Raw genomic sequence first — 126,009 nt, forward strand, 5'->3', positions numbered from 1 at the left:
GAAGGGGCCCTACGTTCGGATTTGGTAGAAATAATATAGTCATTTCTTGTACAATATGACAATGAAGAATAAGAAAAATACCCACTACGTACACGTAACAACGCACCAAGACACATTCACGATCTCACATTAAAGCTCAAGCATGTTATAAAACTCTCCCGCAGTAATCCCAAGTACATAGGTACTACACAGCAAATCGAAGGGTGCTGTCCAGACGACAAGTACCGTCGTTATCGGTGGCGGTTTGGAGACACCCTGTACTTATTTCTCGTCCCTGCACAACTCTTTTGAAGCCACATGAGGCTTTCTGAGCCTATCTGCAGCAAATGGAGCACAATTGCTATCTACGTAAACTTTACGCAGAATTAAATGAGGCGAGTGAAATTTTTTCATCCCCTGGCTTCTTTCTTGAAAAAAACATTTCTCATTCTTCCAATCTGCCATTGTACAACACCCCGTCTCTGCGGACGCATTCGCCATATACCTAAGCATACCATGCCTCTCGTCGCGATGGATATGGCGACAGGCCTCGTAAAGGTCCAGTCGCCATCATTAATCCTAATGGCCACCTTGTGGGACTCCTTGCCAGTCGAAATACACCACATGATACTGTCCATGGTGGGTTTACCCTGGATGGGGAGGCGATACAAGGTGGCCAAATTCGCTACAGTGTGCCGGGACTGGCAAGTCTTCTTTGAGACCTGTCTATTTCGGCGTCTGGTCCTTGATTCCAACTCTCTCGGCGAATTTGACGCAATCATCAAACGCCATGACATTCGGCTGGCGTACATCCAAAAACTCTGGCTTCGAATTCAACTCCCATCGTACGGCTGTTCCGATTGTGACAGACCAGAGAATGGGGCAACACAGCGTCGGTATGTTCAATGCTGTGTCGGGCATTCTCATCACCTGCTCTGATACCTGCGTACTTTTGTGCTAATCAACCCTCCCAGCAACAATGCGGCATTCACAATGGCTATCCAGTCCCTACTGGGCACTCTCACGCTCTGGGATCCAGCGAGACATGGATCGAAGGGACTGGCATTGATGTTGTCTGCTTCCTCGCGCAGTGATGCTGAGCATCGGTTCAGACGGTGTGAAATCAAGGACACTTATCCATTTCACTACGCCGAAGATTTATGTCGTGCGCCCGGTATCGTCGACTTCCACAGGGCCAACGTTGTTAGTTCGCTTACCGTTCGGTTTCATCAGTACCGGTCTCCACCGATGCACAATGGGCATGTCAAAAGGGCGCAGGGAACTCCGCTCCAATTTGAACCGAAAAGGGGCGAGCGAGGCCGCTTCGTCGGTCGATACAAGAGCCTTCCTGCCGTGCCTGTAGTCAAGGGACTGGTTATGCGTAGACAGTTTCGCAGAGACATTCATACACGCGCACTGTCTGAGCTACTAAGTCGAAGCTTTGTGGCACTGGAGTGGTTCCGTTTCGAGAAGACCATTCCCCTAGAGCCTTATAAGCAAACTACTTTTGATAGAGGTATGAAGCTCCGATCGGTTTGAATGGCAAGCATCTGATGAAGCTAACGCCCCTTTCTTAGACTTCCAGTCGCGCGTACTGCCCTCCCTGCCGAGTACATTGCGCCAGTTCTCCTTCACGCAGTGGGAAATTCCCAAAGATGAGATTCAGCAATCTTATGGTCTTGAAGAAGAAGAAGCATCTAAAATTTCTTCATATGCGCAAGCCCTGCCCTGGGAGATGGCAAAGCTTTCTCACAGGCTGGAGCAGTTCTGTCCGCCATGGCAGATGGATACTGCTGCCTTTCTTCGGTCTCTTATCAAACTAAGCGAATCCTTCGAGATTCCTGAAAGCTCGCTGAAACGCATTGTTCTGCGTTGTTCTCTCAAAAGTCCATTCAAAGCTAGACGAGATTTCGAATCCCTGGTAATGCTCGCAGCCAAAGCGGCTCTGTCGCTTCCCCGACTGGCAGTGATGGAACTTTGGGGTACCTGTCTTGACAAAGATGAAAGCCGCGCATACATCTTCCGGTACACTTATGAAGACAGTCGAGCCAGCATCGTCTGGAGGAGCAATGTGGGGACCATGACAGCTCAATCTCGGATTATCACAAAGTGGAACGAGGTGGCCGAGAAGAACACGCATTCGACCCTTATCTACGACGCTGTCTCCCTTGAAGAGACTGAGGCGGATATTTTCAGGTCCAACGGAACATGCATCTATCGACATCTGCTGCTCAAGGATTTGGTGTTTGATCCAATTACCCAGATCATTCTAGAGAATGAGCCGACCCAATGGGGCTTCAATAAGATGGGCAATTATTCAGCTTTTGCGGATCAAGGGGATGACGATATGTGGGATGGTAATGGGGCAGATGATGACCTTGGGTCGGAAGATGGATTTGAGTTAAATGTTGATGCTGAGGTGGACGATAATTTGGCCTTACAGCAAACAGATATCACGGCTTGGCAGCAGGAAATCGTTGCTGCTCACCAAGCCAGCATGTCGGGTAATACCTTGTGACAGGATATTTTGGAGAGGACTGCGGAGGAGCAACAGGCAGGCGGGGCCAAGGGATTGACTAAAGTCATCGAGATTAGAAATACACATATGTTGCGACATACAGAATAGGTAGCTAGGTTGAAAAAGGGTATGATGCGAATATATTGTTTTGTGTTACTACAGTATTACGGCATTTTGCTCTTTCCCATACCACTATTCCTTGGATAGGTCCTACGAGGGAAAGTTACTCAAGCCTGTAACTGTCTTCTTTATCGTATTTACCTACTAGTAATGATTGGAAAGGATATTCTCGTGACGAGAAATCGAGCGGAAGGAGGCTTCCTCAAGCCGTGGTATAAAGTCAGCAGCCTTTTTTTCAAAATAGAACTTGAACTTTTAACACAGACACCATCACCACCACCACAACAACAACAAAAACAACAACAATCATAGTCATAGAAATGCCAACGGCAGAGATGGTGGCGGCCATCATGGCTGCGATTGATGATCTTGTGGGGACGAGGGGCGAGGGACGAGAGGAAGACGAGACGAGACGAGACGTTACCGGCGGGAGTCAGTGCGTTTGGTAAATGAGTTGGCGGCAGTTACGGAGGAGGGCATTCGCCTTGTTGAACGTGGTCATGAGCTAGTAAAGGTGTTGAGGAGGCGGTTAGAGACAGAGAGGCTGTTGTCGGGCGTGAATCGGCATCGAGCACAAAGACGCTTCAAGGGCATCACAAGAGCCTAAACTGGGTTGGAGAAAAGAAGACGCTTCTCTTGTAGTATTATCACCTAATATCTTCTACTCTCTTCCAGTATCATATACTATTATTACCTTCTTCTAACATCATCTACTATTGCCAAGGTAGTTATGGTAAAGTATAGCCCCTGTATCCCTATTCGCAAAGCCTATGTCCGCGGTATGAATAATTGGCGATCGACATATCTGCAAACGAGTAAAGTAATTGTAGACTTTTTGTCTGCAGGCTGTATATAAAAAACAGTTTAGTCTTAAAACCTAAATCCAACCTTTGCTTTGCAAAAGTTCCTTGGCACATACATCTAGGCTCTCTTCAGGCAGACCTAAAATCTTGTTCCGTTCGGAAGCGCGTCCTGAAGAGTAGCCAAAGCCTGTGTCTGAGTAAAGTGCCGCCGTGACTGATTCCGGATATCCAAGATCCCAGTTTCCCTCTTCTATATGCGCCTTGCCAGCTGCAATCAACTCCTTAGTGCTTCCTTCAGTTCTCTCAAACGTTTTGCCTGAAAGGTTCTCAAAGGCGTCGACAATTTGACTCTGCGAAACGGAAAAAGAGTTGACGTATATCCGCTTATTCTTTGTCTCCTCAAGATGTTGAAGGGTTGCAGCCACTACTAGACCGACTTGATTCATAGTGGTGGCGTCGAGAGGCCTTACGCCCTTGTCGTATAGCTGAACTTTTGGCTCGTCGAAGTGAAAGCCCATCAGGCCATAACCATACCCGAACAGCTTGGAAATCTCATGTTAGACTGAAAATCTTTGCAGCCTGGGGTTTTACAACTATTGCTGGACACTTACATAATCAAAGAAGGCTCCGACACTGATGGCAGTCCAAGAAAGGCCCTGCGACTCTTTTGTTTTAAGGTACTCAACAACCTTTTGTTTCTGGACGGCAAATGGAGCAATATTCTCGAGATCAGGCAACGAGGCATCACCGCCATATTCGCTTGGCAGGAAGCGTTTCACTTTGGCCTCAACCGCGGCATCGATCATAGCGAATTGATCAGGGACGTTAAAAGTTGCGACAGCAGAGACGACGGCATCAATACCATGAAAAGCCTTCACAAGGGATGAATAACTAAGATCTGTCCGATGGACAGGAATATCGGTGGGATACGTAGCCTTGGAAGCCTCACGAGCAAGGATTGAAACTTTGAAGCCTGCATTCCGAAGTTTAGCAAGGAAAGTAGGGCCAATGGTACCACCGACCTGTGCCGCATTAGTAAATAGGTCGAGAGTAGTAGGTAGAGATATTGCACTGTCATACCCCGACTACAATAACGTTCTGGATTACATCTGCCATATCGGAAATTGCCCTTGCAATATAGCTGATATGTGCTGCGAGGCTTGTAGAAAAGAGTAAATATATATTGTAATATAAACTGCGCAATCGTTCTGTGATATTTAATAGTAATATTTAGTGATAAGCTGCCTCTTTTATACTTGAGCCTCTGTGTAAAATAATACAGATTTCTTGACGTACTAGATTGTGAAGCATTAATAATCGAAATTTGCGGTTACGGAGTTCAGTCCTGATATGGGCCTGCCTACACCAGTGTTTTGGAATCTTAATTACTAGATAGCATTGCACCATGCTCTGCGGTGAAATCCCAATGCGTAATGTGTGTCCAATATTGCAAAGTAGCTCTAGGTACGGAGTATTAGATTATTATTTGCGCTGGGGAAACCGATCTAGATTCCAAGCGTAAGATCGTAAAGACTACTAATCAAGATTTACCGCTGCGGAGTCTAATCTAGATAAAGGTTCGCTTAAGGTAAAGATTTGGAATCTTTATTAGGCTGAGAGGCAGTTTGCTTGGAGGTTTGTGAGGCCTCGACTCTACGTCGGGTTTCGCGTCAAGGTTATCTTCCAGGCGCGCCGGTCGGAGTTAATACAGGAATGGAGTTTGCCCACAGAAAGCCAGGAGGCAAAGGCGAAGAAATGGACATTATTGACATTGAAATGGGGTGGCACAGTCATAAAATACTCCCCGAGGCCCAGAGAAGCAACCCATACGAGAGAGCAGCTTCATGATCCGTTGGACAGCCCTCGATGCATGGTGATGATGGTTACCAGGAGAGAGTTACCTACCATTTGCTACAGCTGTACACGTGCTTGTAGGTACATGCCTTAGACTTGACCAATTTTAACGGTTCTCTGCAGCTGTGGCCAAGATCAACAAGTGACTTTGATCGAAAGTCAATTGATGTCCTTCATGAGACAATTGGAGGTGGAGAGTTTGTTGTCGGGGGTGTCATGGCACCGAGCACGGAGACGCTATGAGGGCATTAAAAGAGCTCAACATGGGTGGGATGAAAGAAGACTTTTTTCTTGCAGTGTCATCTACTCTCTTGTAGTATCATTTACTTTCTTCTGGTATCATCTCCTATCCCTACTTTTTTTTTTTTTTTCGCACATTTGCCATTACAAGCGTTGTCTCGAGACGCGCGTATTTGTACAAAGCACGCTAGCTGGCGTCTAGGGTTACCACCGAGATTGTGTAGGCTCGTACGTAAGACTCTCTCATGACGGGTACAACTACCACCAGAACCAACTAGCCAGCAAGAAACCACTGGAGATATAATACCATAAATGGCGGTAACCTCGTCATCACACGAGCTTGCACTTTGATAAGAACAATCTCTCCGCCAGGGACGACAATCATTAACAATGCCTACCAAACACCTTTTACAAATAATGATGATAGTGGCCTCCTCTCTGCCGCTTGGCCACTGTGCGCCGAGAAATGGCCGCGTTGAATTCCCCCCTCTGCTCGACGCGACGCTTGACGAACTACAATCAGGCCTCAATGGCGGGCATTTCACCAGCGTGGACTTGATCCGGGCCTATACCGCCAGAATAGAGCAGGTCAACCCGCGGCTGCACGCCATCAACGAGATTAACCCTGATGCCATTTCCATCGCCGCACATCATGACGCCTTGAGACATTCTGGACATCTCATCGGTCCGCTTCATGGGATTCCAGTCGTCATCAAGGATAACATTGCCACGGCTGACAAGATGAACAACACGGCCGGGTCGTACGTCCTCGTTGGCGCCGAGGTCCCGGAGGACAGCACGGTTGCGCGCAAGCTACGTGAGGCTGGAGCCATCATTCTTGGCAAGGCCAATCTGTCGCAGTGGTCCGGTGCCCGCGGAGCCATTACCCAAGGATGGTCTGCGTATGGCGGGCAGTGTATCGGCGCATACTTCCCCGAGATGGATCCCGATGGTTCGTCGTCTGGCAGCGGAACCGCGGCCTCGATTGGTTTGGCCTGGGCGGCTTTAGGCACTGATACGACTGGTTCCATTGCAGACCCTTCGAGCAAACATAACTTGGTTGGTATCAAACCGACCATGGGGCTGACGTCCAGGTATCTCGTCGTTCCCATCTCGGAGCATCAGGATACCGTTGGACCAATGGCGCGAACTGTCAAGGATGCTGCATACTTGTTATCAGCAATTGCCGGATCAGACAAGAACGACAATTACACGTCTGCATCGCCGTTTGGAGAGAAGCCCCCAGATTACGTCGCCGCTTGTAAGGGCAAGGGCCTGCATGGGAAGCGGATTGGTGTTCCTCGACACATGCTGCAGCTGGGGTCAGACAGGCCTTCGGATTACATGATCGAGGTGTTCAACTCTGCGCTGGACGTATTGCGAGAGCAAGGCGCCGAACTTGTGGACCACATCTTCTTGTCCGGTGCAGCGGACTTGGTCAGCAGGAAATATAGCCCGTTTGTCACGGGTCCAGACATGATGGCAGACATACCCCGATATTTTTCGCAGCTCAAGACGAACCCCAACAACATCACTACAATGATTCAACTACGTGACTTTATCCATAAAGATATCCGTGAAGAGTATCCCGAAAAGGGTACCCAGTCTTGGGACAGGGGCATCAGCAGAGGCTACGACAACACCTCGCCAGTGTGGTGGGAGAATTACAGCGCCCAGGCAGAGCTCGCCGGCCCTCAAGGAATTGCCGGTGCAGTGAAGGAACACTCTCTCGATGCCATAGTCCTTCCCACGGAGTATTTGAGCATACTTGCAGCTCCTTTAGGCAATCCTGTCATTTCAGTACCGGTAGGACGAACACCCGACGACGCCCCGTTAGTGAGGAATGAGTTTGGAACCCTGAATCTCAAGGGTCCGAACCAGCCGTTTGGGTTGGGATTTAGCGGCGCGCGGTTCAGCGAGGAGGCGCTCATTGAGATTGCGTATGCGTTTGAGCAGGCGACGATGGTGCGTAAGACGATTGTTCCTTATATTCAGCCAGAGACTGAGCTCGAGGATATTGTGAGCAAGACGGAGCAAACGAATGGGAACTTGGAGTTGTAGATGTGTGAAGGGCACTGGACAAATAGACATGAGAGACTTTGTATTGTGATAGAATGAAATACTCTATAGATAGCCCTTTAGTTGTGTGGTTTAGATGATTCCACGTCTCTAATTCTAACGCCATGAGCGCCAACACCATGTTGATGCCCGCTTGTGCTTTGGGAGCGGTAAAAGTGCATGTGGCCGCCGCAAATCGCATCCGGTACAAGGCAGATTGCGGTTGAAGCATTCACCTTTGAACGTTAGTAACTTACTATCCGGCCTCGGTTCCAGACAACTTTGATGAAATACAGCAACTCCTTTGACAGGCAAGTTACATGTATGTTGGCGTCTGCACATGTACATGTAGGCTATCGTCACGCACTGACCTCGAACAGCCGCCGCCCAATGCATGGCCAGTTCAATCAGGTACCTAGGTACATGTGGCCGCCCGGATTTTAGCTCCGGTTGCCTTGGGTTGCCTTCCCGCACTAGCGGAGGCGCTATGTACATGTACTCGTACGAGGCTGCCAAGGCGTTATTAGAGACGCTACTGTACATGTACATGTCTGCTCGACGCCGTCGGGACGCCAACACAGCATACATGAGGCTGAGTACCAGGCTTTTTCTTCTGTGTGTAAGCAATTTGAAGACCGCTCTCAACTACATGTAGTTTGGCGAATCTTCTGGCGCCGGCCCGTCCCGGCATACTCCACCTCTCGTCAGTAAGACTGGTATTGACCTTCTCACGAGGTGAAACACGTAGTTTGCATGTACATGTATTCAGCCGCATGGCGCAGACTATCCAAGGCAACGAGCCTCATATGTTGAAGCACACCCTCCATACGCGTGAGCGGCTAACTGCGAGGCTGGCCATTCATTCGTCTACATAAAACACCGAGACTCGAGATGCAGAACGCTAAACCAGAAATGTTCACAGCTCCTACACCCATCCGAAATCCTGTAGCTGACATAAGGTCGCCTAGAGCCTCGTCTGTTAAACCCCTCTCTTCCCATGTGTTCCATGTCTTCCCCCCTTTGACTTCGTTGTAAAGGGCTCTCTAATTCTTTGTTATCTTCTCTCTCTTGCCATTCCCCCATCGTCGGACTGAGTGTCGTGGGTTGGTGGTGATTAGAGGATCTCTATTCACTAGCCAACAGCCAGAGAGTATTAGAGAGTCAAGGGACCAGATATAAGTAGGCATCTTGTTTTTTAACGAGGCTTCTAATCAAGAGGTACGATCATCTATGGATAATTATCTATACGCGTCTGACACGACATATAGAAAAGAATATCCTTTCCGACATCTATCTTACCCGCCGCAATAGATCAACAGCATGCAGGCTGAATCGAATCAATCGATACTTTGCGATGTTTTCGAGTCCGCGATTGCGACCGTCCAATACACGTCCACACAATATAAACTAAATATACATCGCCTCAAAGATCTTCCCGGTGAATTTATACAAGTCAATCAGGCCTTCCCAGTTGCGAAAGAGACTCTTGAGTATGCCTGCAAAAATGCGCCCTTGGATGAAAGCTCTACTACGAGGTTTCAACCTTTAGCTGAAAGCCTCAAAACGAAGGCAGAGGGGCTACAAAATATCTTCATACAAGTTGGAAAGGAGATGAAGAATAACTCAAAGTATACATCAGTCTTGGACTGCTATCGCGACACGCTGAGAGCGCTGGATAATTCGCACCGTGTCGAGGTCCTCATGCTCAGTCTCCTAAAGGACTTGGATGCATTGTTTACCGAAGACTTGCTTAAAGCTGAAGACTACATGAAAAAAAAGCTACAAGAAGCCATTGACAAAATGTCGCAGGTGAAGTCATCTGTCTCGGACACTGATGATGAGACCCCTGGGGTCGGTTTTACCCAACATGTTGCCTCTGGAGGAACAGGCAATCAATCTTACTATGGTGGTCACAGTCATCAAATTTTCAATGGTGTTAATAACTTTGGACCGGATTTTGGTAGGAAGCCATAGATGTAATATTCAAATTCTATTCCAAATTAAGCTGACCCTTTTCGTGTAAAGTTACCTTTTATCTTCAAGGTCAAGGCGGTCATGATTCACGCCATGCGGACGCGAATAATACTGTAGGCCGTGATCAGCTACAGATGAGACCCGCTAGCCGGTCAGAAGCTGGAGGTCGGCCGCGTAGCCGTGAAGATTTCCAAATCGCCATCATCTGTGCGCGGCCACTCGAGTACGATGTCGTTTCTTTGCTTTTCGACAAGTTCTGGGACGATGATGAGTCGTACGGCCGCGCCCGCGGAGACATGAACTCTTACACAAACGGCCGCATGGGCCAGTATGACGTTGTGCTGGTACTTCTTCCCAACATGGGCACAGTCGCTGCGGCTGGAGCAGCAGCAAGCTTTCGGTCGAGTTATCCGAACTTGCAGCTTGCTTTCCTAGTTGGAATCTGCGGCGGTGTGCCAAGAAGTGGTGAAAACGAAATTCACTTGGGCGATGTCATTATCAGCAAATCCGCTGTTCAGTATGACCTGGGCAAACAATATCACAAGGCGTTTATGATTAAAGATACCGTCGATGACAGTCTCGGTCGGCCAAATAAGAACATTCGCAATTTGGTTGCAAGTTTTGAGACGGAACATATAAGAGACCAGTTGCAACGAAAGGCGTGCTTATACCTGAAGGATTTACAGAGTGCAGCCGCAAAGAAGCGACGACCACAGAATTATCAGTATCCTGGGATAAACAACGACAAACTCTTCTTCCCAGCATATCGACACAAACATAGAGGCCGACAACCATGCCCCTTCTGTGACAACCCGACCGATACTTTCTGCGAGCAGGCTGCCAAGGCGTCCTGCATTGACCTTGGCTGCGACGAGACACAACTAGTGAAGAGAACGGACCTAGAGATAAGAGGTTCTACTGGAGATCCTGAAATATTCGTTGGACGCATAGCCTCTGGAAACTCGGTGATGAAGTCTGGAGAACATCGAGACAAGATTGCTGAGGAACAAGAGGTAATTGCGCTTGAGAGGGAAGGGGCTGGTGTTTGGGATGAGATTCCTTGTATTATCGTGAAGGGTGTGTGTGATTACGCCGATAGCCACAAAAATGACTTGTGGCAACGGTATGCTGCTGCTACGGCCGTTTCGGTTATGAAGGCTGTACTTGGACGATATACTATGACTGATAGATGAAAACACAATGTTGATGTTACTAGTGCTGTGAGAATAGAGTGGATATCTTTGATCTCCTTATAAGAATCTGTAATTTTACGTACATGCATGTTGTAAACGTCGAACTCAGGCAGACACGCCATAGGCCAATGCATGAAGCAGTTGATATCGACTTATAATGAAGAAGAGCCTCATCATTATGGCCGAAGAAGCTGCTAGACGATTGGACTTCTCCTACATAGCGGAGCCTAAAGCTGGTATTGGGCATCCATTGGGTTCCAAAAGATACAGGCTGTGCCACTCCTGGAGAAAACTTCCCAGCCACCATCTTCCCTGATAGAACCAGGCAGTATGAACTATTGGAGAGGGGTGATCCTTCAGGTAGCCCCACACACTCCCAATAACCCCGACTCCGCTAGATGAATGTAACACGAGTCTTGTACATGTCCATCGGGTGTTGTATTGGGACCTTAGCCGACGCAGCCTCTTCATCCCCGCACCGCATCTATTTAATCCTCTCTCTTCTTTTGTTGTCATATCAGGCATCGGCGTATTTCGTAGGCCACCCGTCTCTTGATTCCCTAAACACAGTCTATACAACTCTTATGTGACAGTGTCATTCCTCCTCATGGAATATTCTACGAGTTTAGGTGGCGGCGGGGAGACGCAGCTCGGAGGCCAAGGATTATCTTGTCGCTCCTCAATGGAACAAGCGTTAGCCCTTACAAAGGCTAAGATGGAACATGACAATGGGAGTCACTTTGCTCAGCGTATTGGCACCAATGCAACAGGCCATCAGCATCACTATAGCGGTCAAGGGCACCAAATTATCAATGGCAGTGGTAACACCATTAATTTTAACGGAACACTTCCTAATCTTGGTATAAAAAAACATTTCTACTGTGTAAATTAAAGGTTCATATTAACGACTAACTGAACATATCAAAATCAGATGACGCTCGAGAGGAACTACTACGGGCCCTTTACACATCACCATATCTACAGGGAAAAGATCGAAATCCTGACCGTGTCCCAGGAACCTGCGAATGGTTTATAAATCATGACGTGTTTCGCCACTGGCGAGACAGTACGTCTTCTTCTATACTCTGGGTATCCGCAAACCCCGGATGTGGAAAGTCAGTCCTGGCTAAATGTCTGGTCGACGAACTCGAAGCCACAGACAAAAGAACCACCTGCTACTTTTTCTTCAAGGATGACTTTGAGGATCAGAGGAGCGCGAAAGGTGCCCTTAGCTGCATATTGCATCAACTCTTTAGGCAAAACAAGAATCTCCTATCTACCGAGATTATAAAGCGGTTCAGGTCTTACAAAGCGCCTCCTGCCAATTCATACTATGAGCTTTGGGAGCTCTGGGATATCTTAACTATGGTCACACGGGAAGAAAACGCGGGCGAGATTGTCTGCATCCTCGATGCATTCGATGAATGTGTAGATCAAGAACGGCAAGATCTTGCAAAAATCCTGCGCGAATTCCATGGCACAAGCGGTGACACCAAAAAGAATGTCAATTTAAAGTTTCTGATAACTAGTCGTCCCTATGACGCAATCCGACGGGACTTGATCACACCTTTCGACAGACAGGAATGCCCTGTGATCCACTTGAATGGCGATGCCGAAGGAGAAAAGATTGCCGCAGAAATCAGCCTCTATATAAAGGACAGCGTCACTCGCATTCAATCAAATCTTCGCCTTACACCAGAGGAGGAGAAGGTCCTTTTACAAGAGCTTGAAGCTATCCCTAATCGGACATATTTATGGGTTCATCTCACACTGAAATGGATTGAAACTGAGATAAGAAACAAGATCAACAAAGCTGAGATTCGCGACGCCATTTCTTTTCTTCCACGAACAGTTGATGAGGCTTACGACAAGATTCTAGCTAAGAGCACAAATGTGAAAGAAACTAGAAAGCTGTTACACATTGTAGTAGCGGCTGAACGGCCTTTGACACTCGCTGAGATGGACCTGGCACTGTTAATTCGGGAGGACCATAAGTCCTACGAAGATCTAGCTCTGAGACCTCCCGATCGCGTGAGCAAGTACATCAGAGACCTCTGCGGCCTCTTCATAAACATCACAGGTGGGAAAATTTATCTCCTACATCAGACAGCGAAAGAATTTTTAGTCCACCGGGACAGTCTTATGGGCCAGGACCTTCGCAATAATCTCACCTGGAAATTCTCATTTGTACCCGTTAGGTCTCATCGCATCATGTGCGAAATTTGCATTTGGCATCTACTTTTCAATATAATCAAACCTCGGTCATCCGCTGAAATATTAACTGACTACGTCCGCGATAATTTATTTCTGGACTATTCCGCAAAAAATTGGGCAAGACATTTCCGAGAGTCTGATATCGAACAAAACGAAATCCTGGAGCAGCTACACCAACTTTGTAATGTCACACCAGACCGTTGTCCAACTTGGTTCGAGATTTATTGGACAAATATACACAGAGACGCCCCCTTAAAGTTTACGAAACTTATGATCGCCTCCAACTTTGGACTTGAGATGATTGTAAGGCAGCTGATCGAATCACCTGATACTGCAATGGATTCTGTCGACGAATCACATCAACGTACGGCACTCTCTTTAGCATCAGAGAACGGATTTGATGAGGTTGTGCAGTTATTAATCAAGGGCCCCAAAGTTCATGCAAAAGAAGCTCTCAAAAAGGCAACGCGTCAAACATTCTCAAAAGGTGTAAAAGCCCATGCGAAAAAAGCTTTCAAAACCGCTATTCGCTTATCGATCTCAAAAGGTGCAAATATCAATATAAAAGACAGATATGGCCGAACAGCATTGTTCTATGCTGCATGGAATGGACATATGACTATCGTCCAGATATTAGTCAAAGCAGGTGCCCGCGTGGACGTGGTGGATAGTATTGGAGGAACGCCAATATCCTACGCTCTTTGCTATGGACATGAGGAAATAACAAACGAGTTAATGAGAGGAGCACAGCCTGATTCGGTAGATAAGATTCGCCGCGAATTAATTTTGTCTGCCATGAAGCACGACCACGACCCCGTTGTCAAGCGACTGCTCGATAGCGGTGCTGATCCAGAAGCGATAGATGACGAAGGCGTCAGTCTTATCGTTTTGGCCACCAAACAGGGGAAAACAAACATTATTACGTTACTGGTAGAGAGGGGAGCTGATATCAACAAGAGCGATCGCTATGGCAGAACCCCTTTAATGTCGGCCGTCGAAGAGGGAAAAACCAATATTATCGAGTTACTGATAGAGAGGGGAGCTGATATCAATAAGGGCGGTCGTTATGGCAGAACCCCTTTAATGTCGGCCGTCGAAAAGGGAAAAACCAATATTATCGAGTTACTGGTAGAGAGAGGAGCTGATATCAACAACAGCGATCGTTATGGCAGAACCCCTTTAATGTTGGCCGTCGAAGAGGGAAAACCCAACATTATCGAGTTACTGATAGAGAGAGGAGCTGACATAAACAAGAGCGATGATGATGGCAAAACCCCTTTGATTTTTGCTATGCAAAGGTTTATTCCTTCGATAGATTCCCATCTGGCCGCGATAGATTCCCGACTGGCCGCGATAGATTCCCATATGGTTGAGATGCTACTGAAAGGCGGAGTGAGAGTGGATTACACTTACAGGGTGAGCAATATACATACATCCGCAATCTAACTAATCGTATTTGATAGTTGACATACCACTCTTCGACGTCCAGAACATATTCCGCACGCCTTGGGGAATTGATCTCTTTCCGCACGAGGTAAGCATACAGAGTCTCCTTACGTTCAGTATTCCGATATTACAGCATTGAAGTTGGTTACCTTCCATTGTACCGAGTAGAGCTATTCTACTATCGTACCTAGATATCGATACAATTAATATAACTAACATTGAGATTATAGCCTGTAAGCGAATGCAATCAAGCTATATATATTGTTGATATATCCATTAGATGTGCTAACCTTCACGAATTGAATAGACTGTGAGTCAATCTTATTGAAGGAAATTCGTGGCAGAGTCATTAACCTTACTTCTAAGACACCACTATTATTCGCCATTAACTGGTCGAACGACAAACTAGCAGACCTACTGCTCATATACGGTGCTGATCCTAACTTTGTAGGTGGATGCAGGTTCGCACCACGGGAAGCTGCTAAGATTAGGAGAGATAATCTAAAGGCAGAGCTTGAGAGGTTGGAAGATGATACGAGGAGTGGATTTGTTCGAAACAAACGTATTGCTCAGTTCATTCAAGGGAACCTTGCGTCGAGCAATGCAATCATTCGGATGTTGGAAGACACTAACAGAATCAGATAGACATGCTGAATATATTTTATATTAAAACCCATTTTTCAACAAGATGAGGTATGGGAAGCAAACGAGATTGCCCAGCCACTATAGTTGTATGAAGGTTTTAGATATCGCATTGCGTCAGTCGCTTCTTATAAGAAACTAGGAAATCCGTGGTATATAATGTATTCGGAATGCTAGTTATAATTGCAGCCATTGATGATATCGTCGGAGATGGGGTGTGCTATCTTATAGTTAATCTAATCAGCACAGGTTTTTTTCACATGGACGAGTCATGTTGTAGATGAAAATGAGGAGGATTGAGGTTATTCATTTAGGTAGGTACCTAGGTTATGTTTGTCGACCTGAGCCACAAATCTTCGATATGAGCGCTATAGAAGGTCAATTTGTGGGTAGCACTCTTGAATAAGAATGATCAACTAGTGAAGGGTGAAGTGTCAAAAGAGACCATCAGGCACCAGGTAATTGACACAGCAACAGTAGAGCAGTTACTCCTTTAAGCATTTAACAGTCACATAAGTATTCTCCACGCATGCTGTCTAGGTAAGATGTTTATGCCTCTGATCTAGATCAACCCCTGCGATCATGATGACGATGAAAAAAAAAATTGTATCTAGAAGAGAACTTCACATAGGAAATTGGGCACTCTTGAGAGAGAGAAATTGGCACTTAATAGTAAGGTGACGGCATGAAAGTAAAAAGATCAGATAGGTACAAGAGATACTAATCTATGTCAAATACAGTGCGGTTTAAGCCTCTGAGCAATACTTGCACTACGCCTCGTTAGGCTGATTGTAAATAAAGCGGGAGTTAAAGGCAACGGCAATGCAAACAAAGGCTATGTTCTCTAAGGCGGATTTCTCCCTCGGCGCTAAGCCGCCTCACTTTGAGTGTGTTAGTGTTCAGCCGCAGCGACAGTCTGCTTGAACATTGTAACTTTATCAACATCACTTTTACCTGCAGACATCAAATACTTGTGATTGACGTGTAGCTGTATCGCAGCTACCACTAGTCATTTTCTCCTACCATGGAAGATCAATTTCGCATGGAAGATGGAAACGATCTTCCACCTCCATACTCGCCGATTGTGAATCCAGCCAGCAGCGCCTCAGTCCAGGTCTCAGACGCAAGGCCTTCGTCCATATTCTCGTCTCACGTAGCCGGTCTCCGAAGCGAAATCAGCACCTCACAAGCTGCTCGAGCATCGGCCAGGGATGATCGCGACAGCTACGTATTATCACTCATCGTGCCCTACATGGAAGATTTCTTGTCCTCGATTTCAGAGATCCATCCGACGCCGAGGCTTGCGGAAGCGACGTTTGTGCCCGATGCAGCGATCGGCGAGAGCTGGAAGTTTAGCGACGAGGATGAAAAGCGCGCGGGCGAATTTAGGACGTTGATTCGCGTGCGCGAGAATACAAAGAAAGGCGACGGCCAAACGAAGAAGAAAGCAGATGGCTACACTCTGTCGTCACGGTCGGAGGGTGATGATGATGAGAGACGTCCCTCACTTTGGTGGGAAAACGAAGACATGGCGCGGCGACTTGCGAAGCATCTGCAACCTCAACGACCCGCCCCTGCTCCCAGAAACACGCAATCGATTAGGGATCGATGCGCCAGTCAAGCCAACAGTAGCAAGAAATCTGGTATTTGGGGTTTGTTCAAGAAATCCGACGAACCAGTCCGGCCAGCAGCCCCCGCGGTTGAGGAGCCCAAAGATGACGTGGTGATGACTGCCAAAGCTGAAGAAGTCACGTTTAGAAAGGAAAACGAGTTTGGGTTATGGGAGACATTGACGGGATTTGGCATCGTGGTGCGTGTGAGAATTAGGATGGCCGGGGATGTTGTCAAGAGATAATAGTGAGGATTTGCGCATTTGTCGAAAGACTTTTGCCTGCAGGCCACTGAATGTGAGTTAAAAGTCTCATTTTGTTCAGGATCAGATACCTACTGTTTCAGATTGGGTTATTTACCAAGTAAGTAGTTCATGTGACTCATAGATAGTGGGAATAGATAGAAAGAAACAGCTTGCATCCCATCAAGGTAGAATAGTCAAATGCTGGGTATTGTATTGAAGAAACTGGAATTCTCACGCTACTTTGTGATTTTCTTCTATTTACTTCGAGCATATTAGACTCACGATCGCAATTCAACATCACCTTCCTTTCAACCCAAACATAATTGACAGCACCCAAAAATTAGAGTCATCATGCTTCATCTCGGCCTAAACGTTTAACATCGCCTTTAACCAGCGTTAGAATCTTCACGTCATCACGGCCTTACGTGACTTGTCTCTCTATGATCCAATCTCCTGATCCGATAACCGGTCTGTCCTTATTACTTCAATTTTCATTATTTCCACATCTGGCCAAGACCAAATTAACGCTCATCCCCATTCTTTGTGAATCAAGCTAAACGCTCATTATTGCTCTAACCACGTCTCTCTTCGCCGTCTTCATTTTTTGCCTCTTCTAGACTAACGTGGCCGGCTTCTCGACTCATTCGCCGCATCCCCTCAACGCACCCCACCACTCTAAATTCTTGGCGACAATATCGGAACAAACGATTTTCAACTTGTGATTTCGTGTGTCAAACATGTATATACGTTGAGTCTAATATTTAATCTGAGAAAATCTCTAGCCTCTCGTTATTTTTCTCTCCTTTTTTCTTTATTAACCGTTATATATTGTAAAGAATAAGCGTGCCAATATGCAGCTTTCTACAGACGCCCAATATGATGTCCTTGTCACAGGCTCCGCCGGACATTTGGGTCATGCCCTCATGATAACTCTTCCATCACTCGGCTTCAAGCCAATTGGAATCGACATCCTCGCTTCTCCAACAACTACTTGCGTCGGCTCAATAACAGACGAGCCCCTCATCGCCGGCATCTTCCAAAAATACCCAATCAAGCACGTCCTCCACACGGCGACTCTCCACAAACCTCACGTCGGATCTCACACCAAAAACGACTTCGTCCAGACAAACATTGCAGGAACTCTCGTACTTCTCGAAGAAGCAGCCAAACTCGGCGATCAAATCAAAAGCTTCGTCTTCTTCAGCACCACCAGCGCTTTTGGCTCGGCGCTCAGCCCCAAACCAGGCTCCCCCGCAGCTTGGATCGACGAGACGGTCGTTCCCATTCCCAAAAACATCTATGGAGTGACAAAAATTGCGGCCGAAGATGTTTGTCAGCTCTTCCACAAGCAGCATAACCTTCCGATACTGGTTCTTCGTGTGAGTCGCTTCTTTCCAGAGGAAGATGACGATGAAGATCGGCGTAATGCGATGAGCGACGACAATCTCAAGGTCTTGGAGATGGCGTACCGTCGTTGTGATATCAAGGACATTGTTTCGGCAACGGTATGCGCCATGGACAAGGCAAGACAAATCGGATGGTCGAAGTATATTATTAGTGCGCCGCCGCCATTCTCAAATGATCCAGAGACGCTGGCTGCCCTGGACAGAAATCCAGGAGAAGTGTTTGACAAAGTAGTTCCCGCAGCTGCAGCAGTGTTTCGTGAGAAAGGATGGAGCTACTTGGATCGCATGGATAGGGTGTACGACTCGGGAAAAGCTGTCCGAGAACTCGGCTGGGAACCCGAATACACGTTTGCAGGGATTATTGAGAAGTTGGCTCGCGGTGAGGATTGGCGCAGCGAGTTGGTCGAGATAGTTGGAAAGAAGGGATATCACGCCGTCAGCCATGGCGTGTATACCAAGTAGGTCGCAGTGTCGACCCTACTCCTGTAGTCTATATATCTGTTGATAGATAATGGATGTAATAACAACCTTGTATAAGTCTCCCAATTCAGACGTGATACAGTAATATTCGCAATGCCACCCTTCCGCTTTTCCTATTTTACACTATACGATTTACATTCATTACAAAAACGCATCTCTTCCTTGCTCTTTTAATACATCGTGGACCGCCTGTAGTACTCTATCATGGGCTGCTACCGGCGCAGCCACAAATCCAAAGTTGGCACTCAGCTTTCTTCCAGCCGACAAGTCAATATCTTTGCCATGCACGTCTGTAATCTTGCCACCCGTCTCTTCAAAGAGAAGCATTGCACCTGAATGGTCCCAGGATTTCGCAAATCTGTCTCGGCGCTTATACACCCAGACAGTCGTGTTGCCGATACCAAGAGCCATGGCAGCCCAGCGAAGGACCCAGGGCACAAGATCGCTTCCTGGAAAAGCGACTCCCAGACGCTCCGCAACCACTTCGTGAACACCGTCCAAGGCTGAATCGACGAGACCGGTGCATGTGACGAAGCTGAGGTCCTGTGTTGCGGGCTGCTTAGGTAGCTGCTTGACATCTTGAGATCCACTTTGCAAAGACCTCGCAAAGGCGCCATGGCCCTTGATGGCATATACAATGCAGCCTTTGCCCTCAGGATCAATATCGCTATTGCGAAGGGGTCCCTTGTGATGTAATGACAGATTGGGACATCCGATAACCCCCAGAGTCTGCTTGCCGTCGATAATCAGACCGATGTTGATGGCGTACAGCTCGCCCCTCAGATATGTCTTGGTGCCGTCAATGGGATCAAACACCCAAACCCTGCCAGATCCCGCCCCCCCTGGATGGCTCATGCCCGCCTGGTCGATCAGATCACACATCTGGTCCTTAGTCTGGGGTAGCCTGCAGGCGCCCCTCTGAGTGTCTTCATCCTGGGCAATGGTGTTGAGAAGGTCCCAGACACGGTTCATTAATGCCTCGTTGGCTCGCAAATCGGCAGCATCCTCTTCTCCTACAAAGGTGTCTTCGGGAAATGCATCTTTAAAGGTGGAAATCAGGAGAGCCTGGATGGCAAAGTCCGCAATGGTGACGGGGCTAAAGTCGTCCTTTGTGATGGTGCCTTTATCCTGAGAGGAGATGATGAGCTGGCTTAATTTGGAGGCCTGGAGGAGGGCCCCAAACGCTGTTTCCAGCTCCTTTTGGAATATTTCTGGGTGACTCATGGCGCTGAAGCCGTCTCTTTGCTGGATAAAAAGGATTAGGGTAATGATCCCAAGATAGTAGTATCATCAACACTGAGTTTCATTGCTCCTTCATTTTCGGTGGAGATGGTAGGAATGCCCCGATTGAGACAAACTCGGATAGATGCATTATCGTGCTTTTAGCTACGGAGCCGTCGCCCTTGGGTTGGTTGGGTGGCACGTTGCACTACGGATTTTTAATTTACACTCTGGATCGTGAATTTACGAGTCTATACAGGCCTCGAGAATGCCTTTCGCAACCTGCGGCGGCAAATAAACCTCGGGCTTCTCCTCTGCAAAGATGCCACAGCGCAAAAGTGGTGTGAAACCATGGCTCGCCTCAATCCTGCCGCCATAACAACTGCTCCCAGCCAGGAGCCATTCACGCTTCAGCCACTGATTAGGCAGATGCTCAGCACTCGCCGCTGCATATCAGGCTCCATCTTCATTGTCGAGGGCATCGATGTGATTCCAGTGCCGGCTGCGACGCCCGAAGACGATGACTCTCACGCTGTCAGATTGGTGCTGGGGGACGGCGAGCTGTGCATCCAGGCCCTGCTGCACCCCGACATGTTTGACCTAGTGGAAAAGAAAGATGTATTTGTCGGATGCTGCGTGAGAGTGGGGGACTTTGTTATGCGGTTCGAGGAGCCTGAGGCCGATGGGCAGAATCTCTTTGACCAAGGGGAGGAGGAAGACGAGGAGGAAGACGAGAGGGAAAAGAGAGAGAAGGATGACGAAAAGGGCATGGTGTATCTGATTGTCAACGAGCTGGAGACGGCTGGATGGAACGAGTCATATATGGCAATGTGGCGTCGGCATGAAAAGGGCAAAGGCGCCGCAGATGCTGAGGATGCTGGGGATGCTCAACAGCCAGCCGTGGTCACAGGCAAGGTGAGCACAGACGAGCAACTCGCACGAGAGAGCCAGGGGACGGCATCGGAAGAGGCACAGACGACGACGCCAAAGGCATCCAGGCCAAGACGAGGCGTTGTCCGATTCGCAGACCCGCAAGCCTCGCCCTCAGTCCAGACTCCCACCAAGGCCAGATTCCAAGACAAAGGCAAGGCCCAGACCCCGAGACCCCTGGACGACGACGACGAGGACGACGACGAGGACGACCTGGAGAACGCGTTCGAGGCCTTTGAAGCCCGCACATTTCCAGCGCGGAAAACGACGCCCAAGAAGCCGGCTGCATCCAGCAACGCAAGGGAGACGACGACGGCAGCGGCAGCGGCCAGCGAAAAGTCGCAACAGCAACAGCAGCAGCAGCAGCAGCCAATTGCCTTGGCCAAGGACTGGCACGACCGCCAGGCGCCCCTCAAGCTCACGACGCTGCGGCTGATCCCGCATCTCCCCTACGCGCAGAACTGGTCGGTCAACGTGCTGGCGATTGTCGCCTCGCTGTCGCCCGTGGAGCCGTCGCACCTGGCGCCGGGCAGGCAGCGCACGGCACGCATCGCCGACCCGTCGACGGCCAAGCAGGTGCACCTGACGGTGTTTCTGGACCCGGACGGGTTCACGCCGCGGGTGGGCAGCGCCGTGCTGCTGGTGGGCGTCAAGAACCACCGGTTCGACGGGGGCAGCCTCAAGAAGTACGCCAGCGACGGCGGCAACAACAACAACAACGGCGGCAACAACAACAACAACGGCGGCAACAACAACAACAACGGCGGCAACAACAACAACAACGGCGGCAACAACAACAACAACGGCGGCAACAACAACAACAACGGCGGCAACAACAACAACAACGGCGGCAACAACAACAACAACGGCGGCGACAGGGACAGGCGGTGGTGGTTTGAGGACCCGTGGGACATGTCGTGGCTGGACGTGGCAGGGATCAAGAGCTGGTGGCAGGGCGTGGAGGAGTATTACCGGACGGGTGGTTGATGAGCGAGCGAATCACGGCTGGGGGAGGCGTGGAGATCGTACGATTTTCAGTCTTTTGGTCGTTTCTTTTCGTCATTCTTCCTTTGGGTTCTACGAGTACATACTCTGTACTCTCTCGCTCTCTCTGTCTTCTACGACTACTACGCGGCATTTAGGCGGGACTACTGTATGTACTGGGGCTGGCATTGTTTAATTGCCTGGGCTGCATGTCTTGGACGATGGGAGGGGAGAGAGGGCGTCTTTCTGCATCCGAGATGGATGGTCGAGGTTTGCACAATGCCGGCATAAATTCGAGATGGCCACTGCAGCTGTATTTGTTTGTGTCATGACTAGCGGACGAACTATTGCCAACATCTCAATCAATCTATTATTACTAGGGATCAGCCGTAGCGGTAACACAAAACCCGGGGTAAGTCAGATCAATACTACATATGAGCGTGCGGCTCTTCAGCTCCATCCATCCATCACCACCAGCTAGTGAAATGCCAATAGAGGCGCCAAATATTGGCACCGCTCATCACAGCCAAAAGTGAAGCCAGCTTCATTCCAGACGCGGACGATCCCGAACCCCCCGTAAGGCAGCTGTGCCGATCACAGCTACAACTGTACTGTACTGTAAGCCCGCCAACGACTGTCCGCACCGCATCCCACAGTAGAAGCATCGTGAGAGGGAAAAAAGTGGAGGAAGACGCAAGGGCGCGCAGCTTATCTGATCTTGGCAGGGATCCAGCCCGTGGCAGTGGAACCACGTATCAAAGAATGGATGGATTTGACGCTGCTTTGCCTTTGCTTTGCTTTGAAGCCTCTTTCTTACAGTGCAGTTCAGCGCAGGACATCCAATGTAATTGATCCATCCAATGGGTTGATGCATGGTATGGATTCCAATGATATCAATTTGTCTGCCCGGGTGGATTACTTGCTGCATCTCAGGCTGTTATAGGCGTGTCTTGCGCTGTACTTGGGGCCATTGGGCGAGGACTTGCATAACATGGATATTGAAGGCTTGTACCCCTCTTCGACCGGACCCTGTTCCCGCCCAAAGCCAAGCAAAAAGCCAAGTTCGGTGAGCAGATGTAAAGGCCTGTGCCTGTCGAGCGAACTATTAATTAATATTAATATTACTACTCTCAATACTGATGCTATTAGTAACTAATTTTTGTTGATTAATTCATCCACTCTCTCTTCTCTTCTCTTGTCTTCTTCTCTCATCTCCTCTTCTACCGTTTGCGTTCTGTTGGTTTGCAGCAAAAAAGGCCACAGCGAGTACAGCACCCGCTAACGCATCGTACGGTACCGATACCCACACGTGACACTCTCCCGCACCGCATCGGCCTCTCGCGCCCACCACTTCCGTCGGTACTGCGCATGTACTCCTACTGCGCTGCTCAGTCTCAACTTCGGCAGGCGGCTTAACGAGGCTTCTCAGCTCATCCATCATTTTTCCCTTTTCCTTCTTTTTCTCATTTTTCTTATTTTTTCCCCCCTCTACCATCTTCTGTCCCGTCTTTGTGCTTACTTGTCTCAAACATTTCCTCTGCCTCTTCATTTTGCCCAATTTCCGTGGCGGGGGATTGGTTCTGTTCCCTTGCTGCTGTTTAATTTCATTTTGACTCAGCTTCCGACACCCTACTTTGACTCTCTCTGTGTCTCTCTCTTTATTGTGACCCCGGAGTATCATGATGCAATAACCATGACTTCTCTTCCGCCTTCGCCTTCGCCTTCGTCCCCGTCCTCTTCGCCGTCTCCCTCTCCGTCATCTTCGCCGTCTTCCTTCTTACCCCTGGCAGACACGCAGCAGCTCAAGCTCAAGCAGAACCAGTCAAAGCACCGCTTCGTAGTGCCGAGCTCCAAGCCTAGCCGCCGGAGAGAGTCGCTCGACGTCTTTCTCGACAGCCTCTCGCCCTGGGACCTGCTCTACATCCGGAACCGCTTCCGCGACGGCCACGTCAAGATGGAGGGCTTCGCCGGCCTGAGAGAACTGCCGCCAGAGGTCTTTGCCTCCATTGTGCCTCATCTGCGGCTGCAGGACGTGCTCAACTGCTTCTTGGTCAGCAAGGACTGGCGCGAGGCCTGGACGCAGGGGGTCGTTTCGACGTTTTTGTGCCGGCGCTTCTTCCCCGGCCTCTTGGAGCTCTACGGCGGCGACGTGCCAGATCGTCACGAACTGTTTCTGGCCTCGGCCAAGCGCTATCTGCGGAAGCACTTCATTAGCCGCAGCAAGCGATCATTTGTCTCGTGGGATGTGGGCTGGAGCTCTGATTACTTCATCAGCAGCGAAGAGGCGCCGCCGAGCCGTCAGCTTGGTGACTTGCGCAAGGTCGACTTTGGCTTCGCGCCTCTGACCATCTGCTACTCTAATGGCAAGATGGCCTGGCAGCCGGACAACTGTCACCTCTTTGTCGACGACTTGTACACCCGGGAGAGGGCTCGCTTCAGCTTCGGTGTCGACTTCGTCTCGGGAAGGCCGCTGCAGCTACAGGCCGTCACCGACAGCCTCGTCATCCTGGCATCAAGTGCACCTTCGTACCGGGACAGAAACTTACCGGACAACGGACAAACCATGTACGTTACACGCACCTCTTCTCATTTTTGAGGTTCAACTTTCATCTACTAACATTTGGCTGCTAGAACTGTCTTTCACCTGGAGAACCGGCTTTCTAAAAACGTCGTCCTCCCCGGCAAGTTTGCGCAGTGCTACGCCCAGGGGGACATGGTGGCGTTTGTGACCAAGCAGGGACATGTTGTCATATGGGGCTGGAGTGACACTGCCTATGAACTAGAGATTGACCACGGCGAGCACTTTCATCAGCCCAATGGCTGGGAAAAGGACCTGGGAGGCGTGCCCGGCGTCATGTTTCATCCAACGGACACAGACATTGTCTTTGCAGGATGGCTAAACTCGCCTCCACTGCCAGGTAAGTGTAAGGTGTTGTTAGTTGGCTCATGTGCCTCAAGTGCTAACCATGTGCTGCCATTCTGTAGACTCCCGCATCCACACCATCGTCATCATCAAGTTTGACCGCGGCGTTCCTGTGGCTCGATTCGAGACTTCACTCTCCCTGCCAGGCTACCGGCGACACCCCGACAGTCGGCACTCGTGTCCGGCCATGCGCCTAACGCTTTCATGCCATAAGATTGATAATTACGGTGGCTACGCCATTGGGATTGTCCAATTTGTGCTCCTCAAAGAAGGCGCCCCCTGGGAAGAAGAGGATAACAAAAAGAATCCCGAATGGCTCTGCATCTGCTTCAATGTCCTCACCGAGTCGTTTGCACAAAACAAGTATGAGAGTCGCCGGAGGCCGTACCCACCAACGGTGAAACACTTTGACTTGTGTGTATGGGAAGATCAGTTCGTCATTACCTGGTTCGACGAGTACCTGGTCAGCAGACACTACTCGTACGGTATGCAGTGGCTGGTGGCCAGCCCCTCTAATGAGCACGGATGCCCACGCATTAGTGAGCTCGATGCTGCAAGTCTACGCCATCGGTCGGATATCGCAGGCTACATGTTTGAGATTGGCTTTGCGCGGAGAATCTTTGTGGACAATGATTTCCTCATCATCACAACCGGCCAGGGATACATGCTGCTCACATGCAACGACGAAATCGATCTTCCCGGTATAGTAAGCACGGATGAGGATGGCGTGCCTGAGTACTCCAAGAATCCGCCCTGGCCCATCCAGGGAGAGCGGATTGAACCGCCGAGGCTGCTCGGCTCGTGGGATACAAGAAAGGTTACAAGCCTGGAGAAGATTTCGTGGGACACTGATGCGGCATGAAATGCTGCTCATAAACGAGGGGCAAATGACGACATGTAATTGAGACTATGTGGCATGAATGATTGGACTTGGCATATTTTGCACGGAGCAGGTTGGGAAAAAATCTTGAATCAAGCTTGGAAGCAAGGGACATTTAGTATTGCGTGCGTACGGGAGTATCATGGCGAAACGGTCATATTGGAGGATTTCTGCGGGCATTTAAAAAAGACAGATGCTGGGATTATTTTAGGTGGAAAATGTGTTTCTTTTTGTTTGTGTTTCTTAAGATTTAATCTTGGCTTTCCTGTTTTATACCTCGGCTCTTCTATGATGTACATTTACATATAATTGAGGTCATCCTTTGATGTCGCCATAATGTTCAGGTGATGGATGGCTGCATTACTGTCCATGCCCATGATCATCCCCTTATCAGCTAGGGACCCGCACCCGCTGTAGCATCAGCCAGATCCGCTGGAGCAAAGCCCCTGACAGCCTCGAGGCCCCACCGCTGGAGACGCTACGGGGCCCGCGGTGTGCCACTCCAGGGCCCATGACCCCAGACTTTCAGCACTCACTTCCGAACCGCGCTATCGCCGATAAGAGCTATCTCACCTAGCTATGACTCTTCTATGATTCCTATCGCCACCCTTTGTCCTCTCCATCTCTTTTCCCTGCTATCCGATCGTCACTCTTCCTCTTCCGCTCTTCTATTTGCGGCCCCCTTTTCCTTCTTTTCTTCTTCTTCTTCTTTCATTCACTCCTCATCTGTTCTTTAGCTTCAGTTCAAGGATGCGAAACAATTAATTATCCCCCATTCAATCCTACTGAATCAATTCCCTCTTGCTGCTGTCGTGGCCCTCCTCCCCATCCATCACGCGCAATGCCGACCTCGGCTACCTCCGATCACCAGCGCTTCATCTATCCGACTGCTCCTACGGCCCTTGACGATGATGACCGCTCTTCCGTCCTTACCAGCGACGATGAGGGCGATGAATCGTCGGGCATTTCCGACCCTGCGCTTCGGCGCCGCCAGATAAGATCGAAGCAGATTGTTCGCTTCATCTCTCTTATCGCGGCCACCATTGCGGCCCTATGCGCAGGCTCCATCGTCGTCTTCTCGCTCTACGCTCCAAAGTTCCTCTCGCGATTGCACTACACGCAGTTCCAGGTCAATGGCGTCGCCATCGGTAGCTCCCTGGCCCTGTATCTGCCCATCTCCATCATGGGCTACGTCTGCGACCGAGTCGGCGTTGCGCCGCTGGCCCTGCTGTCGGCATTCCTGTTTGGAGGCGGATACGGGCTTGCAGCGGGCATCTACAAGAAGCTGGACTACGAGTACAACACGCTGGGAAAGTCTCATGGCGCCGAGAATGGCTGGTCATATCCGCTCATGGTGCTCGCCTTCATCATGATTGGCGCCGGCACGTGCGCCATGTACATCAGCTCCGTGTCGACGTGTGCCAAGAACTTTGGAAAGGGAAAATACCGAGGATTGGCGCTGGCTATGCCCATCACCGGCTTTGGCCTGAGCGGCATGTGGTTGAGCCAGTTTGGCAGCCGATTCCTGTACGAGAAGAACCCTGATGGGTCCAAGGGCGATGTCGACGTGTTTCGCTTCTTCGTCTTCCTAGCGGTGTTGCTGTTTGTCGTTGGAATTCTCAGCGTGTTTACCCTCAAGGTTGTCGACGAGCAGGACCTCATTGAGGAGGCCATCGAAGAGCTGGAGCAGAGCGGCCTTCTCGATGGAAGCTCTCTCCTTGCGCGATCTGAAAGCCGACGGTCCAACGCTGGCTATGGTGCGATTCCTGCGAATGCTGCAGATGATGATACAGAGGGCGATGATGATGACGATGCGAAATGGAAGAAGAACTGGGTTCTCAACGCCGAGACACGCCGCTTCTTGACTGACCACACAATGTGGCCATTCGCCTTGGCTTTCCTCCTCATGATTGGACCCGGGGAAGCCTTTATCAACAACCTAGGCACCGTTATTGGGACTCTCACCCCGCCCATCACCGAAGACCTCAACAACAAGACTTCGGCGGCTACTCACGTTTCCGTCTTTGGCATCACCAGCACCATTGCTCGGCTCATGATTGGCACTTTGACCGATATCCTGGCTCCGGCACCAGAGACGCAACACATTCAAGTCGCTCCCTCGCGCCCTTCATCCCCACTGAAGCGCTTTGCCATTTCTCGTGTTGTCTTTATGCTCATTTTTGCCATTCTTCTCGCTATTGGTCTTTTGTTCCTTGCTAGTGGCGCGGCCCAGAACCATGCTGACAGATTCTGGATTGTCTCGGGCCTTGTCGGTGCCGGATACGGTGCCATCTTTAGTTTGACACCGCTCATTGTGACTATTATCTGGGGCGTTGAAAACTTTGCTACCAATTTCGGCATCATTGCCATGCTACCTGCTTTTGGGTCTACTTTCTGGGGTCTTGTTTACTCGGCAGTCTACGAAGCTGGGGCACGTCGCACGACCACTCCGTCACTCTTTGGTGACGACAATGGCGACGGCGGTAATGATGGGTCGGACGATTCTGTTTGCTACGGAAAGCATTGTTACGCAGCCACTTTCTGGGCCGAGGGGCTTTGCGTTATTGCGGCGTGCTTTATGCTCTTGTGGGCTTGGAAGGGCAAGGGAGGCTGGAGCCAGCGCGGTATTGTGATATAGACGGCTCGCCTTTTAATCTTGGGCGTTTATAATTGTTCAATTTTTTTTCTTTTGTTCATGTTTGGGTTTTATCTTCTCCTCTTTGGATGGATCATGTTTACTTTTTGAAAGAATGTGAGATTGACACGGGGTTCGCACCCGCATTCTTGGTACTTTTGGGTTGCATTACTGTGAGAATTTGGGATTATACTTGAGATTGAAACATTTACTAGCGAAACACGCATCCGGTGTTGGTGGCGTTGGGAAATGCTTATCTCTATTTGCTTCGCTATTCAAGCTTCACATGTCAGTTTGCTTTGTGATTGACCTGCTTCCAGGCTACTGCGCAATGCATCTCACGAGCCATGTTCTAGACTATCGCTGCCTAATTGCACCATTAAGGCAGATATGCATGTAATTTACAGCTCTCCAATGTCTCCCTGCAGCTGGCAAGTCGGGCGTCTCTTAATGGACCTGCCCGCGTTTTCTCGGGTTACACAAGGACTGGCGGTGTGACGAAACGGAACGGCATGCAGAGCGTGAAGTTTTTCGTTTAGATAGTGAGAAGAGAGATGGCGGCCAATGGAGAGGGTGGGAGGTGCATGGATGGTGGCGAGGTGCTCGGATGTCGCTGGCTTTGTGGATTTAGGGGGGGGTGGGGGTTGCATATGAGTGTGTGCGACCACTTTGACGGGGAGTTTTTATGTTGGTGTTTGTGTTTGTGGGGGTTTTGGGGGGGCATAATTGTGAATGGATGGATGATTGTGCTGTGCTTGTGAGTTGTGAGTTGTGTGATGGATTGGTTGATGATGGTGAAGGTGAAGGTGTTGCACAATGTACGGTGTACAATGCTTGTATAGCAGACAAAAGGGATGACATCCTACAATAACTATGGCTTCATAGCACAGTAGATGCCAGCTATATGGTTTGCGTATACTCACTCTTCATCATTAGAATCCTCCTCTTCATCAGATTCAATAGATGCACCACCCTCAGTCTCATTCTCCAATGCAACGCCCTGTCTCAACACCCTCATGATATGCTTCACCCACTCAGTATCCAGCAAACTCTCCCACGCAAAGCAGTAAAAATCAAGATCCCTTTCACTCTGTTGCCCCTCCCCTAAAAGCCCCAACAGCTGCAATCTCCGTTTATCCCAAAACGCCAGCCCAAACGGCCGATACCTCTCGAATCGCGCCTCTGTAATCGGCAGACCGTATCTCCCCTCTCTGAAATGTCGGAGCTGGATTATTGCAGGTGCTTCGCTTTCGAGGCTGGCTCTCGTCTGGCCTCGGAGAGACGCTGAGCTGAGCTGCGGGCTCTTTGCGAGTTTTCGGGCTTCGCGCGTGGGAGGGAATTTGATGGTTTTGTGGCCGTAGTTGAACCAGATGCCGATGCCGCCCCAGGTTGCTTCGCAGGGGTCTGGGAGGGGTGTTACTGGGTTGACGGGTTTGGCATCTGCGGGGAGTTTGGGAAGTTTGTAGAAGGGTTGGCTTTTTGTTTGGAGGCCGAGTTTTTCTAGGTATTCTATCGCAGACCGTATCTCTTCACCTGTGTTAATCATGGAGCCGTCGTGGAGGAAGCTGTCGGCCCATGTTGGGAATGTCGAGTTGATGTCATCGTAGGACCAGCCTGATGTGCTAAAGTTGAAGAATACGAAGGAGCGTACATCTCCTACTAATTGGATGAGCCACATGGCGCGTGTTGCACGCATTTCTTCTACCCAGCTTGGTGGTCCTGCATTAACCACTGTGTAAGGCGTTCCAACGAATACTTGGTGCCAAGCTGGGGTTTTGTCGTTCTCGGGAGGATTGGAGCCTCTTATTTTGTATAGAGGTAGTGGAGTTTGTGCATGTTGCGGTGCGAAAATACTCGGGTTGTAGACTTGTCCGAGGTAGAATGATAGACAAGCATGCGTAAGAGCTGATATGTGGTGCGCCGTTGCAACGACGGATCGAAGAATTGACACAGGTATATCCGCGGCTATTAAACGATCGGGACCAAAAGAGATGCATGTCTTGTCCTTGATTGTACGCATAGGTACTTTGTGGTGTATAAACTGGTAGCGTAACTCATCGCGACTCTTGAACGGAAGAGCACCGGCTCGCGTGAGAATGACAGCGCGGATGATTTCCTGGATTTTCGGCGGCAGAATGGAATTCGGGCTGGAGAAGATGTTTTCAATGATGATGAGTGCTTGGGCGTTGAAGAGGCGGAGGGAGCGAGGTGATGCGGTGAGAAGGTTCCAGAGGGTGTCAAGGCCGGGGAGATGGGCGATGATTTGGAGGAGGATTTTCTCGGGGATGTGCTCTATGTTTGGGAGGGTTTCTGGGTCGTGGTTTGATGATGGTTCTGGGGTGGGATTTGGTGATGATTCTGAGTCGGGGTTTAATTTGCGGCGTTTGATGCGTTCTGACATGGCGAGGTGGTTCAATCAGAGGGGGGCGACGTGTATTTTGTTGTATTCACGAATTTCGTGTGATGGTGAGTTTGGAGGTGTTCAAGATAGCAGCTCTTATGGTGTCGTGGGGATGAAGCGTCATAAAAATGATGACGCAGCTTCGCAAATTGGAGACAAATTAAACCCAGAATTTTTACGATTCTAAGAGGAAATGATCGCCGTGTAATTGTGTTCTCGTAAACGTTCTGAACAGCACAAAGCCGTACGCATGAAGTTTATATCGTCATCTTATGTGGGCCAACCTAACCTTCAATCCCCTGACTAAAGACTCTAGGCAGCAGGTAGTGAGATCCATAGCGAATGCTCCGCGTAAGAACTATGCTTATTTCAGCTGTGAAAGACAGCTAAAACTGCTTGATTCTGCGTTACCCGGGAATATGGGCCAGCACGTTGGCGTTAGTTAATTAGACAAATCCACATTTAACTGCTCCCGATCTCCGAGGTCATATTTAGAGAGGGACTAGCTGGAAGGAGTGGATGTGAGAATGGAGATATTTAAATAACTTAGGGGCATATTATACTGGCGGGTTGTGTATCGTCGATTTGCTAAATCTGTTGCTCATGTAAGTGGGTGGTCATTTCCACCAAATCTCTCCATGTACAGAGAGGTTCAGCGTGGGGGACCGCAGCTGGTTGAACCATGCAGTGAACCGACTGTGACAATGCTGTAGTTAAATTAATAGAGAGTTCTCATAGCACGCGGCTTCGAAAAAAAACGACGAGTTGATGAAACCACTTGGTTTCAATACAGGTTAACAGACATCTAGGCTCTTCCAATGAAGGAGCCTCTCTCAGATCCTGTTTATGCTTCCGTTACGTTTCAACTTCACAATCAACTTATCTGAAGGATTCATTTGCCATATTAAACCACAAGCCATTCCTAGCATTTTTACAAGCATTATGCAGCGTGCATATGCATCCATAGCACGATCCGCGGTTCTCAGCTTCACTATTGGCAGCCTCGTCATTTATTTGAGACTCTGGCTGCCTATCTGAACGCCGCAATCAAGAAGCGGCCCTTCTAGAGTCCAAATCGTGGACGATTTTCATAAACGTGGTTCGTTTTGACCAGGATGGGCTGCACTGATGCAGCATCCGCTCGTTGGGGGAAGCGAGCGATGCTTGACCGGTGAGTAAAGACGTGAATCCTCCAAACAACCCCGCTTCTCTCTTTCACAGTTCATTTGTTAGAGCAAAATTCAAACCACATGTAATGATCAGGGCTTCACAGACCTTAGTCACAACAAAGTCACATGTAGCGCTACAAGTATAAAGGTGCACACATGTTTCCATCTCACCCCCTTCTATTCTGATTCTACTCTGCAGCTACCTATCTAACTATAGAAGAGTTCAAAAGAACGACGACATGATATGATATGACGCAGATCAAAATATATTGAGTGACTTTCAGAAGGCTACCGGAGGAAGACGGGTAACACCCTCTAACATAGCTTCTTCATTTCTTGGTGGACGGGCGATATGATGAGGATGGGACGGACGAGTTCAGGCCGATTTCTCGTATTTTTGATGTTTTATCGCTATCGCGATTGTCCGCAGTGGAGTTAAACGAATGTATAATGGAAATGGAAAATTGAGGATGCGAGAAGAGAGTCGGGCTGGGTTGGGAAGGTGGGCGTGTCGATGGATTTATAGTGCCCTGGTTTCGGGCTATTGAGCGTCATGGAAGGTGGATTCACACTAGCCAATTGTGTGATGGTGTAATTTCTTTTGTCAGAACATTAGGGCTGTATGAATGGAATATAATGTGTTGGAGATGCATGGTGCTGAGTCTGGATGTATATGTAGTTTTGGTGCTGTGCCACCCGAGTTTCCTTTTTCTGTTTTCGGAAATGCGTTGTTAGACTCTCTCATGTTAGCTGTTGCCTGGCTTGCCATAAGCTCTAGTTTCTTAGAAACTGTTTACTGTCATTGATGTAATTATGCATACATGTAATTGGCCGCTACACGTACAAAGTAAATAAGCAGGTATTGTTCTATCCAGTATATCTACAACACTACCGACTGACGAAACCTCCCCTCCATTCCTTCAATCTATGTGACGCTACTACTCTGTCCGTTAATCCTAATCCAGGCCGTCTTTATAAAGGCCAGCCACCCCGCCGTTGATCTCTCGGCCCCGCATCTTTCCATGACATTTCCTAGTCAAGGCACTTATAACGCCTAGTGCGCTGGCATTAGACATCAACATCTGCATGGCTCGCACCAGGATTCTTCAGTCGAAAATCCGAGCAATGAACAGACGGACAACTTGGACTCGATTCCATCTGCCGCGATGGCAGGGCTGGCCAAAATGGTCGACGGGAAGCTCTGTCCTCGGACCGCTTGCAGAAGTGACGGGTTATGACAAGGTCTGGCTAGGGAGGCAGGTTGATGACCCGGAGCAGGCTGCCATCATCATTCGTAAGTATTCAGCAAAGAATTTCATGGACTCAGTATTAACATTGATACGCAACAACAACAGTATGGGCTTCTGCAGAAGCCCTCTGGAATTTCCAAGATTCTCCAGCATGTGCCGAGTTTCTGAAGGACCTGCCTGACAGCGGTATCGTGTCCGGTGGGTTATTCCAGCGTCTGTCCCTGAATGATGCAGAAAACATGGGTAGCACAATGTCACCAACAGCATCACGATTCCCCAGCCTCCACTGGCATTATAGCGACAGAAAAGAACTCGAGGTAGAGGGCCGTGTGACGCTTACGGCCTTCTTGGTACCGTATACAGGCGGCCCTGACCTCGAGCAAATACGTTTCAGTATCGTCAAAGCATTCAAAGGCTTCGTTCCCGCAGACTGTGAGGATCTACGGCCACCGCCGCCACTCTCGCGAGACTCAATTCCATTTGGAGGACAGTGGCCAGGCCTGGTGGCTTTTCTTCCAAAGCCAGATGGCTTAGTGTGGGCTTGGACAGACACAGGAGATAATGAACAGTGGAAGCCGCCAGGACAACCGGTGGCGGCGGAAGAAAATGGAAGTGGCCAGATGGTTGTATGCCAATTTCGCCTATGGAATGGCCTTTACGGTGCCACCCGTCAGCGTGAAGAGGCATCGGCGAAAGATCCCCTAGCAAAGGAGTCTTGGGAAACCGTTGTGTCAAACGTGATACCCCCGGTTACGGCTTGGGAGCAAGAGCGTTGGGATATCCAGGTGGCGCCATCCTACCTCTCCCCTCTGATAGATGAAGAAGATGAAGAAGAGATATTTTAACTCAGATATCTGTCTCTTGTCAAGGAAGCATGATCAAAGTTCTGATTCTAAGATAAATCATCCAAAGTACTTAGACGACTCTACAGATGTCCTCCTCCTTGACCATCAGCATACACCCCATGGACGCCTTCACCCTCGTACCTAGTTAAGGAGCTTTCGCCCCAAACTTCTTATCTCCATTCGCTTCTTCAATAATCTCAAAGTCCCAATTCTTGGATATGCCTTGGCTCGCTGTGCCATACAAGTAGAACATGTGCGCAGCGAAGAATACGTAGTTCTCAGGGTTTTTGCGCGCCCCATTTACGGCGTTTACGTTAGCCCAGCTGATGCACGTCATGAGATTATCTGCCCATGCCGAGTCAGTATCGTAAACACTTGCATACATAAAAAACAGAACACCTACATTCCTCTCCAGTCTGTAGAAATCCATATTGTCCAGTTGTCCCAAACAGGTTATGGAAAGACTCGTGGAGGAGCGTTGCGCTCTTGGGTAACACGGTGTCAAGGCCGGTGCCTGCGGAGATCAGTGCATCACCAGCCGTGAAAGAGTCTGGTGCCGAGGTTGTAAAGCTCGAAGGACAGATAATGATGTCTTCGACCTGTCGACGTCCCTTGAGTGTTCCGGTCTTGGTATTTACCTCTAGTTCTTGGATAAATGAGGTGAGACCGAGACTTTTTGGATTGCTGCAGTAATCTGCGCCGGTTGGTGAGAAGTAGTATCCGTTAAAGGGTGCGTATTGACCAGACCACCAGATCTTATTGCCGGCCTTTGTGCCGATGGCCGTTTTGTAACCGGGTATTGATTCAATGGGGACGAGGTTGCCGTTTTTGTCTATAATGCCATTACCTTGATAGTCTTTGGCCGTGTCGTCTTGCGTTTGCTCTATAAGCCAAGTACTGTCGCAAAAGATATAGCGTGAGTTATCTATGGGATACCAAGGAGTACCATCATCATTCAACGCGAACGAGAAGAAATTGTAGACCCATTGGAAGATTTCTAGCCTCAAGGTCAACCCAATGAAGACACAAGAAATAAGAAAGATGAACATACTACGAATATTTGTGACACCCGTTGTGGCTTTTGCAGCCTCTTTGACTCCGAAGAAGGTTGTAAACGCCGCTCTGACTTTTGGTTCCGTTTCATACTTATCAATGGCCGCAAGAGTCGTTTGGAGGGCATAGTTGATTTCAATCAGCCAGTTATTCATGGTTGCGGTATAGGCATCGCAGCCACCGTTAGCTGTTCCGCTCTGAATTATAAACAACTGATCAAGCGTCGGGGCAGCGCCTAATACAGTGTATACTAGGACACTGAATAGGACTGGGAATAGTCCCAGATGAAAGAAGAGCTTCGCCATGGCCTTTGAGAGATCAGGATAGACCAAAGGTGAAGAGTTGTTGACCTTGATGTCAGTTCTACATGCAACGACCAAAGGAAATAAGGGCGAAAAAGTCCATGTGGTAAGGAGTAATCAATCTCCTGATGGACGGAATAACTAGCCTATTGGCACACAAGTGTCTGATCATATGCAAGAAACCCGTTTCTCGTCCAAAAGGCCAAGTGTGACGTTGTAATCTCAGAATAGGCAAAATGTCTCTTGATAGCCAGAGACTGCTGACCCTGGACGGAGTGAGAGCTGCAAAAACTGACTTTGTTCTCATTCATGCAGACTCATCCTATGGCTACTACATGTGGCTTCTCTTATGAGATATGACTGACCGTTGGGGAGATGGTGTGATGCAACGACCGATTATGTTGGAACATTGGACCACTAACTATCGAATTCCTCCAGGAAAAAGTCATTGTAACCCTTCTGCTCTGTTGAGCATAACTATCGTATACTCATTGCTTTGCTATAAGGATATAAGATAGTGGGGGCCAAACACGCGTCGCCAGATGATGGATGATGTCTAAGAGGTGCGCTTCTGCGGATATTGGTAGAAGACTATACCATATGTAGGTTGCACCGATGGCTGAGACATACTCATAACTGCATATTTGGAGATATATGGGAGAGGTGGAGGGGTAGGGGGTTGACGGCTTCTACAAGCTTGATGATGTACCACTTAACTATGAGATGTTTCTCGGTAATCAGTGGTGAGATATTTCGTCAGCAAACTCTTCATCCTTCAGGTTTTAATTACAACTATACACTAAAGGAAGCGAGTTTACAGATTAAAGCGGAGTCTCTGAGTTGCCGTTACAGCCGTAGTTGAACAAAAAGTTCCCAGGTTGCCATGTGGTGTAGTGTGTAATCAACTACGAGTAGGCCAAGAATAGTTTAGCAGCAGGAACATTAGCAATCGACTAGTATTATATCGGAGCTACTAACATAGCTTCTTTTTACCATCTCACAAAGAAAGTAAGCGAATCCAACTAAACAGCAGAGATGCAAGGCAGATTATTACTTGAAAGGGAAATTAGCCTGTATATAACATGTAGCAATGTTGCCAAAAACAATCCTTCCGGGGAGCAGCAGCAATCCTTCCAGACCACGGCAATCCTTTAGAGTAGCAACAATCCTTTAAGTGTAAATACAACCCTACGCGGCTGTAAGCTCGTGAATGTAATTTCCGCCAGATTCCTGCAACTCTTGTCTTGGCGACTCGATTCTCCGATTTGTACGTTATGCCAATTCTAGCAAGTTATGTTTCCTTGTAGGTTTACTGAGTAGAGTAGGCTCACTCAATATGTTACAAAAACAAGATCTCAGTTACAGTGGTTGCAGCTTTCAAGCTTAAGCATAGTTATAGTCTTTAACCTTGCCATTCTCTTCACTTACCCCGCAGCTTCCCGAAGACTCCGTTACTCGTATAAATAAATCTGCACGACGATGCTAGCGCTGGGCTGTTGACAGGGGTTCTGCGGGGCCAAGGAGAAAACGGCAATTATATGCCGATCAGATCAGGGGCCGGGACGAAGCCACAACTCCACTGCGGAAGCCAGCTTCCCGGCTTTTCCCTAAATAGGACTTGTTCGATTTGTTGGAGTTGCTGTCCATTCATGATCGACAGCTCAATCAGTGTTGGGTGGCTCATCACTTTCTATGGAGAGAGAGTCTATGCTTAACATGTCACCAATTACCGGTCAACTGAGTGAGGCAAATGTGCACCCAGCAGAGATGGGAAATGGTGAAATTAATAGCAAGCTTGAGACTGAATAGAAGAGCAAACTTTCTCCTCCACTCCCTGGTTTAATATACTGCGCGATGTTATGACCTTCTAACACACTGAATTATACTTGTATCACAACAGAAGAGAAATCACTCAAGTGTCTGCAAGGCACAAACATATATGATCAATAAGGAGAGTACGATGAAACTAATTAGGTTGCAGTGTTGTCAATTTAACTAATTAGTCTACAGGATTCCCTCTTAACATAATTGCAAGTATGCTTTAGCTATGAATGCTATGAAGAGGAAACCCCAATCCCATACTCAGGCCCTAAGCCCCTGTCGTCACAATCTTAATAAGAATACCCTCAGGCGTGTACCCAGTAGGGTAAGTCGAGGCCGAGTATGCCGGGTTGGAAGCGTTGTAGACAACACCGAGCGAGCCGCCATCAGTACCGCAGCCGATGAGAGCAGCAGCTTGCTGAGCAGCGGTAGCGCCGGTTCCACCGTCAATGGTATTGGCGATATCAGCATAGAGAACGCTGCTGTCAACAGTGTCGTCAATGTGCTTGGCGATGACCTGGACGGTGCCGTGGGAATAGACGGTCCACTCGGCGCAGTCAGGGGCGTCAGCTGCAGACATTGAGTACAGGCGTCCGGCCTTGGTTTGCGCTCCGTATGCGCGGAGATATGCCGCGACATAGGATACATCAGCAACCGCGACGTCTTGCGGAGTGTTGTCAGGAGCAGTGTAGCAGAGGAGGTCGCCCGTCTCAGTGTCGTCGCAGATCTGCGCAGAACGCGGAGACACGAGAGACTTTGGGGCAGCAATGGCAGTGCCGACGAGCGCCAGGGAGATGATTTGGAAGAGTGTTTGGGAGAGCATCTTGAATGGAGTGATAATTGAGTGCTTGTAGCGATTGTATGAAAGAGATCAGATAACCTTGATGAATGAAGCAATGGAAGCGAAGAGACTTTGAAAGCCTTGCTTTGTTTTATAACAGTTCGGAACACAATATGAAGAGCAGATTATATGACGATTTTACTTCGTCAAATTGTCTCAAAACTCGAGGGTCGGCCTGTCGCTGCTGTTACCCCCGAAACACCCTGCCGAGTTGGATCGATTCTCGGGAATGACTGAAGACGGTTAAATGCAGGGGAGCCGATGTAATCCTACACCGATGCAATGCGACACAGATGCGATCCTACGCTGATGGATCCTACACGATGAATCCCGCCTTGATGCAATAACATGGTCAGACAATCCTGCACTAACACAATCCTATAATTATGCGATGGTATGTATTCTTGGATAGGTCTTCCATGTTATGGATATAGCGATGAGAAATGCAACCCTACAACTGGCAATCCTGATCGGATACACAGATACAATCCGACACTGCATCGTTACGAAATTCACAAGCCTAATTCGCGTGAATGGAATGAAGGTGGCATCATCATAGCAAAAATAGTTCGACAACATCAGGCAACAAGAAGGGACTTGTGTAATACGTTTGTTCATGCGTCTTAAGGATTGCATTCTTTAGGATTTGGTTTAGCCTAAGTTGAGAGGTAACCTGACTATTGTAAGATCGGTTATGCAGCACACGGCAGAGCTGTTCCGCGGCCGTATTTGGGTCCATAACATCAATATCATGGCAGATGTCCTTCCCCAGGTCTCATTTTCCATTCCCTTTCCCCATGCAATGGACTCGTGTCAGGCTTCTATAGCAACATGACTGGTCCTTTGCCTCTGTTTCTAACTCTGCTGGCCGCACAAGTGAGTCTTGTGCGGTCAGCCACGCCACCACATCTTCCCGCAAACGTAACTGCGCTCCCATATGATCCAAGAGTAAGTTATTGATGTGTTTTGCAACCTTCTTGTGTTAAGTTGGGGATGATGCTAACATCTAATGGCAGCCAGCACCATCGTACATGGTGGATAACCAGCACAACTATTACCACACAGCTCCTGACAAGGGGAAGCAGAATGGCCCAGTATGGCGTTACTCAGGCAGTCTAGAAAAGTTCATGACGAACCTTGGCAAAGGAACTGTGATTCGTGGCGGTTATAAAGGCTTCAATGGGACTAAGAAAACCAATTTCAAGGCACCCAAGAAACGGCAGTCTTCAGATGATTACTGGCTGACAACTCTTGGGCCTTTGGGAGCTGTAAGTTCAATGTTTCCATCTTTTTGTGATAATGGATATTAATGCGCAATGAAAGCAACCTTTGGCTGGAGGAAACGATTACCAATTCTTCCGCAATGTTGTCGATGACTTTGGAGCCGACAACTCTGGAGATACAGACACAACCGAAGCCCTCAACGCAGCCGTAGCCAGCTGGAACAAGAATTCAGTTGGGGGCAACCAGACACGATGCGGCGAGGAGTGTGGCAACACCTTCTCACAGGGTGCCATTGTCTACTTTCCGCCAGGCACGTACAAAATCTGCTCCCCTGTGATCCAGTACTATTATACGCAATTCATTGGAGATCCCAATGACATGCCTATAATCAAAGGCTGTGACACTTTTGCGGGTATCGCACTATTTGATACGGATCCGTATATTCCTCTTGAATCAGGAGCGCAGTGGTACGTGAACCAGAACCAGTTCTTCCGCCAGATCCGCAACTTCGAGTTCGACCTTACCGATATGCCGGAATCAACGGCGGATCAAGGACAAGATCTGGTACCAACGGGCATTCACTGGCAAGTAGCCCAGGCTACCTCGCTGCAAAATCTCATCTTCAGCATGCCAACGACGAGTACTACAACCGCCGTTGGTATCTTTTCTGAGAATGGCAGTGGTGGTTTCGTGTCTAACCTCATTTTTGACGGCGGTAACATTGGTTGGCGTGCAGGTTCGCAGCAATACACGGCTCGCAACTTGCAGTTCAACTTTTGTAACACTGCCATCCAGATGGTTTGGGACTGGGGTTGGACTTGGCAGCAGATTGACATTAATGGCGGTTCTATTGCCTTTAACATCTCGGGTATTGGAGGAGACACGGGCCAGGGAACTGGTAGTGTGTCCATTATTGATACTATCATCAGCGGAACAAAGGTCGGCATCTTGACCAACAACGCTGGAACGTCTCCCAATATCGTGTTGGACAACACCGTCTTTGATGGAGTCACTAGTCCTGTCTTGATCGATGGTGGTAGCACGCTACTATCGAGCAACTCTAACTTGTGGGCAACCGGCAAGCGATACAACGGATCAGCCGGTTCATCACAGACCGGCGACGTGACGGCACCAGCAAAGGCCAAGGGACTATTAGATTCCAAAGGCTTCCTCTATGTGCGTGAGCGCCCCCAGTACGAGGATCAAAGCGCCGGCTCCTTCTTGGTGGCCACCACAGACGGAGGTTGCAAGAATGATGGCTCTGGTGACCAGCAGTCCTGTATCAATTCTTTCTTACAAAAGGCCGTGAGTGGTGGCAAGATTGCCTACTTCCCGGCTGGCATCTACACGGTTGGCGGCACAATTGTCATCCCGACAGGCTCAAAAGTCCAAGGCTCTTCATGGTCACAAATCCAGGGGTCTGGCTTCTACTTCAGCGACATGCACGACCCCAAGGTCATGATACAGGTTGGCAACGAGGGTGACATCGGCACCATGGAAATTGTCGAGATGCTGTTCTCAGTCAAAGGCAACACGGCTGGCGCCATCCTAATGGAATGGAATACAGCAGCATCTGATCAAGGAGCTGCAGGAATGTGGGATTCCCACTTCCGCGTCGGAGGTGCCCTGGGATCGGATCTAGATCTCGCCACATGTCCCAAGTTTAGTGAGAATCCTGAGTGTATCGCAGCATCGCTCATGTTTCACGTTACGCCTCAAGCCAACGGTTACTTTGAGAACGTATGGGCCTGGGTTGCGGACCACGACAATGACCAGTCCATCTTCAACCAGCCAGACTCAACCATCACGCAAGTTGCCATCTTTGGAGCCCGTGGTATGCTCATCGAGTCTCAGGGCCCGTCGTGGTTCTATGGCAGCGGCTCTGAACACTCGGTGCTGTACAACTACCTGCTCAGTGGTGCCAAGAACGTCTACATGGGTCATATCCAAACAGAATCGCCTTATTTCCAACCAGTTCCTGGTGCTCCAGCTCCCTTTGATGCTGCTGCGAGCTTTCCAAATGATCCCGACTTTAGCCACTGCAACTTCACGGCGGATACGGATAATGAGCAGTGCCGCTACTCCTGGGGCCTGCAGATTATCGACTCAACCGATGTCACCATCCACGGTGCTGGGCTATACAGTTTCTTCAACGCCTTTTACAAAGATTGTGAAGACACAAGAAACTGCCAAGAGAGCATCCTGGAGGTTAAGGGCTCAACCGGTGTCGTCATCTATAACCTGTTTACTGTGGCTGCCGTCGACATTGCCAACGGTATTGACGGCACCAAGATCCTACAGAGTGATGGAAATCAGCGCGGCTACACAACTGAAGTCAGCGTATGGCTACCGCTTCCTGGGGCTGATAACGTCAACATCGTGTGGGTTGGCACCGACATATGGCAAACGCCGACGGTGTCCTGCTCGTCGGCGCCTTGCATGTTGATCCTACCTACAAGCTCGCTGGCTTCAAATACTACAATCTCGCCGAGCCAATATGTTACCTCGTTTGAATACGGTGGAATCGGGCCCACGTCTATTGCCGGCATTGGCACTACCAGTGTCTTCAAGACGACCACTACCACAGTCACCATCACAATCCCGACCATTGTCACCGGCGGCATCCCCTACTCCAACGTCAATGTAACGGGTACGGGACCAACGCCCATCACCATCTATCCCAGCGTCAACATCCCGCCTGTCAACGTTCCGTTGCCCGATGGCAGCGGTGGCACTACCACACGCAAGGTCACGCTCCCACCGTGGCCAGAAGTCAATGGCGGGCCTGGCTCAGAGATCTTTACAGACCCGGGAACGGAACCTGGACAGAGCTCTGGCACTTCTGGTAGTTCCGGTGGCAGCTCAGGCAGCGGCACAACTTATTATACTCCGCTCGGTTTCCCCGTCACGATACCCAAAGCCACTGTTACGACGGTGACATTCCCAGCTTCGACAGGAGCCATCACAATCTCATGTCCAGCTACAACATCTGTTGTGTTCAAGACGCCAGCCATTGCTGTTGGGACCACATGTACCAACTCTAACCCCTTGACACTGTACTTTGCCTGCCCAACCACAAAGGTCTTCACATTCCTTGCAGCTACTACGGCTGAAGCTTCAGTGGACTGCTCTCTAGTCACATCATGGAGCACTGGACAAGCCGACTCTACGACGCCGTTGCCCGTCTTTGCCACATGGCCGCCCTTCGGCCAAATTGTCCCCGTCACAACAAGCGTCAGCAAGCCCCAGCCCACCGACGATGGCGTGGTTGTGCCCTGTACCGCGTGGTTCTTCTTCATCTGCATCTCCTGGGGTGAGCTTCACATTGGTGGCTGGCACTGGATCTTGCCGCCAGGCATCTACGGACCTGGTCCTCCACCCGTCGGCCTGATCAGATGGCCTCCTGGCGTTACTATCAAAGGAAATTTGCCAGATTGGCCCAAAATCACTATTGGTGAAGACAACCAGCTCACAACGGATGATGAGCCTGAGTGTCAGACAGAGACAGCTGAGGCATGCATCACCACGACGTTTGTCTCGGCTTCTACAACGCTCTCGTCAGCTTCAACGTGTGAGACCATCTCAGGCTGTTCCATCACTGTCTCCGACTCTTCCACTACTGAAGTCGTTGGCACACAAACGCCCGCACCTATTGGTACCTGGTACGATGAGGTCTGGTCTACTGATGACTTGGGCCAAGCTTACACCAACTCTGTTCTCTCAGTCTTGAGCGCCAGCCTCGCCGCCGCCAGAGCCAGTTCTGGAGGAACAACCATCAGCTTCACTTCAGGCCCCACGGCCGGACCAACATGCAAGGGCGGCACAACGGCTTGCGGGGGAACAATATGCTCTGGATACTGGTGTACTCCCAGTCCTACAGGTTATCCGCCAGGCTATCAGGACCCCAAGGATCCCAGCTCGGGAGGTTACTCAGCGCCGACAACAAGCATTGGCTCAAGTACCTCATCAAAGCCAATCCAGAGCAGCAGCACCCGCTCGTGTACAGCCACTGATGTGTGTAACTGCAATGAAGATGGATGCGACGAGTGCTCGCCTGCTTGTTGTGCCAACGGCACTTGTCCAACATCGAGCTCGAAGCCCCCTCCGGCGTCTTCGAGTGCCGATCCTTGCGCCAACTTTGACTGTCGGGCGTGTGGATCTCCCTTTGATGATCCGTGCTGTATGTCTTCTCATTGTCAGGATAGGGTAGTGTTCACACTTGCCGGTGGGAGGGTAACGACGGTGGCATCAGTGTCGGCGTCAAAGACGTCTTCTTCAGCTAAAAGGGTTCCTTCAACTAAGCGATAGAAGACATGTAGAGTTTGTCAAGTTGATCACAAAGCAAATAGTACACAATATTTCGTTTGTTCGATGCCACTGCATCTTGTAGAAAAGAACGGTTCGAATTGTCTTAAGCTTCTCACAAGAGTAGCCCTCCATAGTACGCGTATGCTGGATGGTGTGACGCACTATGCTAGCAAAGGACCCATGAGGACGATTAGGCTGGGTAAGACTTGATCTTTTGTACTCCGTAATAATTGGTGTTCAATAAACGTGAACACATATTCCTAAAAAGTGGCGCTCTTAGACAAAGACAGGGGGGGACAAAGAAGTAGTCGACCGTGTAAGACAAAGAGGGAACAAAGATCACAAGACTCATTTTTAGCCTATAGCAAGCCAAGAAAACAAGGGGCACTTGTCAAATGTAACTCCTACTAGAGTTCGTGCATTCGCAAGTATTCCATATCAATATATCTAAGTACGGCCTACTTCCTAGTACCTGTGTTTTGACTGATTCAATAACCAGTGGCTGTCAAGGCCGGGGAAGGAAGAAGAGCCAACGTCTTATGAAACGAGGGGTATTTATTTATAACTACACACGCAAAAAGCATATGGCTACATCAAGATGTATATAAGAACGACGTGAACCTCTGCCTGTTTCTTCCAATTGTGCCTAGCATTTCCGAACAACTTGATCCAAGATTAAAACACGCCAGTATGTCACTATCAGCCCAAGGTAACGTGACCCTTGATCCATTCTATCCGTGACGCAAAAGGGTCAGCTCTAAGATCGTTTGATATAGAGAAACGCCTGCTCGACTTGGTCAAAAGTGACGATATCGACGGGGTTGAAGCCATCCTAAAGGAAAAAGTTCATCCATATTTCAAAGATGAGCTCGGTGTAACGCCTCTAGAAATCTCGTCCATGAGAGGGAACGTCAAGATGTCCAAGCTACTCCTCGAATATGGAGGCGATCAAAATCCGAAAGATAAATCTGATTCAACACCTCTCCCTGATGCTGCCGGAGGAGGCCATGTCGACATAAAAGAACTGCTTCTGCGTTACTTGGCTGAGTCACAAGTCAAGGTGGTCGTTTTGCTACCCTAATAGGTATGTGTTTAAGAGAAACACACTTGTGTTCAAGCTTTAATCTAATGAAGGGAAATCAGTTTTCGCTGTAGCTACGGCTTTCGTGCATATATAAGAAAATGAGGTTCTTCCACCACGTTATCCTCATCGCGAACGCCAGCCTCCACAGCTTTCATGGGGCTTACACGGTAGATGCAACCCTTGCCCCCTACGAATATGGACGCCCTGGTAGTAGAGAAATACACTAGGTAGCTATAGTAATAGATACGAGAAAAATATAGCTATATTAACAGATACGAGAGAAATATAGCTATAGTAGTTGATACTTAAGGAACTGCTTTTTTTGCAACATATCTTATAAATTTCTGTACTTAAACAGCCTTTCTTTGCATCAGGTGCCTACCTTGAAATTTACGTAAACGTTGTGGTGCTGGACAGCTCCTCCCTACTATTACGGGCTTGGGAACTTATGTCGGCGGATCGCTTGGGGCACTATTATTTTTCTATCCACAACCTGGGGCCGGTTTGTATTCCTTTTCCCCTTATTGTTCGACACTTTCTACTTGAAGAGATCTTCTCGTCTACTACTATTTTTGACGGGCAAGGCCTCCGTGAGTATAAGGGTTTTGTTACGTGGGATGTTGAGATCGGGTTCATGGAATTAAAAATTATGCTTATTTTGAGAATGAGAGGACTTTCTCAAAAGAAGCCTATGCTACATTGTTAATTCATTCCGAACTCCTATGCATAGCGGAAGATGACCTTCTTCTCCTTGTGTCGGGAGGATCTCAGTCAGGTGAGTGACAGAGACACGGGGTAACTTGAGGCCTTAATTACAGTACCGGACTGGGAATCATAAGGCTATCAGAATTTAATCTGTGATATTAGTACATATATGGTATATTCTATGCATTGTACATGATAAGTACAGATGTATAAGAGAAACATATAGCAGTTATATATTCAGGTTTCCATCTTATAAAGAGAACACAATATTCGCGGTAACTACGGCTTTCGTGCATATATAAACAGTTGGGCTTCCTCTACCACGTCATCCTCATCACAAATGCCGGCTTCCACAGCTTTTGGTATAAAATTCTCCACCTCGGAGAATTCTATAACAAAGCCCACCTGCTTCAAGGCCGTAACGTAATTCTCCTCCGACATTGAAGTCAATAGCGCTCTCTTGCCCAGCCATTTCGCTGACGCAAGTTCGAGATCAACTGGAACTGTTCCCAGAATAAAGAATCCACCAGGTTTCAGCCAATTGAAAATCTTTTGTATCGTCTCTCGTATCTCATCATGTGAAATATCCATAAGCAGAGCAAAATACGACGTCACAGCATCATAGCTCGCTTCTTCTGCCTCGAATTTGCGGGCGTCAATCAGCTGAAAAGTCGCCGAGGGAACCGATTGGCGAGCGACAGAGAGCATTGTTTCCGAAGCGTCGATGCCATGCACATGGTGATTGTGAGGAGCAGAAGATAGGACCTGGGCTACAGGACAGCCGGTTCCGCAGCCAATGTCGAGAATTTTGCAACCTGTGCGGGGAAGACGAGAGAGGAGCCACTCAAGAGACTTTTGTCGGGCTGGCATATCAGCAAATGCCTTTTCATACTTTACACCCATCGCATCATACAAAGATGCGATGGTGTGTGTAACTTCAGCTTCAGAAGATGCCATGATCGTAGAGTTGGAGTGGGTGTAAATTGTGTTGATGATCTCAACTATCATTCTATTCAGAGTGCAGACAATACACGTTATATATGTAGACGATATTGAAGGATGGAAGCTAATTCGGCACTAAAACTCATTATATACGCAAATATTAAAATACCCGGAGATCAAAAGCGTATTCGCCAACCCCGCCTCTAATTACACGCAGGAATGTGAGCGTATATGATGAGTCAAGCGGTGTGACTCAAGCTGACTGTGATGTCAACAATGGAGATCAGCCATCTTCAGGCGCATAAACGATTAGCACATGTTCATGATATAGTTATAAAGTGGTCATTTTGGGTCAAAAGCATCAATGTCAGTAGGTAAACGTGTTTTCTATTAAAAAACTTCCCCTCTTTCGAAAATCTCATGTGTCCATCCCAAGAACCCAATCTCAACTTTGGCACGGAAGATCCGCCACGAAAATGCTAACAGACATGTAAGCAAAATAAAGTATTCTTCAGGACATACCAGCAATATTAATTGCCTTTTGCGGTCATTGGATTGAAGCCACCAGAAGATGCTGTCAGCCTCACACGGCGTCAGATCAAACGTATCACAAGGTGAACTATATATAAGACTTCAAACTGCTATTCACTCGACACATGTCAATAGTCTTATAATCCTCCAAATCAATGAGCATGTCTATTTCGATAGTCGCTCTAACTCTAGCTATAAACATATACCTTTATGCGCTAATTGGCTAGTTTTTCGCATGTTGCATCAGCCTTGACTCTGGGTGACCCAAAACAATACCGGAGTCTATATTTGTTAATAAAACATCATAGATCTAATACCAGAAAGACGTACCAATCGCAATTTGTTGGCCAGTCATGGAGCTATTCTTAGCCGCTGTGATGAAAAGATCGGCGCAATCGTCAAGATCAGTCTATAAAGTCAGTGAATGCTTTGAGCTTGTGTGGGAAGGGCTTCTGCTCGTACCTCGCGCCTTAATGTAGATACCGATTTTATCATTTCTATGTTCGCTCCTCCGAATGCTTGCCCCTGTCAAAAAGTGATGAGCGTATGCCATTAAAACAAGCCAAAAGACACATGAGGACAAACCCATTCAGTCAACAGCAGACCAGGAAGGATAGCATTGATTCGAATCTTGGGCCCTTGCGTGTATGCGAGGTTCTTCATGAGATGTAGACCAGCAGCCTTGGTGACTGAGTAGGCCATGCTGCTACCGGCTTGTGTGGTACCCTGTATTCACGTCAATTGGGTTCAAACTTCAAAGTTCCATTCCATAGCCGTCTTGGCACGTTTCCCTACCGCAACAGAAGAAGTAATCAAGTAAACACCACCCTCGGGATTGGCGTTGAAGATGGGCGCGGCTTCTTGAACCAATTGCAGGTGAGACATGACGTTGACAGCCCAGCACTAGAAGCCTGGTTAGCCGCTGTACGTTCACATCTTGCTCTGGTGCAGTCAGGTTACCTTGTTCCATTCTTCATCATTCAGGGCATGGATATCGCTAAATTTAGACATCTTGGTCCAGCCGGCATTCGCAATGATAATGTCGAGTCCGCCCAGGTTCTTGACGGTTTCTTGGACGAGACGAACATTGTCTTCCCTCTTTCCAGCATCCTATTACGCATAGTGTGAGCCCTTCCTCGGGTTCATGGCGCATATCTGATGGCTGTGACAGACTTACGCCTTGAATGACAAATGTCTTGACGGGATATTCCTTCAAGGAATCGGCCACTTTCTGAGCAGCATCCGCATTGGAGACATAGTTGATAGCGACATTGGCTCCCTCCTCGGCGAACTTCTTGCAGATGAGAGCTCCAAGGCCTCTTTGCTGTGGTCAATACACGAGACACCTTCATGAACTGGATTTTGCCTACCTAGAGCCACCCGTCACCAAGACGTTTCTTCCCTTGAGCGAATAAGGCATTTTGATTGTTAGAAGTTGAATTGAGGATGAAAAAGTACTGGAGGGGGTTGCGTTGCATTAAAGTATTATATCTCTCTGTGTTCTATCTGACCCCGCATATGAATCAGGCTCGGCCCCGCAGGACGCACCGCTGCCGGGGCAAATAATAGGCCAGCCATGATTCCGTGCTGTTGTTTTTATGGTTGTAATCAATCTGGCGCCGCGGCAAAAGATGTACATTCAAGATTCCAATCAAGGACCGCATGTGTATAATTCTGTGCCGTATTTGTTGTTTGCCATGATTGACGCCAGCCTAGATTACTTACCATATGAGATGGCTATAATTGGTGAGCAAGCACAATTGCCGAGGATGTAATAAAACCAAGAGTCCAAGTCATGATTGGAGTATATTGATGTGACGCAGCGGGTACTATATCTTTACAACTATTTGTGCAATCTCTCAAAAACAACTCCTGTTACCACCACTCTGCCGAATCGGGATAACATTGAAATCCGCACACACGATGGAAGCGATAGTGCTTACATTTCCACGGGTTCCAAATATCCAATGGTAATAATCTCTTCCTCTGGATTCTGCCACTCAAGCTTCTTCACCTCTCGCGTCTGGTCGAAGTGAGTCGATCCATACCGCAGATACGCAGCAAACGACCCTTCCACATTATCTTTGTTAGAATTCTCCTCAGCATCCCATAGATCAGCGAGCATGTTAATCTTTAATCCACCGTTGCCTGGTCCATGGGGAAGCTTCACCATGGACGTATTTGCCAGCAAAGATGTCACGAGAGCCTCTGCCTCATGCCACGACTTGTCCACAACTGCGTCGTCTCCGGAACGCGGTAGCAAGAAGAGACGGAATTGGAGCTGTGCATCCCAGTCGGTGAGAGTCTGAACCTGAAACATTTCGTCTTTGGCATCAAACAAGAGCATATGCTTCTCATACCACTCCGCACCGTTGAAGCCGTCGTTGGGGTCGATGAGCTTTCGAAGACGCTCGGCACACATGTAATGAGCTACATAGTCGGAAAATTTCTCGTAGTCCATTTTTATGTTTTTCAAGGCGGGTGAATTCACCTGAGGGCGGAATATAGGCAAATGCCGTAGCAATGGATGTTTGTGGAAGCCCGTTGCGTTGGTGACTCCCTCAGTCCAGAGCGCAACATAAATATCGTGCCACCTCTTGATGAAAGGGTTGTTGCGTTTTGTGGCCAAAAATCCATTGAGCGGAGTATAAGTGTCTGGCAAGTGCATCAAAGCCAGTGCACTGAGTTCATAAGGCGAGTCGGGATCCTCGATTCGCTTCCAACAGATATCATCAATGTGACGCAAGAGGATGAGGCCAACGTCCATCCACACGCCTCCGTATTTCCATAGCAGCGGTAGACGAACCAGGTCTCCCATATGAGCTTTGTGGCCATCCATGGTACCGTCAATAAACGTCTTGGGGAAGAAAGACTCTTCAGCATAGTGAAAGACGTTCGTTTCTGAGCCATCGACTCGATCCACTATGTGAACATTCCAATCGGGGCCCAACCGACGGACCCAATTAATCACATTTCGTTGTGCCCAAGGTCTCATCTGCGCAAAGCCCGTATGCCAGAAACCCCATATGTTCTTGTCCGAGGTAACAAGATGGCGTTTCTGCAGGGAAGCGGCGATCTCCTCATCTGTGCGATGGTCAATCTTGTCAGGGGATATGTGTGTAATTCCATTTGGCAGGTGTGACTTTTGGACTTGTACTGGTATGGCGACATTTGCCAACCGAGAAGTTGTTTTATCGTCATACATGATTACTTTTGTTTTGATAATTCCGTGGCAGTGTAGTAGATGTAGTCCAAGTGTCCACTCTGAGATGGGCTGCTGCTTGACATCTCCCACTTATACGAAGCGCAAACTTTTCACCCCCTCGAACCTCTCATCTCGTTGCTACGTTTACTCCAATATGCAAGATGCAAAGCACACATATGGGACGAGCATCCTACGAAATCGGTAACGTTACAACAGAGTACAGATCTATATATATCCGCTGAGGAGCAACAGTTTGCGTAATTGGGGCGATACGTGTGATCTCGATCTGGTCACGGAGAAATGAATGGCCTCTACATTACGTGGAGAGCCGAGAGATAGTATTCAGTAAGTGTTCCGTATAGTCTTACGGGGTCTCAGAAATCACGCATAAGTGCCCCCATTGCTAATACTACGAGGATTACATTTGATTGGCCAAGAACAATATATTCCATTCGTATCCTGCATGCATTGGCCGAATCCGGAAAATAATGTATCAATCCAGTATATGCTGGTCCTAGGGTTACCGTCTGACTTTCCGCAATTGACTTAATGCCAATACTATCGTTGTCGCAGCCTTCGGTTACACGGGTGGGCGGGATCCCAATGCAAGTAAGATGCGATGTTGTGGCCATCATATGAAACGAGACACGGTATCATGAGGGGTTGCATTGCGCTTCAAGTTTGCATGTGCTTTGGCTGGGGAGGATAAAGCACACAATATCTTGATTTATTGTCATTGGTCTAAAATGGCGATTACTTGATTAAATCCGATTCTGTATGCAATGAGGTTTATATTACACGCATGGGTATCATGCTACTCGAGATGAAAAAGGAAATACGTGTACATGGCCTGTGGATCCTAATGCCTAAACGATTTATATATAAACAGCTTCCAGATCCAGCTCATGCTTACTCGCATTCCTCTCTCGTTCAGTAAGTGCATGCAGTTTCTCTACTGGCACCCGACAATCTTGTTTGTTCAATTAGAGCCGATGACTTTGAGCTTGATGATCGCCACCATGCCCGCCACCCCACAACAAAACGACAATTCATCAGAAGATACAACTATGAGATATCTACTCTATTTTACCTCGGATAAGGAATTTCATCTATCTCAAAGGTAATCGATTCTCCCAGGATTTAAAAGTGTCAGGTATTCCTTCACTCTGCTCATTACATCCCATTTTGCACAAAATCCCTCACGGACGTGGTAGACTAGCTACATGGAATTGCAATATTTATTGCAGCTTTGACGGCGTAGTATCTGGTGATAATACTCCTTATGGATGATGCTTTTGGTGTGGTAAGCCATCGGACTCAAAGCTCACTCCGCGGTTCAAGTCATGATGCGAAATAATACGCAACCAAGGGGGCGTTCCTGGATGTTCACCTTCATAAGTAGAAGGGGGGAAATACAAGCACCTACTCCGTAGTGAAGACTCGTTCAACTGGGCAATGTTAGCTAATTGACTCCGAGCTGGCAAGGGTCTTCCGCTTATAAATTCGGTGCCAGCCCCATTGGTTAACGATGCTCTCAATTCATCGCCAAACTGAGGTGCTACTCCTATTGGTGCAACGAAGTTTAGGTGGCGTCCATTTAACTTGATGACAACAATTAAGCATGTCGAATAAGAATGTCCAAGACACTTTACATAATCATCCTTGTCCGAGTATGGCCTCATTCCGGCGACTTGCATCGGCTCAAATAACGCCATTGACCCGCATCCGAGGTGCTGCATTCAAACCCGCATCGAAGTTCCGCCTTTGAAGTTTCCGCATTCAAAGTCCCGCATTTGTCAGCTACATTTATTTGTAGAGCCTGTTCCCTCCCATGGGGCATCGATAAAGCCCGTGTGTTGTTTCTAGCAAGTGGGTACTCCGTACATGATTAGTGAACAGCATTAAGAAGACTTCCCCAGAGTAACACGCGATTGGACCGAACCAATGTACAAGGCAATCAAAAAGCGAAGAGAATAATTGTCGATTTATAATCAAAAGGCGTGGATCTCGTGAAAAGGCATGTATATAAGTCAATTGATGGGAATGGCCTTTTTGAAAATGAAGAGCCAGAATCAAGTCACAAGTGATAGGTTTCATAAAGGCATTGAAAGTCAAGTTGTTGAATACAGCAACAAAAGTGGTCTATAACTAACCAATTGTCAAAATGACGAAATCACCAATCGAGATTGTCTTGGGAGTAGCCAACGTAAGTCACTACCACGGTCACAATGCTATAAATACATGTTAAATTACATGTGCTATCAGGTTGGCGACACGTCCATCGATCCAACGGCCAAGTTTGACTCTCCCGCAGAAGTCGAAGAATTTCTCAAACCCTTTTATGAAAGAGGTTATCGTCAAATCGACACCGCCAGAGGTTATTCACCACACGCGCCGCTATCCTGCGAGCCTCGACTCGGTGCAGCAAATGTTGGCGATAAATTCATCATCAGCACTAAAGTTGTTTCTCGTCCAGATGGCGCTCATTCCAGAGACAAAATTGCTCAGAGCATTGATGATTCTCTAGAGGCGTTAAAGGTCTCCCAGGTTGACATTATGTACTTGCATCAGCCTAACCGAACCGTTCCTTTTGAGGAGACGGCAGAGGCCATGGATAAGGCTTACCGAGAGGGCAAGTTCAAGCGGTTTGGACTGTCCAACTACACGGCCGCTGAGGTCGAGCAGTTTCTCAAGATATCCGAGGAACGAGGTTTTGTAAAGCCGACTGTTTATCAGGGACAGTACAACCCGGTTGTTAGAACGGGAGAAAAGGAACTGTTTCCCTTGCTTCACAAGCACAACATTGCATTTTATGCATGGAGGTACGCGCCATCACAGTTCATCCGAAGAAGTTGTCCCATGACTGACTCAATTGCAAATAGTCCTGCCGCTGCGGGTCTCTTCAACGGAAACCACAAGAACGTTCAAGCTGGAGGCCGCTACGACACCTCGGTAAGTCATCATGTATACATGGGTTGTGATCTCAAGATATTGACAATCTTCAGCACTACCTGGGCAAATTCTATGCCTCAAAGTATATCAAGCCAAGCATCGAGGCTGCCACCGACCGAGTGCGAGAAATCGCTGCCAAGCACAACATCTCTGGCCACGCAGCTGCACTGAGATGGACTGCGCACCACAGTGCTCTTTCCGCCGAGTATGGCGATGGAATCATTATTGGTGCTTCGAGCATTGAGCAGTTGAAGCAGAATTTGGATATTTTTGAGCAGGGACCTCTTCCTCAGGAAGTTGTCGATGCGATTGATGCCGTTTTTGCAGAGATTGGAGACGATGCGGTTGCGTATCATAACTAAGATGGCCTATATACTTTTATGTATGTGTAGCGATGATTGAGAATACTAGGCTGGATGATTTAGAGATGAGTTCCGTAGAGAGTCACAGACACGATAAATGTACAAAGTTGGCTTATAGGCTGTTGCGTTCCCATGAGTTTGCCATATCCACGTAAAATGTTGCATCCTTACAATTCGTGACAACACTTTTTAGGATAATCTTAACAGAATGTCTTGTAAAAGGAAACGAAATGACTAGGTATCTTTATTTGATTTGGCACAGTCCCGTTAAATTTCATGAATTCTCATTCTTCTCTAGGGTAGCTCCTCTTTAAGCCCTCGGGACACTTTAAAGAGCTGCACGTGACTTCGTATCATGTCGCGTTAATGCCTGGAAGCATCGCGTCTCCCACCGTGAATTTCCAGACTGCAGACGCCGCATCGCCCATCACGGGATTCGAATTCAGCCTTGTTCTTTTCTTTTCGCCTGTTTATCGATGGAATTCTAATTCCAGACATTATTTACCCGGGAATATCCGATTGGCAATACAATATGCCCGAGTTTCCTGGTAAGCTCTGGCTGAGATCAAGCTGTGCTGTGCAGCTTCATAAACTGCCCCGCTTACAATCTGGCAGAGGCAGACACGATTCGCATCTTGGTGGCGACGGACAATCATGTCGGATACGAAGAGCGAGATGCCATCCGCAAAGATGACAGCTGGCGGACCTTTGACGAGATCATGACGCTGGCCCGCACAGAAGATGTTTGTTGAGCCCGGTAACCATCTGTTTGTCTCCAAGCTCACCCATCGCAGGTCGACATGGTGCTGCTCGCCGGCGATCTATTCCACGACAACAAACCCTCTCGAAAATCCCTCTACCAGGTTATGCGAACCCTACGAAAGAACTGCCTGGGCATGAAACCTTGTCAACTCGAATTTCTGTCAGACGCCGCCGATGTCTTCGAAGGAGCCTTTCCACATGTCAACTACGAAGATCCCGATATCAACATCTCAATTCCCGTCTTCTCCATCCACGGCAACCACGACGATCCTTCCGGAGATGGAAACTACTGTTCCCTGGACTTGTTGCAGGCAGCTGGCCTTCTCAACTACTACGGCAGAGTGGCAGAGGCGGATAACATTGAGGCAAAGCCAATCCTCCTGCAAAAGGGCGACACAAAGCTTGCCTTGTATGGGTTGAGCAACGTTCGTGATGAGCGCATGTTCAGAACGTTTAGAGATCACAAGGTCAAGTGGTTTCGTCCCGGCACCCAAACAGGCGAGTGGTTCAATCTGCTTGCTGTCCACCAGAATCACCATGCCCATACGGCCACATCATATTTGCCAGAGAATGTGCTTCCGGATTGGCTCGACTTGGTGGTCTGGGGACACGAACACGAGTGCTTAATCGACCCGTCAAAAAATCCAGAGACGGGATTCCATGTCATGCAGCCAGGATCATCAGTAGCGACATCGCTAGTTCCCGGAGAAGCTGTGCAGAAGCACGTTGCCGTGGTAAGTGTCAATGACAAAGACTTTAAAGTTGACAAGATTCCTCTCAAATCTGTCCGGCCGTTTGTCACGAGAGACATCTCTCTCGCCCAAGAAAAAAGGTTCAAAGGATTGGACAAGAAAAAGGACAACAGACATGAGGTCACGTTGCGGCTGATGGAGATTGTCGAGGAGATGATTGCAGAGGCAAACGCAGATTGGGAGGCTATTCAGACGGATGAAGAGGTCTTGGAAGATCGGCCATTGCCACTTATTCGCCTAAAAGTCGAGTACACCGCACCGGAAGGTGGCCAGTTTGAATGTGAGAATCCACAACGTTTTTCGAATCGGTTTGTGGGCAAAGTAGCCAACACCAATGATGTGGTGTATTTTCACCGAAAAAAGGTGGTCCAGCGTGAGTCTCTCATCTCCCCGTGTTGCGCTCCGGCTTTGTGCTTACAGCCCGATAGGCAAAACGGAAGCTCTGGACCCAACAGAGTTTATCGAATCTCTGGGCGATGGCTCTGAAGTGGTCAAAGTGGAAAACCTTGTCAATCAATTGCTTGCCAAGCAATCCCTCAAGGTCCTCCCTCAAGGCCCTTTTGGCGAGGCGGTTAATCAATTTGTTTCCAAGGACGACAAGCATGCGATGGAGCTTTTTGTGTCGGAGCACTTGTCTGGTCAGGTTAAACAAATGCTAGGCCTTCAGGATGATGATGATCTGAATAATGCCATGGAACTTTACAAGCAGAGAATGGAGGAAAGGATGGCTACTGCTGGCAGCGTGAGCAAAACGGCACAGGCTGAGAGAAAGAGAGTTTTGAGGCCCAAGCCGGATTCATGGGACTCGGATTTTGATGGCAACTGGGAGGACGCTCCCGATGCGTGGACATATGAAGAGAATGAGGATCAACCGCTGCCAGCGGCGACAAAGAAAGCCACGACACGCACGGCAAAGGCGGCCCCAGCTAAGAAGGCCCCTGCAACCAAGAAGGCGCCAGCTCGGCGTGGTCGTAAGGCTTTCGAGGACAGTGAAGAAGAAGTGGAGCCACCGGAGGAAGACGTGATAATGGAATCAGACGAAGAGGTGGCACCGCCACCACCAAAACCAGCTACACGAACCACCAGACGTGGCCAGAATGCGAAGAGCACGGCTGCTGCTAGCAAACCTGCGCCGGCGAAGAAAGCGGCTACAAGGGGAGCTGCTGCGGCAAAGACTAAGCAGACGAAGCTCAGTTTCTCACAGGGAGCGACGCAGGACAAAGCAGTTGAGATTAGCGATGATGAGATTTCGGATGACGATGCATTTGAGCCTGCGCCGGTGGCAAGTAGGACGAGAAAAAGGTGATGCTGAAGAAACGGCATTGAGATGTAATTAATGATATCAATGAGTGGTGATGCATGTATTCGGACGAATCATGAGTGGACATGACTGCAAAAAGTACAACGCCGTCCATAGCAACAGGTATCGCAAGAGTTTTTGAACTCTCGTATCACCCATCATTACTATTTATTCTCGCAGATGGGAATCATCAAACAGGCAAAAAAAGAGTTCACAGTTTGGAACTGCTGGCGGTCTCTCCCGCCGGGAATTGAACCCGGGTCTCAAGCGTGACAAGCTTGCATACTGACCACTATACTACGGAAGATGTAAACCTGCGCTTTAGCGCTGGTGTAGCGGATCAGATCCAGTTGTTGGAATCGGGTCACACTATTATTTATTATAAAGCCTTTAGTCAAGCCACTTCACTTTCAACCCCCAAACGACTTACAGCCACCATCTCTTGATGGCCACCAAGTCGGCCATGTCATTTATGTCGGACTCCCAAGGCCTTTTATTAAATGGAAACTTTCGATACAGTCTTTAAATTTGTCTTATTGTTTCCCCGCTTAATTGTGATTGGCGATGCTGAGGTACTGCACACCCTACCGCGTCTTCCTGCAGGATGCATGGCTCAGCCTGATCAAGGTGTTACGAATCGTAACCAATAATCATAGTCAGTTAGGCGCCGTGAGGGGCTTATCATAGGTAATACTAAACTCTGCCTGTGTGAACTACGTCGCGGTGCTTCTGTCTCGTCGTAATAAAACGCCCATGAGCCTCTTTTGCGCGTCTCCCGATGTAAGATCTCATTGGCCCCTGGGATGCACTTTGCCGCCCGTAATTAGTGCCCAAACTCTATGAGATATGTAGCTCTTATTATCCAGGTCTCTGCTGCTGAGAAATCTAACCCTGCACAGCCCATTATCACAGTTTCTATCTGACCTTGGACTCGACACATCTTACTCGACACACTCACGACTTCCTGTAATTATATACACCCGCAATTTGTTGGCCTCAATGATGAACTGGTCTATCATGCAGTGGGTTCCTATACCACGCATGCTAACTTCGCGAGAAGCTATCACGACGTTTCTTTTCCTGCTGCCTTTGTTAACCTCCCTGCTGTACCGCCTCTACGCAAAGATTCGAAGACGAGATGGCCGCTCAGTGGGCCTTCAGATCCTCTCCGATGAGTCTAATAATGACCTTATCAAATATGAGTATGCCACATCTCTCCATTAATTTGGTGCGCAATAGCTCACTGTCTAGGATCATTGCTGTACATGGCCTTGGGGCCAGCCCTGAGCACACCTGGACTTGCAGACCCAGCTCAAAGTCCAGAGTCAGCGAAAATAAAAAAACCGTTCATTTGCTCAAAGATTTACTCATGAAAGACGAGAGATTTTCCGATGCGCGAATTCTCCATTTTGCGTACAATTCGGACTGGCTTGTTGACGCTTGCTTTGAGTCGGCTCGAGACATTGGACTTCGTCTCATAGAATCCCTCATTGAACACAGAAAGGCTCATCCTGTAAGGACTGAACAATGAAATCTATTATGATAACCGCTAACACAATATTTAGCGCCTGCCTTTAATCTTCGTAGGACATAGCTTTGGCGGAATTGTCATTAAAGAGGTATGTTGATCGCCCATGATACTGTCCTCTTTTGCATGGCAATTTATACGTTTCAGTTTCTTATGATCTTCCATAGGCACTCTCTAGCGATTTAGAAGATACTCAACGCATAGTAGAGGACACATGCGGTATCATCTTCTTGGGTACGCCTCATTTAGGCAGCCCAATCGCTGGCCTTGGAGCCACACTCGCCTACTTGACTGGCTTCTTAGGCTCAAACACCGGCTTGCTACTCTTACTTCGAAGCAATGGTGAAATGCTTGTGAATTTGAGTATAGCATTCCAAAGTTGTTTAGAAACAAAATACCAAGACCTGGATAAGAAGACTAAAATTGTTTCAATCTGCGAACAGAAGCCCACATATTTGCTGAATTGGCTTTACGCAGGCTTGGTTAGTCTATTTACTGAATTATTTTTTTTGCAAATATCTGATGCATTGCAGATTGTCCCATTAGCTTCGGCAACATTCGGTACTAATTTTATGGAAGTATTCAAGGTCGACAAAGACCACTCTGGACTAAATAAGTGTCTCAACTCAGAAGATCCTCTGTACAAAGTGCTCACAACACAACTACACAGGATACGCCCGTAAGTGCAATAACCAGAGGAAAATGTTACGTTCGACTAAAAACCGCAGTACTGCTCCTCCTAAAATTAATACGCTTCAACAAGCTGTCCTCGACCGTTTGGCATCCGTTACCGCCGCTGATGCAGAGTTTCACCCTGGACTCGACGAATACGGAAGACGTCACTCAGAGTGCCTCCCTCAGACAAGAGAAGAGATACTGAAAGATATTTGCGACTGGCTCGATGGCAATACTTCGCCGCAAAAATATCTCTACTGGCTTCAAGGCAAAGCCGGCACGGGGAAATCTACCATTGCACGCACTATAGTCAGCAGGATGGCCAGACAGAACCGCATCGCTGCCAATTTTTTCTTCAAAAGAGGCGAAGGTGATCGGGCTAAACTCAAGCGATTTTTTACGACTCTGGTAGCTCAGATTGTGAGGCAATGGCCTAGCTTCGCTAAAGCTATCCAAGACGCTTTAGAGTCAGACCCATCGCTTCCTGAACAAGACCCAAGGATTCAATTCAAGAAATTTATTCAGGAACCTTTGCAGAAGCAAGAACGCAATAAGTCTAAGGTTATAATCATTATCGTTGACGCTCACGACGAATGTGATTCTAGCGAAGATCTAACTGGCCTGGTTCAGCAACTCACGCAATCACAAGATGGTCACTCCACTCAACTTCTAGTCAAGTGTTTTCTGACTAGCCGCTTTGATCATCACTCGCAATCTAGTTTTAATAGCATCTCTGAGGAAATATGTGAGAAGAAGGAGCTTGAAAAAGCCACATCAGCGACTATCAAGCAAGACATTGAGCGTTACTTGCGGGCTGAGTTGGAAAAGATCGATGGCCTTCTTGATCCGCTTCCAGTGGGTGGCCTATGGTCCAATCCCTCTGATGTAAAAAATCTCATGAAACTTACAGAACGAGCCTGTCCGTTATTTGAGTTTGCTGCTTTTTCCACTCGTTTTATCAAACAAAAGAATGTGCCAGGAGGGCCGCAGGGCCGCCTTCGTTACATATTGGAAACTCAAATTTTCGGTGACCTCAACAAGTTATATGGCTTCATCATAGATCGGAGATTCAGCGGCCTCGATCGTCAATGCCGTGATAGAGCAGAAGCAAATTTTCAAAAGATTATTGGTTCAATCATTTTTCTAGCGGATGCTGTAACAGTCAGATGTCTAGCCGAGCTTCTCAAGCTGTCTGAGGCAGAAATTCGCGAAGAACTGCAGCTTTTTGAATCAGTCCTCGTAGTTCCAGAGAAACAAGACGATCAGTCACCCATCACATTGTTTCATGAATCCTTCAGAGATTTTCTCTCCGGGTCTGGAACTAAAAAGAAGCTGAAAATTGATCATACAAGAGTCCAGACTATGTTGGCATCTCGCTGCCGCCAGCTCTTATGTGGTTCGTTGCGGGAAAACATGTGCAAATTGAAAACACCTGGAACGCATCGAAGTGAGGTTGCAGATGAAACTGTCAATGAATCTATACCGCAAGAAGTGCAATACGCATGCCGATTTTGGATTTTCCACGTCAAAAGGAGTGAATCGAGCGTTAAAGATGGCGATGATTCGCATTTATTCCTACTATCCCATCTCCTCCACTGGCTTGAAGCAATGAGTTTTCTGGGAAGAACTTCAGAAAGCGCGTCACTGGTCAAAGAGCTGAAAGTTGCCGTACATGTGAGTACCCCAAGTCTCATTCCGCTAGCATATGCTGACTGAAACAGCCTTCCGATGGAGTACAAGTCAAGGCATTTTTAGAAGATGCTGAACGACTTATTCTCTCTTTCCGACACGTCATTGATGTTGCACCATTGCAACTCTATAGCTCCGTTTTAACATTTTCTCCATCTAAAAGCCTAGTCCGAGAAAGATTTGACGCATATCGCGCTAAATGGATCTCTCATATATCAAATGTTGATTCCCAGTGGAGTCCATGTTTACAAACATTTGAAGGCCACGTTAAATCGATTGGCTGTGTTAATTTTTCTCCCGATGGTATCTTAGCATCTGCAGATGAAGGTAACATAATCAAAGTATGGGATCCTATAGCTGGTACTTGCCTGCAGACCTTCTCTATGCATGGTCAATGGAAACGTGGGGGCATAGCGATGGCGTTTTCCAAAGCCGGTAGGCTTGCTTGCATGGCAGCTGGAAGCCTCTCTGTGTGGGACATACGTCGAGATGTTTGTTTACAAACCTTAGATTTGATGCAATTCGTTCAGCGAGATTCTTGGCATTCCCCGGGTTCCGTGGTCTTTGAGGACGAGCAAAGACTTCTTTTGGCGGGTGCTGGACTGCGCAACGTTCTCAAATTACAATTGGGACATGAGTGCGAGGAAGAAACCAATCTTCCGTTTCACAACGTACCGACGATTCTGTCGCCTGACGGTCAATGGGTCGCATATGCAATTCAAGGCGAAATAAGGGTTCTTAACATGAATTCCAAAACCGCCCGTTTGGCCAAAACGTTAGAAGGAGTCATATCTTACTTGTCGGGATTGGAAGCATGTTTCTCACAAGATAATCGGTATTTTGCATCTGCGCAAGACCACGGAGATGCTATGATCTGGGACGTTTCATCGGCTACGTGCTTGCAGTTTTTAAGTGAAATCGCTCCTATCACTTCATTGACATTTTCACAAGATAGTCGCTTGTTAGGAATTGGCCTTTTAGGAGGAAGCATAATCATCTGGGATTGGGAAAAACACTCTCGCCTTCAGGCATGTACAGGACATCAGCTATCTGTCACCTCCTTATCATTTTCACTAGACGGAACATGGCTTGCTTCAGCTTCCAATGACTGCACAGTTAAAATATGGGATACTACAATACAAGATCACGAGGAGAAAAACGCATCCCCTTTCAGCACCAACGCTATCGCAATGGCTACGGGTGGCCAACGACTTGCTACGATATCGGCTGAAACATCTGGAATCCAGTTGTTGGACGATTCTGGAAGAGAATGCATTACACAACCATTTAAAAAAGCTTACAGCAGAATAGCAGTTTCTTCGAACGGTAGCATTTTTGCAGCAGTTTTAGACGATGAATATGGTATTGAAATATGGGACGCGGAGTCGGGGAACTTTTTACCTTCCCACAATCGCTGTTCTTCCTCTATATTCTCGATAGCCCTCTCGGCAAATGGTGAAAGATTCATCATAGGCCTGAAGAATGGGACGGCTGAGGTTTGGGAGTCTCGCACAGGCCGACTGCTGAAAGAGCTGAAGCAAGGACGAATACATTCGCAGGGCCTTGCTCGGGTGGCTATATCTTGTGATGGTGAGCAATTTGCTTGGACACGCTGTGGCGATGGGGACAAAAGAAGCTTTTACACTGAGAAGTTGCATTTGAGTATTCCTCGTGAATGCCAAGATCAATTCAAATGGCGTATTAGGTTAGCTTTCTCCCCAAATGGAAAGCGGCTTGCAGCTGTTAGTGATTGGCGAGGGGCGTTTTGGGATGTGGCAACAGGTACCTGTTTGAGGGCGTTTAAACACGCATATACGTCGACCTGGTTACTGGACACAAGCTTCATCAACTTTGATTTCAGCACGGCCGTCAAATCACAGGAGTTCAAGAAATGTAAGGACTATTTGACCGAGTATTACATCAGTCCCGATGGTGCTTGGATCATGAGGAATCGTGAGAAACTGCTATGGATATTGCCGGAATATCGGCCAAGAGACGCGATTGTCTCTGGATCAAAATTTGCAATTGAGCGTGCATCAGGCCCCCCAATTGTTATAAAGCTTTCAGATGAGGGCCTTTAACTGATAATTTATCAATTGATAAACACTTGGCTACTTCGACGATGAGGCACGGAACTAGTTGAAAATACTTAGAGTCATGGTAATACTGGTTTCAGGTGATTGGCAACTGTATTAGAATGAGGTTGTCTATCACGAGCTGGTATTATGATCAGCATGAAAAGACATTAACAAACTCCATTCAACGCTAATGTTATGCAATCCACTTCCTCCGCCCAGTCGCCAAGCATCTAGACTCAAACCCCTCCACCAAGCCGCAAACATCCAAACCATGAATTATGCCGCACATGCCGCACGCAACTCATCGGCCGACTTCGGGATCTTTTAAAACACTCAAATTCACTCTTTGATACAAATTTTCTCAATTTCTTTTATTTTACATACTAACGGTGGAGTAAAACAAGTACGTAAAAGTCTCGAGATGCTCGGGCGACATTTCCCAAAGGAGGCAAGGGAATGGTACCATGACGATCCCAGAATGGAAATAAGTGAGGAGAGCAAAAACAGCTGGAAGCGGCAAAAGGCGGTAGTTGGGTTACTAAGGATGATGTCGATGAGCTGAGCTTACATGGCGCAAAGCTTAAAGTCTTGTTTCTGTTTGGAGAAAAGAAGTGCGGGCACAAGCAAGCTGTTGCATACATCTCCTCATTTTCCCATTATTGTGTCTTGTGTCTTGTAGTTTATCCAACCTTTCAACATCATCTCCATCCAAGAATCCCCTCCTCCTGTGATATACATCCCCCTCTTCAAACCATGGCCATCCGTGTGGGAACAGCCTCGCCCAATACCCAGGCCACAACCCCCCTCACCCTCGCCCACCTCCACGACATCGTCTCCCGCGCCGCCGCCCAGCGCATCGACATCCTCGTCCTGCCAGAAGCCTTCATCGGCGGCTACCCGCGCGGCACATCCTTTGGCTGCGTCGTCGGCAGTCGAACCGCCGAGGGCCGGGAATCCTTCGCCCAATACTTTGACAAGGCAATCGATCTCGGCGACACCGTTGGCGATGGAAGTGCCGGCGCGGGCGTGAAGTGGGTGAGGAGGGAGTTGCCTGGCTATGAGCTCGGCGGGAGCGGTCGAGGTGATGGCTCGCGAGAGGAATTGGAAAGGATTGCGCGCGATACGGGTGTCTTTTTTGTGACAGGGTGCATTGAGAAGGCGGGTGGCAGCTTGTATTGTGCGGCGGTTTATGTGTGTCCGAAGGAGGGCATCATAGGCAAGCGTCGCAAGGTGATGCCGGTAAGCTCTCAACTCAACTCAACTCCATCACGATACTACGTCTTTATATAAGTCCATCCGGCTAATATGCATCTTATAAGACGGGCACCGAGCGTCTCATGTGGGCCCAGGGCCATCCATCAACTCTCCGCGCCGTCACGACCTTCATCCGCGGCCAACGCATCAACCTCGCCGCCGCAATCTGCTGGGAAAACTACATGCCCCTCCTCCGCCAGAGTCTCTACGCCCAAAACATCAACCTCTACCTCGCCCCCACCGCCGACGGCCGCGAAGGCTGGCTCAGCCTCATGCGCACAATCGGCATCGAGGGCCGCTGCTTCGTCGTCAGCAGCAACATGTGCGTCCGGGGCGAGCCGGACTCCGCCGACGCGGGAGACCGGGATGTCGTCCCGGTGACCGGGGGCTCGAGGCGGAGCGGCCGGAAGAGCAGCTCCGCCGTCGTTGCGGACGATGGCTTCGAGTTTGCGGTGCCGCCGCCCAAAGTGAGGCACGGACGAAGGAAGAGCGTGTTTGACGAGGATGGCAACGAGATTGTTCTGTCTTGTCCGGCGGATAACGGCGAGAAGCAGGGAGAAGAGCAGTCACGAAAGTCAGATGAGCAGCAGAGGATGCAGCAGCTTCAGAATTATCAACTCCCCAAAGTACAAGAAGACGAACCAGTTCAGCAACAAAACCAAACTACTCAGCCCGCAGCCGCTCCCAAAGCTCCGCACTTCCTCTCTCGCGGAGGCTCTTCCATCGTCTCTCCCTTTGGCGATGTCCTTGCTGGTCCGCAGTGGGAAGACGAAGATGGCATCATTTTCGCCGACATTGACCTGCGTGACTGCATCCGCGGCAGACTCGATCTGGATGCGGCGGGAAGCTACTCAAGAAATGACGCATTCAAGCTGACGGTTGACGGATTGGATTTGGATCCTCTGCCGTATTGAGGAGACGCACGAATATTGAGTCACTTCAAGTCTATGTGAGTGTAAACTAATGAGATGATTTGATCGAGATTGATGTAGTACCTGATAATAGTACCTATGTAAACAATATGATATGATATGATGAGCAAGTAATCTCCTCAGTCTTCATCCGCAGCGCAATGATTCCGTCTAAATTCACAACTCGGGGCAATGCCCCGTTCCAACACGCTCCCAAGTGACAAATAATAAATCCAAAGCAACTGCTTTGATCCCCACTGCCATTATAACGCCAACTGATGCAAATGCTTCTTCACCCTTCCTTTTTGACCTCACAAATTGCGGTCATTGTTCGGCTGCGGTCTCTGGCACGGCCGCCAGCCTTTCTCCGCATTACACTCCTCAACCTCTTCCTTCCTTTGTCTGTCCAGCGCCGCCTGCGCCAAAATCTCTCGTCGACTGAGTCCTGCGCTGCTCAGTTTGTTACCGCCTAGGACAAACTCGCCACCAGTCCAGCCGCCGTCGTCCTCGTGAACATCCTCTTCGTCCTGGCCTGAGATGTGATATCGTGATGTCTCGCCGATTGTCCGGCCGTTAGACTTCCAGTCGGCAGCGTCTACCTCGCGCTCAATTTGGTGGCAAAGATCCCAAAACTGTCGGTCATGAGGGCCATGAACGTTGTGAGTGAGCTCGTGACAGAGTGTCTTGCGGATCGTCTTGTAGTCACGATAGCCGTCATGGGCGTCAGTTCGTAGTCGCAGCTCAATCACCTCACCCTGGTTGCGGTTGAGACCCAAAATGCGCGATGTTCCTTCGTGTGTTGTTTCCGTGTGCGCCAGCGGCTCCATCTCCGTCAGAAGAGCGACGGTAAACTTGTGCTTTCGCATAGCTGCTCTGATACCCGGGTCCTCTTTAAGCCGGTTCAATAGTTTGAGGCTGCGCTCGGGATGCGGTAATCCGGAGAGCGGTCGAACCTGCAAGAAAGTGTATTTGGAGTCTTCTGCAGCTTGCAGTCCGCGACGCCGAGCCGGACCTTTAGCCTTTGCCTTGGAGCGCTGGGCTTCCCGTGCCGCCTTCATCTTGCTGAGCTTCTGGCACATGGCCTGGACGGCCTGAACATCGGCAGAGGTCGAGCCCATGACGGTGACAGTCTTTCCAGCGAGGTTCTTGACCTGATACTCGGGATCCTTGAAGGGCGCCTTGAGGAAGGGGCCCTTGGGTACCATGACCTTGATGTTCTCAAAAGGAATCTCTAGAACATTCTCGATCTCGTGGAACAAGTCGGTGACGGTGAGATCGGCCTCGATCTCAAAGGGAAACTTGTGGCCTCGATGCGACACGGTGATGCTGACAGTCTCCCGATCGGCGGCATTCTCACTCTCACCCTCGCTGTCACTGTTGATTTCGTCGTGATGCTCCTGGTCCGTCTCCATGTCCGGCGCTGACGCTGACGGTGCTGACGGGGCCGCGTCTACTTGCATGTCGCCGGTGGCTTCTGCGCCGATCGCTTCATTGTTGTCGATGTGGCTGTTTGTTGATGACGGCATCTGCTTCTGTTGCTGTGAAGCTGCGTCGTTATTGTTATTGCTGTCGATGTTGTTGTCGTGATCTAGAGTCGGGTGGTTGTTTGGAGGCAATGCGACATCAGTCATGTTGTTGAGTGCCGTCGTGCCTGTATTAGGTTGTATTAGGTTGAAAGCAGGATGGAAATAAAGCTTTAAGTTTGTGACGTCAAGCGTAATAAATATTTACAAACACCTGGCGGCACCTATATATATTTCCTTTGTCTTTATTGAGTTGTTTTAAGGGAGAGATTGCTGATGACAAATCTAACAGGTGATGCCCCCCGGAGATGCGACAGGCAGAGGCGTCGCTATATATATTTAGCCGTGCTAGGGCCGTTTAATAAGGCAAGAGGGATGCGTACGTATACCAATATTGGTGCTAGCATAAGAAACTCCGTATTTACGCGTATAATCGCGAGGAAAGAAAGTTACAGTAAGGTGCTAGCTATAATTATTAAACGGCGTTGAAAGGAAGGAGCAGCACAGAAGCTGCCAGCTCGGGATTACTCATTACTCATGGCCACTTCCCACAGTGCAATACGAATGCGATGCGCTCCAGCGATGCGGCAAGTGCGACCTGCTGCTCCTCCCCTGTCGGTGATTCGGGCACCTTCGGCAGGTGCTTGGTAATACGTCACGGCGGCCTCTGCCTACCCCCCTTTTCATACCGTCTTTGGACTAGCGCCATCGACGGCCCCTCCTTTGGGCTCGATGCCCGAGCGCCGGAGAGACAGCTGCGCCACAGAATGCACCGCCTCAGCTATGGAATACTTGTCCCGATGTTCTGCCGTAGGGCTGGTGGCTAATGGCTGGGGCGTAGCAACGTGGCTAGTGGGCGATGACGAGTGGCGGAGAATTGTCGGGCGCTGTCGGGCCCCTGCATTTCCCCGAGATGGAATTGGGGTAAGCAGATGAAAAAGTTGACACATTCCAGTGTGATTAACTAAGCCTCTGTGTCCAATTGTTAATGCCAGTTGTTACGAGAAGTGTGTAGGCTTTTTACATTGCCTCGGTTCAGCAAAGTTGGCCGGTTATTACCAGATTATTACCAGATGGCTATTTACCATTTACAAAGTTAGCCCTACTGTAGTTACCGGTATTACACAAGCTCTTTCCCCTGCTTAATCAACATTGAACCCTGGAATTACCGGCTTTTGGCCCTGTTACTCGATTTGGCTCCCGCTCAGCCTGCCGAGCCGGATCACCGGGTCCCCGATCGATGATCCCGCCGCCGCACGCCTCGCTAATGCAGAGTCCCTGTCTCGTGTCCTCCTTTTCCCCTCGAGCAGCTCTAGCTAGCAGAAAAAACAGGTGCCCTGCATGACTCTTGATTTGAATTAAAGCAGCTGCCAGGAACCATCATGTGATGCCGGGTGATCCACCGGAGCTCGATAGCCCTACATACAGCCGCAGAATTGGCCACGATGACGTCGTTGCCGCCCAGCAATGCTTTTTGGATGTGGTTGCTAGAAGCAGCTGGCGATGGTAGAAGGCGAAATATTTCCACACCTTTTTCTTCTTCTCATTTTGCAACTTATACTATGGAAAGATTCCCTCATCGAGACATGTCGGCAGGCTCGTCCAGTCCAAAGCTGTGCTGCAAGAGAGCTCTCCAGACGCAGCGTTGAAAGCACGCCAGTTCCCACCAACCAATCCTCTAAATGAGGCCGTCACCGACACATACCGGACAATCTCCGTTGATGTCTGGATCCGGAGCAACTCTTCGTCCTTCTTGCTCTTGCGATGCGTTGAAATGCCTCACGACTAGCTCGCGCGCGTTTACCTAGAGGTGTTCGCCACCGTTGTTATTGCGCAGAGCGGTGCACTGGATTGCTAGGTCCCAGGCGCAGTCGATGTTGCTACCAGTTCTCTGAATGCTGTCGCAAATCTGTATCTACGATGGCTTTCTCTAGTAGTTGTCTTTGCTGCTCCGGGCTCAGACGGTCGACTCTACCTCCACTCCAACCGACCACTCCCTCTACGAACTCTACCGGCAAGTGAAGCCATGATTTCCGCAACACATCTGTGAAGGGTGCCCAAAGACAGACATTTCTTGCACCCAATCTCAGCTCTTTGCCCCTCTGCGTATTGCGTCGTATGCATAGCCACCCAACTTGAAGCTCTCCACCTATGTTCATGCACCTCGGACTCACTCATGTCGCCGACTGCCCCCCTTCGCTCGCTGCACACTCATGAGTCTGGAGTCTAGAATCCAGCCGGAGAGTGTGATTCCAGGTCATGAGTCCACGTGTTCACTCGAAATGAGTCAAGTTGACATGTTTGACTTCTCACATCAGGATGTTGATCATTCGGGCCGCTCGTGGCCGAATCGCCGAATGGCATAATCGCCGAATGGCATCCTCACTTGGCGCTCGGCCTCGCACACTTGCAGCCCGCCAATTATGAGGATCTTTTTGTCTCTGTAACTCGGTCACGTAGCTCCCCACGAATTGGTAAGCTGCAATAATCGTGCGGAGTTGATCAAGGGCGGAGCCCTTCTCCGGATTCTCCCCCGCAACATAGACCGCCACATACATGCAGCCCAACATCACTCTTCCTTTGCACCACACCTCCTCGAGAGCCGGCAGCTTCAAGTCCGTTATATGCGCTGCGGCGTAGAACTCACCGAACTTTCCAATTCATTCTGCGCCGCCAAATGTCCTTTTCCTGCAGAAGCAGCACCTTTGTGGCCTTCCTTTGCGGCGCATCTTGATATCCGTTGATCTTGTGACAGGCTCTGTACATATTCACTATCAACGTATCCTCGTCTCTGATATGGAGCCAGTCCTCCCGAATACAACCGCAATATCTTGCCAAATCTTTCTCGAAAGATTTCCGTCTAGTCGTTTGGTCACCTGTGATATGCATGAGATCCTCGTAGCGGCTGAGCCGGCGGAATATCGCAAGGCGGTGGTGGCTGTGACGGAGATGTTATCAGTAAGAGACACTGACGGTAATGATGGCTGAATAACGAGAACCTCTTCAAATTGCATATAGTTCTTTATCTGAAAATTTTGACAACCTGGCTCCTTATATTTTCAGTGTTAGGTTAGGTGACGGACTACCACATCCGACTTCCTCAAACCGCAACAATCAATCGGCACGTCAATCACCCGTCATGCCAACAATGGCAGTATCAATCAACTAACGTCCGTATTGTATAAATCTATATATTAGTATATCCTTTGTTAGTCAAAATGATAATGGACACTCCGGCCTTTGGTCGTTTTTCTATGCTCGATATGTGATTGTATAAGATGACTGCCGATCTCATGAGTGGGTTCCAAAAACAAAGTCTATTCAATCTATTCAATCTGGAGCATTCGTGCTTCTCAAAAACACAAAAACACATTTATCAAGCTGCATGACGGTACATCTACTCAGCCACCTTGATGATAATCTTTCCAACGTGGCGGCCAGCAATCATGTGGTCAAAAGCCTCCTTGGTCTCATCAAGGGTAAACACACGATCCAGCAGCGGCGCAAGGCTAATCTTTCGCTTCTCCAAATGAGCATTCAATTCCTCGAAATCGCGCTTCGAGCCGACAGCAATACCCCTATACTCATATTAGCCATGAACCATCAAGACTTGTCATCTCTTTATATATATTGTCAAATGGCAAAACTTACTGGAGATTGGCACGCTTCCACAAGAGTTGGAGGATTTTACTTGGATTCCAATCCCCGGTGAATCCTCCGAGGAAGCCCACAATCTTGACTGAACCATACGTGGCAAGAGAATCAATGTTTGATGGAATGGATGCTGGGCCAATGTTGTTGAGAACAATCTTGGCTCCCCTGCCGTTGGTGATGCGCTGGACCTCTGCGGCAATGTCGGTGGTGGTCTTGTAGTTGATGCCGATGACGAGGGGGCTCAATTTCTTGAGCTGGGCGAGTTTGGCGTCCGAGGATGAGGTGATGATGGTCTTGATGCCGGCGTCGACGAGGAGGAGGAGGGAAAAGATGCTGACACCGCCAGTGCCTATTGAAAGAGCATTTGGTCAATACGATGATACGTAATAGGGATATTAGCAGTACTGGTGAGCAAAGCTTTACCTTCCAGAAGGGCATAGTCCTTCTCTGGCGACAGATTCTTCAACCCATCAACACTAGACCATGCAGTAACACCAGCACAAGCGATGGTAGATGCCTGCATACAATCCAGTTAGCCAAGCCACTTGAATCAATAACAAATAAACTGGCAAACAAATTGACGCCTCACCTCATCCCAAGATAGATACTCCGGCAGTCCCACAAGAAGATTCTCGTCAAAAACCCTATACTCAGCCAAAACACCGTCAACATCTCCTCCCAAACCCTGCACCGGCTCCTCCTCCTCGCCCGTGAGGAAATTTACGAAAAAGTTGGGCGAGACGCGGTCCCCGACCTTGAACTTTTGCACGGCCGACCCGACGGCGGCGACTTCGGCGGCGGCGTCAGAGGCCGGGATGCCCTTCTCTACGACGTTGGCCGGGTACACGCCGCTGAGCATGGCGACGTCGCGGTAGTTGAGGGAGACGGAGTGGATTTTGATGAGGACATCCTTGGGGCCGAGGTTCTTGGGGGTGGTTTCGGTGGTTGGGACGATGGTTAGGGGGTGGGCGCCGGTGGTGCGGCGGTAGGCTTTGAAGGTCTCTGGGATAGCCATTGTTGATTTATTGAGTTGTTGTGTAAGTTGTGAAGGTTGTTATGGAAAGATAAGATGATCAGATGTGTTGATGTCTTGAACTACTGTTGTTGATGCTGTTTCAAAACTTCATTCTTGGCGATGGCGTCCTACGTCTATTATACTCTTCTCAACCATCTTCAACCCACCCTCGCGTCAATATGAAATGCGATGTAGCAAGGTCCTTCAGCCACATTTCGTATCGCGTACAACTGACGATCCACAACAAACGAATCACGAAGCCTTCCTTGGCCAGATTTACAATCTTGATAGATTATTAATTCTAATCGACAATCCTTCTGGAAATCATCGGGCATAACCAACTATGAAAAGAGACAGGGCGTCGGAGTTTAGGTTAGCTTGTAAATCCCAACTTGAGAAGGGCGGAAGTATGATCAGATTTTGAGTCTGCCCATTTCCTTCAAGGTTACAATACGGACATAGAGAGCTAGAGAATAGTCTGGAACTATTCTTGTTTCCGCCCTTCATGTCGTACTCTTTTTGGATGGTCAATCATTGTTCTGGGGCGTAAAGCTTGGGCTGACAAATGCGGAATTACACCGCTTGTGCTATGTGAAGGCTAAAGCAGAAATAATTACCCAAAAGGGAAATCTCGAGGGGATCGAAAATTTGGCGGGGCATCGCTCAGGAGTGGATACATGAAGACAGCATCAAGAGAGTTTGCATTGAGAGGCTATTCAACTAGCTGAGAAATAGGAGTTGACAAAGGTTATATTTTCTCTCTCAATTTGTCTAGGCTTGTCTAAGCTGAGGTAGTTGTCAAAGAATTTTTTCGGAATCGGATAACAAGTTGGACCATTAAACCCGATGGTAATTAATAACAACAAGACTCTAAATACTGAAATATTCCCACCTATATCAAGTAAAACTATTAAAGAAAAGAAACCTTTATAAATGACATTGCCACATTGCTTTATCAATACAAAGTCATAATTCCGTCTCAACAAACATAAAATCACTCAGTCCCTTCTTCATCTCATTATTCCGCACAGCTATCGCTATACGACTCAGACTATCTACAGGCGTATTCAACTCCGCTATCTGCAGTGTCCGCTCTCGTATCCACATCACATCCGTGTCCGCCTCCGTGCCGCTTCAATATCCGCTCCGAGCTCATTGGTTGATCCGTCTTTCTATTTCTCCAAAGACTCGCTTTTCCCCCGTTCAATTTGGTCCTCCAACTACAAACAGACTCTCTTTCCAAGTCCCCTTCTGCAAAACTTCCTTCTTGACAAACGCATATCCCACGTTGCTAAACTTGCCGGCAGCATGTTCCTTCAGTATCATCAGACATTGGTTCCTTGGGTTAATCATCATCCCGAATGCTCCATTATTGTACTGTTCCCACTGACCGATCAGGACAGCCGTATGCGACCCGCTCCCCTACGGAGCAATTTCCCAGGTGCCCGTTGTATCAGAGTTAAACACGGACGCAGACGTCGTTTCCTCGTTGCTCTCTTTCACAGAAGTTGACAATGCGCTGAATCGGAAATATCCATCGTTTCTTATCATCCCCTTAGGCGTGTTTGCAAGTCTCCAGCCGCTGTCCATGACATCCCCAATATCCTTCATCCCGTCCTTGGTCTCTAGAATGGGTCTCCGTGCGGCATCCACCTGAGGAAAAACCGGCAACGTCGACAACTTTGGATTCGGCAACGTTTTCGTCGCAATCGCCAACCACTCGGCATGTTCTCCCCTCGCCAAAATTCCCTGCATCAAAGCAATCGTCGCACCCAACCGATCCTCATTCTTGAATTTGCTCGTATCAAGCGTCACCCCCATGATACCCATGACGCTAAACACCGTATCGACAGGGTATTTCGCCGCTCTCATAAACGAGGACCGCCAGATGGCAGTAAACATGCCCGTCTTGCCTTTCATGTCCATTGCATCGATCAGTTCCCTAACACGAGGTCGATCTCGAGCCATGTCGCCGAAAATGCTAATCTTGAAGTCTTCAGATGACAACTCCATCTTTTTTCCCTGGCGGTCGTGCATACTCACGCCGCTCCCCTTCATGGCCATTTCCAGTGTAGATTTTAGCGGCGCAATGGCTGCAACGCCCTTCTCAATCTCCTTCACTTCCACAAACATGTTCGATTGAATATAGCAGTCGCCACGGTCCCATGCAAACAAGCAGTGCACTGAAGGCGGCGCAATTGCTTCCTGTAGAGTCCACGCTCGACTTGCCCACGAAGTTTCCTCCGTGAGAGAAACGAGTCTCTGAAGACCGCCAGGAGCAACGATGCACTCCTGACAAGAGCGGTAAATGTCATACATGCGCTGAATCTGCCACGCCTTGTCATCTTCATTCGCCTGAAGAATGCACAAAGCATCTAGCCAAACTAAGTTACACCCATGCTGTTCCGCAGCCAGAGCAACGAGTCTCAGAACGTCCACAGATATCGGATCCGCGCCTTCGGCACCTGTAACGTGAATATTCGGAAGCGAAGATTTCTCATCAGGATGAGTAGAGAGGCCTCTCCAGACGTATGAGATGACGGCATAAGGAACTGAGGGAAGATCTTCGTATTCTAAGACGCGGAGTGTTGACTTATGAGCGAGAGCATCACCGTCGAGAAAGCGGTATCGGTGTGGTGTAGCTCCGGTGAGGGACAGCGGCTGGTCGGTGATGTCGCCGAAGTTGATGTGTAGAATCGGTTTACCCTCTGAGTCCGCCATTTCTACGGCAAATAATCAAGATATATAAGATCAAATTATCGATAAGAGAAGAAAAAGAATTCAAGGACAAGAATATCAGAGCGGGGGCAGTTTATATGTTCGCAAATATAGACCAATATTGGGCATCGCGGGATAATTGGCGGGGCAGCAGCATCAGGCCAATCAGTGAAGCTACAAGTAGCATCTCGAGGCGAATATTGGCCTGGCGGGTCCCAGAATTTGGCAGTTTAGAGGCTGTGGAAGGGACGAGAACGGCTAGACTTTGTGGTGATCCTCAGCTGAATCAATAGCTTGGCTCACATGCATGGCCCCCATGTAGTAATGCCCTTGAATTGTATCGCCACTTCATCCGAAAAGAAGGTGAATATTCACAGCAAGTCGCTCGTGATTATATGAATATGTAAAGAAAATTTATCTACTCATATGCATAATCACTCGCAAATGGCCAAGTAAACCCTCTCTCACTCAATTGAATAGAATAGAACCTCATCCTATCTTTATCCCTCCCCATAGCCCTCCATCAAATCTCACCCCGTGTTGTATAAAAAAATGTAGACATATATATATATATATATATATATGGAGTCCGTCTCTTACATGTATCCCTCGCACGCCCATCGTCATCGCATCAATTCGGCTCATGCTCATGTCATGTCTGCCATGCAAGGTTCATAGTTCTCACGCCATCGTACAAAGAAAACGCCAACTCCCCGCAGTCGTTTCCCCTCAAAAGTATATAAAATATCATATCAATGTCTTTAATGCCTGTTTCTCACTCATTAATGCCTATAATTCTTTTTGCCTCCCCCTTAATCCTATGACCGGCTCACGCCAAGCGTCTCTAGCCTTTGGCATGCGGGCATCTTGTATGCATCCGCTGCGGCCATCTTCTCCGGATCCTGGTAGAACCACCCCATAGCATTCTCCCTCAATTGCCTCTTGTGCATGACTTCGTTTTCACACTCGTACCGCAGTTGCCGCACAAGGTTGATTTCGGCTGTACGGTCCAGTTGAGTCAACTTGGACTTGCTATATGAGGCGACGTCGGAGGGTATGACAAAGTATTTGACATTGAGGTTTGGTGTTGTGCGGCCCTCGGTGAAGGGCGCCTTGGGGTCGTCGAAAACCATGCGAGGAGTGGCGGGTGTGGAGGAGCCGCCAGAGAAGATGGAGGTAACGAGAGGGATAATGAAGAAGAGGAGGATGGGGAGAAGACCCAGCAGCGTCTGGAGTCCAAACTGTTCTTGTTGAGGGCCGTCACCCTGGGCCTGTCGCGGTCTCGCTCGGGGCACGCCGCCGCCGAATTGGTGTACTCGAATGCCGGGGCCACCGCCAAAGTTGAAGACGAACTGGGGACCTGTATCAAACGCTTAATCGTCAGCATCTTTCGGTAATACTGTAACCATTGCTCCAATGCTCATAGCAATTACTCACCTCCAAAGCCTCCGCCAAAGGGACCGCCGCCGCCGCCAAAGAAACGCGCAAACATCTCCTCGGGCGTCATCTCATCCTCTCCCCAGCCACCACCTCCTGCCGCTGCAGCTTGCCGTGACCCAAAGCCTGAGAAAGGATTCTGCTGTCTGGCGCTCTCAAACCGGCTGTCGGGGTCTGTTCCGAACTTATCGAATTTCTCTCGCTTCTCTTTGTCGCCCAAGATGCCAAAGGCGCGGCTGACCATCTTGAAGGCCTCATCGGCGTGCTCGTGGCCATTCTTGTCGGGGTGTGTCAGCAGCGACTGTTTCCTGTACGCCTTCTTGATATCCGAGTCGGAGCACGAGGTGCGGACGGTCTCGAGGCCCAGAATGTCGTAAAAGGCGGTGGGCTTGCATTTCCGGATTCGCAGGACGGCGGCCTTTTGCTCGACGGTGTAGGAGCGGCCTTGATTGCCCTGGTTGTGTTCGCGAGAACGAGCAGCGCCGCCCGTGTCGGCACCGGAGGCCGTTGCTTCGGGCATTGGATGGATTTGTGACGAGGAAACGAGGCGAGAAGTCGAGAGTCGAGGGACGGAATTCGAAACGAGCAGAGCAAAGAGCGAAGAACGACGTCGATGGCGTTGAGGGCGTTGATTGAAGCGAGCTGGTGATGGATTTCCGATTCTTTTTTTTTTCTTTCTCCCCCCAGTGACAAGCTGGCTTCTTCCAAAAATGGGATTCCCGCAAACGAAAGTCCGCAAAAGAAGCAGCCCAAACGAACAAAGCGATAAGACTCGACAAAGCAACCGACCACCGAAAAATAAGCACAGGCTGGCAAATGCCGTCGAGACGTGCAAATCAATGCAGCGCTACAGACCCGCTGCTGTTGGAAGGTCTGAGAGCTGGTTCGTCGACTCTTCGCAACTTTTTGTGACTTGTCTAGATAGTAATCAATCAATCGGTTTAATGAGGGTCTTGGGCGAGATAGCGCTGCACCACGTGATGCCTTGGCTACCCTACAGCCAGAGTGGCGAAATTGGGGGCCAAAGGTACCTCCGGGTGAAGATAAGGTGATAAGGTACTTGTTTACCTTTCTATTCACTCACTCCGACATTTATTGTTCGAGATGGTCATACTCAGATATCATCTGTGCATTGTATTAATGTTTTTCCTATTCTTTTTAATATCGGTGTTTCGATATCCGGTACACGCAACTTTATGGCCTGTAGGGTACTGAAAGTCTAAATGAGATGTAACAAACAAGGACATCTCACATCTGTTCTGCCTGTGGCTATCTAGAACTCAACACCAATGCCATTCGCTATATGTGTTAGTGATGCGCCTGACTCCGAGTGGAATTGATACAGAAAAGATACATACCTTCCGCCATGAGCATCATGCCAAACTCGTCTGCTTCTGCCAGCCACAGCTCGCTTCTAGCATCCAAAGCATCACTCTCCTTGCTACCATTGACTCGAAACAGTTCCGTCATCTTGTAACTCCCCCCATCAGCCCACTGCTTTAGCCATTCTTTGTAAAGGCGCTGCCACTCCTCTTCCCCGTCACTCTGCCAAAGACATCTCGCAGCGGGTGCAGGGAACGGTCCCAGCTCAAAGCACGTGAGGATTGGATATCCGAATCGAAGCGACCACGCAAACTCGAGGTGATGGAGCCCGACGATTGTGCGGCGCTTGGCGGAGACGATTGCCCATTCTTTCCAGAATGGCATTGTATGATTCGACTCTTGCTCTAGGAACAAGCCCGTGCTAGCCAACTTGTGTTTGACGTTCCACATGTCAACCAACAGTTGTGCATCAATTGGATGAGCCAATGCTGGGGAGGGTCCGATCCCAAAAAAGAGGATGATGAGGAGAATGAGCATCGACTGTGCGGCTGCAAGAAGTTCCATCGCATTGTACTCATCATACTAATGTGAACATGTCGTGTTAGCTGTATCAATCAATTGGTAGAAAGCTTTAGGCCACGACTCACGTCTCTAAGTAGCCTTCGGACTTCATTGTGTACTGTTCTTTGCACCAAGTCACGGCTCTCCTCCGAGTGCATAATCCACATCTTGGCCAACGTGCAACAGTTGGCCAGAGGGATCGGTATGCCATCTGCTAACTGGAGCCTGTGGATCATGGGCGGGAGCTGGCTTGTGAGATGTGAGCCCATCATTCGAGGCCAAGATTTCAGTACGCGGATCACGAAATGCATCGTGTGTCTGGCGACGGGGTCGGTATTCGGAGTGAGTCGTGCTTCGTTGAGTAGCAACCGACGTCTGTAGTTGGATACAACTAACTCAGGCGCAATCGGTTCCGGATTGCCAATTTCGCTATTCTCCAATACCTCATGTCCAATTTCGGATTCTGTAGTCACGGAACCTACCGTGCCATCCCGATCTGATGCAGTATCCTGTGAGTTGTCCGCTTGGGAGCGAGGTGTGGATTCTGGTCCGTAGTCAATCGTAGAGAGAGCATCGTCGCTTTCTGCTAGCCGATTTTTGCCAATCGACTTTGTAGATGATGCATTTTTCCGTGTTGAGTGAATATTAGACTTTTCCGCCGTTGATACCACTATTGTCGTGCCATCTCTCGACAAATATTCACATGTGAGACTGCGCTCTTCACATCGACTACAACTCGGTCGCTGCAGATCACAGCGCAGCTTTGCACGTGCACAAGCTCGGCACGATTTCCGTCTTGATGGGCCCTTGATATCCTGGAGACAGCGCTTGCAGTGTCTTGTTAATGAAGATGCTGCAAGCTACTCGGTTAGCCTTGCTCTCCTTTACTTTATCACATCAATACGAACGGAAACCCACCTCTTGTAAAACGACGAGAGCAGCGTGGACACGTGAGTGAATTTCGTAACAAAGGCATATAGGAGAGTTGAAGGTGAGATTCTCCTATTGGTACTCCGACTCATGCATGGGATTCAATGTCAAGAAGAGGGCAAGGGTTCGGACTTCCGAATGCCTGGGAAGAGGTGGGCTACTTAATAAAACAGACACGCCTTGTGGCGTCCAATCCTACGGAGGTGGCTATTCAGAATAGGTACTACTAGATGAACTAGCATCTCTTGGCTGAGTGGGCTCTCCCGGACTTCCGGGTGTCATTCATATAGCGCAATATGCTCAGCTTAGGCGCAGAGTAGATACGGCATTAAATCTATTTATCAGCTAGAACATGAGTTGTGCGGACAAATACTGTTAACGGGCCACCGTATACGAGCTGCTTCGGTGAAATGACTGGCGATGATCACAGCGAAAATTTCACGAGCACTACGGATGCCGCGCTATCAATGCCAAGCCTTGAATGCCCCTGAAAAAAAGCACGGTGTAAGTCGACAAAATAAAACACACAATTTATTGGCTTCAGATCCCCCTCAAAAGATTGAGTCTATGAGGAGAAGATATATGGCGAAGTTAGTTGCCTTTTTTGTACACAGTATCCACGAAATCACGTATAGTGTCATCAACGCTGATGAAACCAGGTCGGCCAAGCTCCTTGAGCACCTCTTCAGCTCGCTTCACAACTTCATCCGCGGTCGACAAGTCTCTGCCCACAACGTCGGAATCTTCCCCCTTTACAAGCTCCGGGCGGTCAGGATAGAGCTGACGAACCTTGGCGCGCATTTCGTTCCAAGTGGCCTGCTTGTAATAGGCAAAGATACGCTCGTTTGCAATCGAAGACAGCACGGCGGCAGCGACCATCAGGAGAGCACAGTCCTCGACATTAATAATCCAAGCTAATACTCACCGTTAGCATATTGACAAGAATACATTCATCGTTCGCGGCAAGATCCATGTATAAGAGAGTGGGTACGAACCAAGAGTCATCACTCGGCTCCAGTCGCCGTCTAAGACGCGCTTCAGCATTCCCACAGAGGTGCCATTGGGTTGTTCTGCATCCAGCACGCGCCCAAAGTTTCCATCAGGAACAACACAGTTGGCGACAAAGGGAGGATTGTTCTCTTTCACCCAGGACCAGAAAGCCAGTTCTGCAGCAGCCCTGCTTGCTCCGTACACAGCCATGGCTCTCTCTACCGTAGGAACTGTAGGCTCTTCACGGGCCTTGCGAAGATCTTCATGGTTGTATGTGTCTACCGATATCTTGTGTGGCACGTTGTAGACGGCTGCCTCGACGGCTTTAGAGCTGGATAGATATACATAACGCTGTACCTTGGCTTGAGCGGCGGCTTTGAGCGTGTTGATGGTGCCATTGACGACGGGATCTATCACCTGGCTCGGGTCTGGACCAAATATGGTGGGAGTCGAGACGTAGACGACTACGGCGGCACCTAAATGTTTACACAAATCAGCCGGCTTGGCTCACTACCCACCCAACAGGTACGAGAGTGGCTTCCATACCCTTGAATGCTTCATCAAACGCCCCGTCGGTCTCAAAGTCAACGACTTGCACTAGCTCGAATTTTCCGGGATATTTCTTGTCGAAAATCCCGTGCATCCAAGCCCGATGCTGCTCAACGCTGCGGACTGTGCCGCGAACCCGGTATCCTGCTTCAAGGAACTTGTCACAGGTCTCAGCGCCAATGTAGCCATTGGCCCCAATGATGACGACTGTGGAGTCGAAAGGAACAGCTGGATTTTGGATCTTCATTGTGACGATGAATAAGAGTCTAATGGTGAACAAGTCGTTTGATAGTTTTCTAAATTTCTCAAAGTTATCATGTCAAAAATGAGAGTATCTTCAGTATCATATATAGGTAGATCCCGTTCAAACGTATAACACTTAGAACACAGCACAAGTTGTTCATATTAATTTGAATCTTACAAATTCTCCACTGACAAATGTTGTTTAGTCGCAATGCATCTCCGAGAAAAGAACATTGGTAATGATGGGCTTGTCTCAACACTGCACCCGGAACTCCGAGTGCATCAAACATAGAGGCTCAAAAGTGGACCATAGTCCATAATTTTAAAGATGATAAAGATTTTTGAAGCAGCCACGATGAATGGAGACTTGGGCATTTATGCAGTCTATCACTCAAGATGTGAGACCCAGGAGGGTATATTTGGGACAATCCTAGTCTAAGAACTCAATTCTGTGTCAAAACCACTTACCAACACCTCTCAACGCTCAAACACAACTACAGACAGACACCTCGACACGATGTCCGATTTCATGATCTACGGGGCCACGGGCTATACCGGTCGCCTGGCAAGCGAATACTCGAAAAGCATCAGCCTCAATCCTGTGCTAGCTGGAAGAAGCACTGACCGCGTTAAGCAACTCGCTGATTCGCTTGGGTTTGCGTACCGCACATTCGATGTCAATGATCGCCAAGCTGTAGACAATGGTTTGCGAGGCATTCATGTGTTACTCAGTTGTGCCGGGCCATTTGCACGTACCGCCGAGCCTCTAATGGATGCCTGCATAAGATCCGGAGTACACTATCTCGACGTATCTGCTGAACTGATCAGCTACCAGTTGGCAGAACAGAAGAACGACGAGGCAAAAACCGCAGATGTTATGCTTTTGCCAGGGTGTGGCGGCAGCGTGGCAATGCTTGGCTGCTTAGCTGGACATGCCATCAAAACTCTCAATAAGGTGGCCAGTATTGATGTTGCTCTGTTCGTCGCCGGAACAATTTCGCGTGGCTCAGCAATCAGCACAGCGGAAGGCGTAACAGCTGAGTGTCTAAAGAGACAAGATGGTCAATTGATCGAGCAGAATGTCCAAGATACGGCTGAGTTTGACTTTGACGACGGGAAGGGCTCAGTCAGCTGCTTTCCAGTGACACTTCCAGACCTGCTCACCATATGGAAGTCGACCAATAGTCCCAACATCAAGACTTTTGTCCATGTGTCTGGAGGTGCTTTTCCGACAGGAGATTTAGCAGCTCTGCCAGACGGTCCAATGGAGGAGCAGAGGAAAGAAAACCGATACCATGCTGCTGTGGTTGCCAAGGGGGATGATGGGACCATCAAGAGGGCGGTTCTTCACACGCCCAATGGATACGATTTTACATCTGTGGCTTGTATCGAGGCTGCGAGAAGGGTCTTGGAGGGGAAGGCTAAGGGAGGATTTCAGACGCCAGCCATTACTTTTGGCAGCGACTTTGTAACCACTATTCTAGGATCTACGTTGAAAGATGTGTAAAATCGTAAAGAAATGTTGGTTAGAGTGTAGAAATTTTATATAACGAGTTGGATTTTAATGAAGAAAAAGTTGTATGTCTAGAGTATGACACCGTAATGTGAAGCAATAGACCGCGTTGTCTGCCACCAGTCCATTAACACTTTCACGTATCTTGCTGTATACCTGAATGCTTCCTGTTCATGCGCTAACGTTTTTTGAAACAGTTCTTTATTGTACTTCATAAATGAAATCATATTCATTATAATCTCATTAATTCATGGGCATTAGTAAGTGGTATTATGGTTGGAGTTGTCCGTACTCGGAGTTCCGAATTAGCCAAGGCGCATGCATTTCGCAGCTCTATCGCAGTTAATCAACTCTCTCATTTGTCATTGAATTAAATCATTAATTCAGTTGGAATTCAGTAACTCCGCTAGTATCATTGAATGAGAATCCGTGATTTTACAGTGAAGACGATACATATATATTCAGGAACGGATGCGTCTGATGGATGGACTGTTCATGTCTCACATCCCCTAACCAGCACAATACGTTGAATAGCAACCAATTACTCTAATCAATATGCCGAGCTATCTTGTGACTGGAGCAAGCAGAGGACTTGGTGTATGTTGCTTGGATAATCGCATCAATCGCAATGCTAACTCGAATACGATAGTATGGCATGATCAAGGTTCTGGCATCAGATCCCGTCAACAAAGTTATCGGACTTGTTCGAGACGCAGCCGCTACTCGAGCTCGCCTAAGCGCCGACAACGTATCCAATGTGCATATTGTAGCTGCAGACATCACTGATGACAAAGCCTTGAGAGAGGCTGCAGAGGAAGCGAAGAGCTTCCTTGGAGACGCAGGATTAGATGTCCTGATCAACAACGCCGCGTACGTGAGCAAAGCCACAGAACTGAAAAACTTTAAAGACTTGTAAGGCATACAATGGACGATATCGTCTTCTAGATTGATGGCTAATGGCGTTGGAATCAGCGAACATGATGTGCCGGCCGTCTTGCAAGATGCACAGCAGAGCTTCGAGATTAACGTTGTGGGAGTTCTCAAAACCATCTATGCTTTCCTTCCACTGGTCCGAGAAGGCAAATTGAAGAAGATTGTAGCAATATCGAGTGGTATGGGAGATATCGGTAAGTCTGCTAATTATATTATCGCACAAGATTTCCGGCGATGCATAAGAAGATTGAGTTAGTGCTAATCTTATCCCAGAATTCATAAACAGCCTCAAACTCGCCAACGCAGCTCCTTACGCCGTAAGCAAAGCCGCCTTGACCACCATGTTTGCAAAATTCAACGCTGCGTATCAAGATGAAGGGCTCTTGTTCTTTACCATATGCCCTGGTCTCGTCGACACCGCAGAGGGTGATGCCACTTGTATGATTCAATCTCGGACGGCCCAATTATTCGACAGCCTACTGACTGATAGTAGTATCAAGCGATGACTCGTTACGTTTACAGGCAATCATGGCTAAATTTAATGATTATGCGCCGGGCTTTAAGGCGATGGACCCAGTTACTGCTGCGGAGAGCTCCTTGGCGGCAGTTGCTCGCTCGTCATTAGAGACGGGGCATGGAGGTTCATTTCTCAGCCATAACGGGACTAGGAGATGGATGTAAACGAATATCTGAGGCTCAACACCAATTGTCTCTAGTCAATAGGTTTGGGATTTAGGGACTTTGTTTGACGCTTTCGACACACCAGGGTGTTGATATCAGCTTGAGAGTTACGCTACCATTTTGTTACGACACAATAGAGTCTTATACCTGCAAAATAAATGAATTCGATCCGATTTCTACTGCAACGTAACTCAAGCTCCTATTTTACTACCTTTCTTCCCAACATCTAGTAATATTGCCTACCTACCTGAGGTACACATGATGATGCGCTGCTACCCTACACCGCGGTGATGAGATTCGGAGCAAAGTACATGAGCTCCATGAGTAAGGGTGACGTGAAGTAGATATGAGATGATAAGCTAGCTCATATTGAGTTATTTCGTCCATATCGTAAATTAAATAATTGATTGAATCATTTATTCGAGGGCCCTTCCTTCGATATCGTGACTTCATTCACCCTAGATATGTAGTACAACTTCCGCTGCTGTAGATCTATTTGTCTGTTTCACAGGGCCGTAGGAAAGTAAATATTAAATAAATTTACCCATGGGAAAGAATGGTCGCAAGAATCACGGATGGAGACGTTTAATGAATGGACCAAGAATGTAAACAAATGCTCTGCAGGTATGAATTGGTTGCCTATGCATTAAAGTCTTCTTGCTCCTATCAGAGCGATCGATCCCCCACTCCACCAAGGTGGGAGGCCGACAATGACGATTGATCACAATTCCATTGGAGCAAAGTGCATCTGTATTGTTACATGCTCCTGCAGATATCCGTAATCGAGAAAAAAATAATTTTCTGATCAAATCATTAATTAACGCATCATGTCCTGCCATGCTTGTGATTGTATTCGGAGGCCTGCATTCACTCATCCTACCCGGGACTGTAGGCCTTCCACAGCTGCAAATTGCCTGACGACATTAACTAGCGAATGTTTTGATGCGTCATTCCTTTCCTGTTGGCTTCACAGTTGAATATCTCGAAGCATAAATAGCAGCCACATGCCCCAGAATTATGATGCCGACTCTTAGATCTTCACACATCTACGCACCATTTGCATGGTAGGGTATCAACCCATCGTACCCACTCGTCTACAAGCCTCGTAACTGCCAACAAGCATGGATAACAAGTATGAGAGGTTTGTTAAAGAGATTGCCCGCCATGATGGTTGCATTTAATGCTGACTCTGGGATTAGCATTCTGGCCTCTAAGCCATTCAAATTCGTTGTCGGGCCTAAGAAGAAGCAATTCATCATGCACGAAGCTGCGATAACAAGACTTTCTAAGACACTTGACAAACTCTTGAATGGGGGCATGAAAGAGTCGAAAGAGCATTGCGTTTGCTGGGAAGACATTGATGAGAAAACCTTCCTCCGCTTTGGTGAATGGGCTTATACGGGAGATTACAAACCTGAAGAACCGGAAATCCTTTTAGATGCCTCTCAAATTGCGACTTCTAAAACGGGTGCGAAAAAATTAAAAATCATCAAACTACTATCTCCTGCCGCCACATCTCTCGCATCATTTAAGACACAGGACGAGACCTGGCACCATTGCGCGCTGGTAGAGACTTACAACCAGAATGTGACGTGCCAGTCTTGCAGAAATGTCTACTTTAACACTCAGTGCTGCTCTAACTGTGACGCAAGGCAGTACACGACTTGCTCTCAATGTCGAGCCGGATCTATCAAGCCAGCGAAAAAACAAACCATGATTGAGAAATTCAATAAAAATTCTGCATATGCATCTCCAACTACCCCCTTCACGCCTCGCAAGAACAAAGAGAGCTGTGAGGACTACAGCGAAGTCTTCCTTTCCCACGCTCGGCTCTACGTCTTGGCGGACAAATACGACATCAAAGAGCTGCGTGATCTCTCTGCTCATAAGATCTGGGTTACTTTGAAGGAGTTTACACTCTATCCGGAACGCATGGGAGACATTATTGGCCTGGTGAGATACTCGTTCCAGAATACGCTGGAGAAGGACAAGCTGCGTACTCTGTTGAAGGATTTCTGTGCTTGCACTGTAGAGGACTTGTGTAAGGGCGAAGGCTTTCAGGATCTGATCTGTGAAACACCAGAATTTGCGTGTGAGTTGATCATGGAAATGAGCACGCGACTGGCCTAAGAGCTGAGAGGATGGATATCATTCTCTTGTTAGTTGGCATAGGGAATTGGATGGCAGTAAGTTAGTTAGATTGATACCTGGAGCCGCTAATAAAGCGCTGAGATTCCGCGCCAGATTGGACATGTGGACCCAGCACATGTCACCACTTCCTATCACGTGATCCAATTGCTCTTGAAGATTTCGAGATCATCACCACCAATAGCCATCCAGCTGCGATATCCCAGATCGCAATACAGCCAAAATGCTGCCCACTCGAGCGCTTCTCAAGCGCTCCGTTTGGAAAGGTAACATTCATTCTCCCCAAGTATCCAAAATCTTCAACAATCACTAACTCCAATTTCCTCCAGGCCCAAACCTCGTCCCGTAAGAACCGCCCCTCCAAAGCAATCAAGAAGCCACCCACTCACGCATTCTATTACTTCTACAGCCTTTCCATCGTCTTCCCCAAGGGACCCAACGATAAAGTCCCTCCCGTCCGAACACAGGCCCGCTCAGCGACCATCCTGCCCAACTTTGTCGGCCTCAACTTTGAGATTCACAATGGCAAGGATTACCACCAGGTGACGATAACGGAGGACATGGTGGGGCACAAGCTGGGAGAATTTGCGCCGTGAGTAAATTGGATTACCATGTTGTTTTTCTGGCGGTTATGCATAGATGGCTAATTGGAGGCATAGCACACGGAAACCGAATATTTGGGACAGGAAATAGACGAGGAACGGAGGGAATGGGGAAGAGAGGATGAAAATGTACAGTTACTTGTATCAACGCCATAATGCCACGACTTATTGCATGCTTTGAATCATTGGCACAATAAAAATTGAAAAAAGAAGAAAAGAAATAAAGCAGCTCGTATTGTGTTGGACCAACGAAACTAAAGACCTAGTAGGCCTGCCCTGATAAAACCCGTTTCCAACGCCATTATCCCCCCAACGCCATATGTAAAACATTGTCGATATAATCTTTAAGCCGCAATCATTTATACCCCATGTATCCCTCCCCTCATCGGTAAAACTCGCTCCTCTTGACATTGACGCCATACTCGCCAACCGCCATTCCCAGGTCCTCCATTGTCAACACCGTCCTATTCTGGCTTCCTCCCTGGCCACCACCTCCAAAACCCGGTCGTTGAATACCCAAAGGTCCGCCCTTGCCCTGATCCTTGGTGCCCGGCTGCCCGGACTGCTGACCAGGGATGGGAAATCCAGCTGCGGCGCCGAGGGTGCCCATGGGGTTGTTTGTGTTGCTGGACGCGCGGATGCGGCTGTACTGATACGCGTCGGCCGCGACGTCGGCGATGAACTTTTGCGTGGCGAGCGCGAGAAGGCGGGCGAGACGAGGATCTGTCTGGGGAGGAGGAGGAAGACCGGCTTTGGTCATGTAGTAGTGCGTCACTGCATCGGGAATCTATGACGGGCAGAAAAACAGAGGTTAGCAACACACAATCCATCTAGAAGCAATCAATCTCAATATGCGCAACAAAAGAGAGGACGTACGATGGGCGCATAATCGTCAATCTTATTGAGAAACTCTCGCAGGGAAACGTCCTTTCGCGTGGGCAGTTTGCTCAGGTCCTGGCCGGCGGGCGCTATGGGATCGGGCACGGCGTCGCTGGGCCCGTTTTCGGGGGCAATCTGCTTCTCGACGTTTTCCGGCGCGTCGCTGTCCATGGTGAAGTAGGATCCCGAGTTTAAATGACGCAGGGAGAGGAGTGAATGTGCTGGGGATGAGAGCGTGAAAGTTGACGCTTGAAAGATGGCGAGGTTGATGATGAATGACTATCACGTGATGGGCATGACCTCTGAACCGCGAAACTTAAATCGCCTCATCAAATGTATTTTTTTTGGCAGCATTTCAGGTATCTAAATATTAGATACATTCTAGCTTCATGATAATTGTGTTAATAAATTGAATTCTTTTTTTTGAACGTGCCCTCATCTTTTATTGTGGCTCTATTCAATACTGGATGCGCATAACCGCATGCATCACATACATAGCTCATACCTTGCCCCCCCCCCCCGTTCCAGATTCAAACACATTCAATTGATTGCCCTCTAATTTTTTCGTCCACAACGTACATGGCCCAAACTCACGAAATCCTCATATTAAGAGATGACGCCCTTTCCCTTACTGCCTCAAACCGAGCATACCATCAAACGCCGCCGATGCAATCATTCTCTCCCCGTAAAACTAATTTCATCCCGTGCATTGTCGTAGCCGTAGAGCTCCCTTGTTTGCGGTGACTAACAAGTCCTCACAACGGTCTGCCGTGAAGTTTTCATCACCTTGAACAGACCCCAGAGTGATGACCTGTTCCAATCCCTGTCGCAGGGCAATAGCGTCACCTCCTTTTTTTGTAAAGCACCCAGCAAAAGCCCTTTGTCCCTTAAACAGGCAGCTTAAACTTCTTGCCCTTGAGAACCTTGTTGTAGTAGATGTAGAAAAAGTCGCTGTAGAGAACCGTCTGGATCAGGCCGGCGACAATGGCAATCCAATCCACCTTATGGTTGGGCTCTGCGATGTAGCGGTAGATCCAGTTGGGGATGTAGAGGGCGCGGTAGAGTCCGAGGGCGAAGAGGTAGTGAGTCGTGATGGTTTCTGCCTCGCCAGTGCGCTGCAACATAAACAGCTGCGGGAGGATGGCCACAGACTCGAGCCAGATGGAAAAGGCCCACATGATCTCGGCGGGCGTGTAATAGTAGGGGAAGGCGACGGCGAGGATAGCGGCACCGCCGAGGAGGTACTGCACTCGGAAGGTATCGACGTTGACATCGTTGGTGGGCTTGTAGGCGTTGGTCATGAGGTAGATGATGTAGCCCTGGGAGCCGATGAAGAGGACCTTGAAGACGAAGTTGTAGATGCTGTTGGTCGAAAAGAGATCTGCCCTATGTTAGCTAGGTCGAATTCGAATCTGTGTTGCCATTGGACCTTGTTTATGGCTGGTGAGAGGCGTACCGAGGTATCTAGTGAGGTAGACGAGCAGATACAGGCCTTGCGACTTGAAGGAGATGCCCGAACAGCTCTACAAGGCGAGGCGCCGAGTTAGTCAAGCTTCGAGAGAGGTGAAGGGAAAGGGCCGGCAGCATGGGAGAGACGCACCTTGAGCTGTACCATCTTGTGCAGCAAGATGAGGATACTCGCCAGATGCGAGAAATCCGCTGTTCCTGCGTTAGCGCATCTGCATCTATCCATCTCGGCTCGTCGCCCTGATCCGAGGTCGAGGGACGTCTACGGACTCACCAGCAATGCGAAAGACGTTGAGCACCATGGCGGCGGATTGGGTGCCCCGGGATCCGGAAAGTGAGCGGTCAGAAGGAAAAAAAAGAAGAGAAAGAGAAAAGATAAGAGAAAAGAAGAACGAGATGCGGAGATTGCGCGATCCGGCGTCGAGATAAGAAAGGATTGATCAAAAGATGGACGGTAGTTGAAGAGAAGCGAAGGGGCGATAAGATTGGATGATGCAGCAAAAAGGACACGAACGCGACTGGCATGTCATTGGACAGAAATGCAAGCAAGCTCCAAGGGCGACGTACAGTATTTACGTGAATTTTACACGGTGTGCAATGCAAAGCATAGCTTGTTGCCGCTTCTTAAAATAGCATGGAAGAGCCTGTTTCGATCTGTGCTTTACTCTGGGCAAATTTTTACTGTGCTATTTCAGACTTGATCGTGCCTTGTGTGCAACGTGTTACAATCGAGGATGAGCCCAACACAGTTTGTACACGCTCGGGTACCTCATTCTGTACAGCTTCAGAGTTTATGCTACCTGACTTACCTAATCTCCAGGATGACATCATCGTGTCTCGACAGGGCCAGAGACGACAGCTTCATTCATACCAATTGAGAAAGCGAAAACGAAGCCGAAAATGTATTGATAGAACAAAACTTCAACGCGTGATTCAGCTGTTGGGATTTAGCTGCATGTATTACAAGCCAATCACACATTCAATATCATCCCCCAGCTATCTGATCTGTTCCATGGACCCTAAACTAGACTCTTCTTAGCTAAAAGAATCAACCATAAACAAGCGCTTTACAACTTAAGCTCAATACAGTCACAAAATCTTGGCCTAACCATATCCAAGCGGATAAGCCAGACCATGTATGTCATTTTCTGACCAACCAGCGGAGAATCACTCAATGTTCCTTCCACTATGGATCATTAACTCAGGTTCGACTGTAGGAGTAACAAAGCCCAAGACTAAATCCTTCTACGAGAACTATTTAGTCCCCTTGAGCCCATGCTAGAAATCGTGACAGCGCCTTTCTCACAGAATATTTTTGAGAGAGTACCGTATTCGGTGATACCAGATCGTACTTGTTCCATCCCAGCTCTCATCAAGGTGAGACATTCAATCAATATCATGCAAGCACTCTGCCTAACTGACGTCCCATTCATAGCGTTTACTGCAGGTTCTCCAATATGAACGCAACACAACTCGTCGAGAAGCACTTCCAGACCCTCAAGGTCGACCAACAGGCATGGCTCAGCTTATACGCCCCCGATGCCGTCGTGGAAATGCCAAACTCGCCTCATCCCCACCCTACCAAAGTAGAGGGACTCGAGGCCATTGGCGCTTCAGTAGCGGGCTTCGTCGGCAGTATGGGCGATGACTTTAACGTCCAAGTCAAAAAGGTTTATCCCATCGATGGCGAGGATGCTGCTTTTGTCGAATTCACCATGACTGGAACGGTGACGATGACGGGGAAAAAGTACGAGCAGAATTATGTGTCATATTTCCGCGCTAAGAATGGCAAGATTGTTCTGTATCGGGAGTACTTTGACAGTTCACGGATAGCTGCGGCTTTTGTGCCTGATAAATAGAGTATTTTGACGGGATTATGTCTTATAGAAGCGTGGTGCTAGCATAACTACAACCGCAATGGCTTTCCTTACTGCCTCTTATTGTATAACGTCTTGATTTAGAGGAGACCAGGGGGGCGTCGTTTTGGAAAGGTATTCTCATACGCACGCAAAAAGTTTAGCAGCATTCCTTCACCTCCGGCAGTCGTAAATGCAACCAAACCAATGGGCCGGCCGTTGTACTCGAGGTATGACAATGGCATCGTTGCGGAGGGGTAGCCTATCAATGCTTAACAAATGCCTACGAGTAACTGAGCTGTCATGGATCCATACCGGCAGCCGATACTAACAAGTTTACGGGAGAGTCAGCTGGCGCAATGATTAGATCCACGTCATATTCTTTGAGTGTCTTGTCAATGCCAATGTCTCGGCCAACTTTGCGCGCGTGTCTTAGAAGAAAATCATGCTCTTCATCGGACATTGTCATTGTGGCGGCGTTCTGGAGCTGGTCTTGGTTGTCGTAGTCTGAGTAGGGTCAGTGGGAAACTAGGGACTTGTGTGACGAATGGCAGACTTGCCTGGTGGAAGTGCTTTTTCTGCATGGTTCTGGTTGAACCTTATGAGTTCATCCAGGGTCCGTACTTGGGAATACTCGAGGGTTCCAAGGCAAGCTTCGAACGTGGGTTTAAACCGAGCCGCTGAACAAGTTAGATCATATTTCAGTGACAGTCGAGCAAGAGGGCTGTTTAACCTTGAATGTCGTAGAAACTATGCCGCCCGTTCACTTCAAATGCATCGATGGATACAAGTTCTACTTCTTTGAAGGACTTTGCCGTAAGCGCTATCTTTGCGTAAGCAGCCTGAGTGTCTTTTTTCTGGAGATGTTTGTTTAGTGAGTCTGTAAAGAGTTCCAGCATTCATTCAGCTTACTATCTGCGCCGTGGCTTCTGGCACTGGGCGCTGTAGATCAGAGTCAAAGAACCATTTTGCTGGAGAGAGAAACCCGATTTTGAAGTCTCTAAAGTCACCAGCCATCATTTGAGAATGAAACTTTCTCTTTCCGCTTTCCTTTGGAGTGACTAAGACATCCAAAAGGTTTGCCAGATCAGCAGGCGATTTTGCCATCGGTCCCGCAGTTTCGAATAAATGGGACAGAGGTATCAAGCCATCCTGTGGGACCAGGCTCATCGTTGGTCGGAGAGTATACAATGCCGCTCGGGTGCTCGGTGTGATCAAAGATCCTCCAGTGTCCGTTCCTATCGCCAAAGGGGAATACCCTGCGCTGACGCCAACGGCAGAGCATGTTGATGAGCCAGAGGGCGACTTCAGATGTTTGCCAACATTAGTAAGTGCTTTAGGACGTCAAGTCTGCCATCTTCTTGACAAATATCGTCTCAGCTAATGAGTGGTCATTTTCCACTACTCACCGAGTGTCCAAGGATACAATCGGTCAAGTCTACATCACCGGTAGTGTATGCAGATTGCGTTTGACCGCCTAAAGCCGACCATCCAGGCATGATGTTTGAGCCCCTGCAAGAAAACATTAGTCACCGGACGGAGAATAGATACGTAGTTGGACGAGGCTGGACGAAGCCGTGTCAGTTGCGTACTTGAACCCAGCGAGTTCCTGATGATCTGGATGTTAGATATGATAAATATAGCCAATTCAACGGAAGTACTCACTGACAACTGTGTTTTCCCTATGATAATCATCCCTGCTTCAAGAATCTGCATTTTGTTGGGATTTTTTTCGCGGTGAGATTAGACACTCCAACGACTCACTCTTTCTATAACCTCAGCGCTCTTTGACGGTCGCGATGTAAGCAAAGCAAGACTTCCCCCCGTCGTGTTCATTCCCAGACTTGGATGGGTTGCGATGTTGTCCTAAGAACTAGTTATTCTTGCAATCTACAGGTAGATTGAGTCACTCAAGTGAAGGTGAAGCAAACCTTGACGAGGATGGGAATCCCGTGAAGGGGCCCGCGTAGGTGGCCATTCTTGCGTTCGAGGTCCAGGGCGGCCGCCACCGTCCTGGCTTGTGGATTTCTTTGTAGAACGGCTCTAAGATAATTGTCATGCCTATCCATCTGAGCGAAGCATAGATCAACCAATTCAACGCTCGTGAGCTCGTCAGTCGTCAAGAGCTGTTGGAGATCTTCTGCGGTTGCAGTTAACAGATCAATCGTTCGCCGTGGGGTCCCCGAGGGCCGCGGAAATGGCCAGGCCAGTCGAAAGAAATACGCCAGAGAGCACATAAGGATTAAGAGCAAAATACTGCAGGCCGTATATGGCGGAGATAACATGATCCTTGGAGCGCTCGATTCTTGGTCACTAGAAAGGTCGGCACTGGGGATGGTGTAGATGTATCGGATGAGCAGGCTGGTTGTTGGCGGCGGAAATCATGTGAGGATTAAACACGGACCCTTTAGTTACCTCACGAGTTGTTATCCTCTCTATTCGTCACACATGTTAAGCGACTGGGCCCGATAATTAGATGTTACTGGTAGATGTTGGGTGTTGGAATGTGCGGTTACATAAAGACAGCACAGAGCATTGGACGGATCATTCAAAATGCCTTACATTATTGCAAAAGAAAATGCCGCGTTGTGTCGAGATTTTACACACAGACACAGTTGCTAGGGCATAAATGAGCAAAAGGTTACCTCATCGTCACATGGGGGCATTGAAGCTCAAGGCTCCTCCGTCTCAACCCATCGTTTCCTACGTGAGCCTCTTCAAAGATGGATATCCAAGCGCCGCCAGTCCCCGAGCGCATCGTCTCTAACGCATCATATGGCAAGGTCGATCCGTTGACTACCACGGCCGAGGAACTGCAAAAGCTTCTAACATCAGGTAATCTCACAAGCCTAGATTTGATCAATATTTATCTTGGTCAGATTGAGCAGCACAACAAAAACGGTCTGAAGTTGAATGCAATCATTTCAACTGTACCACAACACATCGTTGTTAAACGAGCCAGACTTCTTGATGCAGAAAGAGCCACTGGCAGCATACGCGGTCCTCTGCACGGAATTCCAGTTGTCGTCAAAGACAATGTAATGACCGACTCTTCACTCGGCGTGGACACTACCTGCGGCTCCTATGCTCTTGTTGGAGCCAAGGCACCAAACGCTCCAATGAAAGATCGTCTTCTGAAGGCTGGCATGATTATCATTGCGAAAGCCAATCTATCTGTAAGTAATCTCATGAGGCCACTCTCCTGGGCTACGGATGTTGACTTGTGTTTCTTCTTGTCAGGAATGGGCTGGCTCAAAAGGATTCGGAATAGTAACCGGGTGGTCAGCAGTCGGCGGCCAGACGCAGTCACCATATATCAGGGGCGGCTATGTGCATGGAGATAAGATTTTAGGACACAGCACTCCATGCGGTTCTTCATCTGGATCTGCCGTAGCTGTGGCCGCTGGGTTCGCACCTATAGCACTGGGGGCCGAATCTGACGGATCCATCACACAACCAGCTGGAAGGGCTTCTCTGTACGCAATGAAAGTTACCGTTGGAGCATTAGATACAAAGGGGACATCGCCACAATCTCCAATTACCGATAGTCTTGGCGGCATGGCCAAAAGCTCTGGAGACCTTGCTAACTTTATCGGAGCTATGATGGAGCAAGATCACTCTTCTTATCTCACGAAGACGTGGGCAGGGCAGAAAGTTGCCTTTGTGGATCCCAATAAGTGGGAGCTCCATCCCGCTGTTTGCGACCGGATCGAAATCGTCCGCGAAAAACAAGTAAGTATAAGCCATGCTTATCATTTAGGCCAATTATTGTAATATTGACATTCATCATCTGAAAGATTTCCGAGTTTCTCCAAGCTATAGCTACTATCCGGAAGTCTGGAGCAGAAGTGACGGAAAATGTCGTGTTGCCACAAGTCGATGAGATTACTTGGGAGGTTGAGGATGCCCTTGAAACGGTATGGAACTCATATCTTGGCGGTGAAATCAACTCTTTTCTCAACGAATACACCGAATCCTCGTTACGCACAGTTGAGGAGCTGATACAGTGGAATTCTGATCACAAAGACTTGGAGCTTCCACCAGGTAAGCGACATCACCTGAACGAGAAAAGCCGTTGCAAGAAGCCAGAAGTTGACAACGTCCCAGCATTTCCGGGCCAACAGCAGCTCGAAAATACGTTGAAGAGTAACCTGGCAGAGGAGAAGCGGCAAGATATTGTCTCAATCATCCGCAAGATAGCCAAAGATGACGGATTTGACCGAATCTATGAAGATACAGGGGCCGAAGTGCTCATAGGACCATTAGACGGGCGGATTGTCACCGTTGCTGCTGCTGCAGGATACCCTGCCGGAGTGGCGCCGTTGGGATATGCTGACAACTACAATGGTAGAGAATACGGCGTGGTCATTGTGGCAAAGGCTGGGGATGAGGGAAAGATTCTACAAGCCATGAGTGCTTGGGAGAAGACGATGCCAGGACGGATCCCGCCGCCACAGCTGGTAAATTATAAAGCGAGTCTGTGAAGCCAACGATCCTCGTGCTTTGGAAAATACGGCATGACAAAGCAGGAGTTGTTCCTTAGCTATTCTACCATGTAAGGACTTCAATGAGGTTGATTATAGACTTGAAGTTCTGCATCGCAATTTCAAGTTTTACAAGGTGCACGCTTCATGGTTTAGATGGAGTTTTAGAACCCTTCTAAATATGTGTTTGTCAATGATGTCGCTAGAATAAGCTTTTAAATGAGATAGGTAAAATTATGTCTAAATTGATTATAAATATGCTATTCAGCATATATATTAAAACTATCTATATGAAGAGTAAATATCGCCCTGATATACTAGAAAGATGCCTACGCATTAAGGCTTCACTCCATGCTTGTTCAAGAAGGAAAAGATCTTCTGGAATGCCTGAGGAGCGACCTTGTGGAAGTTGAGATTATGTCTGCAGCCTTGTTAGAGATTGATGACTTGTAAAAGAGGTGACCAAGACAGAGTACTCACCCAGCAGGCAAATCCTCCACGTATTCAAGCGCCTTTGAGCCTGTGAAGATGGTCTTTGTGTTGTTCACCACGCCAACGCAGTTTCCACCACAAGCAGAAACGTCAAACTGGCCCTGGAGAACGTAAACCGGCGCCTTGATGTTCTTGTAATGGATAGTCGTGGCGAGGAGCGACGGGAGTTCGCCGACGGCAAAGGGCTGGCTGCCAACATTGAAGGTGTACTCGGCAACGCTGTGCTCAAAGTAGGGAGCAGCATAGTAGACATAAGTCTCGGCGTACAAATCTGCGGTGGTCAGGTATCCTGAATCGAGCGCTCCCCAGCGCAGGGGGTTTTGGGTTTTGGCAACGCGAAGGTTAGCTCCGGCAACAAAGGGAGGAAAGTAGTCAAAGGTTCCGCTGAAGCCAGTCAAGACGAGGCCATCAACGGCAATGTTTGAGGCAGCTGCAGAGGAGATGTAGGAGCCGTAGCTGTGGCCAACGAGGACGACTTTGCTGGCATGGGCTTTGGTCTTGGCGTAATTGACGAGGCCCTCCAAGACGGCGACCTCGACTTGGAATTGTGCGTCTGTCAACGAGTTGACCCTGTTATGGAATTTCTTTAGTATAGAGACCTATTATTTGTACTGGTATCAACTTACTTTGGTGATGATCCAACGCCAATGCGGTCGTAGCTAAGAACTGAGTAGCCCGCGGCAACGGCAGCGTCGACAAAGTTGTACTGTTGACTTCCTGGGAAACTTGGGTTCCAGTAGCTGCACCAAAGCTGTCAGCATCACTTCCTCTTACATTGAATAGATTTTGCACCTAGGACTTACAGCTTGGACTCAATAATACCGTGTGTGAGCACCAACGTGGGGCCTCCATTGCCGCACAATGTAGCTCCCACGGTGTAAGTGCTCTTCACCGAGGCAGAAGTTTGCCCATTGATGGGAAGAGGGTCAGCCGAGTATCCTGAATCTCGACGGGTGAGGTTGAGAGTCAGAGCAGCTACATCCCAATCATCCTTGAGAGATGCAGTCACAATGAAGCGAGGCGTCGAGACAGTAATTGGGATTTGAACATCCCGACACTTGGCCGAAGGTGGCTGCGGCAGTGCCTGAGCGGCAGCAGCGAAAACAGGAATTAGCCGATGAAAGAGCATTTTGATGATTATAACGAATGGAGAGCTGTTGAGTTATAGAAGACAGACAACTTGAAGGATACAGTTGCCATTGTTGTTGGGAGTTGCTATACTTATATCCCGAGACAAACCATTCCTCTTATCCGCTCTGTCGGTAACTTAGTGGCATTGGTAATAACTCGATAGCCTGTCCTTAGTAAACATCGGCAACATTTACACTGCTTACATATTCCTCGGCTGATTACTACGTAGGAGAGGGCGTGAGAGGACGTGAGAGGGCTGTTGCCGTGTAACTCTAGATTAGCTTCCCGCATCTCGCGTCTTCAGATGTACTCCACACGGTAAACCCAAAAAGGCTTGCGGATACCGAAACAAGGTTCAGGGTCGAGAATACTCTAAAGCTTTACTCTAACGAGACAAAGGTCATCCTTGTCCAACATAGTCCCATATCCACAGCTATGGAATCAGAGGCGGAAAAACTGCGACTAAGCTAGACGGCTGACCAATGGTTTATTTCACCGTTGCTCCATAACTATTATCTCCATTTACTGCATCGGTATTCAACCCATTTATAAGAAAGCCTCATTTCTAATATCGGCTCCCTTTCCATCGGCATTTACATCATGCTCTCCACGGACCTGCATGCTAGGGCTGAGCTACGGGGTATGGGTTGCCCGATTTGCATGTGTTCCTGTCAAATGCGCTCCACAAGGAGTGTTAAAGACTCCATCGCATGTGCTGACTACAAAATTACTATCTATGGTAGATGTATGTCCCTTGTGATTACATGAACATGATGTGATAACCCACAGACCTATTAACCTTTAAACTAAGGGATGGCCCAGCCCGATGGTGCATGTATTGACATATATGCAATTTTACCTAAATTATTTGATGGACCAGGTGTTTGATCCGATTTGTGATTGTTGATCCAGACTTCCACGTGCCCTCGCTTCTCACCGTCCGCGCCGTTTCGCTCGACCGTCGTTTCCTAGCCTGCATCTCTTCTACAAACTTGGGCCATGTATTTGTCAAGACCAGATACTTGATATGGCTTTGTATGCTGTCAAACACCGTCACGTCAAAAGCATCAGGAATTTCGCCGTCATATTTCACCCTGGTAGTGACCCTGCCGGTTAGTTCAAACGGACCATCAGCATCACACCGCCAAGGGGCAACTTCAATGTCGAAAGGAGTTGCTGGGTTGATATCCTGCTCTCCACAAACAACGCGAGCGGCTTTTTCGAAAATATTCTCAACGCGTTTGAGCTCGCCAGAGGCCAGATTCAGGGGAAACTGGGCATCTTTGGGGCTGATATAGTCGACATAAATCTCCAGGGCGCCATTATATACTTCGCGTTTCTGTTCATTACTCAACTTCTCACCCCATAATGACTTCCATTGTGCAACACTTGTTAGGAAGGCGATGTTCTCTCCAGAAAAGTCTCTCAAAGCAGAGAATTCCTGCAGAGGGCGTGGATCCTCGGTGAGGACCAATTCGAGGGCGCTCATGGTCAAAAAGCGATCGCCTAGATCTTCCTGAAACATGTCGATAGCTTTTCCCTTCGGGCTTGATGTGTTGGAAGAGATAATCCAATTTTCTGAAGAGGATGGGCTAGGCGGCGTATCGTCAGATGAAGTACCCCATTTGGCATTTGAACGCGCTGCTTTCTTTTGCCGAAGCCAAAATTTGAACACTTCGAAGACGGGAACGAAAACAGTGAAGATTTCAAACATAAGAATGGATAAGTGAATCCTGTATAATTGATGGGCTTTCAGTAAGCTTACTTCATTCACTCAATCCGTTCGGGAGCACTCACCATTGGCTCGGTGTGAAGTATCGATTGACCTTTTCAAAGGCAGGGACATAGGACGAAATTAGGAACATCGGCGTCGCATGAAGACTAGATGAATTGTTAGTTATACCAAAAAGTCCTTTCGAGAAAAATGGCCAGCGTACTTGGAGATACAGCATCCGATGGTTTGTGTGCGCCATCCCATAGTATCGCGGATTCCCCATGCTCGCCAAATCAGAAAGGGTGCAATCTACGAAGAACTTAATCACCGCTGCGTTCTTATTATAAATCATGACTTACGATCCAAGTCCAAACAACCTGCCATAGCACCGACGGCCACCATTCCCACCCTCGACCCAAGTCCACCAGCTGCTCGGGAATCGTCGCGCCACGAAGTTCGGTACCAGGAATGCCAAATGTCGGATGGTATTTTCGACATGCTACCCACATACCGACGGTGAGGAGGACCTGAATGCAACGTTTAGCACGTGAGCAAAGGGAAGAAGAAAACTCGCGCTTTGCCAACGCGGAGTCTTAGACAAACACACCTGGACAATCATTCCGAGACCAATGAAAAGCAAGGCTCGCTTTGTATGATCCATATTTCTTAGGCGGCAAAGCCACGAAGTTCTCGTGCCATTGCAGCCGGGCTCGACCCGACGGGAAGGATGAGTAAACTGTTTCTGCAGTCTTGCCACGCGAAGGAAGCGGAGATTGGACGCGTGGAAGAGTGCGACTCCCAGAGGGAACCAGAGGCTCATGAAGAAATATTGAATGTCGTATGCGAGAACTAGTGGCATGGTCGCCCCAATAGGATATGTGATCTGTGCGAGGATCCAGTATATGTGCAGAAATGCAATAGCGGAGAACGACAGTAGCAGGCCGCGAATCTTTAGCACAGGGAGGTTTCTGTTGTACCAGCAGAAAACCATGCCTGTGATGAGAAACGTCGTCCATGATGCACACCAAGAGATGTAGAATACGCCAACCTTGTCCCAGTTGGGGGGACTCGGCGGAAGTGTGTAAACAGATGCCATAGTGGTGGCCTCTCTTGGAGAGATGCAATAACGAGTGAATGCTAAATAATGAGAGTGTTCAAAATGATCATCCAATGCACAATCATTTTAATAAAGATCCATGAATCTAGAAAGGGGCTGAAAGGGATTTAGGTCTCAGTCATTATATCCATCTCAGCGATTGTTCAAGTATTACTGCTCCCCTCCCTTACATAGGATGTCTTTTCTTGTCCAAACCTGGAAGAAGGTTTCTGTTCTGGAGTTGCTGATCACCAGACTAATAAATGCTGTGTCACAACTAGTTACTCTTCCTAGAGTAATGAGAGACATTTTGGGCTATCATCTTGGCGGTCATGGGTGTGCGGAGGCCGTCTTTTATGACAGCTCCTTCACATCGCGGGAAAATGGGAAGGCTGCCTACAAGCACTCATAACGTGGAGGTTTCGCTTAAGCTTAATCCCATGTCATCTAGTTCAAAATCACGCTGGGATCAAGTAATACCCTTTAGGATCAACAACGCAAGGAGAGAAATTTGACTTGAGCTGGGGTCGGGGAGACGAGTACCTGGAATCCGTCATGTTGGGCGTCCAACCATCCAAGACATGTCTCACGGATTGGCTGCGTTCCGGGAGAGGAAAAAGAAAATATGGCCAAAAAGTAGGGTAAGATGGCAAGGAATAACAAGGAAAGTCGGGCTTGGCATTGCGGCTAACATAACACAATCGGGCGAAATTGAATGAGGCTTACACGTGAAGCATAGTAGGATTGGTGTCAACTTTGGTAACGCAATCCTGTCGGCCGAGACATACGCATGATAACCGTAGTGGGCGAAACTGCTCTCAGGATCTGACTCCACGCATCTCTCCCGAGCTGCAGGGATCTTTGTATCGCGATACGGCCGATCTCCGCATCGATGAAGCCGCTCTCCCTTGACGCTTTGACACAATTACTTGGGGTGGCGATCAGCCGCACCGCATTTTTGATGAGGGTGGCTGGTTGACGGCTGATTAGCGCAGCATGGTAATTTAATTGTACTCATTCACATAGTTCGATCATCATCTCAGATCTGAAACCTCTTACGTATTCGTTCGAGGAATAAACTGATGCGATTCTCGCTTTGTAGGCTTCTTTGACTACTCTGCAAAGTTCAGTCTTGAGCATCTTGCAAACATTTCACTACCCATCTTCGAGGCTCGGATATTGCCATGTGACATAGATATCCTATAGGTGAGGCTCGTTGATTGGTGTCTCAGTGCGACGCCCAAGTCAAGCCTCTCGACGCATTGGACTGTCACTGACCTTCTCTGAGGTAATTTGTCATGACATCCCTGTCGAATCCTTCATGCAAGGGCGACCGGGCTTTGTGTACCGTGCATTCGGGCGGCGATCAGTGGGCAGCCTAGCCAATACGCCAATCGAAGAGCCGAAATTTGACTCACTGGTGTTCCGTGAATGGAGAGGCTTATCAGGGTAGACAGTGAAATGAACATTTATACTTGTGTATAAAATTCATCGTTTACAGTTGATTTATTTATGTATAACCGTCACTTCGTATTTACACATATATGCATTCGCATTCATAGTTGAAAGTATGACCTGGTGCACTCTATAATGCTATCGAGGTTTAATCAGCTGTATAAGCTACAGCACCACTCTATTGTGATGAAACATGACATAATACTAAGATAACAGAGGTCTAATTCTAAAGTAAAAAAGAGATGATTTAGAGTAGTTATGATAAACAGAAAAGGGAGTGGCTGATCTTCATTGACAAGACAAACGCACTACCCATCCCTTGGTGAATGGAATAATCCTTACCTAGTCCTGTCCCCTTTCGACAAGCATCAAGACCTATTCATCAACTAGTGGTGCTTGCAAAGGGCACCACCAGCCTTCCAATCATTCGTCTCCAAGTTGGGATACTCATACCCGGTAATACTAATCAGACTCTCCAGCTTGTCGATCGTGGTGTTTCCTCCATGCGCTCCAACCACCACGGTGCTTCTTGGCAACCCATCGTCCACAGCAGCATCCAGCCATTGTCTTGCATATCCAATATCGAATCGCACAGCATCTCCCATGCCTCCATCATCAGGATCGGGGCTCCACACGTCCGCTACAAATGCAACCACTCCTTCGTTTTTCGCTGGGCAGGCCGAAGTTGCGACGCCGTACGACCAATCTCGAGCATGGGGATTCTCATCTCTCCACAACGAGCGAAATTGGATGTGTGCATCTTTGAGCCCAAAAGGATTCTTCTCATTGTATGTAGCGAATTTAACATTGCCGTTGTTGATGTTGGAATAATACTTCTTGGCTACTTCAGGGACGACGACTACGGCTCCAGCCTCGACATAGTCGGGTACACCTCCAGCATGATCGCGATGGTGATGACTGGGGACAATGTGCGTGACCGATTTATGGAGCGTTTCTTTGACCCATTGGATAAGAATTCGAGATCGATGAGGTGCCGCATCGGTAATGAGAACACCATCGGTGAAGTTGAGAACCAGTTGCACGTAGTCTGCGTAGCCGACATACACAGCCATAATCTGGGGGATGTCGGGGATTGGATACGTAACAAAAACGTCTGAAGTGTTGAAGAAGGACTCAAATGGGCCACCCCAGAGACCAGCTTCAAAGAATTCGTGGACTTCAGAGCGAGGGTATAGTTTGCTTTGCTTCGGTGCCTGAGGAGTTGTTGTGTCCTTGGGCGAGAGAACGGGATCGAAAAGGCCGGCTTTCATCGGTGGATTAATGGAGATGCTGTCTAGCTTAACATCTTCCAGAACATCTGTGGAGTTATAAATTGTTTGCAGGCGATAAGGCAATTGAAGACGGTGACCGGACTTGTCGTCGAAGGACACGGCGGAGTAGTTCGACAGCAGGAGATCATTGGTAGCTTTTCCAAAAGTCGCGTGATTTTCCAAGAAGCGTATCTTGTAAGGCCTATGACTCGTGGCATTTACAATCAGGCTCAGGTCAGAACCGTCAAGCTCCAAAACCTTGAATCGATTGTTCGTGAGAGGTTCAATCATGTCATAAGTATGGAGGCGAGATGAAGCCGAGCTCATCTGCTGCAGCAACCAAGGTAGGGCAAATTGCTGTGCCTGGTGGATCAGGTAATCTGCTAGGTATGAATCCACATATCCTATTGTCTGGGTTGGGTCGTCCACGAAAAAGTTGTTTTGTGCCTTTGTGAAGCATGCAAAGCCATCTGAACCATCTTTCAAGACAATGGTATAATTCATCGAGGGCTCAAGACCGGGTTGGGACCAGATCCAATAGTCATTGTATCGGTAATATCGGTCGATGCGAGCTCGTAGTCCCGAAGACAAGTCAAAGGACAAGGTTTCCGAGCCGGTCTCAGCAACAGACTGGTCCGAGTGATAGAGGTTGTAGTTTTGCGTGAGAGTTTGAGATCGGTAAATACTGTAATTGTTAATATTTGTCACATGTCTCTGATTAGTATAGTATCATAGGCTACTTACCCTTCCGCTTTAAAGACCAATCTCTGAACCTCTTTCAAGGCCTTTGATCCTCCAATTGAGTCAATGATGCTCCCCAACAACGTCGACGCATCTGTGATATTATCGCAAGGTGTGGGATTGGCGGTCACCAATTGAGTTGCGCTGGAAAAGACGAGCAAAAAGGTTTCCCTGAGCTTCATATTGGCTGCAGAAATTGGTGCTGGGTGGTGTATGTAAGAGGATCGTTTGTTAGTATGTGTACTTCAATTGTTATGATGATATATACAAGACTATTTATATGCAGGTACAGCGCCTTTGCAATTGTTATATATCATTAGATGCTATTAAGAGACAAGACGGCCACGCAATAAACGACAATAGCACGCGCGGCAACACGTCTTGCTCAGAGTGGCTTGGCCTCCAGCGTATGTGATTCGGCATTGTAATGCAACATCTGGTACCTGAAATCGGCGCTCGGTAGTTAATTCAGATCTGACATTCTAAGGAGTTTCCGTGTTATCGGGACGGGGGAGTCCGGGTCACTGCCGCACTTGGACGGAGGGCGGTACTTATTAAAAGCCGCGCTTGTAGAATCGCCACTTGGGGGCCACAAGCGTAATTTGATGCATAACTACTACCAGTATTAGGGACATTGATTCTCGCATTTAGAGAATCGAGAGATTAAATGAAGATCTAATCTCATAATCTTCTCTTTGAGGCTGCCTCCTGAGCGTTTAATCTGTAAGTCGAGAGAGAAACGGACGCACGTATTCACATCGCTGGCCTCGTCCGCACATACAGCAGTAACTGAAATATCCATCCATCATGCTTTTCTTTTAACCTCTTCGATACCATGTCATTACTATCACTTTAAAAAATTTACTTTTAAACGTATGGAGACGCGACTTTTCAGTTGAAGAAGATTATAATATGTGTATCGTATGTTTACCACCAAACGTGATTAATCGTATTAAAAACTATAAAAATTCTCTATGGAAGTGGTGCAAAGGCAGAACGCTGGTATCTGATGCAACGCTGCCAGCTTGACTGAGACCAGTATCAGGACTGCGCTGAGCATCAATTCCCACATGCATCATAGGCTCAAAAATATCACCTTGATCAGGCGCTTGCAAGCTCTCAAACTGGTCAATATACCACCTCGTCATCCTTGATAAAGCCCCACGAAAGACAGCTGGTATAATAAACCGCTTGCTCCCTTCGGCCAACGTCAGTTTGTTGAGCAACTGTAACAAGAGCACCTTTGGGTTAAATTCGATATCGTCCAATAGGCATGCCACGCTCTGCGGTACCCGGGCAGAAACATCAAACTTCATTAGAATTACAGCCGCATATGTGATTCTGGTGAAAACAATGACTGGCATTATTTGTAGAATCTCAATTGGAATGTCCAAGAAAGTGTGAATCACTTTTTGCGCTGACGCGACGCATTGGGCAAGTGAGTTGGCGACGTTCAAGGAATAATAGTTGTCCAGATTCTTGGCCAGAGGTAGAGGTCGTAGTTTGTACGGCGGCCGGAAATCTTCCATGTCGTGCCCGTCGTAGAATGCCGGCTCATGGAGGCTTATCAAAACCATGTGGTAGTGGATTATCATCGGCTCTGTTTGTCATTAGCTGCCATAATCAAACAATTTGGTGATCCCATTGGGTTGAATTACTGTGTAAAATGTCTGTGAGAACTTGTCGCTTCCACGCTGTCGCACGATCCACGCCATATCTCAGAACCCGGCAGATGCTATCATCTGAGAAGTTGACACGCGATCCACTATACAGTCCAGTCATTGACATGCTTTCTTCTGCAATTAGCTGGAGCTTGGTCCATTCTATGAGTCGTCGGTCGTTCGGATTAACGCTTGGAGCTGTCTCGAGTACCTTGATGCAATCGTCGAGCCACGGTTCATGACGGAGGACGGAAGGCCGTCGGAATGAAAACGCCATACTTGAGTACCTGTTAGTATTGGGATTATTACATCGTGATACAGCTTCAGAACGCACCTCGAAGAAAGAAAGTAACATGCTATAAATGTTCTGCAGGTTTCGATCAACTGTTCCGAGTGGACAAATGGTTCATTTGCCGATGGAATCCTGTACTGCTCGTCATTTGAAGACATCAAGTCCAGAACTAATGAGGCAGCCATATTTGCATATTGGCTGAACATTAGCTTTTGAAAATCCTCCACGAGACAGTACCATGCTGATAGAACGAGGTATGCCTGAATCAAATCGAGAGACTTGTTACCGTGCATAGCAACCTCTTCAGCTACGTATTTCGCAGTATTGCGAAACAACATCTTGCAACATTCCGGTTCATGACTGCTTGAGGCAACCGATAGAACCGCCCTGAAAAGAGCAGGTTTGATGTTCCTGGTATGTTGCCACGTCCAGTGTGAAGGCAAAAGCACCAGAGGGTAAATCGGTGCCATATCCACACAAAATGTCGAAAACATGTCCTGAGCGAACTCAGAGCTAACTAGGCCGACCGACACAGGATCATCTAACATTAAATAAGGATCGCCCGTTGAGACAAATGCCAAAGGAGGCAGGATATCTTCCAGAGAAGTCGGTTGCTGCTGAGGGTCTGAGAATAGAGATGCATTCATAAACTCAGAGTTCAATGGATCTGAATATGGAATTTCCGCATTGAGTTGAGCCGGAGTCTCGGAAATCGCATCTTGGAGTTCTTGTAGCTTCTGCTCGAGGGCTTTGATCCGTGTGTCGTTCTTATTGCGCCTTCGTCTAATGGCGGGAGGGCGAAACACGCAGTCCACGTCCAATTTGGAACAGCGATCACACTTTTGCGCACCTGAGCGACGCGATCCATTGATGCATTTTATCTTTCGCTGTCGACAACCCTTGAATCATACAACGTGAGCATCTCGTATGGAGGCGCCGTGATGGGAAGAGGATGAATATCAATGCAAAGACATACTTCACAAGTGCGGTTTAGCCCAGTCGGACTCACGGTCCCAGCTTCGTCGTTGGATGCCGCGTTTTCCGTCGACGCGGTACTCATGTTGGCGAGTTGTGGATGGTTGATTGACAAGGTTCATGCCCAAGTTCCGCGTTAGTGTTTGGAGATGGCAACGCGGTGTCTCTTTAGTGCCGCCCTCCGGAGCCCGATTTCTTCTCCTCCCTTTTGGGATACACGGATGTTGAAACTGCGGGGCCGCTTGTAAGCTTAAGATGAACCGAGAGAACTTTACCCAGCGGAGTATTAATGTATAAATCGTCGAGCGTAGCGCAGACCGTCTTGTCCAGTCTGAGCCTCTCATGTACGTAAGCAACTATTACAAGCTTCGTAGTAGAGAATACGCAATGACGTTGTTTCTGACGTTTCAGGAGTTGATGACGAATGAACTTGTCTGGAAAAGTTCATTGCCAAAAGGAGTCGGTTACATTGGCGGTTGTTGTATCGGAAATTTTATTGTTTAATACGACCTACACCCCCAACTCTTTTTGGTGCACCACAAATCGATGTAACATCCATGCGACAAAAGACGGCATGGTCACTGTGTTATTGTATACCCTATTTTAAATACATCCCTATGCTTAGTTTCGGAGAGTGTCATAGTTATCCATCGGCGACTCATCCTTTACAAGCTCCCAAACCTCCTCAATCGTCTTCACAACTGATTCTGGTAACGGCCCGTTGTTTAGGCCCGCGACAGTTTGCTCCAGCTGCGCAATCCTGCTCGCACCGAGAACAATTCCATCACCCAGATGCTCCTTGAGTACCGAGTGATAGGCAACCCATCGGTATGCCAGCTCAGCCTTTGGAATGCCTGACACATTGGACGCTTCGTTCCAGATATCCAGTGCCTCCAAGAACTTTGGTCGGTTGTACAAGGTGTGGTACATCCGTCCAATGCCCGTTTCTTTGCTCCATCTGCCCTCACCACCGGATCCCTTCTGCAACTGCTCCGATGACTTGGTCAGGAATCCTCCTGCAATTGCGCTGTAGGCGTAGAATGCAATGCCATTTTCTCGGAAAATAGGGAACAGCTCAGTTTCCGACCTGCGAGCGACGGGATTGTAGTTTCCTTGATAGACAGTAGGAGCGACATAGCCTTTCTCCTTTACAATCTTGAGAACAGCCTTTAATTCGTCTACATTGTAGTTGGACAGTCCAAATTTGTCGAATTTGCCCTGGAGATACAGGTCGTTGATGCCAGCCAGAGTTCCTTCAAGAGGTTCTTTTGGATCGGGTGCATGGAGATAGTAAATGTGTACCTGTACGTCCATCTTAGTGATTTATACCGTGGAATGAAGCCTTTACACCACACTGAGAACAGAGAGTGGGAGTACCTTGTCAACACCCAGCTTTTGGAGGCTTTCCAGGCCCCTTTCGACAACTCTTGCTCGTGTTGATTGGCCATCAAGCCATCCTCCAATATGCTTCGTGTCAATGGTAAATCTTGATGGCGCCTTGAGTTTTCCCAGTATTTCTTCGCTGGTGCCGTAGAGTTGCGCAGTGTCAAGCTGCTTGATTCCTAGTTTCTCAACAGCATCGAGTACCTCGGCAGCCTGTTCGGCGGTAGGGAATGCGGCGCCTGTGTTGAAGTTGGCTGTGCCGAAAACAAGTCTTGGTCCGGAATACACCATGGTAGAGATTTAAATGGTAACTCAAGTGATAGATGGTTTAGACAATAACTTAATTAAAGTCCAGGATCTATGTAATGCCTTTTATAGATGTAAAAACCCTGAAAGAGGCAATACGCAAAGCGTATTTACTTCCCAGGGTAAGTTTCCTCCTGTTTTGTGGAGATAATGGAGATAACTGGCAACTAAGCTTGTCGCGGGCTCATATTCCGTATTATTAATTGAGTTGATACCATCGAGATGCTCATCCTCGGTCACTCGGCCACACGCAGCGCAGCTGAGTAGGTGGAGAAGAGAATAGTCCAACTAGGATTCAACCTATAAGATCATCAAGAGCTTAGTTACGTCTCGTTACAAGGAGTTATTAGATGCTAACCATCGAAGCATCAATAGCAACGATTGGCAAATTTTAGGGGGAGGGGGGCTGAATCTGGATTTGTAATCGTACATCCGGCGTCAATCGTATATCCGGGTTGCTAACAACTGAATTGACCGAGAGGCCCCGCGACCCAGTGTTTGTTTGCAATTGAACATATTTCTTGGATCTCTACACGTTGAACTCACGCACGTCATTGTTTTCTCGATATAGTTGGTGACGATAAAGCTAGGGGGTGTCTATTTGCTTACGGCTTGTTGTAAGTGAGCATCTGACAAGCGACTCTAGTCCCGAAGCGTTGCCCAATTCGACTATCGCTAACTCCGTAGCACCAGGGCATCACTGTGTCAATGCGATTTTCCACTCCCCAAATCCACGACAAATTAATCTACGCCTTATAATTAGTTCCTGTAGATTCAGAATAGATCCTGCATCTATATGCAGATAATATTCTTCAAATACGGAATACAGCTAGGCTGAATGACTAGGGAGCGGCCGAAGGACCAGGAAGCGGCCGCAATGTAGGTAAGACGTTGTAAAACGCTGTTATGATGTCGGCCGATCGCGTGAGCATGAAGTACACATATCCATCTATTTTAGATAGGATGAGCTTTGTTATGATTCCGTAATTCTTATGGAATGCTTAATGATCAAATATTGAGGCGGACACCATGTTCGGTGGAAGCTTCATAGAGAAATCCCGCGCGAAAAGTTGCCCATCATTACAAACCGCTACCACCACTCCCCGCAATTCCGGAGGTGATGTATATTGAAAAGAGAGCCCAAGCAATGGGTTTCTTCAAGTCGTATAGCAGCAGCGTATCTGTATATTCTATATTAGACCAAACTCAATACCATTTGCATCTCTAGTCACAATCATGGCGGACTTACCCCCGGATTATTTTGTCTCCTCCCTGCAGTACACCAAAAAGACCTTCCAGGATGTCTATCCCCCTATCGACCCAACCAATCCAACCAACTCACTTGCGGGGAGAATTGTCATTATTACTGGCGCAAGCCGAGGTATTGGGGCTAGGGTCAGCAATCTTCCGAATCTAGTCCCATAACGCGACGGGCCGTCAAGCTGATTCGTTGTCATTTCCAGGGTATCGTGCCATCATTTGCTAAAGCCGGGGTTCATGGCCTAGTTCTCGTTGCCCGAGATGAGGCTAAGCTGAAGGAAGTAGAGCGCGAGGTTCTTGCAATCAACCCTAAGATCGAAACTTTGCTTGTTGCGTTGGATATCACGAATGAGAAGGCAGTGGGGCAGCTCTTCGACAAGATCCAGGCACGATTCGGCCGCTACGCAGATACACTGGTTCATAATGCAGCGGTCAGTACGGCCAATAATGAAGGAGGCCCGATACTGCATGAAGCCGAGGTTGACGAATGGTGGAAGAACTTTGTGAGTCACCCACCGCTTTCCATGCCCTGTATTGAGAATGTTGCACGCTAATTGCTAGTCTGATTCCAGGAAATCAACGTCAAGGGATTCTTTGTCTTCTCGAAATATTTCATCTCTGGCCTTCCATCTCCGACTACGCCTGCTACGATTATCAACATCTCATCTTCCGCAGCGTGGCTGGTTTATCCCGTGTCCGGCGCTTACAGCGTCAGCAAGCTTGCCAGCCAACAGTGGTGTACCATGCTCAATGCTGCATACGGAGGTACACTCACTGTTGTAAGCATCCATCCTGGTCTCGTGGCCACGGACATGATGCATCCCTTTTTCGAGAAGTTTAATATGGATTCACCTCTGTTGACTGGAGGACTTTGTACTTGGGTTGCAGCCGATGCAGAACGCTCTGCGTTCCTCAGCGGGAGGGTCATTGCAGCCAACTGGGATGTTGAAGAACTGGTGGCCCGTAAAGCCGATATCGTCGCTAAGAACGAGTTGACAGTGGACTTGGTGGGCACCTTTGGCAAGGAGCAGTTTAAGAGTGCTTGAACTGCTACCTGTTGAAACCAATCCAAGGTTATTCGATAGAGCATTCAAGAAGTCTTCGACTTTTTCTATAGACTAACTAGTATCAAAATAACCCAGTAGAATTTTGACAAATGATAAGCTGGAATTAGATTCAACATGGGGGAGGGATGGAGCTGAAGCAGGACTATTGAAGGGAGAGAGGGCGACGGGACACGTGAAGTCATGTACCAAGAAATCGAAAGGATATTCTGACTCAATGCAGTATATGTATGTAGCACCACTCAATTTATTGGGTCTACATCCATCAACCGCGGCGGATAAAACTCGAAAGAAGTAAAAAAGGAGAGCATAACGCCTATGTAATCCTCGCAGAAAATTTCCACATAAAGCATTTGGGCTTACCGCAGAAAACAGAGAACATAAATCAGACGCTCAAGCTAGTCGTATCCGTAGGAAGTGTAGAAATTTTGACAAAGGCCGTCCTTGTGAGAGACTTTCCCGGCAGGCATCGCTCTCAGCATGCTGTAAAAGGCCACTCATATGCAAGAATGGCGACGCGCATGTTGGGCATTCAAAGTTATTCTCTCCATCATCGCACCTGTAACGCTTATATTGATAGCACTCAAGAGCAATACCAATTATCTCGTCTTCATCCACTTCTGATGGACAGCCATCGTATTCCATGTGTAGTAGCATAGCTGACCATGATGAAAACATCTTGTAACACCCAAAACATTCTTTATTCTTTGGTTGGTGAGTAATGAGGTGCTAGATGCGGTTAGATGGGGAATTCGATGAGGAGCTTCAAAGGGGCTTACGGCCTTGAGATTTGAAGGAGATTGATAGTAGTTCCCACAGACACTACACATATTATGCTCCGAAATATCATGATCTCGAAGCTGCCCCGAAGTATTAAAGCGGCGATTGCAAGGATTGCAGTAGTGATGAACGGTCTCTCGATGGCTATGTAACGCATCCAAACTAGAGAAGTCAAGAGAGCCAGGGCATAAGTGACAAAGGTGATGCTTCGGTGAACCGCGGATGTGCTGACTTAGGGCCGACAATGAATTGAACGGCTTTTCGCATCGCAGACAATACCTGTGGCGGGGTGAATCTCGCCGATGCTGCATCAGAGCTCCCACGGAACCAAAGTTTTCGTCGCACAGCTCGCAGTATCCCATAATTAACGATATGGATTTAAGGATAGTAGAATGTTCGATGAAGAGAGGTCAGAGCTGTCTGGATAACAAGAATGTGAGGGGTTGGCTGCAGTCACCATTGGGTATGATTGGCGCGGCTTGAACGAGTCAGATGCGTTCACGTGAAATAGGTAATACGAAAGGACATGTTCCTTCGAAATATAGGGCGATGCGGGACGATGTTACCAGTCATAAAACGTCCTAATCTATTTGAACATCAATGTCTACTGTGATATGTATGCTAAAAAGATTGGTCAATCCAGATTCACGAAGAAAGAATTGTCCAAAATTAAACAAAGCATCTGAATCATCTACTTACGCCATCTGAATGTCTTTCTCTCCCATTCTCTCACCAATTCTAATATACGACCTCTTGTGTTTCCCCTTTGTACGTAGCTGCCACAATCTCAAAGCACTCAAGACTACAGTAAGAGCGCATCGCTCGCCCAAAATGCCCGATTTGAGACTATTTACAAATTGGAGCGTAAAAATTGACTTGAGGCTCAATGGATCCAGCAAGGTTGCCAACGAAACAGGCACCCAGGATAGCTTGGCGACGATCTCTCTTTCGGGAGGGACCTTTCGAGATGAACTGGGGCATCTCACGAGCTTCCACGCGACTCCCTCTTCAGCACATCTCCTCCATTCGAACTTTTCTCTCTTCATGGCTCTCCCAGCTTCAACGAAGAAGTGAAATACGACCCCATTATTTGCCACTGACTTTGCGGTCATCGTCTCCGTCTCCGTCACCTCTCGCGACGCCTGTCTCTTATCGTCTTTAGCCAGTGGCGGGAGCATAATGTGACTCTTGTTGCTAAAAGGGTTAATCTTTTGCTCGAAAAGTGTTATGTCGCCTGCGGCAGCGAGAATGGCATCTTGATGGCTGATTCCGTTGTGCAATATAAACCCTCCCCTTGCGCCCAGCGGTTTTGGACATGACCAACCATAGGGGTGGAATTTTGCCAAGTAGAGGACCTCGTCTGAGTTTGTGTCGCATATCCTAAAAGATTTTGACCATCCGGCTTTTATTGTCATGATTGAAGGAAAGCGGCGATAGCACAGTGGTGCTGCTGCTCTATATACCGGTGGGATCAGGACGTTTTGGTCATGGGAGGAGTAGTTAGGCGGTAGACTGGGTTCGTATTCCAATACATCTTGAGTGGTAATGACGCCTTCATGGTTTCCAATCATGGTATCTGGTATCGATAAGTCGAATGATGACTCAAGTGTTGTGAAAAGATGAAGAGTTATCACCTCGCAGGAGACAGCTGGTTTAGAGTTATGTGAAATCTGGTTGCAAATCACAATTCTGATGGCTGGAAAATATTTATCGCACTAAAATCGTCCTGAAACTGAGATATTATTTGCTCCCGTCACTGTTATTGGCACTTGGCTGTTGGCCCAAATATCGACCGTCTCATTCACGGATTGATATCATTAGGCCATTAAATGGCCCGTGTGGCAGAGTGGCAATTTCTTCTTTTAAATTTCCACGGCGAAGCGGCATTTCTTTGTTTTTTGCTTTTTTATTCTATCATTAGTAGATTATGCTTTGTATGAAGAGGGCCATGGAAAGTAAAGCCGCGATTCGGTAAGGTAAATGCAGTATGCTGAAATTCGAATGTTAAACGCGGCATGTTGCTGGCATGAAAACAAAAGGACCTGTACTGTGCCGCTAGCAAATTGCTAGCACAGACCAACTTCATCCCAAGATCACCAATAATGATGCGCTATGTACACATTGCCCATATTTTCTCTAATCATCCTTTGCCAAATTTCAAGCATCATGCTCCCTACGAGATATTCTAAGCCGTAGGCAAGCCCTCTCCATGACACCTGATCAATACTACCTATGGTGGATAACTCCGCATTAAGACAGCAATGACAGACTTCAATGTTGTTTCATCCATATCGCCTTCTCTAGGGATGGTAAACATTTGGACGAGACATTATACTGCCTATCTTGGCAAGCTATACGCAGCGTCTAATACTAAAGGATATCTCCATCCTGGGACAAGGCAGATGAAGACAAATAGTACCCAGGTATAACCGACTGCTCGCCTTAACCTCCAATCCAGTTTCAGCGTATGCTCCACCGTCCATTCTCCGACCGTCTCTGTCAAGCACAGAACATAATTGAGGAGAAAAAAGTGAATCTCGGAGACGATGTGCGTTTTTTTAGATACCGCCCTGTTCGACAACGCGTGGCAAATTGCCGACAGGAAAAACATCAAAAACGCCCGTAGAGATTTGTGAATAAAACCCCATTGCTCACGCTGTGGCTGGAACAGAGGTGACATGAAGGAATCATAAGGTTTAGTATGAAGCTTGTGCCAAACGATGCCCCAAAAGCGTCGTAGTGAATAGGCTTGCGTGATATTACCAAATAATGGTGGCCATTCTTCGGGTTGGTCACAGCCCAACAGAGACACAAACAGGATTGCTAAGAGGCCGTGTGCTCCAGAAAGAATTGCATAGGAGCTCCAAATCCAATTCACAGACATCACCCCGCGAAGGCATAGATCCCGCGGGGTCATCGGTGGCAGAATGCTTTGGTTGGGAAGTGTGAAGTCCCAAGCGCTAACATTCAGCTCATGTAAGACATGAATGGTTAATACGGTACACAGGCGATACATAACCCATACCACTGCGACGTTACAAAACCGTCGCATGGCGAAAGGTATCCGTTTTCTGTTGATCGGTCTATCCATGCCGCTATCAATGAGGCTCAACCTGCGTATATTGCTGCACAACCGAAAGCTGTCTCTCAGCCGACTGGTCACAGACACAGGACCAAGCCCTGAATGCACAAAATACCCGTCAATATAGAGCACTGATATCGTATGAATAGTCCCGTATATGATAAATGGGGCCAGAATCTGGTGATAGGCAAAGCGGCTGATGTCATACCATGGGGAGACGGTTATTGTTACGACTGAAACGTGAAAAGCACCAAGAAGATGTCTCGATAAAGAACGTGGCTGCTGAATAGCAAAATGAAAAAAGACGGTCCCGAAAAAACACCATACCAGTGGGTGGAAATCTAGAACTGAGTCCATAATGTCTGTCGTTGTATGCCAAAACGGGATTATGAATTATAAAAGCAATGCGTTGGATATTTTTCTTAGAACGGCAGCTGCATTTATAGAGCTTCTCTAATAAGTCCAGTAAACATGGGTGTGGGCTTTTGCCTCCCGCTTGATTGATCCCTGTGAAGGCAGATTCGTAAATTCCAACATATCATCGTTTTAGCGTCTGATTCGCAGTGGAATTTACATACGATGGATATCAAACTTCCAGGGTCTGTAGGAACAAACATTACTACGTTGAGAGATCGGTTACCCGTATTAAACCTGCCTCAAGATGATGCCAGCTCGGAGAGATCTCCATGGTCAATAGCCCACGCAATCAAAAATACGAAAACTCAAGCTCGATTACGTCCAATGGTGCCTAAAATGGTGGCGTCGGATCGCAGCCTCATTTTACACACAAACAATGGCAAATAAACCCAAAGGATTCAAATGAGCAGTTTCAGACGGCAAGCTGCAGACCGCGATGTTATAATTGGATTTGGTGGCATGTGATTAGTGGAAATACGGCGGCTTTCACTGAAGGAAGGAGTTAAAATAACAGAGATTGTCTCTCTTAAATCCCATCGCATAGATTAATATCTGTTGTCAATCAAACTCCAACACTCGTCGTCACTTCTTTTGACAACTACAAGATGCCTATCGGCATAATTGCGGACATTATCGGCCTAATTGGCCTCGGCCCTGCGGCAATTGGGGGTTCCGTCATTACATATTGTTCCAAGCATCCGGGTCCTGGCTGTATTGATTCTCGAAGTGTCGGCATGAATTCGAGACATTTCGACTCCAGTGTTGGAGCTTGCAATGTTCCCATGTACAACTTCGCTCAATGCCATGATCAACTTGAATCTCAGAGCACTGGCGTCATTGGAACAGTTCTCTCAGCTGGCAGTAAGTTTGGCCCTTCAGTCATTGGAAAGTTTCCACCCCCACATGAAGTCGCTAACAGAAAATACTATAAGCGGTTCAATTCGACAATATCCCCCCTGCTTGCATGAATCTAAATGCTATCTTGATCGGTGCTTGTGGCGGCACCGGCCCTCGCCCAGAGCCGTGTGGATCGGCCTGCATGAAATATATCGGTCTTTCTGATGACCAGCTGCGACTGTTATCCAAGTCCCTCAATATCTCGTGAAATGCATCTTCTGGTATCCCAAGGCATTGGAGATTTGTTGCGCGCTGAGTGTAGAGCCGCGTTGATGCGACTTTGGATGGGGATGTATTAAACATCAATAAGTGTTATTTTCATTTTGGAAAGCCAAGGCTATTGGCCGTATTTGTTTTCTTGTCATGGAGATCCTAGCTTCAACACACGGAATCCATAGGCATCATTGAATTGAAAGGTCGTTCATGTCTTAAACTCTGGTGTGCCGTGTTTCTTATTCAGAGATCACTTTTTGCGGTCTTTTTTTTAGTGACCATTGACCGCCTTTGGAGAGACCCCGGTCATTATTTTATGAGTTATGGTAGTAAGCACACCTCTGGATTACTATCTCAGACGGTCAACTACATGGTTAAACGCCTAATGTGGATGTAACAAATATTTCTCTACTGCCACTGAGATGAGGCATTGCTTCCTGCTAACTAGCCGTCATCAGCGGTACTACATTCGTTATAGCTTTACGCAGTCAATTATCCCTCAAACACTAACTAGAGACTGTCTGCCATGGGAAGAGTATTTGCACTTCAGTTAGCCACCTTAGCCTTTAAGAAAATGTTACCTTTTTGGATAGTCCCTACCTATGCCATCAACCATACAACATCCTCATTCGTCGTAAGCGGTGTTAAGAATCTCATATTGAGGGATCCTGCAACGTATATGCCTGTAGAGTGGAAGCCTGATTTTCTCTTTGCTGTATTAAGCTGGATGGAGATAACTAGACTTTCGTCTAGGGGTGTGGCAATAAGGCCACCGTGGACAATTCCTTTGTGGCCAGACGGACAGCAACCCAAGGCCAAAAGGGTGGTCAGGTGCACAATTAGGCACAATATGTCGTCCAAGTGATGAGAATATAATGGCCTAAACAAAGAGAGAGAGCATGACGGATGGCTTTGTTGTTATTTTGATCAGAAAGAGTATCCCCACGGATTTGTTATTCGCGAGCTCACATCTTCATCCGTGGTACAACCACACTGTCCAAGCGCACAGCACACTCGGCCTCAATTTCGAGCATCAAAGCGAAAGAAAACGCTTCGGGTACAGGCTCGGCCATCTATATCTGTGAGACGTAGACGTACCTCTGGATGTTTACTACGGGCTGTACGTATCAAACCCCAAGGCCTGCTGCACCCAAAGTCATCAACTTTGTCCTTGGGGTTAACCCGATCGCATGTCGGTTTATGCATAATATTAGAAGAGAGAATCCCATTCGAACCGCATCTTAAGGCTAAATGAGAGTCTTAGCGGTAGATTCTCATATTGTCTGCAAGGCATGATCACTAGAACCCCATGAACAAAGAAAGCCGTCTGGTTCCTCTGCGTCTCTCATGCCATTGACCTGAATCAGCTTTATCCCACATTATTATAATGCCTCCATAACGTCTTTCATCCAGCTTACCTCGATATCTATCATGAGTATACACAATGAACCACAAGGGTGGATGGTAGAGAGAGTAATCGGAAGCGAGTGTGTCGGAACATATCCGCCTTACGGCTCGGCTGCATAGGTGGCGTTTTCTGAGCACTATAGTAGGCCGAATATGCATTAATTATCTTGGCCAGCACACCAAACGTTCAACAAATGCAGGGGCAGTTGCACAGTCCCACAAAATATATACCGGTGAACGTCATTTTCATCTTGTTCCGGGCTTTAGGATATTGAAGATGCAAGCCATCTCGTAATAGATAGACACGTAGGTCTCTGTACCCACGAAGATACATCCGAGCTGCAGTCGGTCTGTTTCACATAGACGCCTGAGGCGATCGAATAAGTGACGTGTCATGCATTGTATGAGATCGTGAGCTGAGATGTTTTAATTTGACAAAAGCGAGTTCTAATATCCATCGCCTGGGAGAGACTTGGCTCTGCACCGGGAGTGGACACATCGACATATATATAACCTTCCTCGCCCACGTGTCGCTACGATCGTTATAACACTATCCAATCGACAGTTTCTTTACAAAAAGAACCGAAACAAAGAGGTAAGTAAGTCACACATTTCGTTCTTGAACAACTCTTTGACTCATTTCTCATAGTTTCATCAACCTCTCTACCAATAACATGGATCCTAACGAGACTAAACTAAGATTGAACGGCTCATCCAACGGTGCACCAAACACGAAGATCGCAGCAGGTGTTGCCGAATTCTTTAGTGCCCACCCCAATATCCGCTTTGTTCGTTTTCAGTGGCAAGATCTTTCTGGTCTCTTACGAGGTCGCATTATTCCTCTTGAGCATGCACTCGCGATAGCAGCAGGAGAGCGGACGTTACGCGTAGGGCCAGTGGCATTTCAGGGTGTTGTAGACAACAGTCTACTGCCGAGCACAGATTTCAAGGGCAACGATGTTCTTGTGACTGACTGGACATCGCTACGGACACGGCAACGACTGGATCCCTTGTATGCCAGCGTCATGTGTAAGGTTGTCCAGCACCTCCCCTACTTGACTCAGCCAAATTGGAATCTCTGTCCACGACGGGCTTTGGAGACGGTTATGGAAAAGGCAAAACACACACTCCACGTCGACTTCCTCGTCGGGCTTGAGGTCGAGTTCGAAGTCATGAAGGCCACAGACGAAGGAGGGTATGTTCCATACGCCAAAAGCTTGGGCAACTGTGTGGTATCGTCGTATCGTGACCCTTGTTTCGCGTTTATAGAGGAAGCTGTTGTGGCATTGATGGATGCTGGAGTCAAAATCGACGCATTCCAGAGCGAGGGCAATCGGGGACAGTACGAAATCGCTCTGGGGCCGCTCCCTCCGGTGCAAGCTGTTGATCAGTTACTCCTGGTCCAGGATACCCTCAAACACATATTTGCCCGCCACGGACTGGTAGCCACCATGTCACCACGCCCATTGCCATCACGACGGCAATCGTCGGGACAGCATGCTCATATCAGCATCAATCCGCCACAAGATGAGGAATCATTCTTGGCTGGTATGTTGCAGAGGCTTCCTCAGCTCTGTGCCTTCGGTCTTCCTTACGAGATATCGTATGAGCGCGTGAAGCCCGTATTTGCTGGCAACATGGTGTCATGGGGCACCGAAGACCGCACGGTACCCATCCGGAAGGTCAAGGCCGGCCACTGGGAATTTCGTTCCCTTGATGCCACGGCCAATATGTATCTTGCTTTAGCAGCAATACTGAGCGCTGGTATACTTGGATGCGTTACAAAGGAGCCTCTGGTCCTAAGAGACAGCGGGATCGAGCTTCACTCAGACAATAAATACGGTGAAATGTTGCCTCAAAGCATTGACGAAGCACTTAATCAGCTGGAGACGACGTTTGAAGAGCTTGAAAACATGATGGAAAGCAGAATCATCCGACACTATCTCCAGGTGAAGAGATATGAAGCATCATTGGTTCAGAACATGGGGACACAAGCAGCTCGGGATCTTCTGATTGAGCTTTTCTAGATGCGTTATTAGGCATACGTAGGAACATACAGCAGGTTATAGATTCAATTCAGTTGCTGCATCCATCTTTCTCACCTCATCATAAGCGTGTCCCCTTGACAAACTCATCGATAACTTTGACTACTTCCGTACTACCATCTCGCTCAGCAATGAACCTAGCCGTCTGCCCCAAACCATCTTGGGCATCCACATTGGCTCCCCTTGACAAGAGATATCTCACGGCCTCAGCATTCTTCATGGCGGTGGCTGCATGAAGCGCAGTCTTTCGTCGGGAAAGAGGTCTCTGGCTGTGCGCATACCATCGTTCAGCAGTCTCCCGTGGATCTCCTGAATAAGGCACCTCCTCGTCCGATTCCGTGACTCTTCTGTAATTCACATCTAGTCCCTGATCTAGAAGCCACCCCAGCATCGTCAGTCCCCCAGTGTTGTTGCCTTCCGCGTTCACAATCAACAGATCGTCTTTGAGTCGCTCTGCTTCTGGCACCTTGTATAACTTCCATAGATGCTGAAGTACCTGCGGAGTACCAGATTGAATGGCAAACTCAAGAGAGGTCTTTTGAAACCAATCTTCGGAGACGAGGAAATTCGGGTCTACTTTGACAATGGAGTCTAACAGATCGATGCTTTCTTCCGAGTTCTCCCCACGTGCAGCATCGAAAAGCAACATTTTATCTACCGGGGTCCATTTGTTCCTAAGAGCTGCAGCCCAAACACGGAGTGGCATCTTTTCTCGCTCCTCGTCTGGGTAATAAAACAACTTGACGTGTCCTCCCAAAAGCCAATTTTCGGGCGGTGGAGGAGAATTCAAGGGCTTTTCATCTGCGATCTTTATGGCTAGACCAGGATTGCCGGTATTCAATGCAGTGAAGAACATGGCTTGGCGGAATAGAGGCAGAGTCAAGAGGCGATCGGCATCTGCTGCACTCACGGTAGGGCTGCCTGATCGGGGTGAAGCCATGTCCGCTTGTCCAGATGCGCAAGCCGAAAAGAAAGGCTCCAATTTCTCACCTATTTGGCTCACATGTCGCAAGTTAATCCATGCGCTCTAATAAAGACGAAGCTTCAGAAAGTCCCTTACCAGGAAAAGAAGCAATCAGAGGATCCGTTTCACAGATTTTAATTGCACTTGCCATGGGACCAAATCGCTTCCCATGCCACATGAGCGGGCGTACAAAGTCGCTAGCCAAACCTTCATCAGGCAAATGATGAACTCGCTGCTCTGCCGGCCCGAAGTGCGCCAAGCATCGTTTGAAGAATTCGCCCAGTTGTATTTTCTCGGCGAACAATTCCGAGACGGCATTCACGTAGCACCCCGGTGTCTGATCGCGCATTATGCTCACCATGGTTATGGTCTCTGTTGGGGGTTGTGGTAATTGCGATGATTGTGGTGATAGCAGTATATATAAGAGACAAAAGAAAATCGCGGATAGGTATATTAGCATTTAGGCGGGAAACAGAGTTGCCAGATTGCAGCAGAGGAGTGTCTACTTAATGAATTGCTGGTCGGTCATATATGCACTCTCGAGAATCCTTCAAGAATCCTACAACATCGGAACAGGTGTGCGATAATCCGATGGCGATCTCAGAGCCTTGGGGGCCGCCTTGCTCCACACACACTTGCGGAGACGGAATCCTATTATGTATAAGTGGTTGTTGGTTGTGATGCAGATTTTTATTGAATGGTTGTTGGACAAGTTACACCAACTAGATTGAGATACCATTAGAGTCGCTTACTGCTTATTACGCTTAAACGTTAACTTCTTAGCAACTCTGGATGCATGATTCACCATTTCCAAAAAAAAATCACAGCACATTCGGGCACGTTTCATGAAAACACCACTATACCGCTATGACAGCCGTATGTCTTAATTATTCTCTACCTTTCTTCCTAAGTTCGAGGCTGGGAAAGGTTGATTCATCTATTGTTCAGTTATACCCGACGCCATACACGATCCTAATAGGGTACCTAGGTAGGTAGGGAAATCTTCCAGAATGTTGCTTCATTCCAAACAAATGCTAGTTAACACGCATATTCAACGAGTAGCTCAATACCATCCACACTATAGACCTAGGCAACTAGGCAAAACTATCGGTGGTTTTGCTACTTCAATGTATTAAGATAGGCCTCAAGGCAGAAGAAAGCTGCAACCTAGATACACAGCCTCATTCTAAGCACTCTACACAGAATGGCAAGTTATACAGGTGATTACCTACCCACGACGAGATTCGGACATCGCATATACTTTCTACAATGCTTAAATCTATTATAAGAATAACTGATCCGATATTTAGCTTTGTTATAAAATCAATGGTTCGATGAGCATGTCCGAGATGTCTTCTGTCTCATGCATTGAGACTCAGGACGCTAAATCTCAAGTGCCAGGGGTGAGATGGAAGCGGGGCGAGGCAGAGCAGCAGTCAGCCCAAATGGTCCTACACTGATTCGATCGTAAATGATAAAACCAGGCAACATCATCTGCTACAGTTGGCCATTCAGTAAAGTACTCTCATCTCAATTCAATATGCTACGATTTGGTCTTCAACATGGCGCTCGCCGGCTTCTCACAACCTCTGCAACCCGGTCGAAACAAGTTGATCTGGTATGCCCAATCTGTTTCGACTTTGGCTTTACGCAAACTGCGTTTCGTGGTAGCGTAGAAGATGACGCTCCAGAAAGTGTCAAATCTAGGCCACCCAGTCCCAAAAGCGAGCACAGTGATAGTGGCAACGCCAAAGCTATACCAGGGAGCCCCCCCAAGCCGACAACTCCAGAAGCACCTCGGAATAGCCCGACGAGGAGTAAAATACGCTCTTCAATGAATTTGCTTACCAACTCCGAGACTATGAAACATAAACATGAGAATAAAATCGAGGCAATTTATACGATGCCGATTGATAACGACATAGTCGATGCTAGGGTATATGACCTTCTTGAGGGCCAAGAGCCGAATTTCAAGGAAGGTGGACACGAAGAGGCACAATCCTTTGTTAAGGCGGAGCTCATCAAGAACAAATCTATTCCGTTCAAATATTGGCTTGAGCAGCCTTGTCCTTCACATCGCAATACGGGAGACCAGGTTGCACCTTGTGTGACCTTGAGGCGTGGCCTCCATGACTACATGATGGAAACTAGTCCGGGATATGCGCAGCGGCAGGAGTTAATGCGCGAATTGGGATTCGTTACTACAGGAGGAAGTTCGGCTTCTCAGTGTCTTCGAATTGGTCACTTGGGTGCTGGCGAGCTTCCAGCGCACGCTTGGGGTGTAGAGAGCTTTCTCAAAACAGGTATGAACCTGGAAATGATGAATATTTCAACGCCCGATAGCTTACAAGTATGTTCGCAGAGATCCCGTCACCGTGGAGACAGCCTTGGTTTCCAGACCGTGGATTAACAGTATTTGAGCGGACAGTGCCATCTGGGAATACTGCATCTGAGGAAGCTTTTCAAAAGGCTACAAATTGGTTCCGTGAATGCAACGACACCCATGAAGATTGCTCGGCTGGAGAGATCTCAGAGATGCCTGACCGAGTTCTCGACATCGCTGCTAAAGACACTGCTTCCGGCGTCAAGTTGGTTCAAACGAATGGTAGAAAGGCCAGATACGCTTGTTTAAGCCATCGGTGGGGGAAGGAAACATCTCAAGCCACGAAGCAAAATGTTGAATCACTCTGCAACGAAGTGCCGTGGGACTACCTCTCGCCTACTTATCAAGACTCGATAACATTTCTGCGAAAATTCTCAAAATGGCACCAAGACCAGTACGGGGAAGAGATACGCTATATATGGATCGACAGCTTGTGCATTATACAAGACTCCAAGAGCGACTGGAAGAAACATTCTCTCAAAATGAGCGACATATATTCCAACTCCTCCATCACCCTAGTAGAGAGTCATGGACTTCACACTGAGAAAAGATTGTTCCAAGACTCTACTGCTAGGCGGGGTTCAAAATCTGTATCCATTCAAGACGCAGAAGGCAATCATCATGAGTTGCACTATCGACACACCATCTACCATCCCACATTCATGGTCAAGGATGATGATATTCCAGTTTGGAAAAGAGCATGGGTGTTTCAAGAGCGACTTTTGTCGCGCCGCCTTCTCATTTTTGGGCCCGATGAGCTTTCATGGCAATGCGCAAGTCACCACAAGTGCGAATGTGGTCTCGAGCAACTCGAAACACAAAGTGATAAACTCATGAAAGAATGGGAGGATAACATTCACATTCCACTGCATTCGGCAAGTAGCAGAAGAGATATGCAGCGCACGCTCGGCAACAATCCCTCCCACAAGCAACTTCGAAAAGCCTGGAGACTCGTTGTTGAGGAATATTCGCGGCTTGACTACACGTACCGCAGCGATACTCTGTTCGCCATAGCAGGTCTTGCAAAGAACTTTAATGCAAGATTGGGCGGTAAAAAGTACTTCGCTGGCATCTGGTACGACGAATATGATGAGCTGCAAGGAGGTGAAGAGGGTGCAGACTGGGAGCCTCAAGCAGAAACAGCCTTGGACCTGTTATGGAGGCTCGCATATTTTAAAGATGCAGAGCGAGAGGATCTTCCCGAACCCGCGGTTCCTATATCATGGAGCTGGGCATATCCGGAATGCGAAGTCATCTACCCGTTTCATGACGATGAGGTGATCAATCAGTATACTCTGGTGGCATCAATAGGAGGCGCTATGAATGTTCCCAAACTGCCTGACGATCACGATGAGCCGCGAGATTGGGTGATGGATGACATGTACACAGAGGTGCCTCCCTCTGCAATTATTCTCGCCGGTCCTCTCTGGAAGACGGAGGTTACTGCCGCGCCGCATCTATTTACGATTAAAGATACTGAGTATCCGGAGTACACTTACTTCTTGGGGGCCATGTCGGCCGAGATTCTTCAAGAAAGCGCCGTCGGAAGACAGATTCGCCAAACAAGACTTATTATCACACCCCCCAAAAATGAGGGTGAGAGCAATGAATCTGCAGTCAACAAGATGCCGCAACTTGTCTTTTACCCAGACAGCACGAAAACCGTCATTACTGAATCGCTCTACTGTCTGCCGATGGCCAGTTTTAAGCGCCTGCCTATCAAAGCCACTGTAAACGAGAAGGTCGTATTTGCCGCCTTGGTACTGGAGCCAGTGGGGCACAAGGCAAATACCGAGGGCTACGATCCGGATTTATCGCATAGAGATCCTTCGGAATTGGTCTTTCGGAGAGTTGGATTGGCCTATATGACGGATGGAGGCTGGGCCGAAGAGCATGATAAGATGTTAGAAAAGATGCCCGCCAACATCGTGTACATAGTTCAGTGATGGCCTGTGAAAATTTGATGGATTGTGGAGTCAATTGGATTATAGAGGAGGTCGTTATAGATCACCCGACAGCTACTGAGAAAATATGTTAAGAGAATATTGGTATACCTGATCACCATCGTTTCGTTTCATCCCGAGGCTGATAAAGTTCAGCTGCAGCTTCAAGATTGTCACGCATGGATTTCGATGTAACTGAATATGCCCCTAATTTTACCTCTGGAAAAACTAGGAATATCCAGTATATCTACGGAGTATGACACGCCCTAAAATGGATCGCTTCGCACAATTAAGCGCTCGTCATGGATATAGGATAGACTGAATTAATCCCATAATTCCAGATACACCAGAAAGTTTACTGCCAACAGAGGTGATATGAAACAAGATATGCTTGACGGGCCAACACTATGTTGTAGTGTTGTAGTTAGCCTCGTAAATGGGGGCGTCATCATCCCACATTGCTGAAGAATGAGGCTGTGAATTAAGCGCTTACCGGCCTGCCCATTTTATACGCGCCTCGCCTGCATAAGCGGAAACTACACACCAAATCTGTATTGGCTCTGGTTACTATTTGCGTTAAGCGCGCTGCCGACGACGTGGAATTGAGTGCTTGAATGTAATCAGATGTATATATATAAGACAATCAATAACCTCAAGTTTTTGGGACAAGACGACTGTACAATAATACAAACTCGACTTATTAATTCTGCTACTCAAGTGCGCTCTCACATTAATTTATTACGCCGCAATTGTTTGCTATTGTTTATTACATCATCATGGCATCCCGAGAAAGCTTCACCATTGGATGGGTTTGTGCTCTCCAAGAGGAATATGAGGCCGCATGCGCCATGCTAGACGAAGAGATCGAAGGCCCTCCATACCAAGAGCCAGGCGATAACAACACGTACTGCTTCGGTCGTATCGGCGGGTACCGTATTGTTATTGGATCCCTTCCATCAGGTCGCTACGGCGTCACAGCGGCTGCTCGTGTTATGGTCGACATGACACGCACCTTTTACAAGCTACGGCTTGTCTTAATGGTTGGCATAGCAGGGGGCGCCCCTACTTCAGAACAGGACATCCGTCTCGGCGATGTTGTCGTTAGTGTGCCTTATAAGAACATTGGGGGAGTTGTTCAGTTCGATATGGGGAAACGAATCGATGGCACATTTCAGCGAACAGGCCATCTAAATTCTCCTCCAGCCCAAGCACTCAACATTCTTCCAGAAATTAAGCGCAGACATCAATTTCCTGACCAATATGGAGGCGTGGATGAACATCTGAAGAGATTCGACAACGACACTCGCTTCCACCGACCCAGCATAGATCGGTTGTTCCGCTCCGATAGCAAACACCAAGGCGGAAAGTCTTGTGAAGGATGTGACTCAAGTGAGCTCGTTGCGCGTCCGCCTCGTACATCGCCCAGAGCCATTGATGTCTTTTACGGCACAATCGCATCTTCCAACACGCTCATGAAAGACGCTAGAGCTAGAGACTCTTACGCTCATGATCCGGAGCTGGGAGTACTTTGCTTCGAGATGGAAGCCGCGGGCCTTATGAATGACTCACCGTGCCTTGTGATCCGCGGCATTTGCGACTATTGCGACTTGCACAAGAATGATGAGTGGCATTATTATGCAGCAGCAACTGCGGCAGCATATGCTCGAGAGCTCCTTTCTGTAATTGAGCTTTGAGGCATGTAGCGCTATTGCAATGTTGGGTAATTGGACAGATTTATTGCGTCGGACAGAGATATTGTTTCACAATATTGTGTATTTATAGAGATGGGATTGTACAGTATCGTTTGTCACCAAACACATTTATGTAGTGTATAATAGACAGGCAGGTAACAACTGCAACTTGGAGCATACTTCTCAGTAAACTATTTGTGACTTAATGCCCCAAATCTTCAAAGACAATTCATTCTACGATCATTATCTCCTCAGCGGTGGCAAATCTTGGCCCTGCACCATCTTTAACGCTGGGTTATACAAAAGATGCTCTAAAAAGCCATTTCCAAGATTGTTAATGACCCCTCGTATGTTGACCATCTTAATAATTTCGGTACCGTGTAAAGAATATTCTGCATAATTTCCAGCCATTAACTGTTAATGATCAGTTCATAGACCGCATATCAGTAAAATAAGCATGGAAGTTAAATAAACGCACCTCCTCAGCGGCCAAGACTAGAGCCAATGCGATAGTCTGATCACCGATCTCTGTGTTGGATATCGCAGCGCGAATCATTTTAACACACTCATTTTTATACCTGAGAAGTAATGTCGCGTGAAATTCGTTTTGTGTCTGAAAAGATACGAGGCTGCGACATGCCGTCATGAGAAGACCGGCAAGGAGACCATCGTCCACAAGTGACCATGGGACCCAACACGAATTAACCGGCTGTCTAAATGGCTCTCCGCGGCTACTACAAGTACCACAATTTACATAGCCATTATCGACACTGCATCTGGCGTCTTAAAGACATTAGTATGAGCTTCATCACAGTTTTTTGTATAGGAATAGTTATAAGTGACTTGCAGTGATCCATCAGCTCATTTTCCACATGTGAGGTTGTTCTAGCATGATGTTGGAAAGGGTCTCTCCGATAACGTGAAAGCGAGCTTTGCGGTTCAGGATTGCTGATTGTTTGAGGTCTGATCTGGGTTTTTGTTCCAGTCCCCCCTTCTGATGTATGGTGCTTGTGTTTCTTGGACAGAACAGTGGGTTGATATTGCCGGACCTCCAGGTGGCCCCGACGTCTTTCCCGCTGGCGATAATGACCCTCTTTCGCCGCATGTGAGCGAATGAGTTTGGCATTGGAAGATTTGTATGCATCGTTCGGATCCGTATTCACAATCCACATTCTAGGTTGCCATGATCTGCCTTGTGACTGGGCTTGTCGCCTCATGTCACTGTATTCAGGGCTCTGCATGTTTCCGCAAGGTAAGCTCATGAGTTGATTGGGGCAACTCCCGGCTCGTCCAGCTCATCTCCGCCCAAACCAGCATATATTCCATCTTTGTAGCAGGATACCGATTCTCATTTTATTACAATCAGCATACTGCTCCGGAACCGGCGGCTCTTCCATTTGCTTTGCTTGGCCTAGATTGTAAAAATGGAACCTGGTCGCCAACGACATGCGTATAATATCAATTACAAACGCTGGGCTGAACTACGCTCTAAAGAGGCATTGCTGCGGCAGATGGGCTGGTGGGGGCTTCAAACTAGGAAA

The 126,009-nt window shown here is 48.1% G+C and overlaps 55 protein-coding genes and 1 non-coding gene across 56 annotated transcripts; 27 read left to right on the top strand and 29 right to left on the bottom strand.

Annotated features, from left to right (window-relative positions):
• Positions 1 to 495: 495 nt before the first annotated feature.
• M431DRAFT_542703 (hypothetical protein) lies at positions 496 to 2,497 on the top strand (the record flags this gene model as incomplete). Its single annotated transcript, XM_024921132.1, has 3 exons — positions 496 to 875; positions 954 to 1,495; positions 1,557 to 2,497. 3 exons carry the CDS (start codon positions 496 to 498, stop codon positions 2,495 to 2,497), a joined length of 1,863 nt encoding a protein of 620 aa, XP_024769236.1.
• An 875-nt stretch (positions 2,498 to 3,372) lies between these two features.
• Positions 3,373 to 4,536, bottom strand: M431DRAFT_542708 (hypothetical protein; the record flags this gene model as incomplete). The annotated part of the gene is made up of 3 exons (XM_024921133.1): positions 3,373 to 3,962; positions 4,125 to 4,442; positions 4,501 to 4,536. The coding sequence occupies 3 exons, from the start codon at positions 4,534 to 4,536 to the stop codon at positions 3,495 to 3,497; spliced, it is 822 nt and encodes a 273-aa protein (XP_024769237.1). The 3' UTR covers positions 3,373 to 3,494.
• A 1,260-nt stretch (positions 4,537 to 5,796) lies between these two features.
• Positions 5,797 to 7,718, top strand: M431DRAFT_512736 (hypothetical protein). Its single transcript, XM_024919896.1, has one exon. It carries the CDS (start codon positions 5,905 to 5,907, stop codon positions 7,573 to 7,575), a length of 1,671 nt encoding a protein of 556 aa, XP_024769238.1. The 5' UTR covers positions 5,797 to 5,904; the 3' UTR covers positions 7,576 to 7,718.
• Positions 7,719 to 8,576: 858 nt separating this feature from the next.
• M431DRAFT_125875 (hypothetical protein) lies at positions 8,577 to 10,783 on the top strand. Its single transcript, XM_024912258.1, has 3 exons — positions 8,577 to 8,790; positions 8,841 to 9,535; positions 9,601 to 10,783. The coding sequence occupies exons 2-3, from the start codon at positions 8,893 to 8,895 to the stop codon at positions 10,737 to 10,739; spliced, it is 1,782 nt and encodes a 593-aa protein (XP_024769239.1). The 5' UTR covers positions 8,577 to 8,790; positions 8,841 to 8,892; the 3' UTR covers positions 10,740 to 10,783.
• Positions 10,784 to 11,235: 452 nt separating this feature from the next.
• M431DRAFT_270473 (hypothetical protein) lies at positions 11,236 to 14,126 on the top strand. Its single transcript, XM_024913944.1, has 5 exons — positions 11,236 to 11,599; positions 11,671 to 13,317; positions 13,390 to 13,440; positions 13,501 to 13,868; positions 13,964 to 14,126. The coding sequence occupies exons 1-5, from the start codon at positions 11,347 to 11,349 to the stop codon at positions 13,997 to 13,999; spliced, it is 2,355 nt and encodes a 784-aa protein (XP_024769240.1). The 5' UTR covers positions 11,236 to 11,346; the 3' UTR covers positions 14,000 to 14,126.
• Positions 14,127 to 16,065: 1,939 nt separating this feature from the next.
• Positions 16,066 to 18,764, top strand: M431DRAFT_500038 (hypothetical protein; the record flags this gene model as incomplete). The annotated part of the gene is made up of 2 exons (XM_024917879.1): positions 16,066 to 16,851; positions 17,733 to 18,764. 2 exons carry the CDS (start codon positions 16,066 to 16,068, stop codon positions 18,762 to 18,764), a joined length of 1,818 nt encoding a protein of 605 aa, XP_024769241.1.
• A 159-nt stretch (positions 18,765 to 18,923) lies between these two features.
• M431DRAFT_486569 (hypothetical protein) lies at positions 18,924 to 20,006 on the bottom strand (the record flags this gene model as incomplete). Its single annotated transcript, XM_024916397.1, has 1 exon — positions 18,924 to 20,006. The coding sequence occupies one exon, from the start codon at positions 20,004 to 20,006 to the stop codon at positions 18,924 to 18,926; it is 1,083 nt and encodes a 360-aa protein (XP_024769242.1).
• Positions 20,007 to 20,354: 348 nt separating this feature from the next.
• On the top strand, positions 20,355 to 21,920 carry M431DRAFT_97148 (hypothetical protein; the record flags this gene model as incomplete). The annotated part of the gene is made up of 2 exons (XM_024924905.1): positions 20,355 to 21,619; positions 21,812 to 21,920. The coding sequence occupies 2 exons, from the start codon at positions 20,355 to 20,357 to the stop codon at positions 21,918 to 21,920; spliced, it is 1,374 nt and encodes a 457-aa protein (XP_024769243.1).
• A 148-nt stretch (positions 21,921 to 22,068) lies between these two features.
• On the top strand, positions 22,069 to 22,430 carry M431DRAFT_270263 (hypothetical protein). The gene has a single exon (XM_024913943.1). It carries the CDS (start codon positions 22,216 to 22,218, stop codon positions 22,396 to 22,398), a length of 183 nt encoding a protein of 60 aa, XP_024769244.1. The 5' UTR covers positions 22,069 to 22,215; the 3' UTR covers positions 22,399 to 22,430.
• A 1,180-nt stretch (positions 22,431 to 23,610) lies between these two features.
• On the top strand, positions 23,611 to 25,702 carry M431DRAFT_97353 (hypothetical protein; the record flags this gene model as incomplete). The annotated part of the gene is made up of 3 exons (XM_024924924.1): positions 23,611 to 24,482; positions 24,549 to 24,835; positions 24,903 to 25,702. The coding sequence occupies 3 exons, from the start codon at positions 23,611 to 23,613 to the stop codon at positions 25,700 to 25,702; spliced, it is 1,959 nt and encodes a 652-aa protein (XP_024769245.1).
• Positions 25,703 to 26,561: 859 nt separating this feature from the next.
• On the top strand, positions 26,562 to 28,358 carry M431DRAFT_486572 (hypothetical protein; the record flags this gene model as incomplete). The annotated part of the gene is made up of 1 exon (XM_024916398.1): positions 26,562 to 28,358. One exon carries the CDS (start codon positions 26,562 to 26,564, stop codon positions 28,356 to 28,358), a length of 1,797 nt encoding a protein of 598 aa, XP_024769246.1.
• A 916-nt stretch (positions 28,359 to 29,274) lies between these two features.
• M431DRAFT_486573 (hypothetical protein) lies at positions 29,275 to 30,756 on the bottom strand (the record flags this gene model as incomplete). The annotated part of the gene is made up of 1 exon (XM_024916399.1): positions 29,275 to 30,756. The coding sequence occupies one exon, from the start codon at positions 30,754 to 30,756 to the stop codon at positions 29,275 to 29,277; it is 1,482 nt and encodes a 493-aa protein (XP_024769247.1).
• Positions 30,757 to 32,884: 2,128 nt separating this feature from the next.
• M431DRAFT_125892 (hypothetical protein) lies at positions 32,885 to 34,305 on the top strand. Its single transcript, XM_024912259.1, has 2 exons — positions 32,885 to 33,219; positions 33,281 to 34,305. Exons 1-2 carry the CDS (start codon positions 33,012 to 33,014, stop codon positions 34,018 to 34,020), a joined length of 948 nt encoding a protein of 315 aa, XP_024769248.1. The 5' UTR covers positions 32,885 to 33,011; the 3' UTR covers positions 34,021 to 34,305.
• M431DRAFT_270898 (hypothetical protein) lies at positions 34,093 to 35,565 on the bottom strand. The gene is made up of 3 exons (XM_024913945.1): positions 35,072 to 35,565; positions 34,424 to 35,017; positions 34,093 to 34,365 (listed from the first exon to the last, which is right to left on the bottom strand). The coding sequence occupies exons 1-3, from the start codon at positions 35,376 to 35,378 to the stop codon at positions 34,166 to 34,168; spliced, it is 1,101 nt and encodes a 366-aa protein (XP_024769249.1). The 5' UTR covers positions 35,379 to 35,565; the 3' UTR covers positions 34,093 to 34,165.
• A 1,769-nt stretch (positions 35,566 to 37,334) lies between these two features.
• Positions 37,335 to 38,118, bottom strand: M431DRAFT_512744 (hypothetical protein). The gene has a single exon (XM_024919897.1). The coding sequence runs from the start codon at positions 38,017 to 38,019 to the stop codon at positions 37,465 to 37,467; it is 555 nt and encodes a 184-aa protein (XP_024769250.1). The 5' UTR covers positions 38,020 to 38,118; the 3' UTR covers positions 37,335 to 37,464.
• Positions 38,119 to 38,893: 775 nt separating this feature from the next.
• On the top strand, positions 38,894 to 43,659 carry M431DRAFT_153239 (glycoside hydrolase family 55 protein). Its single transcript, XM_024912873.1, has 3 exons — positions 38,894 to 38,985; positions 39,054 to 39,305; positions 39,361 to 43,659. Exons 2-3 carry the CDS (start codon positions 39,069 to 39,071, stop codon positions 43,567 to 43,569), a joined length of 4,446 nt encoding a protein of 1,481 aa, XP_024769251.1. The 5' UTR covers positions 38,894 to 38,985; positions 39,054 to 39,068; the 3' UTR covers positions 43,570 to 43,659.
• Positions 43,660 to 44,259: 600 nt separating this feature from the next.
• M431DRAFT_486578 (hypothetical protein) lies at positions 44,260 to 44,650 on the top strand (the record flags this gene model as incomplete). Its single annotated transcript, XM_024916400.1, has 2 exons — positions 44,260 to 44,278; positions 44,319 to 44,650. The coding sequence occupies 2 exons, from the start codon at positions 44,260 to 44,262 to the stop codon at positions 44,648 to 44,650; spliced, it is 351 nt and encodes a 116-aa protein (XP_024769252.1).
• An 889-nt stretch (positions 44,651 to 45,539) lies between these two features.
• M431DRAFT_512745 (hypothetical protein) lies at positions 45,540 to 46,391 on the bottom strand. The gene has a single exon (XM_024919898.1). The coding sequence runs from the start codon at positions 46,364 to 46,366 to the stop codon at positions 45,638 to 45,640; it is 729 nt and encodes a 242-aa protein (XP_024769253.1). The 5' UTR covers positions 46,367 to 46,391; the 3' UTR covers positions 45,540 to 45,637.
• A 517-nt stretch (positions 46,392 to 46,908) lies between these two features.
• On the bottom strand, positions 46,909 to 48,294 carry M431DRAFT_512746 (hypothetical protein). The gene is made up of 8 exons (XM_024919899.1): positions 48,202 to 48,294; positions 48,009 to 48,150; positions 47,792 to 47,941; positions 47,627 to 47,734; positions 47,417 to 47,557; positions 47,294 to 47,356; positions 47,162 to 47,240; positions 46,909 to 47,113 (listed from the first exon to the last, which is right to left on the bottom strand). The coding sequence occupies exons 1-8, from the start codon at positions 48,249 to 48,251 to the stop codon at positions 47,055 to 47,057; spliced, it is 792 nt and encodes a 263-aa protein (XP_024769254.1). The 5' UTR covers positions 48,252 to 48,294; the 3' UTR covers positions 46,909 to 47,054.
• Positions 48,295 to 48,664: 370 nt separating this feature from the next.
• M431DRAFT_153247 (hypothetical protein) lies at positions 48,665 to 50,036 on the bottom strand (the record flags this gene model as incomplete). Its single annotated transcript, XM_024912874.1, has 2 exons — positions 48,665 to 49,931; positions 49,989 to 50,036. 2 exons carry the CDS (start codon positions 50,034 to 50,036, stop codon positions 48,771 to 48,773), a joined length of 1,209 nt encoding a protein of 402 aa, XP_024769255.1. The 3' UTR covers positions 48,665 to 48,770.
• Positions 50,037 to 51,941: 1,905 nt separating this feature from the next.
• Positions 51,942 to 53,462, top strand: M431DRAFT_20467 (hypothetical protein). The gene is made up of 4 exons (XM_024913373.1): positions 51,942 to 52,242; positions 52,302 to 52,858; positions 52,919 to 52,988; positions 53,042 to 53,462. The coding sequence occupies exons 1-4, from the start codon at positions 52,201 to 52,203 to the stop codon at positions 53,348 to 53,350; spliced, it is 978 nt and encodes a 325-aa protein (XP_024769256.1). The 5' UTR covers positions 51,942 to 52,200; the 3' UTR covers positions 53,351 to 53,462.
• A 306-nt stretch (positions 53,463 to 53,768) lies between these two features.
• M431DRAFT_153253 (hypothetical protein) lies at positions 53,769 to 56,381 on the top strand. The gene is made up of 4 exons (XM_024912876.1): positions 53,769 to 53,898; positions 53,966 to 54,093; positions 54,145 to 55,237; positions 55,293 to 56,381. The coding sequence occupies exons 1-4, from the start codon at positions 53,883 to 53,885 to the stop codon at positions 56,168 to 56,170; spliced, it is 2,115 nt and encodes a 704-aa protein (XP_024769257.1). The 5' UTR covers positions 53,769 to 53,882; the 3' UTR covers positions 56,171 to 56,381.
• Positions 56,382 to 56,399: 18 nt separating this feature from the next.
• Positions 56,400 to 56,471, bottom strand: M431DRAFT_t185. Its single transcript has one exon. It is a non-coding gene; the product is annotated as a tRNA-Asp (tRNA).
• A 501-nt stretch (positions 56,472 to 56,972) lies between these two features.
• On the top strand, positions 56,973 to 62,218 carry M431DRAFT_512750 (hypothetical protein). Its single transcript, XM_024919900.1, has 8 exons — positions 56,973 to 57,008; positions 57,064 to 57,366; positions 57,416 to 57,677; positions 57,730 to 57,783; positions 57,860 to 58,174; positions 58,226 to 58,371; positions 58,421 to 60,041; positions 60,089 to 62,218. Exons 1-8 carry the CDS (start codon positions 57,004 to 57,006, stop codon positions 62,135 to 62,137), a joined length of 4,755 nt encoding a protein of 1,584 aa, XP_024769258.1. The 5' UTR covers positions 56,973 to 57,003; the 3' UTR covers positions 62,138 to 62,218.
• A 669-nt stretch (positions 62,219 to 62,887) lies between these two features.
• M431DRAFT_500054 (hypothetical protein) lies at positions 62,888 to 64,302 on the top strand (the record flags this gene model as incomplete). The annotated part of the gene is made up of 3 exons (XM_024917880.1): positions 62,888 to 63,373; positions 63,454 to 63,916; positions 64,016 to 64,302. 3 exons carry the CDS (start codon positions 62,888 to 62,890, stop codon positions 64,300 to 64,302), a joined length of 1,236 nt encoding a protein of 411 aa, XP_024769259.1.
• A 154-nt stretch (positions 64,303 to 64,456) lies between these two features.
• Positions 64,457 to 66,339, bottom strand: M431DRAFT_270975 (hypothetical protein). The gene has a single exon (XM_024913946.1). It carries the CDS (start codon positions 65,928 to 65,930, stop codon positions 64,611 to 64,613), a length of 1,320 nt encoding a protein of 439 aa, XP_024769260.1. The 5' UTR covers positions 65,931 to 66,339; the 3' UTR covers positions 64,457 to 64,610.
• A 2,880-nt stretch (positions 66,340 to 69,219) lies between these two features.
• Positions 69,220 to 70,602, bottom strand: M431DRAFT_524494 (hypothetical protein; the record flags this gene model as incomplete). Its single annotated transcript, XM_024920579.1, has 4 exons — positions 70,066 to 70,602; positions 69,900 to 69,993; positions 69,474 to 69,825; positions 69,220 to 69,400 (listed from the first exon to the last, which is right to left on the bottom strand). The coding sequence occupies exons 1-4, from the start codon at positions 70,489 to 70,491 to the stop codon at positions 69,220 to 69,222; spliced, it is 1,053 nt and encodes a 350-aa protein (XP_024769261.1). The 5' UTR covers positions 70,492 to 70,602.
• Positions 70,603 to 71,913: 1,311 nt separating this feature from the next.
• On the bottom strand, positions 71,914 to 73,212 carry M431DRAFT_486588 (hypothetical protein; the record flags this gene model as incomplete). Its single annotated transcript, XM_024916401.1, has 1 exon — positions 71,914 to 73,212. The coding sequence occupies one exon, from the start codon at positions 73,210 to 73,212 to the stop codon at positions 71,914 to 71,916; it is 1,299 nt and encodes a 432-aa protein (XP_024769262.1).
• Positions 73,213 to 73,943: 731 nt separating this feature from the next.
• On the bottom strand, positions 73,944 to 75,261 carry M431DRAFT_271057 (hypothetical protein). The gene is made up of 2 exons (XM_024913947.1): positions 74,647 to 75,261; positions 73,944 to 74,581 (listed from the first exon to the last, which is right to left on the bottom strand). The coding sequence occupies exons 1-2, from the start codon at positions 75,164 to 75,166 to the stop codon at positions 74,028 to 74,030; spliced, it is 1,074 nt and encodes a 357-aa protein (XP_024769263.1). The 5' UTR covers positions 75,167 to 75,261; the 3' UTR covers positions 73,944 to 74,027.
• Positions 75,262 to 75,830: 569 nt separating this feature from the next.
• On the bottom strand, positions 75,831 to 76,539 carry M431DRAFT_125921 (hypothetical protein). The gene is made up of 2 exons (XM_024912260.1): positions 76,005 to 76,539; positions 75,831 to 75,945 (listed from the first exon to the last, which is right to left on the bottom strand). The coding sequence occupies exons 1-2, from the start codon at positions 76,531 to 76,533 to the stop codon at positions 75,920 to 75,922; spliced, it is 555 nt and encodes a 184-aa protein (XP_024769264.1). The 5' UTR covers positions 76,534 to 76,539; the 3' UTR covers positions 75,831 to 75,919.
• Positions 76,540 to 78,051: 1,512 nt separating this feature from the next.
• M431DRAFT_97390 (hypothetical protein) lies at positions 78,052 to 79,246 on the bottom strand (the record flags this gene model as incomplete). The annotated part of the gene is made up of 4 exons (XM_024924930.1): positions 78,052 to 78,374; positions 78,456 to 78,738; positions 78,808 to 78,926; positions 78,997 to 79,246. 4 exons carry the CDS (start codon positions 79,244 to 79,246, stop codon positions 78,052 to 78,054), a joined length of 975 nt encoding a protein of 324 aa, XP_024769265.1.
• Positions 79,247 to 79,759: 513 nt separating this feature from the next.
• On the top strand, positions 79,760 to 80,749 carry M431DRAFT_486592 (hypothetical protein; the record flags this gene model as incomplete). Its single annotated transcript, XM_024916402.1, has 1 exon — positions 79,760 to 80,749. The coding sequence occupies one exon, from the start codon at positions 79,760 to 79,762 to the stop codon at positions 80,747 to 80,749; it is 990 nt and encodes a 329-aa protein (XP_024769266.1).
• Positions 80,750 to 81,310: 561 nt separating this feature from the next.
• Positions 81,311 to 82,194, top strand: M431DRAFT_97294 (hypothetical protein; the record flags this gene model as incomplete). The annotated part of the gene is made up of 4 exons (XM_024924917.1): positions 81,311 to 81,352; positions 81,405 to 81,667; positions 81,728 to 81,882; positions 81,962 to 82,194. 4 exons carry the CDS (start codon positions 81,311 to 81,313, stop codon positions 82,192 to 82,194), a joined length of 693 nt encoding a protein of 230 aa, XP_024769267.1.
• A 1,043-nt stretch (positions 82,195 to 83,237) lies between these two features.
• M431DRAFT_512754 (hypothetical protein) lies at positions 83,238 to 84,745 on the top strand. Its single transcript, XM_024919901.1, has 2 exons — positions 83,238 to 83,510; positions 83,569 to 84,745. Exons 1-2 carry the CDS (start codon positions 83,491 to 83,493, stop codon positions 84,497 to 84,499), a joined length of 951 nt encoding a protein of 316 aa, XP_024769268.1. The 5' UTR covers positions 83,238 to 83,490; the 3' UTR covers positions 84,500 to 84,745.
• On the top strand, positions 84,621 to 85,356 carry M431DRAFT_271134 (hypothetical protein). Its single transcript, XM_024913948.1, has 4 exons — positions 84,621 to 84,783; positions 84,847 to 84,862; positions 84,927 to 85,109; positions 85,177 to 85,356. Exons 1-4 carry the CDS (start codon positions 84,741 to 84,743, stop codon positions 85,208 to 85,210), a joined length of 276 nt encoding a protein of 91 aa, XP_024769269.1. The 5' UTR covers positions 84,621 to 84,740; the 3' UTR covers positions 85,211 to 85,356.
• Positions 85,357 to 85,501: 145 nt separating this feature from the next.
• On the bottom strand, positions 85,502 to 86,169 carry M431DRAFT_97400 (hypothetical protein; the record flags this gene model as incomplete). Its single annotated transcript, XM_024924932.1, has 2 exons — positions 85,502 to 85,906; positions 85,996 to 86,169. The coding sequence occupies 2 exons, from the start codon at positions 86,167 to 86,169 to the stop codon at positions 85,502 to 85,504; spliced, it is 579 nt and encodes a 192-aa protein (XP_024769270.1).
• Positions 86,170 to 86,548: 379 nt separating this feature from the next.
• Positions 86,549 to 87,946, bottom strand: M431DRAFT_153277 (hypothetical protein). Its single transcript, XM_024912877.1, has 4 exons — positions 87,740 to 87,946; positions 87,599 to 87,657; positions 87,455 to 87,521; positions 86,549 to 87,379 (listed from the first exon to the last, which is right to left on the bottom strand). Exons 1-4 carry the CDS (start codon positions 87,765 to 87,767, stop codon positions 86,886 to 86,888), a joined length of 648 nt encoding a protein of 215 aa, XP_024769271.1. The 5' UTR covers positions 87,768 to 87,946; the 3' UTR covers positions 86,549 to 86,885.
• A 779-nt stretch (positions 87,947 to 88,725) lies between these two features.
• On the top strand, positions 88,726 to 89,661 carry M431DRAFT_271175 (hypothetical protein). Its single transcript, XM_024913949.1, has 2 exons — positions 88,726 to 88,842; positions 88,901 to 89,661. Exon 2 carries the CDS (start codon positions 88,923 to 88,925, stop codon positions 89,322 to 89,324), a length of 402 nt encoding a protein of 133 aa, XP_024769272.1. The 5' UTR covers positions 88,726 to 88,842; positions 88,901 to 88,922; the 3' UTR covers positions 89,325 to 89,661.
• On the bottom strand, positions 89,423 to 91,558 carry M431DRAFT_500069 (hypothetical protein; the record flags this gene model as incomplete). Its single annotated transcript, XM_024917881.1, has 9 exons — positions 89,423 to 89,583; positions 89,637 to 89,828; positions 89,882 to 90,001; positions 90,055 to 90,178; positions 90,234 to 90,626; positions 90,731 to 90,833; positions 90,991 to 90,992; positions 91,071 to 91,187; positions 91,253 to 91,558. The coding sequence occupies 9 exons, from the start codon at positions 91,556 to 91,558 to the stop codon at positions 89,423 to 89,425; spliced, it is 1,518 nt and encodes a 505-aa protein (XP_024769273.1).
• Positions 91,559 to 92,044: 486 nt separating this feature from the next.
• On the top strand, positions 92,045 to 93,805 carry M431DRAFT_500070 (hypothetical protein; the record flags this gene model as incomplete). The annotated part of the gene is made up of 4 exons (XM_024917882.1): positions 92,045 to 92,497; positions 92,562 to 93,053; positions 93,119 to 93,365; positions 93,429 to 93,805. 4 exons carry the CDS (start codon positions 92,045 to 92,047, stop codon positions 93,803 to 93,805), a joined length of 1,569 nt encoding a protein of 522 aa, XP_024769274.1.
• Positions 93,806 to 94,141: 336 nt separating this feature from the next.
• On the bottom strand, positions 94,142 to 95,426 carry M431DRAFT_500071 (hypothetical protein; the record flags this gene model as incomplete). The annotated part of the gene is made up of 4 exons (XM_024917883.1): positions 94,142 to 94,226; positions 94,286 to 94,867; positions 94,924 to 95,037; positions 95,101 to 95,426. The coding sequence occupies 4 exons, from the start codon at positions 95,424 to 95,426 to the stop codon at positions 94,142 to 94,144; spliced, it is 1,107 nt and encodes a 368-aa protein (XP_024769275.1).
• A 450-nt stretch (positions 95,427 to 95,876) lies between these two features.
• M431DRAFT_153281 (hypothetical protein) lies at positions 95,877 to 98,247 on the bottom strand. The gene is made up of 5 exons (XM_024912878.1): positions 97,750 to 98,247; positions 97,502 to 97,669; positions 97,366 to 97,451; positions 97,226 to 97,309; positions 95,877 to 97,161 (listed from the first exon to the last, which is right to left on the bottom strand). The coding sequence occupies exons 1-5, from the start codon at positions 98,236 to 98,238 to the stop codon at positions 96,288 to 96,290; spliced, it is 1,701 nt and encodes a 566-aa protein (XP_024769276.1). The 5' UTR covers positions 98,239 to 98,247; the 3' UTR covers positions 95,877 to 96,287.
• A 1,832-nt stretch (positions 98,248 to 100,079) lies between these two features.
• Positions 100,080 to 101,887, bottom strand: M431DRAFT_97150 (hypothetical protein; the record flags this gene model as incomplete). Its single annotated transcript, XM_024924907.1, has 2 exons — positions 100,080 to 101,649; positions 101,709 to 101,887. The coding sequence occupies 2 exons, from the start codon at positions 101,885 to 101,887 to the stop codon at positions 100,080 to 100,082; spliced, it is 1,749 nt and encodes a 582-aa protein (XP_024769277.1).
• A 777-nt stretch (positions 101,888 to 102,664) lies between these two features.
• M431DRAFT_534716 (hypothetical protein) lies at positions 102,665 to 104,718 on the bottom strand (the record flags this gene model as incomplete). Its single annotated transcript, XM_024920930.1, has 4 exons — positions 102,665 to 103,305; positions 103,364 to 103,644; positions 103,701 to 104,557; positions 104,668 to 104,718. The coding sequence occupies 4 exons, from the start codon at positions 104,716 to 104,718 to the stop codon at positions 102,665 to 102,667; spliced, it is 1,830 nt and encodes a 609-aa protein (XP_024769278.1).
• A 493-nt stretch (positions 104,719 to 105,211) lies between these two features.
• M431DRAFT_542827 (hypothetical protein) lies at positions 105,212 to 106,307 on the bottom strand (the record flags this gene model as incomplete). The annotated part of the gene is made up of 2 exons (XM_024921134.1): positions 105,212 to 105,935; positions 106,011 to 106,307. The coding sequence occupies 2 exons, from the start codon at positions 106,305 to 106,307 to the stop codon at positions 105,255 to 105,257; spliced, it is 978 nt and encodes a 325-aa protein (XP_024769279.1). The 3' UTR covers positions 105,212 to 105,254.
• Positions 106,308 to 107,558: 1,251 nt separating this feature from the next.
• On the top strand, positions 107,559 to 108,628 carry M431DRAFT_125942 (hypothetical protein; the record flags this gene model as incomplete). Its single annotated transcript, XM_024912261.1, has 3 exons — positions 107,559 to 107,717; positions 107,786 to 108,085; positions 108,155 to 108,628. 3 exons carry the CDS (start codon positions 107,559 to 107,561, stop codon positions 108,626 to 108,628), a joined length of 933 nt encoding a protein of 310 aa, XP_024769280.1.
• A 30-nt stretch (positions 108,629 to 108,658) lies between these two features.
• On the bottom strand, positions 108,659 to 109,817 carry M431DRAFT_153291 (hypothetical protein). The gene is made up of 2 exons (XM_024912879.1): positions 109,426 to 109,817; positions 108,659 to 109,375 (listed from the first exon to the last, which is right to left on the bottom strand). Exons 1-2 carry the CDS (start codon positions 109,786 to 109,788, stop codon positions 109,040 to 109,042), a joined length of 699 nt encoding a protein of 232 aa, XP_024769281.1. The 5' UTR covers positions 109,789 to 109,817; the 3' UTR covers positions 108,659 to 109,039.
• Positions 109,818 to 110,121: 304 nt separating this feature from the next.
• On the bottom strand, positions 110,122 to 110,997 carry M431DRAFT_97365 (hypothetical protein; the record flags this gene model as incomplete). Its single annotated transcript, XM_024924927.1, has 1 exon — positions 110,122 to 110,997. The coding sequence occupies one exon, from the start codon at positions 110,995 to 110,997 to the stop codon at positions 110,122 to 110,124; it is 876 nt and encodes a 291-aa protein (XP_024769282.1).
• A 767-nt stretch (positions 110,998 to 111,764) lies between these two features.
• On the bottom strand, positions 111,765 to 112,310 carry M431DRAFT_97111 (hypothetical protein; the record flags this gene model as incomplete). The annotated part of the gene is made up of 1 exon (XM_024924902.1): positions 111,765 to 112,310. One exon carries the CDS (start codon positions 112,308 to 112,310, stop codon positions 111,765 to 111,767), a length of 546 nt encoding a protein of 181 aa, XP_024769283.1.
• Positions 112,311 to 113,500: 1,190 nt separating this feature from the next.
• On the top strand, positions 113,501 to 114,243 carry M431DRAFT_524505 (hypothetical protein). The gene is made up of 2 exons (XM_024920580.1): positions 113,501 to 113,786; positions 113,858 to 114,243. Exons 1-2 carry the CDS (start codon positions 113,531 to 113,533, stop codon positions 114,028 to 114,030), a joined length of 429 nt encoding a protein of 142 aa, XP_024769284.1. The 5' UTR covers positions 113,501 to 113,530; the 3' UTR covers positions 114,031 to 114,243.
• Positions 114,244 to 114,635: 392 nt separating this feature from the next.
• On the bottom strand, positions 114,636 to 114,872 carry M431DRAFT_97070 (hypothetical protein; the record flags this gene model as incomplete). Its single annotated transcript, XM_024924897.1, has 1 exon — positions 114,636 to 114,872. A coding segment is annotated over one exon (237 nt), but the record flags the coding sequence as incomplete, so codon positions are not given.
• A 1,129-nt stretch (positions 114,873 to 116,001) lies between these two features.
• Positions 116,002 to 117,509, top strand: M431DRAFT_271249 (hypothetical protein). The gene is made up of 2 exons (XM_024913951.1): positions 116,002 to 116,037; positions 116,092 to 117,509. Exon 2 carries the CDS (start codon positions 116,117 to 116,119, stop codon positions 117,467 to 117,469), a length of 1,353 nt encoding a protein of 450 aa, XP_024769286.1. The 5' UTR covers positions 116,002 to 116,037; positions 116,092 to 116,116; the 3' UTR covers positions 117,470 to 117,509.
• Positions 117,510 to 117,548: 39 nt separating this feature from the next.
• Positions 117,549 to 118,812, bottom strand: M431DRAFT_500082 (hypothetical protein; the record flags this gene model as incomplete). The annotated part of the gene is made up of 2 exons (XM_024917884.1): positions 117,549 to 118,477; positions 118,548 to 118,812. The coding sequence occupies 2 exons, from the start codon at positions 118,810 to 118,812 to the stop codon at positions 117,549 to 117,551; spliced, it is 1,194 nt and encodes a 397-aa protein (XP_024769287.1).
• A 1,201-nt stretch (positions 118,813 to 120,013) lies between these two features.
• On the top strand, positions 120,014 to 122,780 carry M431DRAFT_486610 (hypothetical protein; the record flags this gene model as incomplete). The annotated part of the gene is made up of 3 exons (XM_024916403.1): positions 120,014 to 120,069; positions 120,123 to 120,754; positions 120,814 to 122,780. The coding sequence occupies 3 exons, from the start codon at positions 120,014 to 120,016 to the stop codon at positions 122,778 to 122,780; spliced, it is 2,655 nt and encodes an 884-aa protein (XP_024769288.1).
• Positions 122,781 to 123,463: 683 nt separating this feature from the next.
• On the top strand, positions 123,464 to 124,644 carry M431DRAFT_512764 (hypothetical protein). The gene has a single exon (XM_024919902.1). The coding sequence runs from the start codon at positions 123,779 to 123,781 to the stop codon at positions 124,469 to 124,471; it is 693 nt and encodes a 230-aa protein (XP_024769289.1). The 5' UTR covers positions 123,464 to 123,778; the 3' UTR covers positions 124,472 to 124,644.
• A 67-nt stretch (positions 124,645 to 124,711) lies between these two features.
• Positions 124,712 to 125,685, bottom strand: M431DRAFT_97359 (hypothetical protein; the record flags this gene model as incomplete). The annotated part of the gene is made up of 3 exons (XM_024924926.1): positions 124,712 to 124,882; positions 124,947 to 125,244; positions 125,312 to 125,685. The coding sequence occupies 3 exons, from the start codon at positions 125,683 to 125,685 to the stop codon at positions 124,712 to 124,714; spliced, it is 843 nt and encodes a 280-aa protein (XP_024769290.1).
• Positions 125,686 to 126,009: the final 324 nt, after the last annotated feature.

The sequence above is a fragment of the Trichoderma harzianum genome (assembly GCF_003025095.1).
Source record: "Trichoderma harzianum CBS 226.95 unplaced genomic scaffold M431scaffold_17, whole genome shotgun sequence".
NCBI lineage: Eukaryota > Fungi > Ascomycota > Sordariomycetes > Hypocreales > Hypocreaceae > Trichoderma > Trichoderma harzianum.

Bases quoted from the DNA above. Each gene is read 5' to 3' on its own strand.
- M431DRAFT_125921 (XM_024912260.1), bottom strand. From the start codon at position 76,533: ATGGAACTTCTTGCAGCCGCACAGTCGATGCTCATTCTCCTCATCATC. The intron at 75,946-76,004 runs GTATGTATCTTT...TAACACATATAG, and splicing joins CATGATGCTCATGGCGGAAG to CGAATGGCATTGGTGTTGAG.
- M431DRAFT_512745 (XM_024919898.1), bottom strand. From the start codon at position 46,366: ATGATAGTTGAGATCATCAACACAATTTACACCCACTCCAACTCTACG.
- M431DRAFT_270898 (XM_024913945.1), bottom strand. From the start codon at position 35,378: ATGGCGAAGCTCTTCTTTCATCTGGGACTATTCCCAGTCCTATTCAGT. The intron at 35,018-35,071 runs GTATGTTCATCT...CCTTGAGGCTAG, and splicing joins GGGTGTCACAAATATTCGTA to AAATCTTCCAATGGGTCTAC. The intron at 34,366-34,423 runs GTAGGTGTTCTG...CGGCATGGGCAG, and splicing joins TCTACAGACTGGAGAGGAAT to ATAATCTCATGACGTGCATC.
- M431DRAFT_512736 (XM_024919896.1), top strand. From the start codon at position 5,905: ATGCCTACCAAACACCTTTTACAAATAATGATGATAGTGGCCTCCTCT.
- M431DRAFT_271249 (XM_024913951.1), top strand. From the start codon at position 116,117: ATGGATCCTAACGAGACTAAACTAAGATTGAACGGCTCATCCAACGGT.
- M431DRAFT_270975 (XM_024913946.1), bottom strand. From the start codon at position 65,930: ATGACTGATGTCGCATTGCCTCCAAACAACCACCCGACTCTAGATCAC.
- M431DRAFT_271175 (XM_024913949.1), top strand. From the start codon at position 88,923: ATGAACGCAACACAACTCGTCGAGAAGCACTTCCAGACCCTCAAGGTC.
- M431DRAFT_125875 (XM_024912258.1), top strand. From the start codon at position 8,893: ATGCAGGCTGAATCGAATCAATCGATACTTTGCGATGTTTTCGAGTCC. The intron at 9,536-9,600 runs GGAAGCCATAGA...CGTGTAAAGTTA, and splicing joins CTTTGGACCGGATTTTGGTA to CCTTTTATCTTCAAGGTCAA.
- M431DRAFT_512764 (XM_024919902.1), top strand. From the start codon at position 123,779: ATGACACGCACCTTTTACAAGCTACGGCTTGTCTTAATGGTTGGCATA.
- M431DRAFT_153277 (XM_024912877.1), bottom strand. From the start codon at position 87,767: ATGGTGCTCAACGTCTTTCGCATTGCTG. The intron at 87,658-87,739 runs GTGAGTCCGTAG...ACGCAGGAACAG, and splicing joins CAACGTCTTTCGCATTGCTG to CGGATTTCTCGCATCTGGCG. The intron at 87,522-87,598 runs GTGCGTCTCTCC...CTCGCCTTGTAG, and splicing joins ACAAGATGGTACAGCTCAAG to AGCTGTTCGGGCATCTCCTT.
- M431DRAFT_271134 (XM_024913948.1), top strand. From the start codon at position 84,741: ATGCTGCCCACTCGAGCGCTTCTCAAGCGCTCCGTTTGGAAAG. The intron at 85,110-85,176 runs GTGAGTAAATTG...TTGGAGGCATAG, and splicing joins AAGCTGGGAGAATTTGCGCC to CACACGGAAACCGAATATTT.
- M431DRAFT_153253 (XM_024912876.1), top strand. The intron at 54,094-54,144 runs GTTTGTTGAGCC...CACCCATCGCAG, and splicing joins CGCTGGCCCGCACAGAAGAT to GTCGACATGGTGCTGCTCGC. The intron at 55,238-55,292 runs GTGAGTCTCTCA...ACAGCCCGATAG, and splicing joins CCGAAAAAAGGTGGTCCAGC to GCAAAACGGAAGCTCTGGAC.
- M431DRAFT_512744 (XM_024919897.1), bottom strand. From the start codon at position 38,019: ATGCTCTCCCAAACACTCTTCCAAATCATCTCCCTGGCGCTCGTCGGC.
- M431DRAFT_270263 (XM_024913943.1), top strand. From the start codon at position 22,216: ATGGCCACTGCAGCTGTATTTGTTTGTGTCATGACTAGCGGACGAACT.
- M431DRAFT_270473 (XM_024913944.1), top strand. From the start codon at position 11,347: ATGGAATATTCTACGAGTTTAGGTGGCGGCGGGGAGACGCAGCTCGGA. The intron at 11,600-11,670 runs GTATAAAAAAAC...TATCAAAATCAG, and splicing joins CGGAACACTTCCTAATCTTG to ATGACGCTCGAGAGGAACTA. The intron at 13,318-13,389 runs GTACGGCACTCT...AGGGCCCCAAAG, and splicing joins TGTCGACGAATCACATCAAC to TTCATGCAAAAGAAGCTCTC.
- M431DRAFT_20467 (XM_024913373.1), top strand. From the start codon at position 52,201: ATGACGAAATCACCAATCGAGATTGTCTTGGGAGTAGCCAAC. The intron at 52,243-52,301 runs GTAAGTCACTAC...ATGTGCTATCAG, and splicing joins TTGTCTTGGGAGTAGCCAAC to GTTGGCGACACGTCCATCGA. The intron at 52,989-53,041 runs GTAAGTCATCAT...GACAATCTTCAG, and splicing joins GAGGCCGCTACGACACCTCG to CACTACCTGGGCAAATTCTA.
- M431DRAFT_512746 (XM_024919899.1), bottom strand. From the start codon at position 48,251: ATGCCTTATTCGCTCAAGGGAAGAAACGTCTTGGTGACGGGTGGCTCT. The intron at 48,151-48,201 runs GTAGGCAAAATC...ACCACAGCAAAG, and splicing joins TTGGTGACGGGTGGCTCTAG to AGGCCTTGGAGCTCTCATCT. The intron at 47,735-47,791 runs GTAACCTGACTG...CCAGGCTTCTAG, and splicing joins ATGATGAAGAATGGAACAAG to TGCTGGGCTGTCAACGTCAT.
- M431DRAFT_524505 (XM_024920580.1), top strand. From the start codon at position 113,531: ATGCCTATCGGCATAATTGCGGACATTATCGGCCTAATTGGCCTCGGC. The intron at 113,787-113,857 runs GTAAGTTTGGCC...AAATACTATAAG, and splicing joins AACAGTTCTCTCAGCTGGCA to CGGTTCAATTCGACAATATC.
- M431DRAFT_512750 (XM_024919900.1), top strand. The intron at 57,367-57,415 runs GTATGCCACATC...CTCACTGTCTAG, and splicing joins AATGACCTTATCAAATATGA to GATCATTGCTGTACATGGCC. The intron at 57,784-57,859 runs GTATGTTGATCG...GATCTTCCATAG, and splicing joins GCGGAATTGTCATTAAAGAG to GCACTCTCTAGCGATTTAGA.
- M431DRAFT_153281 (XM_024912878.1), bottom strand. From the start codon at position 98,238: ATGGCATCTGTTTACACACTTCCGCCGAGTCCCCCCAACTGGGACAAG. The intron at 97,670-97,749 runs GTGTGTTTGTCT...CGTTGCATTCAG, and splicing joins GTCTCGGAATGATTGTCCAG to GTCCTCCTCACCGTCGGTAT. The intron at 97,452-97,501 runs GTAAGTCATGAT...AGTTCTTCGTAG, and splicing joins AGGTTGTTTGGACTTGGATC to ATTGCACCCTTTCTGATTTG.
- M431DRAFT_125892 (XM_024912259.1), top strand. From the start codon at position 33,012: ATGGCTCGCACCAGGATTCTTCAGTCGAAAATCCGAGCAATGAACAGA. The intron at 33,220-33,280 runs GTAAGTATTCAG...CAACAACAACAG, and splicing joins GCAGGCTGCCATCATCATTC to TATGGGCTTCTGCAGAAGCC.
- M431DRAFT_512754 (XM_024919901.1), top strand. From the start codon at position 83,491: ATGGATAACAAGTATGAGAG. The intron at 83,511-83,568 runs GTTTGTTAAAGA...CTCTGGGATTAG, and splicing joins ATGGATAACAAGTATGAGAG to CATTCTGGCCTCTAAGCCAT.
- M431DRAFT_271057 (XM_024913947.1), bottom strand. From the start codon at position 75,166: ATGCCCGAAGCAACGGCCTCCGGTGCCGACACGGGCGGCGCTGCTCGT. The intron at 74,582-74,646 runs GTGAGTAATTGC...CTGACGATTAAG, and splicing joins CTTTGGCGGAGGCTTTGGAG to CGTTTGATACAGGTCCCCAG.
- M431DRAFT_153291 (XM_024912879.1), bottom strand. From the start codon at position 109,788: ATGGGATACTGCGAGCTGTGCGACGAAAACTTTGGTTCCGTGGGAGCT. The intron at 109,376-109,425 runs GTAAGCCCCTTT...AACCGCATCTAG, and splicing joins CTCCTTCAAATCTCAAGGCC to CACCTCATTACTCACCAACC.
- M431DRAFT_153239 (XM_024912873.1), top strand. From the start codon at position 39,069: ATGGTGGATAACCAGCACAACTATTACCACACAGCTCCTGACAAGGGG. The intron at 39,306-39,360 runs GTAAGTTCAATG...GCGCAATGAAAG, and splicing joins CTCTTGGGCCTTTGGGAGCT to CAACCTTTGGCTGGAGGAAA.